The sequence below is a fragment of the Taurulus bubalis genome, assembly GCF_910589615.1.
Source record: "Taurulus bubalis genome assembly, chromosome: 13".
Lineage (NCBI taxonomy): Eukaryota > Metazoa > Chordata > Actinopteri > Perciformes > Cottidae > Taurulus > Taurulus bubalis.
In genome coordinates this window covers 7,372,219-7,516,397 of record NC_136601.1, presented here as the reverse complement: position 1 = coordinate 7,516,397, position 144,179 = coordinate 7,372,219, and the positions used below count along the sequence as shown (strand labels likewise).

General features: G+C 41.2%; 4 protein-coding genes across 4 annotated transcripts; 1 reads left to right on the top strand and 3 right to left on the bottom strand.

Annotated features, from left to right (window-relative positions):
* Positions 1-50,474: 50,474 nt before the first annotated feature.
* On the top strand, positions 50,475-109,833 carry fgfrl1a (fibroblast growth factor receptor like 1a; the record flags this gene model as incomplete). Its single annotated transcript, XM_079228309.1, has 7 exons — positions 50,475-50,535; positions 72,495-72,767; positions 101,208-101,273; positions 105,872-106,180; positions 108,245-108,417; positions 108,515-108,695; positions 109,409-109,833. 7 exons carry the CDS (start codon positions 50,475-50,477, stop codon positions 109,831-109,833), a joined length of 1,488 nt encoding a protein of 495 aa, XP_079084435.1.
* An 11,947-nt stretch (positions 109,834-121,780) lies between these two features.
* On the bottom strand, positions 121,781-127,676 carry rnf212 (ring finger protein 212; the record flags this gene model as incomplete). Its single annotated transcript, XM_079228597.1, has 12 exons — positions 121,781-121,925; positions 122,493-122,562; positions 123,490-123,544; positions 123,748-123,790; positions 124,784-124,844; positions 125,364-125,428; positions 126,106-126,165; positions 126,262-126,320; positions 126,519-126,575; positions 126,722-126,796; positions 126,897-126,958; positions 127,568-127,676. The coding sequence occupies 12 exons, from the start codon at positions 127,674-127,676 to the stop codon at positions 121,781-121,783; spliced, it is 861 nt and encodes a 286-aa protein (XP_079084723.1).
* A 1,214-nt stretch (positions 127,677-128,890) lies between these two features.
* LOC306746154 (transmembrane emp24 domain-containing protein 11) lies at positions 128,891-131,382 on the bottom strand (the record flags this gene model as incomplete). The annotated part of the gene is made up of 5 exons (XM_079229027.1): positions 131,226-131,382; positions 130,696-130,787; positions 129,725-129,850; positions 129,391-129,537; positions 128,891-129,040 (listed from the first exon to the last, which is right to left on the bottom strand). Exons 1-5 carry the CDS (start codon positions 131,353-131,355, stop codon positions 128,891-128,893), a joined length of 645 nt encoding a protein of 214 aa, XP_079085153.1. The 5' UTR covers positions 131,356-131,382.
* A 2,186-nt stretch (positions 131,383-133,568) lies between these two features.
* Positions 133,569-141,632, bottom strand: spon2b (spondin 2b, extracellular matrix protein). The gene is made up of 6 exons (XM_079228929.1): positions 141,528-141,632; positions 139,994-140,270; positions 139,488-139,711; positions 137,563-137,754; positions 137,292-137,478; positions 133,569-134,608 (listed from the first exon to the last, which is right to left on the bottom strand). Exons 2-6 carry the CDS (start codon positions 140,226-140,228, stop codon positions 134,430-134,432), a joined length of 1,017 nt encoding a protein of 338 aa, XP_079085055.1. The 5' UTR covers positions 140,229-140,270; positions 141,528-141,632; the 3' UTR covers positions 133,569-134,429.
* Positions 141,633-144,179: the final 2,547 nt, after the last annotated feature.

Genomic DNA, 144,179 nt, shown 5'->3' with positions numbered 1-144,179 from the left:
TCAACAAAACAATGATGTGTCCGTGTCATTTTTATATGTTTGGATGATTTCAAATGTAGCAAACAAGATTTGCAAATTGGCTAAAATGGAGAAAATTGAATAGTGACAAACAATTCCTTCCATGAGGTTAGGAGACAAAAAAAGAAGTGGTCAGTTGGAAAAGTCCCGTCTCTTAAGAGACGAGCAGCTATTGACAAAAAAGACTACACTACCACAAAACAACACATTGAAACACTCAAAATGAAGGAGGGATCATCCTTTTTCCTTGCACAAACCACCGCTTATGAGTGTATGAAACCGCTCTCTGACAGCTTTGTTTGGGCTCATTGGGAGAAGATGCACGTTGTTAACTTTTGAGGTTCAGGGTTTAAAATCGTGCGCCGGACCTTTTGATTCACAATCCCGTCCCGAGCTTTTTCTCCCAAAGTCTCCACGGTATTTTTGTGAATTAAGCGGTAAAAAACAAAAAAACACGCAGAGCGCTTTTCAAAATGAGACATTTGGCATTTGTGAAGTGAACCGAGTAGGCTAATGCTGAAATTCTTGCACCACATAACTGCTGCCACTCTTTCACTCTATTTCTCTCTTTTCTTACTCGTTCTCTTGCCACCCCTCAGGTGTCTTTGTCAACCCTCCATTTTATTCACCCGGCTTTCAGTCCTTCACACTTCCTTTCTTTCTCTTCCTGTCATTCTGCCTCTCATCGGCACATTCTCTTTTTATATCTCTCTTCCTTCCCATTATCCGTCTCTCTCTCTCTATTTCTCTTGTCCCAGAGTCTGTTTTTTTTTATGAGCTGAGAGACAGTGTGCTACTAATTAGCATCATTCTGTGGTGCAGGACCGAGCTAGTGACCGAAGTAACAACTTTACAGTTCACTGCACACACACACACACACACACACACACACACACACACACACACACACACACACACACACACACACACACACACACACACACACACACTGAGGCAACAAGGCATGCATTAATATCACACTGTCACACAGAATTTCCTCTCCGTTGACTAAGTCTCTCTGCATAAAACAAAGACATATTCCAGCGCTGCCAATGCAGGATTTTTATGTGCTCGGTTTGAAGAATGGACCAATATTTATGTTGAAGAACTGCAATTGATGTTGCAGACTAAACTATTCAACCATGATGGCAACGTTTTCCTAACTCGCAAAAAAACAGATGTTTTTGTGGCACTCAGAAAGTCGTGAACATGACATTAGCCAGGTTTCCATCCAAACGTTGTGCAAGTTTGAACCAAAATCACAGAGAATCTGCGAAAGAAAATGTTAATTATTTTTTGTTTGCATGCAATACCGTTATGCAAATGTTGGGAGTTACCAGATAAACAGCTGGTGGGGCTATTTTCTCCTGTCAGGTGCCATGAAACCATTGCAGAAATGCTTCAAACAGTGGAAAACAATGTAGAAAACATGACGGAATGATATAATTTCTGTCTATTAATTTAGGAACAGTCTCTTCACTGCACAACACAGGTCTGTTTGTTTCATCTGTTGCAACTTTCCGTCTCTTCTTTGCCTTCGGAGGCCTTTGTCTTAGTTTTCCTCCTTCTGACCATCTTAGTTCCTGCTTCTCGTCTCCCTCTCCCTCCCTTCTGCTATTCTTTCTGTCCCTTCTCCTCCTTCTTCTTCTCCTCCTCCTCCTCTTCCTCGTCATCTCCTCTCTCCCTCCATCCCAACAATGGACAGATTAGAGAATAATTGGTGGAAAGTTTGGACTTCTCTTCACACTGGGCCTCATGCATTTAAAAGCATATCTGATATCTGATGGCACATTAATGGTTCTCGTTACACAGCTGTATGCGTTTGCTGGCAACTATGTGTGTGTGTGTTCTTTAGGCTTTGTACTGGTATTAGTGTAGGTGTCTGTTCGCCTAATTTTGTATTTTTGTATGTCAGTGATGAAGTATGTCCTCATATGTGTGTGTGGTTTAATGGATCCTTTAGCCAGACAGATCTTTGGCTTAGCTCTACTGCGGCCTCTGCAAAGCTATTATCTCCCCATACGCTGTGTACACACTGTGTGTGTGTGTGTGTGTGTGTGTGTGTGTGTGTGTGTGTGTGTGTGTGTGTGACAGACAGAGACAGAGTGGGAGAAGAGAAAGCCAACTTTTTAAGGGGGCTATCATAACATCCCCATGTCGCTTTGAACACACACATTCACACACACATAATTATGCTTATGTGTAATGACAACGGACCACATTTGAAGTATTTTTAGGGGGGAAATATTGACCAGTACATCCCTATCTTTATCCTCCATCTCGTCTCTGCAAACCATAGTCCTTACTTAAACTCTCCTTCTAGTCCACGAGTCCATCTTTCAACTGTAATGAAGTCCAGCCAGTTGAACTGTAATCCAACATACCTGTAGTTGCCAGAGACCTGTTCACTTCAAACTTATCCAAGGCAAACTGTGCCAATGAATACAAAAATCCAGAGCATGTGTCGGGCCCGGTGTATCACACAGCCTGCTAGTCCAACTCCTTTAATTTGAGTCATACATCCAACAGACCAACTTTAGTCCTGATAGAAACTCTCTGGTTCAGCTAGCCCAAATTCAGTCCATAGTACATGTAATCATTTGAATAAATGGACCCTTACATCAGGATGACGGGTTAAAAAAGTCCTCAGGTCTGTAATAAACCCCTGCTCTCTGAAAGTCCACAATCAGCGTTAAATAATAGCCTGAACAGCACTTTCCCAAGCATAGTACTAAGAGTACAAACAATCACAAACACACACACACACACACACACACACACACACACACACACACACACACACACACACACACACACACACATGCGTCTCTGAATGGGCAGTTAAATAATGCCACATGTTGCTTCACCGCCTTTGTTTCATTGCGAGGATTTTTTTTTTCTCTTGCTGCTTCCTTTGTTTGATTGATGGTCTAATTTACTAGAATATCACACTGACACACACACACACACACACACACACACACACACACATACACACACCAAACCGATAGCCTAGTGGTGTGTTCGAAGGCTGATTTTGCAAAGGCAGATCCAAATGCCTGTGGACAGGCTCAGTTAGTGATACTGTTATAGTGTGTTTCACTCTCTCAAAAATACTGACAGAAAACCTACTAAAATCATCTTTTACAGTGTGACATGAGTAACAAAAATGCACATGGAAAGATCTTTCTTTCTCTTTTCCTGTCTTTCTTCTTTTCCTTCTTTCTCAGTTACTCAGCGCAATCTTTAGATCTCGCTGTGGACAATGTTTCACTAAGAAATTCATATCACCCCCCACTGTATTTGGGTGGTGGCAGACGTGGCAGCCATGAATATCTGAAACCTTGATAAATAAAAAATAATACAAGTAAAAAAATACTTGCACATGCTATTTGTAATTTGGGTGGACTGACCCTTTAACACCCCCCTGTCCATCTCCTCAAACCCACAGATTTAAAAATCTGGAAACAATTCAGAAAGCCACGCAACATGGTTCTGTAAAGATATTTGTTACTTGCTGCAGACTTGAACACATTGTGTATTAATGGCTGTTTGGCCGTGTGTTTCTGTGATTTAGGGTTCACTAATAATAACTAATTAAACTCTAACCTCTGTGATTAAACTACTGATTGAGCAGCAGCACATCTGCACAGCTGACCCGTGTGTGTGTGTGTGTGTGTGTGTGTGTGAGTGTCTTTTCAGACTGGTGTTCTACCACAGCTCTAAGCTATTTACTGACAGACACAACAGCATTTTTCTATACAGACAGTAAGACAGGAAACATGTCTCTGGTTGCATGTGTGTGTGTGACTAGTTTAAAACTTGAATACTAACTATTTGAAAATGCAAGTCCTCTCTGCATGTTTCTTTCGTTCATTTCATCATGCTGGCATGAATAGTGAAACAAAATGCTGCCCAACTACTGAAGTAAAAGTTATTGCTTCGTCTTGTTGGCAGTTTTCTTAACGTTTTGGCCATTTTATCAATCGTATATCTTTAAATGTAGTTCAGTGAGTGGTTTTTAGTGTGAGGCGGAGAGAAAAGACAGACGTACATATAGAAAGTGAGAAAGAGAGATATTTAAAGGTTGGTTCTTGATGGCAAATACCCAAGTCAAATATTTTTGTGGTAGCCCTAATCGCTTGAAAAACCTGCTAAACACACACAAACACACACACACACACACACACACAAGGTCTCGATAACCACATTTACAATCCTTTGTCTGACAGGAAAACCGCCCAGCTGAGTAAACAAAAGTGTGCCCACGACGACGCAAAAAAAGGACAATATGCTGAAATTACATTTAAAACAATAGTTTGTGCATGTGTGTGTCATCTTGCCCTGAGAGTGTACTCTTCCTTTAAATCCCAAAGACGTAATGCAATGTATGCAAGACGTGTGATGATAACTAGAATAAAACATGCAATGTCTTAATGAAAGCTGCACCAACTTGGTATAGCCAATAGTGTGTAATAAGTATTTAAAATATATCTGATATCATTGTCCACCGCCCTCAATTAACCCAATGTAGTTCAATTAGAAAGAGAGTTCATTTCTATTAATCGTGTTCTCTTCTGTTAATTTGAAGTGAAGGCTAATTATCTAGATGTAGATTTGTAGACATGCAGTCCACAGGGACCCTCGGCAAAGGCTGTATGACACTGAAATGTGTGTGTGTGTGTGTGTGTGTGTGTGTGTGTGTGTGTGTGTGTGTGTGTGTGTGTGTGTGTGTGTGTGTGTGTGTGTGTGTGTGTGTGTGCGTGTATTCAGTGCAGAGGTTAACCTCTTCCTTTTCCTCCCTAACAAGGAAAGGTCAGAGGTCGTGATACAAATGGAGGGAGAGGAGGAAAGAGGGATGAAAGGATAAATTGTAAAAGGAGGCAGGGAAGGAGACTGAAGACTGATTGGAAGCCAGATGTCTAATAAGGTCTATAAATAACCAGGTGACGGCTGATGGAGAACCACTGAGCTGCTTCCAAAACAAAGTCTGAACCGATTTCACAACCTTTGTCTCCTCTCTTTGTGTCCCTCTGTTCTGCGTTTGTAATGTTCGGTTTGGTTTTCATCGTCAGGTCTCACACATAGAGCTCCAAGTACATGTTCTGTCATCTGTTGAAGGCAGCCAGTTTCAGCAAAAAAATAGTTGGTAATTTTCCCCCTCATGAGTTCGCGAAATGTCAAAGCATGTTTTGCAACATAAAAATGAATGGAGGAAAGTCCCTGAATTCCAGATTCATACAAAGGGATCGGATTCAAGCCCCAATTTGTATTAAAAGAAATGTTTGTTGACAGTGCATGAAGGGTTGCAGACCAGATGGACTTAACATCTCTGACACAAAATATGTCACAGCACCAATGAGACGTACAGGATTTGACAAATGAATTCTCCATTGTTCTGGAAATGGGATTATTTTTTTTTTCTTGGTTTAAAAAAAACAAAAATGAAAAAAAATGGTGTATTAATGTTCAAACAGTCAAACACCCTGTGTTTACCAACTCTATTCACATATTCATTCTGCATGTCATCCAGCAACGTATTGCCTCTGACAGCTTTTATTCAGATTGGAAAAGCGAAGGCTTTGAACATCTAAAAGATGGAAAAGTTAACGCGGTCCATGAGTGTGAAATCTGAATAAACGTTTCTGCCATTTTATCCCTTTCTCTTTTAACTTCCCGTCTCTCTCCTCCTCCACTTTCTCCCCGTCTGTCCTCCCTCCATCCATCTGTCTGTCTGAATACATTCTTCTCTATCAGATAGCTGCAGTCTTATCGGCATGGAGGTGCTGAGTACTGAGCAGCTCCACAGCTCCAACGTAACAACAACACATTCCTGCCTGCTATGTGTCCGTGTGCGTCAGCGTTTGTGTTTTACTTTAAGATACCAGAGTAAAGTTAACGGATGTGTTTTAATTTGCATGTCAGGGAATGTATGTCACAGGAAAGACAAAGATAGGGTCTGTTTTTGCAAGGTGCAGGTGTGTGTTTTTAGAGATATCCTGTACTGTAGCGATGCAAAGAAAATTCGGTGTGTGTGTGTGCTTTTATGTGTGTGTGCGGTGTGGTGTGGACACATTCCTCTTCGCCACCTCCAAATCACTCTGCTCAGAGGGCCAATCAAAACAGACGTAAATCGCGGCCGGATATAAAAGCCATGCCAAAGCAAAGGACTGTGTGTTTGTGCATGCACGTTTTGTTTTTGTGGGTGTTTAAAGAGAACGATATACCTCTGTCTTAATGAAGCAGCACAAGCACAAATTATGTCCGTATGTTACGAAAACATTACAAAAGCCTTTAGTTTGATCAAATTCTCATCTGATTCCTATCATAAGATCTTATTAACTCATCATAATAAAGATAATTGTGCAAAGTTCCAATTCCATCGTGGAAAAAAAGATGCTCACGGGTAAAACATGTTTTTTTTCTTTAAAGCTTTAGATCAGTATCAGAATAATATTACAATAAAGATTTTCTGCAGAGAAACCTTTAATGAAACTGGGCACTTGTGAAACGCTTTGACACAAATTTGAGCTGACTTCCCTGTTTAACTGCCAGCATGGATGACTGGCTAATTTACAGCATGTTACATGATCCACCGGGGGAATACCATCACAGGTGTGTGTGTGTGTGTGTGTGTGTGTGTGTGTGTGTGTGTGTGTGTGTGTGTGTGTGTGTGTGTGTGTGTGTGTGTGTGTGTGCGTGTGTGTGTGTGTGTGTGTTACAGGATCCATGGTAATGCTATTACCCTATCAGCATCTCATTTCCACCCCCAGTGCTTTGCCTGTGATGCTATCTGCTCCATTTAAGAAGATACGATTACAAACATGAAGCTTCTCAACCTGGTGAGACGTCCATACCTGTCAAGCACTTGTTATTTCCATGTTAATACTTCAGAGACAGAGGTGGACAGTAACTAAGTACATTTACTCTGTGCTGTACTCTAGTACAATTTTGAGTTACTTGTAATTTACTTGAGGCTTAATGCATCAGTTATTATAATACAGTAATAGTATTCACATGTTCTAAAATGGGTCTTTCTGTATATTTTGGGGCTAATGCTTTTTGTACTTTTACTAAACATTTGAATGCATGGATTTTATTTGTAACTGAGTATTTCTACACAGTGGTATTGCTACTTTTACTGAAGTAGAAGGTACGTGTACTTTTTCTCCCATTGTTAAGAACAATGTTGATACCATAACAACACTGAATGAGGAGATGCCACACATACCGCTTGTTGATATGAATCAGAGTGCTGACAATGCACATTTTTGACTGAATGGATGTTAAACAAAGCTAGGACATCTCAGTATGAGTGTGAAAGAGAGAAAGAACTAGAAGGACAGGAATAAGAAGAAAGAAAAATACAACAGATTTACAGGAAAATCAGAGAGTTATAATTAAGAGAGTCAAACCCTCAGGAGAATCAGGCAGGTGAGGGACAAAGATCCAGTAAAAGGAAATTAAGGAGCCAGGCTATCTTCTCCTTCATAACATCAAGCACTGACCTTCTCTTCTCCCTCAATGAAAAACTCATCGCTCTTAAGCAAAACCCTGAACCCCCAGCTGCTCCAGAGGAGCTGCTCCATGGTCAACGCCACAAGATTACACTTGAACTGGGCAGCTCCCACGCGTGTGCGTTTGATGCCTGACCCTTGTTCCTCTGTGACTATTCATCCAGCAATTTCTGTAGAAGAGAACTGGGGCAATGCCAGGGTCAGTTGTTGCTAATCCCGACATTTATCAGGCAGATTCACACCACATTTGTGTAAAAAGTATAAATGCGCTTGTGGCAAATGCGATGATTGTGAGGGGTGAGAGTCAGGATCTGCTTCCATCCAAACCTCCCAAAGGCGATTAGGAGAGAGGGAGAAGGGAAACATGTAAGCCCTGGATTTGGGAAGGGAGATAGAGGGAAGAGATCATATGTTTATTGGTTTATTGCATTACCTTCATAGGGGAGCCTTCATTATACATTTTTCATGACATAACTGTCAAAGCAACCTAAAATAAAAGAGTTTGAGCGGACACAATTTATACATTTTCTTCAGTTATCACCAACTCTCCAGAGATGCTCCTTAACCTTCAGGACTTGAGGCTTGACTTGGACCTGTCCCAAAAGCCTTAAAAACAGCTCTGCTTCCATTTTCAGGTTGAAGGTTGAGACATTGTTAAATATCATATCCCATTTTGATGTAATCATCCAAATCTCAAAGGACATCGGAAAGTCTGTGAGGGCAACAGGATATAGAGAAACTAATACCTGCAGGATTTGACGTTTGATTGGAGTCACAATTGGTGCTGCTTTCACTGAAAGCGTGACTCAAAGCACACACGGTTTACATTTTATCTGGATTGTTGGACCTCCTAAATTTCATTTTTTTTTCTGTTGGAAGATATGAGACTGACTGAGCTCTAACGAAATAAATCTAGCTGTACCGCCATTTCCACAGTTTTTTACTCCAGCGAGCCGAGACACTGAAGTCACAACATCAAAGCCACCAGCCTGCTGGTAACCGGGCAAACCAACTCACCAGGAGTCAGGCTCCCATGGCAGGACACACACACACACACACACACACACACACACACACACACACACAAACTGAACATGCAGGACTCCACGCTGCTGGCTTATCTCTGATCCATCTCCCTTCCTGCGGTTTGGATCTGATGAAGCCCTGTACTTCAAAGTTGTGTGTGTGTGTGTGTGTGTGTGTGTGTGTGTGTGTGTGTGTGTGTGTGTGTGTGTGCACGTATTGTATGTGCATATGTGTATGTGTGGACGTAATGGAAAGCACCTGCGCCCGCTGAGGCGGGGAAATATTTTGTGTGAAACAATGAGGAGACGTGGATGGATGAGTGGACGGACGCCGAGATTGAAGGAATAAAAATGTTTAATTTGTTTCGTCTGTAAAACAATTTTCACAAAGCAGCTTTGTTGGCAAAGCTTTGCAAATACATGACTTGACTTGATAGAGAAGATGGATGCATGGATGAAAAAGAAGCATAGAGACCAGATGGGGTTGGCATCCCGGGGATGGAACAATGAGATGAATTGGATCTAATGCGAGAGGTAGACAGGCTAAGGTAGGATTGGAAACGTGCATGGAGGGAAGGAAAGAGTGGAGGAGGGGATAAAGGAAAGAAGGATATAGCAGTGATCAGATAAAGCAAAATAAAGATGGAAAAAATACAGCAGGGAAGAATGAGGAAGAGGGGATTTCAAGCGTCTGGAGGGATTGTACACAAGCCTGAGAGATGGATGAAGGGATGGATGGGAGGATGAGGAGGATAAAGCACAGTTGAGAAACTAAATGAGACAACTTAGGCAGCGGGTGAGGCAGATTTCAGCTTGAGTAAGCTCTCATGACTGGAGATTTAAGGGAGATTTAAACAGAAGCCATCGCTGGAAGATTGACAGAATCTACAAGCTTTCTTTTTTTTTATAGTGAGTCACGGTCATTTTTATTTTATTCAGGGCACTATTGTACATGCATGTGCATGCAAGTTCCTCATAACAGCAGAAGGACGTGCTGAAGAAATTATCTTGGGATGACCAAAAGGGGCAAAAATCGGGGGAAAGTACACGTTCACTCGTATGTTATGGTAATCTGCACACTTGATTTTGTGCTGTTCAGAACAGTTTTGGCTTGAGAGGGATTGAAGGACCTTCAAAATAATTTGGGTTCATCCTCGGGAGAACACGAATCCCCAGCTCAAATGTAACTGTACCTATCAGATGTTGTGGTACAGCGTTGTGATCCAACAGTCGCACTACTGGAGTATCTAAAGTGAAAATGATTCAACCTCTGAAGAACTGATTTTCTGGATAAAAGAAATGCTCGTATTCTACTTTTTTTTTATGATTCTTTGAATGATTTATTCAATTTACAAATGAGTTGCACAGGCAGCTGTATCTGAATTTCCAAGCATTCAACAAATATGCTGTTTCTTACGGCATAAACCCTAATTTCTAGCTTCTCCTTTTCTTATTCCCCACACTGTCAGAGCTCCTCTCATTCACAAATTCTTCAATTATCATTACTGGTTAAACACTGTTTTACCCACCTGCATGAACCAGTCAGTCGTGTTGGTGCTCTTTAAATATTTTTGTAATTCACCACTTATTGTTTTCGAGATTCAAAATGAGAGGTTAAACTTTCTAACTACTGTTTTTACTCCACTCTCCTCATTGATTTAAAAGTGGAAGATGATTGAATAAGGTCTCTTCAACGATCTATCAAATTAACACCAGAGTGGGGAGACACACAGTCACACACTTGGCTTTTACCCCTTTTAACAAGAGGTCACAGGAAGGAAAGGCTGCTTTTTATTGGGTGGCATTGATGGTCGGATCCTATAATCTCACTTCCCAGAAGATGATCAGTTTAATCCCAAAATGATTCACACACAACTGGAAAACTCTGACATGTATGTCAATCTTTTCTGGCAACAAAGTATTGTTATTTAAGTTTATACACCTACATTGATGAAGGAAAGACGATGTCAATAATTAAACTGTTTAGAATATTAAAAAATGTGAACACACTCCTTTGTGTTCCCGGAATGAAAATGATTGATTCTCAATGTGCAAGTTATTAAGAAACTAAAGCAGAGTCTCTTCTTCTCATGCCAAAACTAGATGACTGATACCGTTAGGCATCAATAGAAGTCTGTGAGTCACAGACTCAATTAATGGAAGTGATGGAAAGCTTGAATATCCAAACAGTGTTTTCCAGAAGGGGTTGTTGGGATGTTTGTTTTAGGAGAGAGAGAGTGAAAGATGAGCGATGATGAAAAGGAAAGAAAATAGAAATGTTATCCAAAAGTGCGGAGAAAATCTAAATAACGAGCGTTCTTTGACAGAGCAGGACAAAAAACCCTTTTGAAAGTGGCTTATTAGATTTCCCTGTACGTTGCTTTTAAAGGCCTTGAGTTTGGAACAAAATTATATGTTTCAGAACGCTGTTCGCAAAAAATTCTGCCTCGAGTAGCAAAAGCAAAGACATTTGTCTCAATCGTGGAGTGGCCGGCTATTCATTTTGAGCAGAGACCATGTAATTTACTGCTTTCCCAAGCACAATGTAAACTAAATTATGGGTTGTAATACAATGCATGGCTTTCATTGATAACAAGGCCATTCGGCTACAAGGGAAAGAGTCAGAGGGTTGGCATGTGCCCATGTGCGAGCACACAAGTCATTATCACATATACACACACCCTCACACACAAATCACTGTCAGGTTTGAGATGACGCTATAAGCTTTGCTACGTAAGTCTATTAAGGACAGATCTAGTGATAATCTTTGGATCGCTTTCCTGAAGCGATCCAAGGAGAACTCAGTCGACTAAACATTTGTTGGATTTATTCGAGCTCAGGGCAGAGAAGGGAAAGAAAAGTTTACATTGCCTTGCCTGCCCGGGCCCTCGATTTCCTTTCCCAGGATATTAATGAGGAAATGACACACACTTGTGAAGAAAGAAAGAAAAAGAAAGAAAGAGAGGGGGAGAAGGAGAAAAAAAGAGGGAGTGAGGGATGTAGGTTTCAGGGGGATGAGGACTGGTGATTAATCCCGCTTTGAGTCGACTCCGCTGGGAATTCCATCAAAAGGACGGAGAAAAGGGGATTTTAATTGCTGTTCCTTCCACGTTTCCCAAAGCGCTTACCTACCTCTACCCAACATCAACCACCCTCCTCCATTCCTTCTGCTTTCCTCCGCCATCCTGGTGGGGGGGGGGGGTCGCACTGGAATCCGGCAGGCCTCCCACCGCACACACACATTCATGGAATTGCTTTCAGATGTGGGGTCCAAGGAAAGGTAGGTGTGTGTGCTTAAAATGCCACCTCACCCTCTGAGGCCTGTGTGTGTGCAGCTCCTCTCATTTTAGTATTTCAACGTGTGTTTATCTTGCTGTCACATGCGCCCGTGTAGCTGAAAACACCCGCCTGTATTCAGTTACAGTCTAATGCAGAGTCCTGGTCAAACGAAACCATCAGTTCTACTCAATGTGTTGATAACCTAACACAAAGTGACCCTTTAACGGCTGTTAGATGTGTCCGCGTGGAGACGACTGCCGGTGGAGAGTGTTCCTGCCACATCTGGTGGATAAGTTTCATCCTTCTGCTGTAGTGACGGTCAGAGTGGAGACTGGGGACTCATCAGAGGTCCTTGAAGGAAACCCTGTGGTTCACCAATAAAAATGAAGAATAGTTTCATCTCTGTATTATTTCACATACCAGTTAATCAGAGAGTGATGCAGCTATGCACGGTAGACTTATCCTTTCCAAAGTGACACTCCATTTAAAATTTACAGACTCCTCACTCCCCTGGATACTATTTAACTTAGATATATAATATTATAATATTCCATACATTGCAGTTATTTTAAAAGGTCACACATTGAACTCTTGGTTGGGATTTGATTCATGAACTTCAGTTTTCTCATCAACAGGAGCATTACTCAGCCAGTGAAACCATTTATATAATGTCTTTCTGTGGCTTTCTAATGTCTGAAAAGTAACCGTGGTGAAGTCAGCAGGGTGATGTTACCATGGTATTGGAGGGTACACAGTTATATACTTTTAAAAGGCCTATAAATATGTGGGTGTTATCGGGAAGTTCAAAGTTCAAATTCAAACCCAATCCATCGCTTTGAGCCGATCTCCATCGCCTCCAAAACCTTTTTACTCAGCTGGTTTGATGCCGATAAAACAAGCCAATCAATAAAATAATGACTTTTCCTCACGCAATTAATATACTTTCTTGTCAATGTCATGATTCTGTTCATACTGTCCCACAACAATATTGATTGTGATCAATTGTAAACACACTTTGTTGTCACGTATAGAAAACCATTACAATATAGTATGAGCTGACGTGATGCTATGGACACAATACATGCCGTCACACCCAGTGTGAAAAGTTCCTAACAGTATAGGAAATGGAAATGTATCATGGGAAATGTTTGATCCGGAGTTTTAGGAGTCTATCTTTAACTGGGTACTAAAACTCAGGATATCCATCCCACCATTTGAGTCGCCCAACTTTTTGGAAATTGGAAACAAAATCACTGGGGTGCCCCTTTAAGATAGATCATCTGCTTTAAATGTAGTCAGTGATTAACTAGATGACTGATACCATGAAACATCAATATAAGTGATGAAAAACATGCACATTGATCATGTTTTCCTGAGGGTTGTTGGGATGTTTGTTTTATACAAAAGGGAGTGAATCATCTACTGTAGTTTAAATTTAGTCGGTGATTAATACTTCCCACAAAGACTTTCAACAACACACAGGCGTCAACAAGTTTTTCTTTGCATTCAAAAGTCAATCCATTACAATGTAAATACTGTGAAGCCTGAAGGTAATCAATCTTTTATGGTTCTCAGTGCAAATACAGTGGGATGTTAAAGCATTGCATTTCCATGGCCTGCAGCAGCACCACTATTCTGTTGTAATTATCTGTGGTGCATGGAGTCACTGAAAAAAAAGTCCTGAAATGTCATGCTGTAGATCCTCAGACATTAACCTTTACACTCCAGGAAATAAACTGTAGGTAAAAAACAGAGTGGTATCTAATGAGTGGGTGGTATCAGGTTTAATGTCCTTCTCTCCATGGAAACATGCTGACATTTAATACCCAACAGGGTAAATCGTTGTATATATATATAAGTTCAGATTGGCAATACATATTCACCCAGTCAGTAGATTCAATTGCAGTGAAGCAAATAGTTTTACTCAAGTCCACTCATCCTCCTATTTACCTCAACGTCCCCCTTTACATCAAACAGGATCAAAGTAAAGAAGTTAGGGAAGGGGGTCTTTAAGTGGAGATAAGATGGGGGTGTTTGATTTCCACCACAGCCAGAAGTCTGACTGTCATGTCATGGACAGATGACTTGAACAAACTTCCCTCAGATGAAACCACCAGGCAGTTCACCTCCTCCATGTGACATCATCTGGCCTTGGTTAGAGATAAGGGCCTTTTTAAATTGTGGAGTTGTTTAGATGGATCTTTAAGGGCTGCTGTTGCGGTGAAATAACAAACGTAAATGCAATTTGATTTTGGTTTCCTTTTGATCATTGAAGTCACCAAATATTCTAGTGATAATTGTATATTAATAGATGATATACTTGTGATCCAGAAGAAGATAGAACATGTGATTATTCATTTTACATCTAAGATTGAAAATTTTTTAAAGAGCTAATCCAAATTTAAAAAGTAATGAAATATAGTAGTACATCTTCCTCAGGTTATACAACTCACACACACTCATTGGCATCATATGGTCCCCGTTAAAGACTTTTAAAAAGATATTTTTTCATTCTAAAAATACCTGCAATGCAACAGGTTATTTTTTGGTCGTCTGTGTTTAGGAAGGCAGCCACAGGATAACATCTAACTGTTGATGTTTGCAGGAACACAGTATAAGTGATGGCATTTCCATGTCCAAACAAAACAGAGAAGCACGGGGAAATTAATAGTGTTTTTGTGTGTAAAATACTGCCCACATATAACTCAGTAAGATAGAAATGTCTGATAGTGTGTTCATTGGTAACCATAGCGGAGGATCTTGTTTTTCCTGATTCACTATGTAGACAAATCTTAAAAGACAACCTCTCCGGCGCTGTGCCTCTTCCATCTACCAATTCTGAGAAAACCAGTTGTAGTTGTCCAGTTGAAGATGAAGACATAATGCGGCAACCGTTTAGTCAGCACAGTCAAAATATCCCTGTCATGTCAAGATTCTGTGTTTTATTGCAACTTAAGCTTCGATTAACCTTTTGAAAAAATATAATTGTATCTTTTATGGTTACCTTTTAATGTTACAATTAAACTATTATACGTGCACTTCCTTCCATCTGTTTTAAGAGCATTTAAAATGTTCAGGAAATTCAAAGATAGAATATTATACAAGTGATATCTGTGATCAAATAAAATATGATACAAACTGTTCAATGAGGATACGTTGCTTTGATTTATGCTCATGCTTTCGTTTTCCGTAAATGGAGATACAAACTGTTGTTTCCAGTCTATATGCTAAGCTAGGCTAACGGCGGTAGCCTTACATTCACCATACAGACTTTGCATCCTAAACTTGGCAAGTCATCGTGTTATTCCTTTGAGGCCATGCTGGTGTGTACAGTATATGTCTATATATTTGGTGCACTCTGTTAAAATACTGATGAGGTTGCTAAATATGAGTCTAACATGTATTTCTGGTCCATATTGTTTAAAATTAAAACAAACAAAAACATTGTGTCTGTTAATTAAAATGTCACGGTGTGTTGGGAATAGATTGAAATAAACTAAAGATTAAGGTCAAACCATTTTTTCACACAGCCTTTCTATAAACTACAAACTATATCAAGACAAAAAAATGTCCATGTCTCATATGTTGCAAAAAAACACCGGGTAGGAACATATTATTTTGTTTTGTGTATAATGGAAAGCTCATGTAGAAACCCATGTGAGTGAGGGGTGGGGAGGGTGGGGGGGCATATGAATTGTTTGAACAAAACAATTCATATTCCTGCAAATAAACTCCAGAGCAATGAGTGTTATCACTGCGGCTGCATGGAAATGATAGCAGACATTTGTTTTCTCCTCCATGAAAAACAACGAGAGCAATGTTTACAGACTCCATGTAGGACACGAAATGTAAACAGGGAGACGGCGCCGGAAGAAGCGAACAGGCGGCACATTTAATTAAATACAGCCACGGGACGTGAACATAAGACATCGTGAGACCGAGTTGGACGTCTCAACATCTTTACACTCAGATCTCCAAAGTGACATTGACAGTGGGATAGAATCGGATGCTTTAACCCAGAGTTAACCGTTCACATGTTTCATTGTAAAGGGCTAAGAAACATGAAGCCTTTTTGTATTTCTTGATCCCGTTTATGCGTTTTTGTTTGGGACTTTAACCGCCTTATGATGTGTCCGAACAACAAGAAGGAAGATGCACAACAGATGCTCCTTGTTCACTAAGCTGCTGTTTCTACGCCTTGTGTGATCCCAACAATCAACAGTTTTTATGTTCTGACGTCACTAAACATGACAAGTGTAACTCTAAATGCATCAAGAGTTTGTTGTGGAACTCCCTCCTCCGTGTCAGGTATGCTTCTAGTTAGCAGCCAACAATAGTGTCAGATCATAATCAACGCGACACCTGCTGGGTCTACCCAGAAGCCCCTGCTCATATGGGCCACATTACCGGTCTCTCTAATTGGCTGGCTCCCCTGTGAGAGCTAAACCCCCTGCGCTTTGATTGGCTCTGAGCCGGCTGGGTTTGTGAGTGTGAAACTGCAAATCTGTAAAAAAGTGCTGTGTGGCGTTACGTCTTTATGTGCCTGCATTTGTTCGTGAACATTTTGTAGAGATGTGATCGAATTGCCTAAGAGTGCTTCTCAGAAATCAATATGTGCCGGGGTTATTTTGGAAAAACAAATTACAGTTTTCGTTTTTTTTTCGTCATGAAAAGTGGAAAGAGACAGCATGATGCAGGGAAACATTCCAGGCCGTTTCCTTAAGGCTGCAGCCATGAGCTTGTGGGTTCATGAAATGCAAAATGTTGCTCCATCATTTGTTTTCTGATTGATTTTACACCCTGGGAGGAGGTCTGTGTAGTGTTCTGTCATTTAGCCGCCCTGACAGCCTCCTCCGGTGATCCCATGATCCTCAGGGAGACATTTCCTTTAGCCCTCAAACAATACCAAGCCCTTCTGGTACATATTTTGCAACCAAATGGTATCATGTGCACGTTACAATGTCAGAACACATGGTGCAGAAAAAAAAAACATGTTTTTTCATCCGTACACACACACGTGCACACAAAGACAAGCACACAATAAAAGTCAATAAAAGAGTTTTAAGATGCTCAGGAGAGAAGAGTTTTAAGACGTTCTTCCTGCTTTCACTCCTGGATATCCAAACTCAGGACTTCAATTACTATCATTCTGCCGTGTGTGGGTGTATACGTATGCATGATGAGTGCACTTTAGTGTATGTGTGTGTGTGTGTGTGTGTGTGTGTGTGTGTGTGTGTGTGTGTGTGTGTGTGTGTGTGTATAGAGGGACATTAACGACCTTGAGTAGCCGGCAGCCAAGATGGAATGGTTTGAGTTAGGAGTAGAAATGGCGTGAAAAGAAAGCTAAAAAAAGAAGTAAAGAAAAAGAAATGCACTCCGGCTCCATGGACGTCTCTTGTGACAGCGGATGCTGAAACTCTCGTAAGCCTCATTTCCACCCGGCTATGAATTTAACGCAACACTTGTGGAACAAAGCGACTTTTTTCCCCTCACCTACTTGAACTTTGCTTAACTTAACAGTATTTTGACACCAGAGGAAGCATAGAAGCCTTCATGGCTGTTATTGTTGATGCCGCATTCTTGTGTGAAGTACAACACAGCATTGACTTACTGTATGCAACGTTAACGACGCATTGTTAAGTGGAGGAACAGGAACGTCAGACTTTGTACAGAAAGGTTCTGAGGCGGTAAAAATAAGAAAGGTTGGGGACTGTGGGATTCTCGTGTCCATGATCTGGAGGGGAAAAAAGTAATTAGTTTGATTAATTCACTAGCAATCAGAGAAATATATCAGCTATTTCAAATAAATCTTGTTTTCAGTTGCTGCTCAGACTCTTATTCCACACCCAGATTCCTCCAAACCGTGACCTTGAAAGGAGTTTACTGCAGTGGGAGCACAGTCAGACTCCAACCACACTGTGTGTAGTTGGAGTCTGACTGTGTACTACTGCACACTGAGTTAATCACACTTTCTATTAACTTTTATTGGTTACACACATGTAATGACATTTAATTGAGTAGAATGTACAACGTTTAAGGCTATTGTTTTTAGCGTTGTATATTTTCCCTTTATGGGCCAGATAACAACGTGGGAGGAAAAAACATGAATGGAGCTTCACACAGACATACACACACACACATAGTTTAACTTAGTTGTAACTGAACAAAAACAGGACATTTTCTGATGTATTATTTATTTATTTATGACTCCCTGAGAGCCTATTGAGAGATCATGATTACAAAAATGAATGAATGATTTCACTTCTTGTTTCCATCTGATATTTATTTATTTCCCTCGAGTGTGGTATACTGTACATATTCTAAAACTCCCTGAGGCAAATACAATTGACTTGACTATTAAGCGGTTGTGAAATCAGTTCTGCCAATTACCCTTTTTCTGTTTTGAAATTGCATATGTTTCCATCCCCTACAAGCTATAAGTGAATGTTACATTGTGAAAGCAAAGTACTGCAAGTACTGCAGTGCTATTGTAGGGACATAAATGTGCAAAATCTGTGTGAGCTTTAACTGCTACTTGTACTTTTTGAAATTTTGAAGCCCATCTGATAAATCTAGTACAATCAAAAGATTAAGCGGTAAACTAAAGATACTTTATCTTTGGATTGTTAAACGCCTTCCTGTTGGTCAGTGATAGAGAAATCAGCCAATCAGGGATCAAAAAACTGATTCCGGAGGTTGTTCTTTAAACTCACGGACATCAAGAAGACGTAGAAAACAAAGCAAGAGAAAATTCAAGTGGAAGAGAGAAAGAACAGAAGGGGAGAACAAGGAATGTAAATCCTATGAGGTAAAAGGAAAGATTGATGAGGAGTCGAGAGCAAAACAGAAACGGGGAGAGGAAGTATAATATGACTGAGTCTGTAATTGTGAAATTTGTCTCAATCATAACACCCATGCAGCCAGGACACACACATGTTTAGTCTCTGCTGTGAGAAGGAATCTCTAACTGTAAATCACCGGCTGGGCGGAGAAAACACACATCCCATATCCCAGTTCAGATATTTTGTGAAATAAAATTTAAATAAAATGTTCAAGAAATCAACAGAAAGGTCAGATGTATTAGTCGCATCGCAGCGTCACCACTCGAGGCCTGAAGATACCTGTTTCCTATTTATTGCAACATCACATTTGGTCGCTTTAGCTTAATTTAGAATGGGTCAGTGCACATTGTGGCTGGATTAAATATCAGTACAAGAAAGTTCCAGATTGGGTGTGGAGTGAACCATGTTTCTGAAGAGTCAGATCATCTATCTGTGTCTCCCAGGACCCTCATCAGTGGCGATTTCAGCAGAAAAAAAAAAAAATCAGGCTTTGTTTAGACTGAGGAGTAACTGGGCGGTGCTATACAGCCTCGAGGCATGAAATAATCTACTGAGGATGTATGATGAGTGTTTGCTAGCAATTCATTGTCCATTCTGACAGTTGCTAACAGGGATTGTTTTGAAAACACTCAGGGAGGTTGCAACACTGACGATTTTACAGTCATTCAGCTGCAGAACTCCAACATTTTAATGCAAGAAATAACAAAAGCAATATGTTTCTTTTTTTCCATTTCTGTCAAGCTCACAACAAAGCTCACGAATATTTGTTTTTCAACAGTCAACGCCGAAAGCTTCGATTCAAAGTTTTTTTTTTTTTTAATGGATGTTGTTGCCTTCTACAGTCACTGAGTCATTGCGCAATCAAACGCTGACTTTGAGTTTCAAGTCTCTGCAAGAGATTTTACCTACAACTTGTAAACAAGTGGAAGTAATTAATTCTATAAACTGTCACGGTACCTCATACTTTAGAAAATATACAAAGGATTTGTAGATTTAAGGATTAAACAAAAACACCTGTTCAATCTTTTAAACAATTGGGATCTGTAGTAGATCATATACTTATTTTTTAACTTTTCCTGAAAAAACTTTCCTTCAATACAAAAGTAAAAATAACACATAAAAGATTGTTTTTGACGGTATTGCTTAACATGTCAGGTAAACAACTAATTTGCATTATTTTACAGTTTCACAGTTCAAAGAGGACATAAATACTGTACACCAGGCAGGCAGGTGGAATTGAACTGAAATGAGATTTAATGTCACAAAGCTGGTTCCAGGCAGGCTGAACAAATAAAAGTACAAGGGAAAAATCAAACAAATACAAAAACCTAATTTGGAACAAACCAGAATAACAAGGACTCAGAAAGAGGCCAAGCACACGGACACACACAAGGAAAGGAGGGTGATAACGAGGGACAGGTGACAGCAGGGCTGATTAAGAACAGGTGAAACTAATCAGTGGGCGGGGCAGACGATCAGGCAGGGAACCAGGGGCAGACAGTGAAATGAGTAAAAAGGTGAGTATTTTAAAATAATCCTGGAAACTATGAGTAAATTACAAGAAACGAAGAAACCTCAGATTGTGACACATTATCAAATATGTCTTTTACCACTAAATTAAAAATGGAAAGCATCTGCAAACACTGTCAACTATTTTCTTTCTCCCGATCCACTCTTACGGCTAAAGTGTCATTTCATGGCTATGTTTCTTTATCTTAAGACACTTTTTTCCTAAGTTGTGCACAGTGCTGCTAAGGAGAGGGAGAGCATTTCTAAACGCTGTATTGAACCTTTGGTGGCAGATGTCCAGCGGGAACAGATTCATTCATGCTGAAACTGATTGGAAAAGAGAGGAGTAATTTGCTCTAATCAGACCTGGTGTTGTTACAAAAGCCTCCTGGGTTCTGCTTTGTCATTCACAATCCTTTACTTTTTCTCTTCTTAGATATATCTCTCTGCACTTCCCTTTTTCTTTTCTCTCTTTTTCCTTTCGCTGTCTGATGGATAAGAAAAGAAAATCTAAGCTGAGCTTTGTGGCGGCACATCAGCATCTCTCTCCCATCCTGTGTTTTCTCCTCGTCATTACTCGGTTTCTCTGTCTGTGTTTTTGTCCCTGAAACACACTCGATTGGGGATTCATAGAAAATCAGCCATTGTTTAAACACAGTAAAAGATTGGTTGTCTAAAGCTTTGAGGTATTAATAAAACCACTGACCACATCATGGCCCTCAGGAACCCAATCTTCAGTTTAAGTCTTTACTGTAAATTCACTTCACCTGACGTTTTATCTCAACATGGATCTCTTTCTGCCTCTCTGTGTCTGTGCCTTTCTCCGCCCTTCTCTCTGTCTCCCGCCGTCTCTTGCCAAAAAAGCCATTGCTTGAAACACTGTTTTGCAAAAAGCTATTTGTTTGTCTTTCCCTGCGCCATCTCTCTCTTTAGATGATTTATTTGACTGCATTGCGGCGCTCGGCTCCGGTTTCAGGCGGTTCGGCCAACGTAAACCTTGTCACAACTCTGAATTCCTGACTAGGCTACAGCTTCCAGGCAGACCTACAGTGGATCAGCGCTGGATAAATACACGAGATAAGCCGCGGCAGAGCCGTGCATAGCACACGAGGTAGGCGAAGACCTCCGCACCGCAGATGATAGCCCGCGGCAGGACGCCTCATCGGACAGAGGGATGGGATGGGCAACATGTATGCCACGCTGCCTTAAAGTAAAGCTTCTGCCAATACACGGTGGTCTCTTTCTGAACATACTAACATCTACCATGAGCTACGTTTCCAAAGATATATGAGCTATACTTTTCAAATCAAAACAACAGAAAAAAGAACATGTATTTAAAAAACTTTATTTCTATCGTCACATACATGAAATTTGACCTCCACATTTAACCCATCCGAAGCACTTTATGAACGGTGGGCTGCTGTAAAGCGCCAGGGGAGCAACTTGGGGTTTTGGTGTCTCGCTCAAGGACACTTTGACTCCATGATAGGAGGAGGCGGGGATTAAACCGCCAAACTTGTGGCCCCGACCCGCTCCAACCATTGAGCCACAGCTTAGTTTAGCAGTGCCAAACTAGCCAGTCAGCCAGGGAAATCTGATCATTTTCAAACGCTGAAGTTGTGGCTGCACAGAAGAACGCCACCGTCCAACGTGATTGATCGCCTTATTTCAAATCGTATTTCACTTGAGGCGGTCTCTTGTATGAACCACAGCGGCCGATGTTTCACATATAGGAGCAAAATCACTTCTAGGTTACTGCATAGCCATTTTCAAAGAGTGTGAGAGTTTATGTTACGATGAATAAAAGAGTCACAGTTCGCTTCGCCGATCTCTGCCAGACACTGAAGAACAGGGATCACTGTGTCACTCGGCATCAGCAAGTTTCAATGCTCGCTTTCTGCCAAACGACCGACGAGATGAAGCGGTGAGAGGGAGAGATGCCAGCTGGTCCCAGAAGGCTGCTGACTAACAAGTAAATCCCTTCAATTTGCTAAACCATGCTAACCTGACAAATATTAAAGGAAATATAAATACGGTGTCATGTTGACCTATTATTCATCCTGTGGGCCACACATGTGTAAGTGCATTTACTCTGCAGCGTTTTGAGGAAGACAATATTTAGCTTAGCTTTCTTGGATTGAAGTTCAACATCAGTGTCTTTGTCTTTTACTGCTCGTCCCCTTTAATGTGCTAACAAAGTAGTTATTATCAGTTCTGCTTTGGTTCGCAACTAAGCTTTAATAAATTAGTCAGATCCTGTCATATGTTTACCCTAATATTATGTTTGTGGTGTATATACTACCATTTTCTTTTATATTCTTAAACCTGTGGTCAGGCCTGGAATTTCCCACTTTTTGTGTGTCCTCTGACCCAGATTTGCTAATTCTAATGTGAACTATGTCTCTGGGCTGGTCTCAAGCTTCCTAAACAACCCAGAGTTCCTCGATCAGGGGTCGCACAAACCTGTGAAGTCATTTCTACACCAATGAAACAAAGAGGGGACTGGAGTATGTGTGTGCATCCATGTGTGTGCATCCATGCGTGTGCGTTTGCATGCCTGCTGTGATCCACACCTGGGGACGTATGCGTTTGATTGTGTGTGTGTGTGTGTGTGTGTGTGTGTGTCTTTGTGGTTGCATATTTGTAAGTGGGTGTGCCCACTAGTTGCTTGTACTGAGCCTGGCTGTAAGGCCTCAAAGCATCCACTCTGTGTTTTCCTTCCAGTGTTTGATCAGGCTGACAGGAGACCATTGTTTAGAGCTGGCTAGTTAAATCATTGTGACCGAGTGCTGCTTGGCAGAGAAATTGCATTTCTGAGAGTTAGATACACAAATGATGGCTTAGATCCGGTCTTTCAACATTTTTCATTCCAAGACCTGAGCAAGACAAGTCACTGACCCCATAAACCAGGGTAACAATAATACCACTGCTGCTGTTATCCAGAGACCTCCACCAAAGGCCTTCCAGCGATGCCTAGGACATATGTTATGTCTTAGGTCAAATGTAAGAAACCAGGAAAGCACAAACACTTGTCTATTTATGGATAATGTCTTTTAGGTCATGATTTAGGGAAATACAATTAAAACAATTCATGAACTGTAGTTAAAATGAGTACAAACAATGACAATCAGATAAAACATGTCCATAACTCAGCAATGTAGGCCCGAAGAAGATTTCATTTTTCGATTTTATTCACTTGTTTTTCGGGCTCATTGACACAGTCACTCTTTCAAAGACTTTTTAAGATGATTATTTGTACATATTCTTGAGAGTGGTTTGAACTTGGGTTAAACTGAATTGTATTCATATTGTACATCTTCAAGATCAATATCAAAGAGTAGAAAATCATACATAGAAATAATAATACAAAATAAAATAATTGTGTCACCGTAAAACATGTGACCTTGTCTCCTACAAAATGTGACGTTGCTAAACTGTATTCTCAATTTTCTCACAGATTACAGTCACGGTTTGAAACATTTTGAAACACTTGGTTACACTTGAATTACAAAACGTATTTGTTATGGTTAGAAAACAAAAGTTCTTGGTTCACACAGGACATGAACACCTTTCCTTGAGATGTGATTGACAATGCTTTCGTATCGGAACGTCATTTTGGGGAGACATGGCTGAAAACATGAGTTTCATTTTCAATCCTTCTACATCTGAACAAATGAACACTGGCATTTTAACAAGAACAATGAACACTGGTTCTTACAGCGTATCCCTGAATCACAGTTGTGTAGCTTCAAATATGTTTTATGAGCTCACTGCACAGTCATATGTTGGTCCCTGAACATTCCCACCACCTCAGCTTGGAGCTATAAAGGCACTTCATTGCCGTTTTCAAGGGAATAATCGGGTTCTCCCACATTTTACCATACAGAGTCTCTGGATTAAAATAAAAAGCCTGTCTTTCCAATATATAATGTCTACTGCAAATACAGTCTGGTAAAAAAAAATCCTTTATTGACACATTTTATTTCATCATATTATCCATGTGGACATAGCGTTGCAATGAAACATGCTTGATGTTCCTCCCCACGGTCTTCTGAAAGTGCCACCCAGTCTGATCGAAGACTGACTGTCACGAACTGGAAAGCCAAATAATTTATGTAGAACTCCAGCAATTCTCACGGGCGCCGTCTTGGAGATGCTCATTTCTTCTAAGGGACATCGCCCGGCTCGCCTTGGTTTAGCAAAAGTACAGTCCGGGGTTGGAGCACTCCCAGGGAAGTCCAAACTTTTGGTATTCAGACAAATAATATGAATGTCTGAAGCACTGAAAAAAAGTGGAAAAAAAAGTGTTTCTAATAAATTAAAACAGGCCAAATTGTAACACTTATAAAAAAAAATGTCAGCGTGGATAAGTCTGGATGCACACACATATTGCACAAAGTAGGATCTCCCCAGTCTGACAAGGTAATTATCTGTCTGTCTCTGATGTTTTTCACCAACATGGCCATCACTGCAGAAACCACTTCCCTTCCGCCACAATGGACAGAAGCACAGAGGAGATAGAGACAGAATGGAAATACCTTCGGGGTATGTTTCTTTCCACTTTTTCTATCTGTTACATATCTGTCAGTCGTGGATTCAAAAAAACGAACAGCCTAAATACAGATGAAAAAACATATTTTTGCATTGTCGACATCCAAAGATGTGGTGATTTTTGACAATGCGGCCTGCAGAGAAAATGGAAACCATGTGGAGAGCTCAGGAGCTGAGGATGAGGAGGAAGAGAGGAGGTTTAGCAGCCAAAAAAAATGCTCAATTGTCATCTGTCTGCCCTCTCTTCATGCCACCAGACACCAGACAAGCTTACAAGGACGACCAACCCCGGCAAAGACGAGTCAGCGCTTGAGTGGAAACATCGGGATGTTGACTTTCTTTTTAACCTTTTATTTATTCGGGGAAAGCTTGCTGAACATGCAACCTCTCTCCAAGCTCCGTATCACACAGATGAGTATTCAGCTGGGGGTTACCTGCCTCGCTCATCTCAACACCATAGTGTCGAAAGAAGTGAGAGCATTACTCATTCTTTCCTGAAGCAGATTTCCACGGTGAGTATGGGAATTTTAGCAGGCCACAGACCACATGGGTAGGCTTTACTGTGTAAGAACAATGGTGTTAAGTTGATTCTCATAAAGCATATTAAAAGGTGCTACTACATTTTTTTCCCCTCAAAATTAAGACCACATTTCCCATAAACCCCGTTGCTTCTTGCGGCATGTGAACGTGTTTTGAAAAAGAATAACGGTAGTGATGGGATTTGCGCACCTATATTTTACGCCTTGCAGCTATTTCCTTTTTGATTTAACAACATTCAGCATAAAGCTAGTCCATAGAAAACAGTGTAGAAAAGAAACCAGGATTTGGGTTAGTGTGTGCATACTGAAAACCTTCTGTTTTGGTAATGTCTATGCACCCAAGATTTTGCGGTGATTTATTTGCAATACACAAATTATGCCGAGACGATGACAAAGTTTTCGAAGATTTTCAAAATGCTTGTTTTCTGAAAGGAGTTTGTATCAATCAGGGCTATGCAGTGCTTATATAGTAGCTGTAGCTGCTCCATCACTCAAATTAACATCATCTAAATTAGATTAAACATTGATGTTTATACACAAAATGTTACATTTGTACACACAGAATTATGATTTATGAGGTACTGTTGTAGAACTCTTGGTTATTTTTTTCCTTCCATTTCTGATTCAACAATGTCAAGATGCCAGTGCTGACAGGAGAATCTCTACGCTGATAGGCTTTTGTAATGTTCATGCAAATTTCTCGCCCAAGTTGAAAACTTCATTGACATAATTGTGTTTTTCACGTCTTTGCATCACCTTTGTATGTAATTAAGGTGCCAGAGTGCAGAAAACAATCAAAACATGGATCGATAAGTCTGTAAAGATCCAGAACCAAAACAAATGGAATTATTGGGGGAGACATTACGGCCTATATTAGTAACAATACATCACTATAGCAATACAACTAGCTAATATTGGCTAAAGTTAACATTAGCTGTGTATTTTTTTCCCAGGCGATATTTTTGACTTTGCCCTGACTTTGCCCTGACTGCAATAGTGCTACAAACCTAAAAGAATGTTATAGAGCAGTGATACTCAACTTAAGGTTCTTTTTGGTCTTTTATTTATATATATATATAAATATACATATACTTTGTTAATCCCCAAGGGGAAATTTGTTGTCGTAGTAGCGCCTTACAACTTGAAGATACAAATAAACACAAGATAAAATATATAGAGAAGCAACAGGGATGAAAGATATATACAAAATGAAATTAAAATGAAGTAAAATATATATATATATATATATATATATATATATATATATATATATATATATATATATATATATATATATATATAAAATATACACAATAAAATAGAATACAATAACTGGAATGAAATAGATGTACAGCTGCAGAGTGTATTCATTAATTAAGCAAATTAAATGTAAACAATAGATGGTGCAAAATGCAAAGTATGTATGTGAAGTGTAATAAGCATACACGTGTACAGTGATAATTAATCTACAGAGGATCTAGCAAGCGGTGACTTGTGTGTATATATATATATATATACATATATTCATATATATATGTATATATATATGTATATATACATATATATATATATATATATATATATATATATATATATATATAAAGAGAGAGAGAGATCCGAGTCATTATGAGTCAATATGTGTAAATTCTCACGTTTCCCAGCATTACCTAAAATAATGCCCGTACCCTGATTAAAGGACAGCTGATATCCTTACCTCAGTGGTTGCCATGGTAGTTAATTGGCACAAATTACCCAGAGTGTGGCGCTCATTTCCCCGTTAAGTGCTTTGGGAGGTCGCAGAGGCTAGCGTTACACCAATCACACGAAGTGTTCTCAATCTAGTCCTCAGATTACTGGGAGTGTTGCCGCAGCCTGGGAAGGATCAAAAAGAGCTTTTCATCTTTTTTTTCTCTTTTTCTTTGTTTTTGTCTTTTCCCTCAAGCATGTCTCTTTCTGTATCTGTTGAGGCTTCTGTTGCTCTGAATATAACATCGTTGCTACATTTTCTCTCATTCTCTCTCGCCATATCAGTGTGATTTATCTTCTTCTAGCTGAGGAGAAATCATCTTACATCATTTTAAATCCTAATTTCTCTCTTTGTCTTTCTGTGTTTCTCCAATTTCATCTTCATGTCCTTCATATATTCTATATTGTAGGCCTGCAGGATATGAGGAAAATCTGCAATGACATTGTACAATATTGCAATGATGATATGACTTATACATTATACAAATATGAAGGCGCGCATATTAGCTAGACATTTTCTGTCTGCCAGGTTGTCTTTAAATAAAGAACCGGATTAAAGTTTAACATTTAAAATATATCTCGGCTAAATGTTGTCTCTAGAGGAGCAACAGTAATGTTTTCAATGGTTTCTATAAGCTCATTAATATCTCAGTATCAGTATCGTCTCTCTGTAGGTTTCTTTCTCTGACTTTCTCTCTGCATCTTTCCCCTTTGCCCGTACACTCCATCTCCTTGATTTGAGCTGCCTGAGGCCTGCTAACAAATAATTGCTGTTTTATGATTCTAAGGTGAAGACCGGGGACGGGAAAGATGAAATGTGAGGAGAGAAAAAGCGTTCGGGGACGAAGGAGTTGTGGAAGGTGGAAGAGAGATGTGAGTAAAGGGAGGTGTGAGGAAAGAAGTCCACATACATGTAGAGTACAAACGAAGTGAAAGAGAAAGTCAGGGAGGTGGAGGTGAAGAATGGGGACGGAAAGAGAGAAGAGTTGGACTCTGGAAAGGTGAACAGGCAGGATGGAGGTCGGCGAGAAAGGTCAAAGCTGTTGTAACTGTTGGCATATTATCTCTCCCAAGACGAAATATTTAAGACGTTCTGCGGTATCAAAAATATGGGAAAAATGACGTGGTTGTCAAAACATTTGTACAGCAAAATGTTTTTTTAAGAATGATGGCTCCTCTGCCCGCCTCTCCCAGAGTAAGATTTAATGCACACCGATGTCTGGATGAATTATGATGTTTCCACCGTAGCTGAAATTATTAATTTTTTTTAAACAGATTCTTTCTTCTTCATTTTTTGAGGCTTGGTTTCAAACCTTTATCAACACGCTGTAGCTCACTAAGTGTAGAGACGGGAGGCTTTCACACACACACACGTTACAAACACACAAGTCATTGTACACACACACACGCACACAGCTTCACTGTGCAGACATGGAGTTGTGTCTAATTCTCTGTGTGTTGAGTGATACAGACCACATAGGAAGAGAATGTTTCTGCTTTACATCCATTTTTAATGATGTAAAGTCTAAATGAAAGCCCCCACACACCCACCTACTAACACACACTCACGCACACACTGTACTCCTTTCTGTACATGTTCTGTATAAAGACTACCCATTCATAAAAGGTACACACACAAACACACCATTTTTCTGCCCTAAACTCTAATGTGCTTCCAAATTGTATCATGTACGTTCTGTTCTGTTCTCTATTTTGTAATGTAGGTGCTGTGCAAAAGTTTTGTCTGTATAATCTATTTTTTCTGGCTTTCATTATTGTTCCAGGTGTAGGTGTTCTGCTCTGTCTGTTGCATGCTGTGATGTCTGTGATTGTGCCATTTTGGCTACTAAGTAGTCATAAAAGTCAGGAACGTTCAATACATTTATTTTCTTGATTTAAGAGGAACACAAAGAGTGCTGTGATTAGTTTTAATTAGTCGAACAGCAAATGCTGAGTGGCCAGTTGTGGTTAAACATCTTGGCAATGGTGTGATCCTAAAGTCTCTCAAATGTCCCCAAACTCTACACTTGATTATTCACCTAATGTTAATTTCCACCACAGGTGACATTCAATGTAATTAAGCCACCTCGCTAGGACAAAGAGTGCAACAATTTAGAAGAATGTTAAACTACAGAAAGGTTTTTTAAGTTGACTTTGAAGATAACATTTCCCAAAAAAAAAACCTTTTTCTTGTTATGGCCGGTGTACTGTAGTTCATTATAGGTCTGAATTTGTACAATAAGTCTTTTTTTTTATTGCTTACAGGTGCAGCAAAACTCCACTGGGTCTAATCCTTCTACAGACACTGGTGCGCAACGTTAGTTTATGTAATTTGGACCAATTATGGATCAATCCTACAATTCATCTCTTTTTGTATTGTCAAAGAAAACATGAACATTTAATGTGATGTATTATGTAGAATGACATGGTTAAAGTAAAAAACGAAATTAAGTCGCACTATTACAGCCAAAAAACTGAAATATGATAGCAGATGGTCTCCGAGGAGCCGAGAAAACAAATGAGGCACATTAAGGAGGTCAGTGCTGAAGTCAGTGCTGAGCAGGATGTTGCAATTTTAACCATTATTGACTGAAAATAAAACATGCAATAACGACTAACACTAATGATTTAGCTTGTGACTAATGTGTGTATTACAATATTTTGATCAAAGGTCATCATGACACCAAAGAGTATTACTCAAATTGCACACCCAATGTCCATGAAGTTTTCTTTTATTGCCCTTAATCACAATGAACGGCTTCATGACGTCGACACTGAAACAATAAATGAGACCTCGAGAGGACCCTCTGTCCCTCGTTAGCTTCCTCTCTTGTGTATTTCGTCTCGTTGCTTCCACCGTCTTGTATCGGTTTGTCTTGGTTGTCTTCATCGCTGTATGGATGTTAGCTAACCTGCTGTTCCTGCTTTGGAAGACTCCTGGCTTGTTTATTAAATGATTTAACTGCAAAAGACTGTTGTTGTATCTGCATTTGGATCCTTCTCCTGCACTGAGAGATGACGTAAGAATGAACAAACAAGATTGGCATGAACCAAATTCTATGTTTTGTTTGAGACCCATTGCTTTAAAGCCAAAGATACTGTGTTAAACTCTGCACAGGAACCTTTTTTTCTGCACCTTCATGTCAGCGATCTCTAAAATAACTCAAGTTGCCACGAAACACAGCCTGATCCAAGAGTTGTGAAACCACACAACGCTCTACTGAGACTCTTAACAGTATTCCCCTCAACATTATACTGAGCTCATAACCATCTTTTCATAAAGTTTTTCTAAGACGCTAGGCTTAGAATCTAACTGTGCAGCACCGCGCTGATGATGGGTTGTCAGCCTCCAACATCGCCCGCACGCAGGCCGTGTTCGGCCAGCTCCCGTCATGGTCATTAAGCATTATATTTTCAATAACTGTTGGTCCCTTCAATAAAATAAAAGACTGCTCAGCACATTTCTCCAGAAATTTCCAGAAACTGTGAGAAGCATTACTGGGGTCATTAATGCTGGTATCTCGTTCTGCCATCTGATTGGCAGAGATGCACAAAACAAAGTGAGACAGTGAGAGAGAAAAATAGAGACTTTTGGGGCACATAGATCAAGAAAGACAGACACAGAGGAAAATAATACGAACAAGAGACCATTAAATCATACATTGTAATAGCAAGAAGGAGGGGATGAGATTAAATAACCAGACACAAAACAGGATTTCTGCCCCATTCATCAAATATCTGATATCTCTTTCAGGGAGTTCCCTGACCACCCTGCCAAAGGGTTTACAGCACCACTCAGGGATACCAGAGAGGTTAGTTTGCACTATCTCATAAACTGTGTGATATATCAAAGCACTGATCATGTTCTTGACACAACATATTTGGAGAAGTTACAGCTGCCTGGCGTCATTCTACGTTTCTGGATCAGGTGGTGGAGAACGTTCAAGCTTCCAGGAACTTTACTTATCGCTTGGAATCAGACGGTGATTACTCAATTTGTTTGCGGTAGGTCTGGTTGAGAGTTTAACGGAGGCCACGTACAGTCTTGGATGGATGGGCACCTTTGCTAGGCTTCCACAAATAGTGAGGTAAGTTCAAAACAGGCCACCACAAATCAAAAAAATACATCAATTCTTTCATCCGAAAAACAAAAGCCAGGCATCACCGGACTGAGTAGGAATGCAAAAAAAGGAGAGGGGTCGAAAGTCAAAAAATTTAAGAGTGATTTACTGAAACAATTACTAAAAGGTGACGTAATTGTGAGGCAGGAAGTGAAGGCTTTAGCAGGTGAGGATAAATATGCATGGAGGGGAAGATCGGCATGCTTTGCCTCCATGATAACCGGTCTGAACCAAGATGAAGTGCTGCCTGTCACAAAGTCTCAGAAACTGCTGGAGAAAGTGGTGGGCTGTTTATTTACACAATGTTTGCTAATGAGAAAGCTGGTGAGCGAAGACACAGCAACAAGCGAGGAGTGATGGAGTCACTCTGATGGGGTCTCCAGAAACTCTGCAGGCAAAAGAAAGAGGAACGGGCTGGACTAGTCAAATTAACGTACAGAAAAATACTCTCCTAGACATGAACCTTAATGTGTGAAATAAAGTGAATTATCGGAAAAGAAAAGAGCGACTGAATACAAGGAGAAGAGGTCAGAGAACTGTGTTTGTGTGTGAGAAACATGTAAATGCATGACATGCAAATGATGTGCATATATTAAACAAAAGCCGGGTGAAACATTAAATGATTAAATGTATGAGCAGCTGCAGGTGCATAAAGAGCGACCTGCTCCTCCCTACATGCTGTATATTCAAATGACATCTCGAGTCAGGAGTTCAATCTACACATTTTGACCTCTTTTCCTGTTTCATGCACTTCTTTCTTTGTGTTTTCATCCTGTGTGACTGATCGCTGCCATCGAAGAAAGAATACGTTCCAGATATTGTGTTCTTAACCGACGTAGAGGGACAGGAATTCATGTAACACAACCGCTCATTTCCTTTATTTTCTCTTCACTCCTTCTCTTATTGCAAATATAGGATTTTTTTTTTAGGCTGTCATATTTCTGTATGTCAAAAACACAACCCAAATATGAGGACTAGCCAGAATTATTCACCTAAAAGCCAAGTTCAACAGGTACGTCTGAGCTGTTTTGAAATCTTTTCTCTCACAGTTTATTTCCTCAATTACAGTACATGTTATTTCTTTCTCTATCTTATCGAACTGCTGCTTTGCCTCATTTTCTCTCTTTCAGTTCTGTTTTCTCTCTCTCTCTCTCTCTGCTTTCTACTGATTATCGTCATCAAAGAAAAAATAACACATGTAAGCACTCAAGAGTTCAAGAGGCAGGGTGGATACACGTTAAAAGATTTTGACCAGATTTACTCCCAATTACAGAAACACAAATAACATAAATCCAAGTGTATGTCATAGTTTTTCCTTGGAGGCGCTCCTAATCCAGAAATGTATCGCTGAGGGGAACATTTGGTCTAATTAATTATGGAAATCTTTCAGGCCAAGTTCATGCTTTGTCAGAGTTGAGGTAATATAAACAAACGGATCATGAAGTAGCTCTCCATAAAAATTAACATTATGAACTAGTGTAATTGCACGGCTGGCAGCGCCGCCACAGCAACAGTTACTCTGAAGTCTAACATGGAAGCAGGAGTAAACAAGATGGCAAATAATTAATACAATTAATACATTGGTTGAGGAACACAAATAGTGTATCAATGCAGTGAAATGTGAAAACTAAAAGACGACATGAGAGTAAAAGTGCAATAGTTTGTGGATGAATAAGGTGACAATACATAGACACAATGAGCTCAACAATAGCAACAACAATAATGGCAACAATGCAATGAGGTAAATAATGTGATATGAAGAAAAAAAGCTGTGTGGGGATGTAAAAGAGCAAAGAGAAACACTGTGAAAGAAAGTTAAGTAGAGGAAGGAAGAGGAGAAGAAAATAGAATGGAATAAACATCATGGAAGGAATGGCATCGGTCAATCAATCAGATCAAACAGGGCCATGCACTTCATGCTGCTGTCTGTAATCTTTGCAGATAAATATTTAGTGAAAAACATTACAACGTAAACCACCCTGTTTCATGATAGCCTATATCGGGATCAGGCCGCTCAGACATTTGACCAGAAGCTGTCCCCCCTGGCCTTCAGCGTTACAGTAAAACATGGCAATAATAATGTATTTATATTTTCGGTCATATACATAAAATCCAATTTGTAATCAATTGAAATTCAAGATCGTAATGCAACAAAAAAAGGAAACACAGCAAAGGGGGGTGAATGCTTTTGCAAGGCAGTGTACAGGTTAGTTCATGTTCTTCCACAGTGTATGTTACATCCTGCTTTCTCAAATCATGAGAAATGTTACACTCACTGTTTACTGTGGAAGTTTATACTTGGCAGGATGGGGAAGTCTTCAAAACAGCATCTAGATCAGCCAAAAGTTGTATTATTGAAGGTAATCTTTCGTGATTCCCCCTCAGAGGTTTGATATGCAATATATATATATATATATATATATATATATATATATATATATATATATACTGTATATCCATGCAGAACCGCATAGTGGAAAGTACTTTAACATTGAGAGGGGCTTGACTGAGACCCGAACAGAAAAACAGACCCGACAGCGTCTCACGGAATCAGACGGTGAGAAAAGTGTAACCTTAATCTAATGATCTTCAGTCACATGTGGAAACAAAGATGCTTTATTCAGGATCAAAGAGCAGTAGCCATGGAAACGGCAACAAACGACTCCAAAGTGAACGTGGGGGTATTTCAAGCTTTCATGTGTGAGTTGTCACTACCTGTGCAGGTTTCTGTACCTCCATCTGTCGCATACATCTGTCTGGGTTATCAGTGTGTGTGTGTGTGTGTGTGTGTGTGTGTGTGCGTGTGTGTGTGTGTGTGTGTGTGTGTGTGTGTGTGTGTGTGCGTTGCTGCATTAATGAGACTGGAAAAAAAAGAGTGTGCGTCTGTTACTGATGTTTGTGTACATGTGTGAGGAAGCTGTTCAAAATTGATTAAAAATGAAGTTATGCACATTAACAGCTGTTCTTTAGCGTGCTGTATTCCCACAGTTATGTTTTCCTCCACTTACCTGATCGATTATTCTTTCTGTAATGTGTAATTGGCCCTTTTACGAGCCTCTAAAGTAAGGGAGCACCCTCGTTTTGGTGTTTCGGTTTGTTTTCTCTGAGCGGTGATGTAATGGCGTTGCAAACTGGGAGGGGGCCCTGGCTCCAGAAGTATAGGTTGATGTTATGCTTTTAATTATTTCAATTTTGTTTCTGAGAAATCATGTTCTTACGTCACTTCAAAATGGTAAATGGCTGTAAATACAACGATGCACATGAGCCAAAGCTTTCGTAGCTGTGAGGGAAAAACGAGAGCTGTAACAAATTCAGTGGTTGGTGGATCAAAACACTATGCCATATTAGATGAATTTACTCCGATATTAAACTAAAAACTACAATATTAACTGATTGAAATTGCTGAATACTTTTTGTATTCAGGTTTCTAGTGTAATTTGTATTATTTCGCTGTCTCTTAGTCGTCACAGTTTTATTACTTTTAGAAATTATGTATGATTCTTTTTTTCACATCCATTCTTTCATTTCTACTTCTTTAAAACATTTTTTTTTTTTTTTACTAAAGTTCAAAACTGGTTCAAAGCTGCTGGAATAAGTCCAACATTTCCCCAAATCTGATTCCGACAGTGTCCATCATGTGGAGCCTCAGTCTGTAGATGCATCCACAACATGTGTTTGTGCACAGCGTGATAACGTACCTCAGGGGTCACCTGAAGCACCTCAGGGGTCACTGTACTTTGGCATCGGAGGAAGGATGTTTCAGTGCCGTTGCTTGGCAACCATCCCCGTAGAGACGGCCTATCGTGGGTTCTATTGTGCGAGGTTTGGCATTGAGAAAGCTGATCTCTGGCAATATGAGCACGATATCAGGCGAGAGATGCTCATCTCCCCACAGAAGAGGGTCTTTGAATGATTTACTGGTGAGACGGAAGGGAGAAAGTCTTTGTTGACTGTGTGTAGGTATTGTGTGTGTGTTTGTGTGTGTTTGTGATTATGAGCAGTGGTGGAAGAGGAGATCCGTGCAGCGTCGCACCACAAAGGAGCCTTCGATAAGAAGTAAACAAACAAACACACAGAAACTACACTTCCCTCTCCCTCGATGCAGAGACCAGCATGAAGTGCCAGGAACTAATCTCGCACTACATTACACCCATATGTGATTGTTGAACATCTCATTCCAACACCATAGGCTGCTGTGTTAATATGCTGCGACGACGGCGTCCATTCTTTTGGTTTCAGGCTTTCCATAAAGATGTTGGAACCCGGACATTCAGACAGTGAAGTTGGATGATAAGGCCAAGATAGCACTCGGTTACAGGTCGTTTAAATGCTGTTGAATGGGTTTAGGTCGGAACGGTAAAATACTTAGATATAGAACTTTTCTGAATACTCAAAGGCACTTGACATAGGAATCATTCACACACTGATGAGAGGAGCTAGCATGCAAGGTGCCACATCAGGATTATCTAGCATTCAGACACCGTAGGCGGAGCTACGGAAGCAATTTAGGGTTAAGTGTCTTGCTCAAGGACACATCGACATGGGCTAGCGGAACCGGGGATCGAACCGCCGATCCTCTGATTGAAGGACGACCCTGCTCACCGCTGAGCCACAGTCACACACGACAATCTCAGAAAACTATTGATTAAAATGTCTTTGTTTTCCGATTACTTATTAATTAATTGGAAGTAAGAGCCGCAGCTCAAACCATGAACTCAGATTAAAAGCACACAGACGTATGTGGACAGAGATGCCAAAACATATTTGAAAACTGTATTTTATTTAAAAGTACTTAAGAAATATTGAATGCTCGACAAAAATAATAAGAAGTATTATTATTATTATCCGCCATGATTGCATTTTCACATGTCAATATAAAGCAGACATGTCATGGTTTTTGGATGCGAGTCCCAATAAAACACTCTCACAGTTGATTACGAAAGGTTTTAATACAATGAAGGAAGTAAGTTGTTGGAATTAATAAAAAGCTTTCCATGAGGGTGAGAAAGTGAGGATGCAGCCAACACATCAAGCCCGAAGTGTTGCACCTCTATTATGTAATAAAGCAATGAAAAGGTGTGTGTGAGTGTGTGTTTGTGTTCCATCAACCAAGTGAACAAATTAAAGAAACAACTGCAACTCAAGCAGAATAACTTGAACTTGATTTGCCTCGTTCAAGTCTTATTTTGAATTTCTTCACACCTTCCTACCTTTATATAATGATTTATAAATTGAGTGATCGGTCCATTTGTCCATCTGTCTAACCATTCATCCCCCCACAATTTATAGTTGCATCATTCAAGTGGCAAAGTAATGCGCTGACTCAAACAGCAGCAGCAGTTTTTCTGAATACTGACTGTCAAGCAGTCCTTCTGTCATCAAAATGGAAAGAAAAGGCTTTATTAAAACAAGCTTTATGGACCAGAGGTACAACGCATGTTGAGGCATTAATAGGGGCCAGCTCAGTGGTTCTAAATTGGCCTATAAAAACAAAGTAAAACGTTACAGAAACCTGAATCTAATATAAAAGAAGAAATACATGCAGGCTGGGGGACCATGTAAATCAACTGATTAGGCCCTTGCAGGAATGGTAAACAGTATAAAAAATAATGGCTCTCTGCATGGGCCCATGTGTGTTACTTCACCTACGTTCATATGCTTTCATGTGCGAACTAGCAAGTGTGCGTGTGCAGAGAGTAATAAGTCATACTTGTAGTAATTCTGTGGAATTCCTGTGGACCTGTAGCAGCGCTCACAGCCAGTAAATACCGGGCTGTAAGCCGGGGCTGATAACTTCGGCCCAGGACTCTGATTTACAGGTGGACAAACACGAAGGGGACTCTGGGTCTCAGTGTGGGGGTGGGACGTGTGTGAGTGTGGCAAAAAGAGACACGAGATGAAGATGCATGTACTGCTTAATAAACAGTATGTTACTTCTTGTCGGAGGAAGGAGTCGGGTGAGGGAATTACAGGCATGCCGTCCTGATAACACGCGAAAAATGTGTGGGCCTGTTTTTATTTAAAATACAAGAAGGCATTAAAAATGCTCAGCATGTCACCAATGATGTACAGATGCATTTCTGACTTGAAAAAGTATGACAGAAACATTTTTAAAAGGCGGTGCTTTTATTAGAGTTTCAGTGTATTAGCGGAACAACACTATATTCTATACAAAATGTTGGCGAATCCCTTTTTAATTCAACAAAAAATGCCCAATGTTAATATTAACTGTTTAAACCAACAAGATATTTGCCTAATTTATATTTCTACAGTTAGCAAATCCAGAAATGTCATTTCAATGAATAATGTTAAGAACCAAATCCAGCCACAATCTCACAAAAATGTTCAAAACTTTCAACCGTTTAAAATTGCTATGGCACAGATGCAACAGAATTGGTACTGAAACATGATTGAAGTTTGAAAACAAAGTCTTATGTTTTTTCCCTGCTGATGATCAGTCTTCCATATGAGACTGATTTGTGATGATGATTGATGATGTATTACGACAGCTGACGTGACTGATATTTATTGTTTTATGATTTACACTGTGAGCTTGAATGAGTATATGATTTATGTATATGTTCGTTATATGTTGTATGCATTTAAATTTAGTTTTATCAGGTCTGTGTGTGTTCTGTGTTTGACCCTCCAGCTGCAAGACAAACTTTCCCTCGGAGACAACTGATTTTTTTTTTACTTTTCAAAAGTGAGCAGGTAGAAGCCTCAGGGCACAGGTTTGGTTTGGTAAAGATAACAACGAGCACAGAACAGAAAATAACGACGAGGTGCTTTTGGCTCATGTGCCCACTGTAACCTTTGGACTCAGTGCAGACCGATGACGTACTGCCTCCACATAAAACACGCTTTTAATTAATAAAAGGAAGGAAGCTGGTCATTTTTGGGTCATAAAATCCTGTGAGTGTGACAAAGAGTGTCTGGAATTTCTGGACCACAAATTGCACTGCAGACGTCTCAGTGTGCAGAAAGACAGAAGCAGAGAAAGAGACAAAAATGGGAAAGACAAAAAAAAGAGAGAAAAGAACAGAGGAAGGTATGAAAAGCGAGGGAGTGGGAAAAATAAACAGATGAATAAAATGGGAAGCAGATGGCAAGAAAGACAGATATATAATGATATATAATTGTAACATCCTGAGAAGCACAGTAAAGCAAATTTTTTCGTCAAAAAGTAAATGCAAATATTTGACAACGCAGGTATAATTCTCAGGAAAATATACTTTTTTGCCATTTAAAAACAATGAACAATCAGTGATATTTGGGCATATAGTATATTATAGACAGGAAACTATACAACCCAAGGTTGTGGCAAAGTTCAACACCTTTAAGAGTGCAGAGGGAGGGAGAGAAAGTGAGATATATATGGACTAAGTGTGAAGGGGGGGGGCTCAGAACATGAGCTCATGACTGCAGCATTAGTGTAACATTAGTGTTAAGTGCTCGTAAACTCCCGCTTTTCTCTGCATTACCTCAGAGTGTGGGGGCGCAAGAAATGAAGTTAAAGATATCGCTGTTATGAAAACCTTCATTTTTAATGTTTTTAATGAAACATTTCAGAACGAGAGTTGAGGAAAATACATAAAAAAACACTTCAGAAAGCCACCAGATCCCACACACTCATATATCCAGACAGACGGCCTATTTACAGCAGCACTGAAGATACTAAATACTATTCGCTGCAGTGCCGGTGGCCCACACAGGCTCAACTGGCGTGTAAATACTTAACTGTACATGCAGTCAGAGCTTCTCCTCCCTCCCTACATTTTGTGTTTTGCAGCCCCCAGATGATCATAAATGTGACAAAATCACTTCTGTGAGTTAGTTTAAGAGACGTTTAATGCTAAATGCTCGCCAGGAAGTTTTCCTCACTATGCTGGTTTCTTTTTCTCATCACTTAAAAGTATGACGAACAGGATTTGCTAATATTTGTTCCCAACAGAGTTGACATGGTGGATTCCAAAGTATTTCAACTTGTTGCACTGACATCACACTTAATGACTGCTTCCCCTCTCGAACCCGTCAGAGTCCTTTCAGTGCGTCCTCCCCATCGCCATGTGTCAAATTGCATGAATATCCCCATACAGCGTTCGCTGCTATCGGCTCCGTCCCCGACCCCAAAGATAAGTGTGAATAGATAATGGTTTAACTGGATACAGAAACACTGTAGCCTCAAAATAAGGAGAAATTGCACTAAAATGAAATATCGTTTAAATGGGGGAATATCTATGTTCACAAACTCATGCTAAGATTTGTCCAAACCCTCCTAATTTTATCAAAATCTTGATTTTAAAATGTCAAAGAAATTAAATATAACACATTTATATTTTATTTAATGGTGCAGACATATACAAACTGTATGTTACTAAAATGATTATGTTTTTATTAAGAGGTAATTAATCAGAAACTAAGTGTATTTTAGTCTATTCTATGAGAAATACATAAACAAATTATATTTAAATACCAGCTGTAATTGTTTAGAAACTAAAGTGAATTTAGTCTAATGTGTGAGAAATAAGTTTACAATTTCTACGTATTGCAAATGAAACATCTAATTGTGTCATTATATTATAGGGAATCTCACACACTCCTATAACAATCTGCTTTTATCCCCCAGAAGATATCATCAGTATCATCCGAGGGTCGGAGCTGACCCTGAGTCAGTCCAGTCTCAGGTTTGGCTCGTCACTCTATGTTAGGCAATGTCCTGCTGCATTCTGGTCTGTGCCATTCTGTGCTTTTAGAGCTGGCTCCATTGCATTACACTTTTTATTTTCCTAGTCTGGGGGCTAAATATCTCCCGTTAGCTTAACAGGCCCCCATGGTCGCTTCGGCAAATGTGTGTATCTGTGTGTAGGTGTGTGCGTGTGTGTGGGTGTGTTTAGGTGCGGCGGGGGGTCAGACTACCTGGCATCCAGATGTGGAAGAAGAAGTTCTGCTTGAAACACAGCTATTGTTTCCTATAAACTGTACAGATAGTGTGACGGCTGGAGGAGAAGTGGTGCTATTGTATTGTAGCCGAGGACAGGTGATACTAGCAGCGGCAGCAGCAGCGCAGCCACAGGTAGCAGTGCTATTAGTATCAGTAGTAGTGGTAAAAAAAATCATACATTATGTGTGTATTGGTGACCATAACTTTGTTGTTTGTTATCATTATGATTCATTAATTCATTAAATTCCCTACTTCAATTACTTTTTTACTTTGAGGAGGGTTTTTTTTCAACACAGGTAGTCCAGGTGAAGTACTACTAGTGTCGCTGGGGACATTATAGCACTTTTCTCTGGTTCACAATTTCTTCACAAAATGTTTGAAAACGACGAAGTGCACACATACACATTTTTACTACAAACTTTGATTTCCAACATTTCCAACACAGTTGGATGAAACTTAAAGCCCAATTCTCATATCTGTATTAGTTTGATTATACAACCACCAAAGTATAATAATGAGTGGCTGCAGTGCTTTATTCTGTGTACGTGTACTGCAGGATATACTCTGTATGGAATGACTGTATCCAGATTATTTATTTGTCATTTTGAACTGAAATGTAACAGTAAAAACGATCAATAGAATATAAAAGCGTGGTCGAGTGGGTCTCAAGTTTGGCAGCTTGACTGAGAGGAACACAAATGCCACTAGTACGGCTCTCAGTTTAGTTTGTATGGATATTTAGTGTGATGGATGTCATAAAAACCTCTTGGCAAGCAGAAAGAATAAAACACATTTGCTAAACAGCAAGTTTGAAAATTGGCCCATTTTGACGGGAGCCCAATAAGAAGGTGAGCATTATGGAGCGGCCAAGGTGAGAAGAAACTCCCACTTGAATCCTGTTTTCAGGCGTCGACGATGACAATAACTATACAGCGCTCAAGGTCTCAGATGGTTGTCTTCTCAGAGTCATTCCTGTTCTGCTTTTGTGGTCGAGACTCATCGTTCACTGCACTCAGTGGGATTGATGACTCATTAACTTTTATGTATCTCACGATCTTTTTACATCCGTTTTTTTCTTCTTCAACTTTTCCTATTGTTTGCTGTCTAACTAGCACGGAAATGATAATGCAAAAAGTCCCCGAACGACAAAAACATATTTTGAGAAACTGGAAGTGAATCCAAAGGCTGCCAAAAGTCTCTCACTTTCTCCAGTTCACTCTCTCTCTCTCTCTCTCTCTCTCTCTCTCTCTCTCTCCCTCTGCAGCCGTTTTCCATTATCAGTGCCCAAACCAGCTTGTTAAAAAGAGTGAAACTCAAACCACAGTTTTGAAAATTACAGAATTCCTTCATAAATGCCCAGCCCTCCCCGCGGCTACGCTGGGTTCAGGCTTGAGGTGAGACCGCCGTACTACAACTACAACACACACACACACACTCACTCACACACACACACACACATACTCGTTATATGTGTGCCGAAACAGCCAGAGGCATGAGCGCACAACAAAATGCTGCACGATACGCATGAATTTACACACGCTTTAGGGATATGCACACAATACACAGACTCACACACTGTATGATGATAATACACAAATACATGCTAACCCAGAAATACACACATACACACACGCAAGTGCACAGTAATAGACTTGTGGCTACATCGCCCTCTTTCCTTCCCTCCTTTCAAACTTTAACCAGAGCCATTTCCTACAACAGCTGAGGCTGCCGCATAGCAACTGGTCAGACCGCCCTAGCAACAACAACAGTATCACTCATTTGACCTCTTTATGACAGCAAAGAAATAATGAAACATTTCTTATTTTACATATTTAGGCTTTGGGTTGTATATTTGTACCGTTGTGTTGCTGCTGTGTTCGTACAATGACATAGGTACTTGCAATTATGTTTTAAGAGTAACATTAAACAGCTTTTCTGTTAAAAATTGTTTTCAAATATGAAAATGTTTTTTGCAAACAGCCCACCTAGGTACTGGGTTGATTGCTTTTCCCAATCTTTGAACTGGCAGGTAAATTGGAGGAGGTTTGTCGATGCTGAATACATTACTAAATTACGCTTCTCTGCAGCTGCTGTTTAATTTCCCGTGTGTGTGTGTGTGTGTGTGTGTGTGTGTGTGTGTGTGTATGTGTGTGTGTGTCCTCCCATCACCAAACCCTCTCCAGCCTGAGTAATAAATAGGAATCATTCTCCGCTGCTCCGACATGTAAAAGTGTTAAACTGCTTCTTTTTTCTTTTTTTTTTTAAGTGTGTCCCTCCAAGTTACATTCAAGCAGCTGATCCAGAAACAAAGCATTTGATACTGGACAAAGAGTTAAGAATGGAATAGCACCAACCCACAAGTGTTTCACACATGCACACCATTCAGTTTCACTCACCGTGAGTAATTCCGTGTTTTGCTTCGAGGGAAATTGGGTGCACTTTGGCCGTGATTGTTTCAAAACTGCTGGCTAATTATGACCTTTTGAAAACAAAGCGTACAAATTGAATGTGACATTTTGCTGCGCCTGCAGAATATAAACACCCTTTTGCACTGGCTGAAGCCCAGTTAAACCTATTAATGAAAACAAACGTGTCCTAACTAGTGCTTTAACTGAACCAAAAAAAGCTGCATTCACAAGTTCCTGCCCACCGACCGCCAAAACAAAATACTACTTGCACTTTAATACAGACTGACTCAGACTGTGTGCTGCACTTTTATTTGGATTTGTTTACGATGCTATTGTCGTGCCACTACGGAGAAGTGATTACAGGACAAACTGTTAATCAGGAGACGGTCATTCAAAATGATTCAGATGCACAAGCTGTTCTGCTACACCAACGATACAAAATATGTATCAGCAAAGGTGGATTTCAAGTCCCATGAAATAAATCATATACTGAGTGTGTCAAGTCAATGTGGAGGAAAGAGGACTCAGAATAATGGAAAGATCTGTAGTTCCACAACTGAGCGAAGACTATCTGCTGATGAAGACCATGCCGTACAGTCGAAAGCTTATGAACGAGCAAGTAAGTTGACCTCGAGTCAAAATAGTTTTCTTTACTTGTCACTGCTGCACATGTTACAGTACAAAGTGCTGTCATGTAGGCCTTCTTCATCCTGTATGCCTGGCTCACACTGGAAAGTGCACATTTGTTTTCTGCAATTCTGCAACAGGCAACACCAAATCTAACAAAATGCATAATTACCAAAAGGTAGCAACAAATCTCATATGAATACAAATATTCTTTGCCTTTGGGAAGACCCATCTCATGAACACTATAGCAAAGGTGTTCAATCCTGAAATAACTTTCCAGCTTCGATGTAAACCCATCACCCATTCAGAAAACATAAAACCTCCGTAATAGCCAGCAATTGTTTGGATGATTTAGAATGACAGATTTATGACGAAGGTCGCAGTGAGAGTCAGGCCATGTAGGAGCATTAGTTACCGGCTGCTGACAGTGGATGTTCTGCACAAGTTGAGTTATGATCACGTTCTGACCACTTCTCTCTCTCCGTCTCCGCTTGTGGAAAACAAAGGGACTTCTGGCCTCTAGTTTCTTTGGGGCGGATCAGAGCAGAAGCAGAGGTTAACGGTATAATAGAGGGAACCGAGAGCCTCTTACAAAAGTAGTGTTCATCCAACTATTTCATGTTCGGCAACAGGTGCAAGAGGTGAGAACCATTACAGTATCCAGAAATGAATAAATGTGTGTGTTGGAATAGTGTGAAACCTGAAATAGTTCCAGCCTACTGCCTGTCACAGTGCATGGATTTCAATGGAGCATACTCAACCATATTCCCACCATCTGTCATGATGATTTGAGAAGAAAAGCAGGTTCTTAAAACTTTAGCAGCACTTAAAACATAAAAATACAACATGCGTGTCATTTTGTTCTCTTGATATAGCTCTCTGCTTCCATCTACTGGAGAAAACACAGACTTTAACTGCATCAACGCTACCTGGCAATAATGCACTGCATCATCAACTGGACTAAATCATTTTCATGTTAATTCACCTGTTGCATTCTAGTACTTATATAATATTTAGTGTTGGCAAGACTAAATCAGATTTCAGATGTACATATGCTGCCGGCATCACATCTACATTCTCATCAAGTGGGAGTTTTAATAATAGTTCCACACACATAGTAATAGCAACTTTGATCACTTCACTTGCAACATAAGCCCTCAAAGTATTAGAGCAAAATCTGTACATTTTCTGAGATACAATTTTCTTATGTACAAAAGTACAAATAATACAAATAATTGTCCAATGTGTTCAACAGTGATGGGACAGTTTGACTTTGTTTCCTTTCTCTGGTTTTTGAATTGCTTTCAGATTTATTTCCAGGTAGCATTAAAACGTTCTTTCAGTGAGCCCTTTTCCCAGCTGCTCAGACACTCTCTGAGACTCCGGAGAGTTTAGTCTGGCGTCTCCTGATGCGGAAATAAAACACAGTGGTCAAAGCCATGGAACTGGAGCACAGCCATAGACAATACTCTACTGCGTTTCACAGTTAAACCCAATCATTGCTGTAAAGATGGCCGTATTAAATTACTCTTTAACTGATCTTAAGTGCCGCTGGATGTCGTAAATGTCCTGCAGCCTTATTTAAGAAGTGTTTTTGACGTGGACCTATTGATTGATCAAGGCTTCCAGTCTGTCTGTGAGTTCGCCTGTTTCACTACAGGCAGAAGCCTTTCACTGGCTACGGTGAGCGGGGAAATAAAACCAATATATCAATACAAGTAACTGTTGATTTCTTTGTTTACAGAAGAGGGAGTCAGTGTGCCATGTCTCGATGGGGATTCCCAGTAAGATCCAGTGTAGTAGTAGTGTACTTTAACTCCTGGGTACGAGATTTAAATTTGACATGATATAAGTAATCATGCTGAATATGAAATGTAAATCATCATAAGGAATCTTACTGCAGTGATGCTGCATGCCAAGAGTGCTGCAGTGCTGGAAAAACTAAACGAGTGATGTATTAACTATTGATGATCGCAACTAATGAAGTTCCATAACTTAAGTAGGGGAACAAAGACCACACCTCATTTCCCAAGGCAATTTCCTGTCCAAGCCTATATGGGTGTGACTAACCCGTTCTCCTCCTTTTTCTCCCTCTCTCCCTGTCTCCCTTTCAGCACAAGAGGAGTATTCAATGAAGACCGCACCGGCACCCTCACCCTGCAGCCTGAGTCTCAACGACCAGGGTTCTGCCAGCTTTTCCCAGTTACTTAAAAAAAGAAAGCACACAAAAAAAACTGCATATCATCGATTTTTTTTCTACTATAAAATAGCACTATGTGTTAAGAGTATCTCTGCAAAGTTTGACTTTGATTAAGTGAAGTTAAATATTTTTAGTAATTCATTTAGTGCACATTTTGTGAACCGAAGGTTTAGAGCCAAAATACCGTGTGGTATCGTTTCATACATAAGTAAGTCATATTTCAGTTTTGGGGCTGGAATGTGGTTGATATCTTGCTGAGGCTGAGTCTAGGCGTTATTCTGTAGGTCGTAATCTTTCCAGAAAGGTGTGCCATTCATGTGTGGCATCAATCTAGGGATATGAAAATGGATATTTCCATAACTTGGAGAACTCTCTCGGGTCACTTTCAAGTCCTCTCGAGTCATATTTATGATAATATGTATGGTTGAATTGTGTTATAAACATGTAAAATAGACGTAAATGCTCTTGTAAAGCCAGGCTGTGCTTTTTTTTGTTGCTATGTCACATCAGTGGCTTTGGTATCGATTCATGGGAGTATGAGGATTTGGAGAGTGAGGAAAACCTCTTGAAGAATTCAGCCCCCAGTTTTGGGGGCGCTGGGGCTCATAGGAGGGTCACTTTAGGACCTGAGACATACGATGGCCCATTGCAGCGGGTCCGGCACCCCATACTCCCGCAGCACGCCCCACAAAACCCTCCAGGGGATCCGGACGAAAGTCTTCTCCAAGTCCACAAAGCACATATAGACCGGTTGGACAAACTGACCCTTCCAGTAGTCTTGTGAGGGTAAAGAGCTGGTCCACTGTCCACTGTTCCAATCCTTTCCAGCACCCTGGCATAAGCTTTCCCCGGGAGGCTGAGTAGTGGGATACCCCTCGAAATATCTCCTTTTTATATCTTGTCCGCAATATTGAAATAAACGTTATTAGGATTGTTATATTGTTCAGTTTGTGTGGTGCTGTTTATTGTTCTATTATAATGTATGTTTTTACTGAGTGGTGTTTTGTATATTTTGTCCTATCTTATGAGGTTAGACATTATTTAAATACAACTTTGCTTTACTCATACGTTTTGTGTGCAAACTCTTCAAGTGACTAATAATTGGAGTGAGTAAAAGGTAAAATATTGTGACAAAATCTATCATTTCAATACTATCTCAGTTCCCTCAGTTCATGTTCACATTATTGATAAAGTCAATACCTTGAGTAAACGAGGGAAGTTATATTTAAAAGTGTATTAACAGGTAATTGCATTGGATAAGGCTTTTAAGTCAACATCATAAGTAAAGTAGGGAAATTGTATTTGATACTAACATAACAACAGTTAATTGCATTGCACAAGTCAATATATTGAATAGATTCTAACGGACACAGGCAACACAAGCACTTTTATTATGAATATCATAAACCTCAAACCTGCCGGGGTCAGGATTTGAACCAGTGTTTTTTCTTTTCTCTCTCTCTTTTTCTTTCTTTTTCCTTCTCCCCTTCTCCCCTCCTCCTTTTTTCCCCCTCTCCCATAGCAGACTATTGTTCCTCAGCTTCTTCTAAAAGCATGCATGGTCAGCTCGGCTATCCAAACAAAACTCGAAGAAGCTCAGATTATAACACACACACTCATTCTCTGCTCGGGTATACATAACACACACACACACACACACACACACACACACACACACACACACACACACACACACACACACACACACACACACACACTGTGTCCACTGTTGGCTCCACTGCTCTACTGTGTGAAATAGAATAGAAAAATCAAGGGCAAAATTATTTCCATATTAAAACAAAAGTTTTATAATATCAAATGATGTTTTATAAAGAGTATTCTCTTAAACAGTCTATCAGTCCCAAACAAAGATACAAAGACAAATTAATCCGGTCTAGCTGCACAGAGAAGGAGAGTTAAAAAAAAATGCAGTCTTACTTAAGTGAAGTACAAATATATTGTCATTTTCCTGCCGGTAAAGCCGGATGCCTGGTACCTTGTGGATTTAAGCAAGAGCTTATCCAAAATATTACACCATAATTGATTTATTGATTTTATTTTTTATTATTAATAAGAATCTTAAAAGTAACTAGTTAATGTGGTTGAATATATACAGTGGAGTAAAGCGTATAATATATCTTTTTTAATTGTAGTAAAGAAATAGTAAAGTACAAACAACTCAAAATTGTAGTTAAGTACAGTATTTCAGTAAATGTATTTTCCACGATGACTATTTTCTCCCCTGCATAATTCATACAGGACTTCTTCACAGCTGCAACATATTCATAAAACATGAGACTTTTTTGTAAAAGGACAGGTCAGAGATCACCTTTTCAATCGTTGACACGAAAACAAATGTGATTTATAAGTTGAAAAAGAGAACGAGAGCCAGACTTAAACACCTGTGTAAATCACTTTAATAGTTATTATATTTATCCGATACCTTTATTTGGCTATAAACGCTGCAGGACTTCTACAGGAACCATTTTTGCAGTCACACACAGTATGTGAGCTTTATCTTGTAAAAAAGCATGGTGCTGTAATAACGTCTAAATGCCACGAGGGGGCAGTAGTGGTCCATAATGTTACTTGGAGTGACATCTCGCGGACTACAATTACCGTACATGCGCTAGACTTCATAGATATAGAATAAAATAGAAAATACTACTATTACTACTTATGATAGTAAAAATAAGAATACTAAGAATAGTACTAATAAGTATGGTAATTATAGTAATAGTAATAATGCAAATAATAAAGGCATGTAGTTATTGTTATTGTTTACGAACATATGATAAAAGTTCATTTGAGATGAAGCCCCCCCCCCCCCTCTACTCCCTAAACCGCTCCAAATTTGTCCAGCACGTTCCCGCTCGCTGATTGGTCCGCTCTCTGATTGGCCTGCCCACTGATTGGCTGAAAGTTCTACACTCGGACAGTCAGTCGACGCAGTTTGTTTTCTCGCCTGGGGCTGAACTTTTGGACGGCGGAGCCGCTGCTGGAGGCAATGTGGATGTAGTATTCAGCTTCTCGCTTTATAGATAAGTGTGTATAAATAGTTACGTGAACAGGCGGAACGTGCAGATGCCGCTTTGTCTTTTTCCTCTTTCTTTCCCACCCCGGGTCCGTGAGGGGTGTCCCTCGAGCGCGTTATTACTGTCATTCAGAAATACTACAGTCTCACGTGTTTGACCTTAGCCTATATATTTTACTTTTCTTTTCGTTTGTTAGTCACAGCCCTCTTGGAACACTTTGCTTAGAGTCGAGACTTCCTCCACTGCAAGTTGGCGTCTCGGTGGCAGACTGGTGGTGAATTATTTTGGGTTTGAAATCACGAGTTAAGTTATCGCGGTCATAAAAAAAAAATCATTGGAGGGGAGGCGAAGGAGTGTTTTCGGGAGAACGGCATGGTCAACGTGCAGGTCATCAGAGGGTGACAGACTGTGGATATATCATCACTTCTTACAGTAAGTCTGAATATGTTAATAAGCCAACGTCTCTGTTCTATATATATATATATATATATATATATATATATATATATATATATATATATATATATATATATATATATATATATATGAAACCTTTTCGCGGGGTCGCGCTTTATAGTGAGTTTGAAGTGAACGTGTATTATCTCTTTATTACCTTTTCATTCGCCTTTCTTTTCCTATTAAGTCACCGAGGTTTGTTTGCTAAATAATGTGACATGGAGCATGAATGCATGATATTTATCTCTATGCAGTCTTCCACGGGAACGGCGTTTCAGAGGAAGTTACTCAAAGTCCCGTAAAGTAACAGTAACAGTATAAGTAGCAGTTCTAACATGTTACAGCTCAAGTTATCGTGTGCATTGTTTAAGTATAGTTACAACTATACACAGCACAGTCACTCAGTGCCATATGGTTTCATACTGTATGAAAGGGGAACAGGGTTTATGATCCAGGTTTGTTAATAGATCAGGATGTCAATTATTGATTTTCAACAAGAGCCAGTTTGGTATAATAATAATGCAAACAATCACAGGTTGCAGGCTCTTCTCTTCCTTAAAAATATTTTTACTTATTAATTTACAGGTCGCTCTGATTGATGGTTATTGTGTATTTGGGGAATAAAGATTGTTCCTCCAGTAAGATCACTACACGACTAAGTTCTGCACATAAGAATGTGACTTAAAACCTGACTTTGGATGTGTGGAAATCACTCCGGTTGATGCCACAAATCAAATCAATTATCCAGCCCTTTTACAGTAAGTGTGTAGCAGTTTTGGGTGAACCGAGACGCTGACGCTGACAGATGCTGATCAAAGATACAGCATGTGAAGTATTGAAATAAGATCTCATAAGGTTCAGGGAGGAATTTTTGTGGCGGAAAGATTGAAACCACTGTAAGGAAAGACATATGGACAGGTGGACCGAATAAATCTGCAGAAAATAGTCTGACTTCCAGAAAATCTCTGCTCCTGTGCCACAGCATTAGGGCGGATTTGTAGGGGAGTCCAGCTAGTGATGAAGACCTTATTTTATTCTGACTGCCGAGGTTTGAGGGCAGAATTCACTGAATAGAGGAGATTAAGTTGACACATTTTGTGCATGTATTCTTTCCCTTCCCATCTAACATCCACCTCTAGAAACGCTAGCCTGGTGGGTTTTAAAACATCTGCAGAGAAAATGTGTAATAAGAAATACACCGTCTCTCGGTTTTGCTCAGAGAAATTACAGACTTTCAGATTTATTTTCCTTTATTAAGGAATAACTTGTTCAGAAAATAATCAAGTTCTGTCTCATCTGAAATTCAAGGCAGGTTTCCAGATGCTCAGCAGCTGTCAGCCGCTCGATATAATTTATGTTTTAATTTCTTTGCGCTAGCAGCTATTTTGGCAGCAATTAATCAAATGTAAAAAACCATCAGATGGTAAAATGACGAATGTGGCTGTTAGACTTTTGGAATGAATCAGACTTTGGCAACAGTTTTGATAAATGTATGATTTATATATAAAGAACCTACAAGGTGGTGAACAATTACTCAGTATCTCCAGACATATCAGCTGTTATCCTTCAATAAGAAACTTCCTATTTTTTTCCCTGTCTCTCATTTCCTTTCAGACAAAAGAGGCTGAGAATTCTTCTTCCTGAAAATTAAACCTAAATGGAGCTTCTCTGTGTCTTTCTGTTGCTGGAGGTGGTCCTGATGTCCACTGCTGCAAGAGGTGAGTAACAGAAGCACCGATGGAGAGCAGCGTTACAGTCAGGAGGGCCAGCAGTGAGATAAACCACTGCTGCTGACGTCACTGTGTGGCCGTACCTCTGTTTGTGTGTTATTGCTGTCGCACTGCTGATCCAGAATCAGGAGGATTTGTTTGAAACATGCTGGCACTGTTGCTTTTACTATGGTTTCAGTCACAACCGCTGCATTAAAGCTGGAAGGACGGTGGCAGAGGTGAACCATCTCCTCTCTGTGTTCCTCTTCTCTATCACCTGGTCGGTGGGATCTGCTTTAACAACCTGCTTGGTCAACATCTCTGTTTTCCTTCATTGGCTCATTCTGCACTCATTTTAGAATATCTGCTGACATTAGTCTTTGGGTGAACTTTACTTAGTGAATGTTTTTGCTCTTTAGATAGTCAGTGGACCTTTGACTGACTGGTTATTCAGTTACTGTCAGGTATTCTTGCACTCACTTGGGAGTTTCAGACTTGCAGTGCGGTTCTCTCCCTTGTTTTTGCATAGATGCTACCTTGTTGGCCGCTGAGGAACATTTAGTATCTCAGCTCAAAAGGTAAACGTAACTAGCCCACTGGGAGGTTGGTGATCAGGGTCAGATACAGAGCAGCGCCCCTCAGTCCTTCACTAGGTCCAGCGCATTGTTTCTCTCAATGAAATTAAACATCATAAAAACAAACAAGCGCAGTCACAGACGCTGTTCATAGATGAGGACAATTCCCAGCATGCAGGCATTACAGGCAGACGGCTGTGGAGTTGGCGCCCGTTCCCGAGATCACACAGATGATGAGTTTTCAGCGGGAACAAAGCTGCATTCAGCGAGGCGAGGCAGAGCCACCATGCAGACACGGGGCCCGAAAGTAAACACAGGCCCATAGACCGCAATGAGATGAGATTAGATTAGCTTATTAGGGATGTTTGCTGTGCAATGCTACAGCGTTTCCTCCCCCTCGCCGCCTGCAGCCTGTCAATGAAACCAGGGCAGGCAGCGGGGAGAGACAGAGGGAGGGGGGTATGGGTGGGAGGAAGGGGAGAGGAGAGAGGGGGAAAGGAAGTAGGGTGAAGGAGAGAAAAGGGGAACTCATGATGGAGGACGACTGGAGTAATAATGGATGATAAGAGGAGAAAGGGGAAGAAGGAGGAAAGGAACTAAGGAGGAAAGAGGGAGGAAGAAAAGGGGGGGGAATAGACAAGGGAAGGAAACAGATTAAAAGGGTGTGAGCGAGAGGGCAGGAGATCATGAAGAGGACACAAGGGACTAAATGCCCTAATGAACCTATTGGTAACTGCAGTTTTACCTCATGATGGGTAGACTTGAGTTGTTATCTCTCGGTTAAAATACAGTATTAACACGGGAGAAATCCAACAACATTATTGTTTCTCCTTTACGTTTGCCAATTCTGAGTTATTTTTATGTAATAATTTTATGTGTATCACTGACTGAAGAGGCAGCTGAAAAACATTGAGACAGTACTTGGGTGTACTTAGGGATGCTGGGTTTTGGTGGCTTTGTGGTCCGGGGTTCATACCATGTAATTGTGAATTTGTGGTTTTGAACTTGAACTTACGTACCCAGTAATCGGTAATGCAGCATGTCATCTGTTCTCGGTCTGTGTCACATCTTAAAGTATAATCAACGACAAAAAGAATGAACGGAATTTGAAGAGTTTGTGATCTTGGAATTTTGTACGACTGGAAGATTTACTGGCAACGTTACACGGCTTTATTTGCAATTTCACCAACATTTCATGCATAAAACAGTCCAAGTCTGCACAATGTTAAGTGCCAAGCATAAGCAAAATCAATGACTGACTACAGCTCAAAAAGCTTGTTGGGATGTTGGTTCCAATGTAAGTTAATGTGTATTGTCCATCACAACCAACAAAGTTTTTCTTCAAAGTATTCCCACTAAAATGACAGAATTGCAACAGTCATTTTGGGCCACAACTAGTTACGCACAGATGCGTGAGATTTTGATGGAGCAGTTCGACCTTTAGCTGAAGTCAGAGTAGCCAGGTACAGCCACAGTAATCCACTGTGCCATTGGCCTCGAAGCTGCTTTACGGTGCAGATGGAAGTAAGGGGCATTGCCTCGTGGCACCTGGACGATCGATGATGAGGAAAGAAAACTTTCCACTATTGCCTATAAAGGCTAGAACTACAGAAAGAGCATGTCAAACAGCTATGGGAAGGTTAACAGTCTTAACAAGGGTCCCAGTCCCTCAGCGGGATTTGAGCCAGTTGGGACTGTGCAGAAAGACGACACTCAAGCTATTTAAACAAATCCGAACGGATGCAGATAATATCATATTTTAGATCTGACAGCACTTACTGGATCACTAACTTCTAATGTATTTGCCAATTTGCAACAAGGTTACCAAGTAAAGAATGAATCCAGAACCATATGGTTTATTAAATCAGGTAATGAGCTCATGATTACAATCTACAGTATTTAAGTACAAAATACTATTCGAGTACAGTGAAGCCTTTACACATTTCCATATCTATTTCTAAGAAATTACATAGATATTTTTATTTATTAGTGACTTGGTGACTACTAAGATGTCCCAGAGAAATATGCGTACCGGAGGTGGGTTACTTGAGGCAATTGTCTAAACAATGAACAATAAAATGCAAAATATAAAAATAAAAACATTAACATTTTGAGGCCTCATCTGACCCCATTGCACACAAGGTTCAGTTGTGGTAACTGTGAGGCCGCTATTGTACCGAGTAAATCCAGGAAGTTATGTACAACAGCTCTTTTATAACTGCACTGAAATGACTGCAAAGTACAGTGTGGCTTATTGTATATAGGATATAGCTGAATGTGTTGAAAAAAAGAGAACCAAATGATTCATTTAATGGCAAATGAATAGATACCAGAAAAACCAAATAGTTTTAAAGATTATTGTTTTTCCCCCTGGGTGTCCTTGGAGTCAATGTGGGCTGAGCATCAGACGGCACCTAAGGCTGTTTTCCACTGCGAGTGGCGACACACAGAGATGAAGAGAAAAATGAAGAGATGGAGGGCTGGAACAGGACAGACCGTTGAAGAGACACAGATGCAGGTGAAGAGAGAAAAAGAAAGGAAAAGGCCAGTAAAAGAGAAAGAACAGGAAGCAGACACTGCACCTTATTACAGCAGATGTAGAGTCGCATTATAAACTGCACTCAGGCTTACGCAACCACCCTGTTTCAACCAGCGTCTGGGCGTCATGCGTGTGTGTGTGGCTGAGCATGAGACTGAGCAGCTGAGAGATTAGCATTCTCCCCTGTTAGCTGAACAACATTTAGCTGAGACAGGGGTCAAAGACTAGCAATGGGACAATGCTTTCTGGGTACCTGCAGCTCTAGACAGAGTAGTGCCCCGTTTTCTCTGCATGGCTCTACATGCTCTGAACCATTTTTTAATGATTTTTTAAAAAATGTTTTAAGGTTTTGGATAGCACCTGGCCTCGTCCTTTTTTGGTATCACCTCTGTCGAGACCACTGATCGGTCAGTGAATCATCACCAGAGTTGCACCATGCGAGGCGCACTCTGTCCCGCACAAAATAATAAGCGAAGCTGCCTTCAATATCAGTCGTATCTTTTTAATTCACGTTTAAAAATATCCACTCGTTCATATGTTTGGTTCACAATGAGAGGCTCCAGCGAGAGCCGTGTCGCGTTGAAGATGATGCCGCGGTAGTATTATGCAGTGACATACCAAAAATAAGTAGAGCAGTACCATGCAGTGGAAATGAGGCATTGGTTCAAGTGTGAGCGGTATAAATTAAAGGTCCATCCTAAAATACTTTTACACTGTTTAAAGAAAAGTTTGACTTTGATTTGACATTTGACTTCAATGAGCTTCATTATAGGGCATTCTTCTCTATCTTTTAACAATATTTATTGAAGGGCAGATGTTGCCTTTTCAGGAAGAGACTCGACCTTGTCTTCAGTAGAAAGAGGGTCGGTGATGAGGCAGGTGGCAGGTGAGGAAGAATATACCAACAAACGTTAAACGCTTGGAATGCACTAGAAATATCAAGCTCAGAAGATCAAATGTGTTAATTGGTAAGTGCATGCCTGTGTTTCTGCTGGCCCCTGCACAAACACACACATATTAAATGTACACGTGATGTGAAATGCCACGTGTATGTCAGATGGTTATCAGCATGTCAGATGGTATTTTATGTAAGCCAGCTGTTAAACGCTTCACGGTCAAACAACTGGAGCAGGGGGAAAAGGATAATGATGATGTGATTATTGAAGTTACTCCAGCAGAGATTTATATATTTTTTACGATGCTTTTGTTTTGAAATGACCAACAGAGCGTATCATCACGTCACAGTCCACAGTGCTGATCCTTATTGCAGTAAAGAAAAGGGCATCAAGGAATCAGATGACTAGTGTGGGTTTGTGTACATCGTTTCCTGGTTAAGTTCTAAACAGTTTAATGTTTTCCGGGTGACTGTGCCATATAGACCACCCATTATCCAGAGGGAGGGAGAGAGGAAAAAGAGACGGAGATGAGAGGGTTCACTTGTTTTTATACAAAGTGTAATAAGCCACACACATATAAAAAGTGTGTCTTCATCGAATTGAAGCTGCCAAAACCGAGATGCACATGCCGCATCAAAAGAAAGACAAGACAGCGTAGAGTGTAAACAACCGCACACAGATGCTGAGGACGTATACAACCAGAGGACGCTACCCGTAAATATGACACAGAGATGCACACACACACACACACACACACACACACAGCCCACAACCCGCCGTCCTGGCCCACACTCTCATTACCGAGGAATGTAATTAGCATGCTAACACTAACAATGATGGGCAGGAGAGAATAGTGGTTCGGTAAAAAAGGGCTGCAGGAGGAGGAGGCACAAAGTCAGCAGACCAGCGGGGCTTTAAACTGTAGTGGAAAAGAAAGAGATGAAGAGAGATGAAGACAGAGCAAAGGTGTCAGAGGTGTCGTGTCCGTGGCGTCTGTTGCAGTGTTGAAGCCTTCCATAGAGATTTAAAGTACGAGACAAAGGTGATGCTTTTCTACTGTGAGACAAATGTTTCAGAAATGTCTTATTTCTTAGAGTGTTTTATCCTGATCTTTCCTTGAAATCAGATAAAGAATGGAAGGTGGATGGGGAGCTACATGAACACGACAGAAGTGGCTTAAAGGCCACAGTCTGACAACAAAAAAGGGACTCAAAAGGAGACTCGTCTTAGTTTTGTGGCCACAAACTCTTGTTGTTGTACAATAATAATGCTTTGGGTGTAATAGATGTGATTTTTTTATTTTTTTTATTTTGTGAGGATATGATTCAGAGTATAATTCAGGGCTGCAACTAATTTATGTTCATTATTGATTACTCTGCCAATTATTTCCTTAATTAATGGATCTCAAAAGCTAGAAATGTATTTAAAAAGGTGTCTTAAAACACCAAATAACCCTCCCTCCCCATCACTGAATATTGAGATTCGGTGATAACTTAAAGCTCCCTGAGTATTTCAGTATGGAAAGCACTGGTCTTTGTTGCAAAGGCCACGATCTAACAAGTAGTTATAAGTGACCAATGAATAAAAAGGGGTTAATCTTTAATGAATCGTGTCATTGTAAGTTTAAACAACACCCACGTTTAATGTGTATTTCCCCCCCCACACTGTGTTCAGCACTGATTAACCATGACGATATTACATCGTGTGACATAAAACTAATTGTGGTCTCGTCATGTGGAGAATGGAGGAGTGGAGCATCTTGATGCCTCATAGAGTAAACAACTGCATACCACAGACAGATGCTTCAAACACAACAGACACACTCTAAAGACTCACGTCAGTAACCCCTCCTCCTCCACTCCTGTTTTTTAATCGTGCAGCGCGTCCCAAGTCACAGCTAACTATCGTAAATACCATTTGACATGCTGATAACCATTATACGACCCGGTGGTGGCGAGCATCTGCCTGCCAGCCGCAGCGGAGGAGCTGGATCCAGAGGGGTGACATTTTTCATCGGCATTCCCCCGTTGAGGGTTTTAGAAAAATGCATTTTCTCATGCATGGGACCAGAATAACAGTATAGTGTTTTCAATGAGGAGAGAACATTTTTAAGGTCTATGACTTGGTTTTAGATTTGGCAACGATGACGCTTCAAACAGAAGGAGAAAAGAAGTTTGACTCTAATTTTTTTTTTTTAACCACTTACTGGTATCTCTGTGATGCTCACTGTAATAATCATTGTGTCCTTTTGAGATGAGAGAAAAGCAGAAATATTAACGCGTGTGTTTTTGTCGATTATATGGTGATTGACAGGCAAAAGGACGCTTCAAAGGGCACAAGTGACTCTTTCAGTTCCTCTTGTTAAATCCTAATGTCGGAGCCAGATGTTGTCTAGTTTTGGCTGTTTTGGGAGTAAAGCTGTGACTGCTAGAGAAAAGTACTAATGAGATATTTCTGCTCATCCATTTGTTCTTCTATTGTCTATCATACATTTAGTTTGATTTCAGAAGTTACAATGTGGAGTCAGATGTGTACGCGGGATCTTTCAGCTATAATCCTGTCAGAAATAACTTGACACACAACATTACACACATAAATATGACTGTTTTGTTCTCCCAAAAGACGTTAACCAACACTGTCATGAGCCCATTTGCAGGACCCTGAAGAGGCAGCCTCTCTCCCACACACACACCAGCCCCTGTTCCTCCTTCTCCGAGTTTTACAGGGCCTGTTAATGTTAAAGGCTATTAGCCCTCATTTAGATAAAGTCAATGTTTGCTTTGACTTTGCTAATGGTTGGGTAGTAATGGGGCTGTCTGGTCGCTCTCTGTGGGGGTTGACATTGTGTTGCACGGATGTGAAGATGTGATGTGTGTTTGGGGAGGGGGTGCAGCAGAGAGAGAGGCAGCAGATAGGAAACAAAGGTAAATGTTGACATGTCAAGAACAGCATCATATTGTATATTTAAGGTGTTATTAGGTTGTAATATGGTACTCTGTGGCTGAAAACCTTGGTATCAGTGCATCCTTATTATATCTGTAGATATTTATTGTTGCTGGTAGTTAATTTTTTCTAAGTTTCTCTCTGTTCTTGCTACGGCTCTCCTGCAGCTCCTCTGTCTCTGCAGGATAGTGTGGGTCATGGCGCCACAGTGCTGTATTGTGGTCTCAGTGGGGTTGGGGTATGTTTGGTCAACGCTACAGCACTGCGGGTCAAAGGTCGGCCAATGGATCAGGGAGGGTGTGTGCATGCATGTGTGTGTGTGTGTGTAGGGGGTCAAAGAAAGCACATGCCAGCACCAGAGGAGACTGTAATAACACACCAGGAACCCCACAGGACAACACACACTCTGCTTTCGCTCCTTTATCTCCTCCCTGTGTCTCACTCTGTCTCTGTTCAGTAACCTCCTCGACATGTGTGTCAGAGACAGAATCACCAAACACTCATTCATTCAATCATTCAGTTCCATTTTTGTTTCCACCCAAATATAGAACAGTGTTGTCTGAAGTGAAAACCTTAGTTTTGATGGTTAAATTTGCAATTTTTGCATGTTTTGTAAGAATTGTATATAAATCGAGTGGAATATTTATGTGTTTTAAATATGTATTCAAGTCTTGACATCTACACCACGACAACAACCACGATGTAGGTGGAGTTTGGTGTATTTGCCTCACAAATGCAGCCTCTTAATACAACAGTATTAAAACGGCCCAGTCTACAACTGCTGTAGCAGGTGTAACATCTCACTCTTTTACTAAATAAAATGCAGAAAAAGGTTCCTAAATTTAAATCACAAAGCGTGTTTTGACATATGTTTACCATGTTGATGACATTTGGGGCACATTGAGCGCCATCTGTGTTTTTTTATGGTTCACCACATGCCTTTTATTGGACATGGAACTTTCAATCCTTAAATTGAATACAATATTTACACCTAATTAACCCAAATCCAGTCTGCGTAGTAGAGGCACGATAAAAGAGATGATGACATTTATTATATATATATATATATATATATATATATATATATATTTGTGACCCCATATTGACTTTCCACCAGATATGTTGTAAATGGAAATTATAGTAAATGCAGTAGGTCTGTAAACAGATTTATAAAATATCACCAAAATAAGCAGTGTGTATTTCAATTAAAAGACCAGTTCACTGAAAAAAAGTCTCCTTTACCCCTGGAGGTATCTAACCATGCAGGAAACATATAGATGTTATATACTGATATAGATGTTCCATGGTACTTTGGATCATTAATACATTTTTCTGTCACAGGTTTTCATCAAGACTTAGTTTCTTTTAAAGGAACAAAATAGTAAAATGTGTCCGCAGGGAGGTCTTCACGAGTGTCTCTCAGCTAATTGTACTCTGCTTTACATCGTCTCTGTCTGCTCTCGCTGTCACTTTCTATCTCGCGCTCTGACAGTTTAATTCCTCTGCCACTTTCTTTGTCTCTGCTGGTTACTCTCTCTCTTGTCTACCTTTCAATCAGAGCGTTTCCAACCCCCTTAACCGCCAACAACCACACACACACACACACACACACACACAGTCTCCAGCTGTTATTCCTGATGGCGCGTTACAAATGAGATGTTGAAAGGTGATCGCTGGGACAGGAGACACAGACCCTTGTTTTCTCTGGGCTTCGGTCTGTCACATTGGGTCTTGTGGGTGTGCAATACACTATTCAGGCGTGCATGTGTGTGTGTGTGTGTGTGTGTGTGTGTGTGTGTGTGTGTGTGTGTGTGTGTGTGTGTGTGTGTTATTGTATGTGATAGACAGGAGGACAGAAACCCAAAAGGCTACCCTAAACCAAAAATACCACCAGTATGACCTTAGTCTCAAATGTGATTGACATGTTATGAACAGTCAGCCGTGCTCTCTCTCTCCTTAGTTGTTTATCAGACATACAGATGACCCTTGACCCCAGGAAGTGGAGGCTGATCAGGGGCAGGATGTTAAGGCAGACAGCTTTTGGAAATACTTTTCGTAAGCTGTTGCTGTAGATTCTAGCTTTGACGGATTGAACCCCCTCTGTTGAGCTGTAATTCATGTCAGTGTAAACGCACACACAGTCTTTTGTACACAAGTTGTGCCTTTAGAACGTCACAGGATTCTGAAGGAACATGCAAGGCCATTATCATTCCTGTTTCTTGTATTCACTATTTATGAATAGTATTTTAGGATCGCAAATGGTTCAGATCTGAGGTGGTTTTCCTTGTTGTGGCTGCAAAGACCCCAAAAAATTCAAACTAAAACATGGCACAAAGTTGAAAACCACCACACACGAGGGGACGCAAACGCACTCGTCTGTCTCCGAAGTGCCAGCTGTTGATGTGGAATCCATACTGCAGGGGGAATGTGAGAGGACTGTGAGAGATGTGGGGGTGGGCTCAGAGAAGACGGGAACTATGGAGGGGACATATACACCGGTGACTGGGACTGTGTGGCCAAACAAATACTTTTTTTTGTTGTCTCTCTAAATTAGTAGGTATCACGCAAAATGTCCCAGATTTACATTAGTTTTGTCATGTTTGTTATTTTTTTGTCAACTTTTTTGTCATTGGTTCACTGCATGAAGAACTGTGGAAATCTCTATTTCTTTTTTTAAGCTAGAAAATAACTTGTTTCTACAACGTGCTGTCCAACCGATTGTTCACAGCTGTTCCCGAACTTCTACTCTCGAAGGTGGAGAGGGGAGATGCTTTAACAATGAGGATAACGACGCACGTTTTCAGACAGCATTCATTGTTGCAATCATTTGTTCCCACAAAACCCTCACCTCACAGCTCACCAGTTACTGCGGTAAGCGAGCGTGAATTTCACTTTATGCTTTTGGAATGTTGCAGAAAGGTGTGGGAGGAGGGGGTCTTTCGATTAAAACTACTGGTGCTTTTAGTTTGTCTGCATCATTTGTGGATTGAAGTGCTGGGAATCTAATCTAGTTTCTTCACTTTAAATCTCTGAAATGTTGTAGGTCTACAGATTGTAAAGCCCTTTGAAGCAAGATTTGGCCATGTAAATAAAACTGACTCATTTAATGTAACACAAACGTCTACATTAAGCTAGAACTCCGGCTCTCGGACAAAAGCCCAAAGTTCATAACCTCGAGTCTTAGACAGCGTGCTCTGACACAATGTGGTACAGCTATTTCAGGGTTTCACTAGCAGCCAAAGAAGACAGTGCATCCTGGAGTGATTATTGTTCATAATTTAAAAAGGCAGCAGAGAATAGCATGAGTGGCATTTCTGGCATTTTTCACAAAGTAATGGGCAAAACATTGACTAGATCTTTAAGAAAATGAAAAAATGAAGTATCTCCAGAAAACGGACATTAATCCGCTGCCTGTAACCAAACAGTGCTGACGTCTGACTGAAAGGCCTGCAGACCAGTTAACTGTGTTAATTATTTCCCACTACATGGCCCTTCATCACATTGGTCAGCTCAGCATACTTATTATCCGGAGGTAATCCCTCTGTTGTGCTGGCACCATTATCACACAGGGACACAACAGGCCTATTCTTCCACACGTAATTAACAAAGGTACTTATGGGCTGCTTTCTGGGATTTAACTGTTGTGTTGTCGCAGCTTTTAGGGAAAGGCAGTGAGATGTGGTGGAGAATGGAGAAGGTGGGTGGCGAGAACGCTCTCAGATCAGTGGATGATCAGCAGTGCAGCTGTTACCACATTTAGTTTTAATTGAGAGTAAAGCGTTGTGTAGTTTATGTAGCTCTCAGGTGTTGAAAGTGTGTACAATTCCGAGGTGCTTGTAGTTCATGTATTGTTTATGTTGCATGTCCAAAATGCACAAACCTGACACTGCACATCCTCGGGTCCTCATCAGTACGGTTCTCCAGAAATGCAAGGAACAGAAAGACTGAAAGAGACTCCTTGCCTGACATTTACTTGTAATTGCCCAGTTTTACATCGTTGTATCACTACTAATGGGTTTTATTTTTCCAGTTTCTGACTAACACTCACATTTCTACAGACTGATGAGAGGAAAACAAGAATAAAACATGAATAAAACATGACGAGACAAGAGATTAGTCCACACTGACAGCTACAAGTGACGTGCTGACTGATTAATTTCACGTTGTATTCTGTGTGTGTGTGTGTGTGTTTGTGTGTGTGTGTGTGTGTCTACTATCAATCAGCACTTCTCAGGCGCTGTGCCTGCCTTGCCCTCTTAACACATGTAGTTTGTAAAAGGAATGATTCAACCAGTGGATATTAGTACTTCTTCACATAAACCGGTGAGTGAAAACAGGCCTCTTGACAAACCTTTTGTTGGGCCTTGTTCCCAAAAGCATTGTACGGTCATGATGAGTCTTACTCTAAGTCTAGTCTACCCGTCATCCTTTTTGATGTGGAAATTATTAGTTGGACTTGACACAATGTTTTTTATAGCATTCCGAAATCGACAACTTTAAGCAGGAGGTATGCCAGGCGTGTAGAAGTGAGACAGTTGAACTGAGCCGCCCAAATAGAAGATTTTCCTTATTTGTACATGTCTTGTTACTTTGGCACAGTTGTTGAACGGGAATCATTTTCTCACAGAACTGCGTGAAATCTACACTTAATTTCCTCACAAAAGTTAATGCATTTTTTTTTTTTTTTTGCTTTCATACAGAAGTCAAATGTAAAAGTGCAAATGCTTCCAACGATCAAGTAAAGCATTGAGTTAATCTCTGTGATCCAACTCGACTGTGTAGCTCTTAGACATGTTCATCAACATGCTCGGTGTGTAAATGTTTGAGCACTGTACAAAAACGATTTGATAACTGATTCATGTTTTTTGCATCGCATAGGGCAACACTGAGTTTTACTAACTGTGCAGAAGCTCCCCCTCACTCGCCATCAGTTGACTTTTACTTGCATGCACACAATGTAAGTGTGCATGCTCAATCCCGTGTTAGCTATTATTGATATGAAGCACTGTTTAAAGGTTCAATGCCAAAACTTTGAGGTTTGTGTAAGTCGGTTGTATTTTCATCTGGGTATTTCCCTTCTTCAATTAGCTTTTATTTCCTTTTACGTAAAAACTCCAAGACATTAAGATGTCAATCAACATGGAGCCATTAGAAAAAAAGGGATATAGGTTAAGAACATGCACACATCTAATCCCCTCTCTCTCTCACACACACACACACACACACACACACACACGCACAGACGCACACACACACACACACACGCACACATGCACACACACACACAGTAGCCTAAAATGAGACAGTGATCTGAGCTGAACAAATGGATTTAGTCACGGCTGAGGATTGGTGTGGAATGTGTGTGTGTGTGTGTGTGTGTGTGTGTGTGTGTGTGTGTGTGTGTGTGTGTGTGTGTGTGTGTGTGTGTGTGTTATGTGCATGCTTGGAATGTCTGACTCCACCAAGCAAGTGAAGCAGAAAGCACACAGGTGGAGGAGGAAGAAATACAGGAGGAAGACGGAGCAATACTGAATTATCACAGTTGAGGGTGTGTGTATGTAGTGTGTGTGTAGGATACGTTATGCTGTTGCCCTCAATTCCTCCTGCTATTGTTTGGTGTAATTATTAGTTATAATATTTTATAACGTTTTAATTACTTTAATTATAGAATATACAGGCATAATTGAATGAAGGGATGTAATAAAAAAAACTCTCTTAATTTGTCAGAAACACAGGAAACCAAAGTCAAAAATATCAGAAATAAAAGCCAATTTGAGCTCTAAGCAATGTTTATTCAGATGAGCCAATAAGTATTGATTGATGAGTTGCAGGTCATAAAAAGATCTTGAACGAGGGCATGAAGTCTGTTTTTCTAGGTAGCATGAAGCTGCCTATCAAGAGTCACATGGCTACATTAAGATGTGAGACCAGTCTTCACTCTGTTTTGGGATCAAGTAGTGATTTTTTTGTATTTTGTTTGGATTTACTTGATGCCAAACTTCCGGACTCAAGTAAATCTGTAAACAACTGTAAAGCATGAAATCTCTGATTGCTGACGACGCGAGGACGTGCAGCGTCGAAGCTGCTGTAATTTCAACAGACGCACACATTTAATATTCCTGGGAGGAATTAAGGTAACCAGTTAGATTTGAGTAAACACAAAACACAAAGGTGTTTGTTGTTCTGGCCTTCCAGGGTCACCTACTTGTATTCAACCCTTTTGTATCTTATCTCCAATTATTTAACTGCCCGGAAGTCAAATACACCTATTAAGCTGTTTATGAAGCCCGACTCTCTCCCGCCATTGTACTATGTCTCCATCTTTATATGGGTTATGTCAATAGTTTCAGCAAATATTCACCTCTTTATCACTAAAGTGGACCACAGCTGGTACCGTGAGTGTGAGTGTGTGTGTGTGTGTGTGTGTGTGCTATCACTGTTGTTAATGAGTAACTGTGTCTGCCTCCAAAAGGCTGATAAAAGTCAGGTCGAGGACACTGGTCTGCTTCCCACAAACAATCACACACACTCGGGAGTGTTAACTGTTTCTTATCTTGCGGCAACTACGTCTTGCCTTATCTGTGAGGCACGAGGCGCTCTGCAGACACACACAAAAGACACAGCATGCGCGCACACTCACTATACAAATGATTGTCCTACGGTGGGCATGTCGCTGAGATAAATATAGCTAAATGTAGTTGTTTACCACTAACAGTGTGTGTAATTGGACTTTGGTTCAGGGGGTCATTGCTCTCAGTTGGTTGCACTGATGGTGACTGCAACCTGACTTTGACAGAACGAGTAAATTGACCCCGACCTCGGATTCCTCGCATACAACACGCGACACCTGCCGCTGCCGCAGTGTTGGGGAGAGACTTCGCAGTCTGACTTTTACGGTCACTGGTGAAGGTTGGCTCGAGTGAAACGGGGAAGCCGTTTCCAAGTCTGCATGTCTGAATCTTCTCTTATTAAGTCTTAAAACAAAGTACCAAACTATAGCATTTTGCAATCTGAAATTCAGATTTTGGAGTTATATATGCAACCGCTACATTGATTGAAAAACCCACAGATGTTCTCCTTATTTCTGAGATTCTATATGCTCTATATGTCCACAAATGCGGTCATACTCCTCTGGAGTGTCGGCTCCCAGTCTGTCTCAAGTCTTTTTTTGCACTAAAATGTAACTCAGTCCCCAGCCTCCATACACTGACCAGCCACACACCCCACACACTGAACTGGAATAGTACTTGTGGCCTTTGACCTACTTTCAGCTCGAAGATGGCCCGCTTTCCGCGTTTATTGAGTCTTTTTTCCTGCTCACCTTTTCTTTCTCTTTTCACTTTCCTTCCCTCCTTCCCGTCCTCTCTTTATGCAGCATGCGTGGTTCAGCGAGTTGAGATCTAACAAGTACAGTGTGATTAAACTTGATCCGTAGTGGAAAACAAACCTCATGTTTTGGACACACAGGAGACAGGGAAGACGTTTTAATATGCTCACTGTCCCCGCCAGAAGTAACAGAAAAAAACTGAATTTGTGCCTTCGTTCTCGAGCAGCTACCAGATCGGTTTTCAACAAGTCATGACTGTGAGTTGTTAATGGACCATTTAGGATGTCTCTAGCTCTGTCAAGCTTTTCTTCTTTTTTTCGTCTCACAGAATGTAAAGCAACACAAGGTTATCAAAAGCAAAGTAGATTCTGTTACAGTTTTTACTAGGTACTCATTAAAATGCCACTTTCTTGTCCGTACTGCAGTTTACCTGTAAATCCTCAAATGTTAGCAGGTGGTGGTTTGTGGGGATTAATTCCTCTCTCTTTATCCCTCCATCAGTCCATCCCTTCTTCTTCTTCTTATTCTTCTTCTTCTTCTTCTTCTTCTTCTTCTTCTTCTTCTTCTTCTTCCCTTACTGTACTTTTTTCACTTTCCTTAATCTGCATTTAAATAATGAGAACAACTTGTTATTACTCTCTCACACACACACACACACACACACACACACACACACACACACACACACACACACACTCTCACAAGTGCATAGTGTGCATGATGTGGTTTCTGTAAAGCCCTTTATAAGCTTTAAAAGAATGTTCTCGGTTCAAACCGCCCTCCGGTTTTTGGTGGTTAGCAGAATTTTATGTTCTCGCTCTCGGTTTTCCTCAAAAGCCTCACTCACTTTTTTCCCATGCCTGGGTATCCTCCGTCTTCTCCTCATGAGATGAAACCACCGCAGTGTTTGTTTTTGGGAACTCAGACTGCAGCTTTCACAGGTTTATATTCTTTCATGAGTTGGATTTTTGGAAAACATTTGCACTTGATGAATGAACCTTGGTCCGTGAAACCCTCTGGACACAAACAGGAGGGAGGATTAACTTGAAGGTGTATAAAGGTGATTACTGTTAAACTCTAGTAAACAGTTTATCAAGATGTCAAGAGGAGGGGCGCCTCATTTCCAGTGCTTCGTCAACATGTTCCCTGGAAGAGCACTGAAGTTGCACTGCAGCGAACGGAAACATGTCATTTTAGTGTGTTTACTATTTTCCCGTGACAGATACTGAGTCATAAACAAGACTATTCTAACGGTAATGACAAATGAAAACCACTCTTCTATAATGACACACAATTGAATCTTAATTTCATAAGGGCTTAATATCATTCAGATTGTTCCCATGATTTCCTTTTCCCTCGAGTTAGTCACATTAATCGTCTTCATGAATCTTGTGTGTCATTAAAATGATTCATTGCTTGCTTTAGTTTTTAGGTCTTAAACTGAGCAAATGCATTGCTCTTGCAAAGCCCAACAGGAAAAGGTCTCTAGTAGAATTTGCACCTCACACCGCTGGTTTCTGCACATTCAAACACGAGTTTTTGTTTTTTGACAGAACAGCGTGACTATATGGTAATGTTATATCCAGCTTTGTGTGTGAGGTTTTATTTCTAAATTAGGTTGAAGGAAATCTTTGAGCTTAAATATTATCAATGGATTAGGGTTAGTCCTGATTGTGGTAAGGTTTTTTTTCCCACCAATGAAAAGCAGGAAAAGCCAGAAGAGGGTAAAGGTAGAACAATACAACCAGCTATTAGTAAAGATGCTGTGAAAAGAGTGGAGAGAGAGAAGAAGAAGGTGGGAAGAGTAAAAAGAGAGAGAGCGTAAGAGCGAGAGAACAAATCACATTTCTATTACCAGGCCATTAAATATCTGATTGAGACATTAAGAGGAAAAAAGGATTAACAGAAGGTTCACACCTAGTGCGTGTGTGTGTGTGTGTGTGTGTGTGTGTGTGTGTGTGTGTGTGTGTGTGTGTGTGTGTGTGTGTGTGTGTGTGTGTGTCTGTGTCTGAGTCGCTCAGAAGATCAGGTTGCCGTACCAACCACTCAGCAGATTCCTCAAAGTTTTTGTGGCCGCTGTGTAATTTTCTTTAGCGTGCCTGTGTGAGACAAGTGTAAGCCTTAGGTTGTACGTGTATAAGTGTGTGTGTGTGTGTGTGTGTGTGTGTGTGTGTGTGTGTGTGTGTGTGTGTGTGTGTGTGTGTGTGTGTGTGTGTGTGTGTGTGTAATGTAGTCCTTCAATGATGTGTCTGTGTATCCTCCCCAGCCTCAGGCCTAGTGTTAGCTGTCAGGACAGAGTAAAGCAGCAGTTGTCCTATTGTTGGGGTGGAAGTGACTGGGTCAGAAGGAGAAAGTGTATCTGTTTGCGTGTGTGTGTGTGTGCGTGTGTGTAGAGGAAGAAGACAACTTAATGTGTACCCATCAGTCTGCCTGTTGCCTCAGGCCAAAGCAAGGCCTGGATGTGTAAGAGTGTGTGCAAGAAGAGACAGTCAGTGTTAAATCATTCACAGCAGCAGCAGCCTGATGAAAATATGGCCTCGTTCAGCTACGGAACAATCCAACTGCTCATAATCGATTTAGAGAGTATTGACGTGATAACAGGATTCAGGCTTGTAAAGAGAATTCAAAAACACAACAGCATGGGGTTACAGGGTTTCACGGAAAGTGTTGCGTAAATTGCCGACTTACGGGCATTTGGGTCATTTGAGTTGTGCACACACACGTTCTCATTGAAGCACATTGAAGGATGAACCTCGTGGCCGTTTTATTGACTGAGGATATTTAGAAGCACAAGAGAGGCAGAAAGTTGCTTTTTCTTAACCGATTGGATAATGATGAAGACCTCTTGAGGACACAGTCGTCTCTCGGTGCTCCAGTCTTTCGTAGCTCAGCGTGCAGACGCACACATACACACAGACGCACCTCCACCTCGCGCAGTGCTGTACAGCAACGCCGCGTCCCGCTGTTAAGTGCCCTCCATCAAACGCATTCCTCTGCTCTCCCCTCTCGCTCCAGTCTCGCTGCCCTGCCAACAATAACCTTGTGTTGGACTCTGCAGATCCATCTGACTCTAAGACCAGTGGAACGTTAAGGGCATTAAAAAGCGAGCTCTCTATCCGAAACCAAAACATAAAGGGCCGTCCCGGCTGTCGCACGCGCGCCAAAATATGCAACACAGAAATTGACTAACTTCAGAAAAAAGGACAAAGTATTTGGATGCTTTGCTTTCATGGCAAGTGGAGAGTAAGCGTCAATATTTCTCCCTCTCATGTAAAATCGTTACAGATCCCACTTTGTCAGCCAGTTATGGCATTGATTATTTTTCATCCAAGAAAATTCAACTCATGGAAATGTCCGTGAAAATCATTAACGAGCCTGATTTAAACAAACAGAGCTGGGCTCCGACATTAGCTGGCAAAGAATGTCGAAGAAGTATGTAGAACAGAGAACCACAGAAAACACATGCTCAAACCGAGTTTGTGCTAATCTCGACTGTCTTATATTATCCGCTAATTTTAGCGTGTAAGAAGGCAAAGGTGTACCAGTACTTGTTGGCTAAAAGAAGAAAAGAGTCTGTCGTCACTTGAGTGTGACGACGAGAACCAGAACCGATGAAGAATGTAGATGAGGGAGAGTCATTACTGAAATAACGGTTTTAGATCATTAAAGTACACTTCCCAGGTCATTATTTCAGATTTTCATGAATCCGCTTAGAGATAATAGATAAAAGACGATCCTTATAACTCCAGAACCTGCCTGAGTTGTGGCCCACAGCTAACTAATTGTACTTCCTGTTTGCATCCTTCAAAGCCACCAAATTATAGGAACTCTGGTTCCAAAACATATATAAGTAAGACATGTTGCAATACCAATATTTGGGGCGAGTGTTTTAAGGCTCCAGATTCATATTGAACAGAGATATTTTAAAATAGTATTAATCCCGTAATCTAATTCTCAAGAATAAGCATATCTCACCAAGAGTCTAACTTGCCCTTTAATGGAATTCAAGCAGTGCATTTGCAGTTGTTTTTGGGAGTAGCCAGAACAAGAACAGAATGTATGAACTGATTCCTGCTCTGCTTTATTTGGCCTTCAGTTACCATCCTTGCAGAGGATGTGCAGCTCTGAGCTGGAAGGGTTCGGCCTCTGTGGGAGTAATGTGTTTCTGACCTGGGCTGTGTTTTCCCGTCGCCTGGCTCCAGAATACCAGACGAGCACGACCCAACCATACCTACACACTCCCTGCATCTAAGGAGAAAGAGCGGGAGGGCGTGCATGGCGTGTGTTTATGTGGGTCTGGAGGCAGACAAATAATCTTCAAGGTGCTTTAGATTGTCTTGAGGAGCAAGTTGCAGGCAAGGGAGCATCGTAAAGCCCCAAATGGACTAAACAGACCAGAGTTTAAAGGCCTGGTTAAAAGCAATTTTCTTTTCCTTCCCACACACACATGCTGACACAGTATATGAACAGACAAAGATATGAAGACTGTATTTAGTTTTATTTGATAAACTGCAGCAAAAAATGTAGCAGCGCATTAATGCTAAAAATGACCCACACATCTGTAAAGACACACAAACCCCTCCCACACACACACACACTGGCCTTGTGTCTCGTGAAAGAGAGGAAAGATGTTTTACTCTCTTCAGTTTCACCCCAAGAGACAGATTTAAAAAGACTTTACTTCGGTCATCGACCGTGGAAGAGCGGGAGGACGATGACGATGAGGAGGGGGGGTGAGGGAGAAGCTCTGTGTTCCCTTCATAGGGGAGAGAGGGAGTAGGGGAAGAAAAAAGGGGGGAGGTAGACGTAAGAGAGGTTAACTGTTGAAAGTCGAGAGGTTCAGTTCGAGGTCTTGCTCCCGCGATCCTCTGGGGAAGAAACCGTGGAAGTTATGTGTGTGTGCGCAGATCCGAAAAGGGCAGGAGACCATTAAATCACACGGGAGAGAGGAAGAAGGGAAACTGCACTGAGCGGAGAGGATGGTGTGAAGGAGTGTGATGAAAGAGAAGAGAGAGAGAGAGAGAGCAAAATAGAGAGAGAGGAAAGGAGTGATGACAGGGGAGAAGTGGAGGTAGTAATGGGAAGCGAGGGGTTAAGGGTAAGAAAGAGAGAAGTAGCAGGGGAGTAGTGAGAGTTCAAGGGAATGAGATTTCAATCTGTTGGAGGAAGAAAAGAGCAGACGAAAGAAATATAGAGGAAGAAAAAATATGAACACTGAAGGGACACAGTATTTAGAGAAAGAAAAAGATAGTGAAGGTGGGACAAACGGGCGAGAGAACAGTGGACGGAAGAAACAGGATTATAGAGGGAGATATATAGTATGTAAAAAAAAAGAGAGAGAAGAGAAAGAATTATAGAGCATGAAAAGGAGAAGGAGCGAGCTGTCGGGCCCCTGATGAGAAAGCCATACAGCTGAGCGAACACATTCCCCGTCCAGGAGCGAGGAGGATGGAGGGAGGGAGGAGAGAGGAGGAGAGGCTCCTGTGAATACCCTTTGTGTGACTAATGTCTTTTTCACACATTTCACCTCCATCCATCCATCATTGTGTCCACCTCCCGCTCTCCTGTTAAAGCAGCAGAACCGGCTGGAGGACCCCTGTAAACTGCTCTCCTTTTCTCGATAATCAGCTCCACGTATGCGACTCCACTTCACCGCATACGTCTCTCCGACATCTCCCGCCGCACGTTGGAGGAATAAATCAAGGTCCTTGTTTTGTTTTGGTGACAGTTGACAGCTGGCCGATGATGTGAGGTCTTTCTCTGAAGTCTGAAAACCCTTTTTTAGGAAGGCAGCCACACGTTTCTGTGAAGCCACGGTGGCTACGGGTTAACAGAATAGTACAAATCTACAGTTGTTTATTAAACCCTTTTTTCACAAGGGCAAAATAAAGGTACCAGGCTGTGTTAGCGCCATGTGATAAGAAAGTACCAGACAAAAGGGGGCCATAAATTAAACTCACCTCCAATGTTTATATTTGAGGTGTTATCAGGCCATATGTATTCTTCTAGATAAGCCTTTATCAGGCACATTGTTCAAATCAAACCAGCCTTTGTCTTTCCTTTTAAATCTTGACCTGAAGTGGCTTGTTTTCTGATGTTTTTCCACACAATTGGCTTTTGAAGTCTGTCCGGACACTTTGTTTGCTCCGTGGTGGCCTGTCATGTGTTGTTATTGCTATATTTGGAGGGTATTGTTTGAAGCCAGCAGGAGTAATGAGGAGAGATGTACGCTTTGCGCTGACCCTTGCTAACTCCTAAACCTCCTCCTGTTTCCATCTCTCTATCTTCCTGTTTGTCTTTCTTTGTACCGCTCCCCTATTCGGCCGTATTTCAAACCCCTTTCTCTCCTCGGACTTACTCCCTTAAATTCCATTCTCCCTCATTCCCTCCCTTCTTCTCTCCTTACCTTCCTTCCTTCCTCTCTTTCTCTCTCACCTCTACTTCTCCCCACAATTTCCTCCCACCTTTCCCAGTCAATCAGCCGGCTCGCTCACCTCCCTCTGTTTTTCTAGTGTGCAGTTTCACAGTAGACCAGCTACTGAGCGGTCAAGGTCACGCCTGATTTTATGTCTCGACACGACATCTCGGTTGATATTAGCTCGGCTTTGTGTTTGCTCCCTGAGAACTCCATTGTTGTCTGTGATAAAATGTCAATGTTAAGCCAAGCCATTATAAACTTCTTAAAGGTCAAAGGATAATTCCTGTGTGTTAAATGCCATATTTGGGAGGCTTCTTTGGTTCTGAGACGAGCGGTGAAAAGGAGAGAGTGTAGCTGCCAACGTGTGGATGAAGAATAGGCAAATCGAACCTTGATCCTAAAGCTGGTAACATGCCTGATCATTGCAAAACACCTCATTGCTGATTGACGTATCCTCACACAACGGCTCGTATGATATCTTCCGAAAGGTTAATCCTCATCTTTCCCGCAACAACATGTCAGTTTCCACTTGTTACATGCATACAATCATTTTTTATTTTTTACTCCGTCTTCACAGGGAACTTCCTAGTTAGGTTTCGGCAACAAAAAATACTTATTCAGGTGAAGGAAAAGATGTAATTGTCACGCATCAAGTTACGTGACAAACAAATCACTTCTTGTTCCAGACGGGGAACAGAACAGAGGGGGAAGATGTGTGTGTCGGACTCGGTCCCATCCACCGCCTCTCCCTCCCGCCCTGTGTGGGCTTTTGCGGTCTTTATACTTCCACGTTGATTTTGTGGGTAACCTACTTTTGCTGGTGAGATGCAGCCACCAATACTTACTAAAACATTACGCACCGTACAATTATCCCGTTACCACGTCCAAGTATGAAAATAGTCACTGCATTGATTTTTTTGCACTATTATTTGACATTTAAGTTGCAGTTCTATATGACTTGAGCCTATACACAGGCTGGTGTCATCAACATATTTTAGGTCTGCCAATGAGGATCAGCGTGACCTCATAGGTCACGCTGATCCTCATTGGCAGACCTAAAATATGTTGACGATCATTCCCTTAATAATGAAGGGAATGATAGGCCACTAATTATACAACAGTAACTACTCGGTCATTAGTAGGTTTACATGCACTCTAGTAACCTGGTTGTTTACACTTTCTGCCATCTGATTTCTAATGAGGCTGATGGGGGAGACCTTTATTTATTTCATAATCTCAATTACTCTCCCTTCCCTCTCCCACATTCCAGGTCCACCCAGGGTGTCAGAGCGGGTGGCCCACCGACAGAGCATCCGTCTGGGTCGCACCATGAAGCTGCCCTGCCCCGTGGAGGGCGACCCCCCGCCGCTCATCATGTGGACCAAGGACGGCCGCAACATCCACAGCGGCTGGACGCGCTTCCGGGTGCTTCAGCACGGCCTGCGTATCAAAGAGGTGGAGACTGAGGACGCGGGGACGTACATCTGTAAGGCGACCAACGGGTTCGGCAGCGTGAACATCAACTACACGCTCATCGTTATCGGTGAGTGGTGACCTGAGACAACATTCAGCATAACTGCACAGACTCGATATATTACTTAAGAGCTATCAAACAACTTTAATAAAGATTTGTTTTTCCTGGAGTTATGCGCTGAATAACATCTTTCAAACATAATTCAACTAAGTACCTTTCAAAAATCTTAGTAAATCAGAAACACTTGATTTGGAGGAAGACTTGAGTCTTTTGTTGAAGCAGTGTGGGGTTGTGTATTTCTTTGCGAGTGTTTATGTGCGTGTTTGTATGATGACAGAAGCACAAGACTTTGCTCTTTTATTTTTCCCATTCCCTCGCTTTCTTCCCATTCATTTAAGTTTGCATTTGGTCCACTGTGCCCACATCTTCTCTCCTTCATTACACATGATACTTCAGTCTTTATTTTTCTTTTCTTTTGGTCTTTCTTTACTTTTGACATGCTTGTTTGCTTCCATTGACTCTGCTGTGGGAGTTTCTAGGACATAATTAGCCAGGTTAGGTTGGTGGGGCCATTATGCAGTAATCAAGTCTGTGTAGTTCCCCTGACAATGAAGCACGGCTTTTGTCTGAGTTTTGATGCTTTGTGTGTGTGTGTGTGTGTGTGTGTGTGTGTGTGTGTGTGTGTGTGTGTGTGTGTGTGTGTGTGTGTGTGTGTGTGTGTGTGCGTGTGTGTGAGAGACCACATTGTTGTGTTTGTGCGTACCTGTATGATTATGAACGAGGCATTTGTTAAAGAAGATGCTTTTGTTTGTGTGTACGAACTTGTGTGAGTATAATATGATATATATCAAGTCAGTGTGTGTCTCAATTTTGATGTCTCGTTAAAAGACACATTGTTATCGTTTTTTTCTACATTATCATTTTCCAACTTCGCATCCAGAAAGCTGAGTCAGTTGTCAGTATCTCTGGGTGTGTAATAGCGTGCAAAGACAAAGTGTGTATTGAGTGGAAGTCAATGGTTTTTTGATTTAGATGCCAAAAAAATAAGGTCTGTGTTTAACACAAGCGTTTAGTTTTAGGACATAACATATGTAGTAAATATCCCTCTCATGAATTTTGAAGCTTTTTTGCATGACCTAAAAAATGCCGTTGGTCGCCTTTGGGGTAAAACACTTATCTTCGTGGTGTTGACGTAAAGTTGTGTGACTGTGATGTAGTTCGTTTGTAGCCTAACGTTAGCTTTTTACTTCTGGTGATTAGATTCACGCTTCGAAAATCCTAAAAGTGGTCTTCATTCATGAAGATTATCTTGTTGAAGGAAACGTGAAAGTATCATAAATGTTAGTTTGTCACAGAGCTTTTTTTAATCAGATCTAATGGAAAAAACCCAAAGGCTTCAAGCGAGGGAACCAGTGTGGTGCGAACATCGGGGCGTTTGTCTTCAAAAACACATCATCCCTCTCGATCTTCGTGTTTTTGTCTCAGTTTTACAAACTATGAGTTGTCATGCTGGTGCTGTAGTCTGTGACCCGATGGACTCTGATGACCTTTCTGCTCGAATACAGGTGTGTGTCTTTCTATACTGTGACTCAAATAGCTGCTTCCCTCAACTCCTGTTCATGTAAACAAAATACCTGGAGGGAAGACAGTTTGCCAGCGCACATTTACGCACAAGTCAGTGTGTGTCTGCGTGCTACAGTGACTCTACACCCCTCCATGTGTGTGTGTGCATCATTCCATGTGTTTGTCTACATGCCGCACTGTCCACTGTGTGTGTGTGTGTGTGTGTGTGTGTGTGTGTGTGTGTGTGTGTGTGTGTGTGTGCGCATGTGTCAGGTTCCAGCGTTCCAGAGAGTCTGACTAAAGCATCTCTCTCTGCTCGCCGTCGGCACTTCAAAGACGGCCTTGAAGTTATCACAGATATCACCGGCCGATATTTACTGTATTTTACTGAGCATGAACAACTATTTTGTAACAAAATTAGAATCTAACAGCGGATAGAAAACAAATTGATGTCAGCGTTTACCAATAAAGTTGTGGATTTTTTTGAACTCTTTGTTAATACAACTTTGATCTCAATGTTAACAATTTGTGACATTAAAGTCTGGCCCAATTAACAAACCTACAGTTATAGGAGCGAGGCTAAATTGGTTTTGTTCCTATCATCGACAGTATTAGAGATATTACTGTTGCTTCAACAGCACGAATGAGACATCCCTGAAAGAACATTTCTCTGTTTCTGTTCAAGTTTGCGTTCCATTTGAAGTTGCATGAATACCTTTTCTATCCTAGTTGGTGCATTGTATTGGCAGTGAATGATGCGCTTTTATTCTCCAGTAATCATTATCGGTAGTGATCCAAAGCTGTATCGGTCCTGACCGGTACTTCAAAGGCGAGCTGGCATACAGAGGGCAGCAGGGCGGAGGGGGGGGGGGGGAGCAGCTGCCGCTGAGGTCATCCAGGCAGACAGCTGCTGCCTCCCTTCTTCTCTCCCTCGCTGTATCTCCCTCGCTCGCTCACGCTCATTCACCGTCCCTTTCATTCACTTTCATGTATGCGCGCACACAGATGCTTCAGAAACAATGGGTCGGGTGAACCCACATGAGCGAAGCAGGATTTTATCATACACGTTGTCATTGGTCACTGGGAAGCAGTACCTTACCGTGCAAAATAAGGAATATTTTCATTCTCAAAGACTTCTTCTTAGACAAACATACAGAGAGAATGTAAAACAGTTTATTAAATGTAATTGTAGTAAAGGTGAATAATTGAGAAAACTAAGGAGTAGCTGCTCTGGACAGTTCAATCGTATGGCACTTTATCTGCCCAGACATATGGAGTGTACCTAATGTCATTTTAATTTTCCATTGTTTTATGAGTTATCATCCTTAAACTCAACTTTCTAGAAAACAAGGATGAAAAGTCCGAAAAGATTCTCAAAGATTCTCATTCAAATATACAGTATGTCTGTTAATAACTATCCACAGAAGATTGAGCCAGTAAGGGTTGACGTAAGGGTTGCCATATTTCTATATTTGCAGTATTTTGAACTGTATTAAGTTACAGCGAATGCAGACCGAACATTTCCTCATTTAGCTGGGGAAACAGGAGTGGACTTTTATTATGAAATACAGTAGTCACAGGAAATGAAATGTGTTTCTCAGTGAGCTTAACGTTGACCGATATCGTACATCAAAAAAGGCGCCTGCAAAACAAGAGAGCAGCCTTTCTTTGACAGCGGGTCAGTTTGAAATGCGTGAAGGAATGTAGCTGTGAGATGAAGAGCTGCCGGATGCACACATCCAACCTCTGAACGAGGGAACCAGCTTCCTTCACTTCTGCTGGTCGCAGACTCACGTCATGTGCAGCATCCAATCAGATCACGGAATGATGGCGAACGGCTAATTATGGACATCACTTTATTAAAACAGCAATAGTATGTTTTGCTGTATTTTGTATAATATTTAAACAACATTTCCTGGTAGTGTGTCATCAATCCTACGGATTGCCACATTAGACTTTAAAATATGTCTCCTTTCGGAATTAGGTAAGGTAACTATCGATCTATCTATCTACAGTTCCACGACTGGACACACTCGACCTGCTGAGGAAGATTGTCTGATGTTGACCACAATAGCTACTAAGTAGACATTGTGCTGTTTCCAAGAACAATAATGAACTTAGGGAACCATTTTTGATAAAGAAACCTGAAAGTGTGAAATGGTTTACTTAAAATAGTAGAAAAGAGCTTTTATTTTGGAAGCGACTGACCACAAATTCTGCTCAAAATTGGCATCAGAAAACGAAATAAAGGAAATATTGAATTAAATTCTTGAAAAATATTTTATGATGACTATTGCCACAGAAAACATGCACAAGCTGGACAAGAATGAGAAGCTACTGTTGCACTACATAACTCCATTTTCTGCAAACTGCCCAAACGCTACCCAGAGCTACTTTGTGCTCCACCAGGTTAACCTCCAAAGACCCCCTCCCTGTAATTCAAGCCAGGAATCGTGGCACGGCATCTCCTCAGAGAGGCAGTTAGCGTGGATAGCGTTGTTTTCATAGCTGGAACAATCTGCATAGGCAATGATTTTCCAAGCTGTGTTGTTCATCAGCTGGTTTTGTTTTCTGTTCCGTGTTTCTCTCTCTGCTGCTTTGCCTCCTCCCATCTCTCTCCTCCTCCTCCTCCTCTTCCTCCTCGCTGCCTTCATCTCTCCTCTCCTGTGTGGTCCTGTGGTAATTATTCCATGGCCGCTCCGCTTCACAGTAATGAGCCCACACCTGCGTCTTATTGTCCTTCCCTCTCAATTTCGAACCCAAAGTGTCTTGAACACCTTTTTCCTATTAACACTCAATCTCATTCCTCATTCCGCCTTCCTCCATCGGCCGGCTCATTTTTCTCCGGCCACGCTTTAATTTGTATCAATATTTTCCCAGTTTCCCATTTTCCCCCCGGACGTAATATCATTTGATTGCCGTAAAACATCCACTGTGCCGCTGCCCAGTGAAGTGATGGAGAGGCGTTTTTTTTTTTTTGTCGGCAGGCTTTTGTTGGCGGGGGAAATTAGAAAGACTTGCTCTTTTATTGTATGTAGGTTGGCAAATGTTTGCGTGAGTAAATATTCTTTGTGTGTGCTTGTTTATCTGAGGGCTATGTATGTGTAGGTGTATGCAGATTTATGGGACCACCAGTAAAGTGAAACTTGGAGAGCTATTATTTTTTTCTGCTCCAAGAACCTCAATGTCCTTCAAAAAAGTGAACGCCAGGAGAGCTCTCATTACTTCCTCTCACTCTCTCTCTTGATCTTCTTTGTCTCTGCTGTCTATCTTTCGTAGTTTCTCTTATGACAATTTGAAATAGTTTCCCCCCTCACAGAAGAGTGAATGATAGAAAAATGTATAGTCCAAACCAGATGTGGTGACAATGGGAGCGTGTCTGGAATTTGGAACGCCGTGCGTAAGAAAGACCGAAGGAAGCGGTTTGGCGTTGTGTGTTTTTAGTGCACGTGAATGTGAAAATGCGGTTTTGAGTTTTAATAAGAATGTTCATCAACACGTGTGTGTGTGTGTGTGTGTGTGTGTGTGTGTGTGTGTGTGTGTGTGTGTGTGTGTGTGTGTGCATGCGCGTGTGTTCAGGTCCATTCACATGTGGCTGGTGTGTTGATTTGTGGTGATTTAAGAGCTCAGCCGCAGCAGCTGACATCTGGCCATAATTGCAGAACAAAGAGGAAAAGAGAAGCAGAGAAAGATATTAAACATAGACACACTGTATGTTTGAATAAATGAGCTTGTGCGTGATTTATTTTCGTCAAGCGGCAGATTTGTAATGAATGTTGAAATAAGAAAAATGGAAGCACGAGATGAAAACTTGACAAATGGAAAATATACACAAAACAGGACTTTGAGGAGGATTTGTTTGGGGAAAGTTATTCTGTTATTCATTTTTCAAATTAAACTGCGGTTTTATGCCAGGCATAGTCCATGAACACTGCTAAACTCAACTAAACTCAAGCCTGACATCACACGGCTCAATCCTGTGTGTCATGACGAGTCAGTGTGATGTTACATGCAGACTAAATGATTTTAAAAGTGTTGCTCCAGTCTGCTTTTGCACCCAGTTCAAGCAGAAAATCACACTCCTCCATTCAGGTTTATTCTCCATCCATTTAAGACTTGCAGCTGTCTGTCGGCCAAAAACGCATCAGATCAGGTTGCAGACCAACCTCATCTCTCTGTTCCTCGGTTCCTCCACCCTGATGCCTCCTCTGTTTTTGTGTTCTCATATTACGCAGTTTTTAATTTAGATATCTGGTGCCTCGTCTGGAGAGGATGTAGAGGTGGCCAAGGTTTTGCAGGCTAATTGGTATGAGTCATACACACACACACACACACGCACACACAGATAAATGTATGAGTGTGTGTAATTGCACAGTGCCTAAAAACAATCTCAAATAACCCAAACTCCTTTCACCCACCTTCTTACAAATACACAAGGGCAGCTGTGCCTGTCTTGGTGTATTCTTCTGAATGTGTGTGTGTGTGCATACGTGTGTGTGTGTGTGTTGTGGATTTAGTGTTTTTACTGCAAGATTCTTCTGCTCATGTTACACACACAGCGCTTTCTTACTAATGGCAGAAAAATGCATGCAGGAAACCTGGAACGGCAGCTCGCTGATTTGCAGGAACCGCTCAGTTGGTGTTCAGTTGAGGGTTTGAGGCCTTGCGGGGGGATTTCTTTTAGGGGGGTCTCACTCATGATTTACAGAACATGAAAAATAAATCATCGAGTGGTTTGGCCCCCATCTTCTTGAACTATAGTGTTGCCTTTACTAGCCTTGAATCCAATCCCAACGAGATGTAGAAGTAGTTTCTCTCCAGTGTTTCTCCCTTCGTCTTTCTTCTTTTGCCTGGATAGAAAATACTTGGACATCCTCCTCACCTTTGTTTTATTTTAAGGTACAATAATGTTGTTATTTAGGATAATGATAAGACCATCAATGCAGAAAACAGTCCACACTCCTTTTTTTCTTTTCTTGAATAATTGTTCATAAGGCACCCATCTTGCATCTTTGCACGAGTAGCACTCAGGGACGCCTCAAAAATAAAACTTTTGAAGGCATAACTTCTGGAACCACTGATGAAAGTTCAACAAATCTGGACGATTGATTTGTGAACAGTTCAAGAAAGTTATAACCAAATAGAATTCTTTCCATTTTTCAGTTTTCTGTATCATCTCATGCTGCTCTGCATCAGATCTGCTCCGTTCATGTTGGTCCTCCTGTTAGCAACATGCTGCCCGTACAGAGAGGTAGACAAAGCTGCTCCTCCGGAAATCAGGGTGGCACTGTGGAGATCTGAGATGTAAACATGCTGGTGTGTGTGTGTGTGTGTGTGTGTGTGTGTGTGTGTGTGTGTGTGTGTGTGTGTGTGTGTGTGTGTGTGTGTGTATGAAAGAGCATGCATGGATTGTGTAGTTACAGACCGGAGGGGAAAAGGAATGGATTCAAGTTTCAAAAGCTGTTTTCCTCCGCCTTGTTGTTGTCCAGTTGAGACAAATGCCCTCAGAAACACAAAGATATATGTGCTGGATCTTTCTGCAAATATCAACAAGACAGGACTTGGGCTATTTTTCCATTCACGCACACACACACACACACACACACGCTCAGACAGATGTGAACAAAATCCCGTACTCCTCGGAGGCCCCGGCCCGGCCCCCATTTCACGGCTGTCTGTCCCACATCCTCTCGTTCTGCCTCGTTTCACTTCATAAGCAAAGAGACAGAAAGACGATGGACAGGACGGAGACACGGAGAAAGAAAAGAATAAAGACTCTGTTTTTTTCCTGGCTTCAGTCTGAAGACGTCAACGAGTCCGGGGAACAAAAAGGAACAACGTTTGGAAGTTTTGGAAATCCCATGTCCCAACAGGTTGAGATGTCACGCTTATATCCAAAACACCGTCGGGGATCAAGAGAGGTGTATCGGCTGTATATGGAAACTTAAACTTCATAAACAGAGCAAAGACAGGACATCGTATCTCCACACCGATTGGTGCTCTGTCAAACCTCCGTAACATCTGAAGCATTGAGCATCAAAAACATCCTATCAAGGACATCAAAGAGAGCGCTGGAGACGGCGTAGTAGGCGGCGCCCCGTTTATTCCTATGAATCTTGCTCAGCCGTGCATGAAGCAAAAACTTCCGAACGTCAAATTCAGATAAAATCACCCGGATCCTCCCAGCGTCTTTCATCATTACGGGGCCCATAGAGTAAGCGGCATGCAAACGTTTCTTCTCTTTCTTGAACTCATTCACACGAACGGAGGAGGGAAAATAACAAAGGGCTATTCAAGGGTTCACACTGTAGAGTTGATTTACCTTCATGGAAAAAATGACCTGCTTATTTATCTTGTCTTTTTTTCCATTGGAAGTCTGTGGGGGACATTTTTTTGGCGGCCCAATAGCATCACCTGACACGGAAGTTTAATATTCCACCGTTTGGCCAAGAAAAGTAAAATTTGCTTCACAGCTTCAGCGCTCTTCCTGAGGGCTTGCCCATTGCCTCCTTCCTGGACCATGTCACCTACTCTCTCTCAGATTGGTTTCTCTTTGTCCTCCCTCTTGCCTACTTTACTCTCTTTCTTCTCTCTCTCTCTCTCTCTCCCACACAACGGCCCTGTGGTCGTATTTCTCCCGCTCCACCAGCCGATGTAGAAGATGTCTTTTCTCTCGAGCGTCTATCAGCGCTCTTCATTCTTCCCTTCTGTTTGCCTTCATGCTCCATTTACATTCGTGTATGTGCATTTGTGTGTGTGTGTGTGTGTGTGTGTGTGTGTGTGTGTGTGTGTATGGCTTGCATCCACTGATAGTATGCCAAGTCAAGCTCCCATAGAGCCCTAATGGGTCTTAAATACCCTCTGCTAGCTTTAACTTCAATTCTCCGTACGAGATGCCATCTGTCAGTCAGCGGGCCTTTTTCTGGAGTCATTATGAAGGAGAAATCCACCCTAAAACCAAAGTCATGAACACGCCGAAGTCTTGAATCCAGCTCCTCTCACTCGAGGGTCTCCGATGCTGCGGTGTTGTGAACACACCTCCACTTGGCACCACCTGTGTTGTTGTTTTTTTGTGGATTTTGAATTACTCAACAAATATAAACCTGGTTTTGACAAGATGGCACCCAACTCCTGCTTCTCGTATTGTCCTGGTGTCTGTCTTCATTGTTCTTTGTAAATTCAGTTTTAGGATGGAACTTGCCTTCCACTTCTTCTGCCAGCTGTTCTCAAAGTCTAAAGCAACGTGTTTTCTCTCTGGGTTTCCACAGCAGCTCTCCCATAGCTAATATGAGGTGTAACTTAACTTCCCTGTGTGTGTTTTGGCTTCCCAGGCATCCTCCGAGCACAAAATATATATAAGTATAATGAGTAACAAATGTAGCAGAATTAAACATGGGTCATTTAATTTCTGGAGCACTATTACTCATAGCATGAAGCGCACACAGTCTGTACCCAAACCAGACTAAAACTATGTGAAACTGAGTATTTGAGGATGTGGGCTGCCTTAAAGTATCTCAGTTCCTCAGTTTGTTTAATGTAATTAAGACAGAACTGCTCAGCAGTAAGAAAAGATGGAACAAGGGGGATGGAGAAGGAAGGGAAGACAAAATGGGGAAGAGAAATATTGGTGATAATGAGGGAAAGTGTGCAGGCAAGAGGGAAGGAGTGGAGAAGTGTTTGAAATACTGTAGCCATTGACTAATATAATATTTACATTATTTCAAAAGTGAACTAAAACTCTATTCCTAGGTATTACAATATGAATGACAATGCCAGTAGATCAGTAGACAGGAAGTAAAATTGGTCAAATTGGTTTCAATGTTTGGTTCAGTTGCTGAAGTTGATGCGTAATTTCTAAGAATCAGAATCAGAGCTATATGGCTATAAACAGTCTATGGCTATATATATATATATTATAGGCATAGACTGCACAACTTGTAAACCAGACTTCCACTTGGAGGAACATATGAGCATATGGAGCGATCCCCGTCCGTCAGACCCGCTAGATCCTCACTGAACGAGTCCTGGAAAAACGATTTCTCAATCAATTTGAGCAACGAAGCAAGTGAAGAAGCGCCTGATGGAGTGAACACGAGGCGCTGATCCAGCAGCGAGAGTTCAGACACGTGAAAGGCATCATTAGAGTGTGTCTTAAGGGAGATGTGCCCTGCACCCCCTGAGGCAACAAACACCCCAAAACCCCACCCCACCTACCACTGAAAAGAATCCTTCGCATCCTTTGCCGCATAACTCCTGGTCCCTCTCACGCAATTACAAGGACTCTGCATTCTCACGGCGGAGGGGTTAGCCTCTCCAAAATCTCACACACACGCACACACAATGCATAAATGATTGGGAGGAGGAGGCGGAGAGGGGAGGAAAGAGGAGAGGAGAAGAGGGATTAAGAAAAAGGAGGGAGAGCCAGGGACACGGTCAAAACTTCACCGAGAGGAACAGATAGATAAACTGATACAACAAGACTTTAAGGCCAATATCAATGTTTGGAAGGTAAATACATTTCTGACACACCACATATTGGTCATTGATATATTTATTTTAACATAAACAAACATTAAAAGGGATATTTTGATAAATGATCTTTTAATTTGGATATTACTGTAGATAATTGTGACCAAGAAAAATACTAAGCAGGACTTTTTACCGCTGAAAAATACTTTTACCTGAAAAGTAGAAGGACAGATAGACAAAGAGATAAATGGATGAGGAGAAAAAGAGTAAGAAAGACTGGACCCGGAGGGTGAATGGGTGTCGTTATTCATGTCTGATCAGAGCAGTTAGCAGGGGAGCTGTGTACTTCTGAATAGACAGCTTAGTGGCCATTATGCGGTCTGGAGGATTTGTCCTGTTCACTATTGTTACCCTCAGGAGGTAGCGACCCACACACACACGCACACATACAATAACGCAGACACACATGCACACACACTCTCTTCCTGTTTCTTACTTTGATTTTACTTTGGATTATACTTTATTGCTGTATGTCTCACACGCAGACAAAGACAGATGCACCTACGGCTTAAACACAGACACACACACACACACACACACACACACGCACATACACGCTGTGCCCACCCCCCACCCAGTAACTCAATAGTGGGCAAGCCTATTGACAGACCTGCTTGTTCGCTGAAGGAGTCTTTTCTCATTAGGGCTGGGATTTTGTCGCTGGCCCTGCAGGCTCCATTGTTCCACTCCAGGGCGGGTTATTAGGCCTCCCCGCTGTAACAACCCCCCTGCTGAATAGACCTGAGAGGAGTGGAGAGCCTGTGAAGGGCAGAACCGGGTCTGGCAATTAGCAAAGACATGTTTGAAGAGAGGAGGGAGAGTAAAAGAATGGAGGAATCAAGAAGAAAGAGAGCGGACCTGCGCTACAAAAAGGCTTCTTTTGAAGTTTTAGAAACTTTTGTCTGCTTTTCGCTGCTTCGCTGTTGCGCCGTCATCAAAGCCAAAGACTGGTTCTTCAACAAGCAACATCCCTCCTCCTCTTCCCTCGCTTCCCTTTCTTTTCTCCTGTTCTTCGCTCTCATTCGTTACTCTTCTCCCAGAGAATGCACTTGTGCCAGCGCTGAAAAGCCCTGTATCTTCTGCAGCCGCTTTGATGTCTTAATGACGACGTGAAGAGCGAATTATACTCAGAGATCCGTCCCCGCCCCTTCCCTTTCACTCTCTTTTGTCGCTCTTCAGATTCCAGCAGTCACATCTGGCTTTTCCAAACCCACCTCACTGACAACATGCAGGCGGGATGCAACGGGAAGGAAGAAAAAAAACACTCGCATTCAGAGGGAAGAAAAAAGCAGCAGGCATGGAAAAACTTGTTGCACTTATCAAAAGGTTTATCAAAGTTTAAGCTATGTTTCCCAAACCCTGTGTTTTATCTGGATTCGATAACGCTTTGTTGATTATTCAGTGTTTTCTCGTCATGTGGTCATAGAAGGCGGGTAGACTAAACAGTTGTTGCCATATCTCAGCTCCAGGAAGTTTGATAAAGATGCTTTTATAGCTTGTATTTTTAAACATTTAACCTGGTGATAAAGGCAGGCAAACAAATACTGATTACAGAAAATGACTGCTGACTGAAATATCAAATTAAATGATATGTAATTTGAAACAGACAGTGACACTGTAAAACCAGAAAAGAGCTCTAACAGACTGTTTTTTGTTCGGAGCAGGTGTGCGAGTCTGCATGTGCTTACTTGTATAATGTCGATGCATTCCACTGCATTATATTTCACATAAAAGCATACACAATAAGTTTTCGCTGTGTTCTCTGGATAAGGTGTGTTTGTCTGTGTGTGTGTGTGTGTGTGTGTGTGTGTGTTCCCCTATGGTTCTTAGGCAAACACAGCGATGGTGCTGCGGCGCCTCTGCTATCAGCCTGGAGTTTGATCAGTGTGACAGCATGCTGAAAACTGATACACACACACAGACACTCTCTCTTTGGCCATGACCACAATCTCTTCTCCGCATTCCTCTGTTCTGACTCTATACTGCATTTGTATTCATGCATGTATACTTCATGATTAGGTTTAAGGATATGTTTGGTTTTCTTTCTTCTTTTCCCCCCCCACAATTCTACTGTGGCTCACTCTGTACGGAGCACACGCCTTTGACATTGTTCTGAACTCCAGGGGTTTCCAGCTATTACGAGACTGTCCACGCTTTCATTCAAGGCTAACATCCTTAGACAATTTCTCTGTGCGCAAGCATTGTTTCGATGGGCGTTCTAAGCGCTTCATGCCAACGCCGGTCGGATTTAAGCCGCCGTGACGAGCCGAGTGTGTCATTTTCGGTTCTCGGCTGTAACTTTCTTTGGCCCGAAGACCAAAGCCCTCACAACAAGTGAAAACAGAAGTAAAAAAAAAAAAAAAAAAAAAAAAGGAAGGAAGGGAGAGCAGAGGATGTGTAGATCCTGTCAGACATGTCGTTGAAAACGATGAAAACAAGCCGCAGAGTTAAGCTGCTGTCAGCTCCCGCAGACCTTTTCCCTCCTACCTCACTTCTTCACTACTGGTTTTCTGCATCCATCCACCTGAGTCTCTAAGCGCGGTAACTTCAATGCCCCTGTGGCACAAAGGAAATACAGCATTGTTTCTAATTGTTAAAACTGTGATCCTAATGCGTGCAATCTGGCTGAGAACGGAAGCTTAAAGGGCGAGAAATTGCCTCGACATGTTGATGACTTTAGGGTGAAAAGACTTTTACACGACAGCAGCTGTGTGTGTTGACACATTTGCATGAGAACACTTCCGACTGCATGCACGTGCAAACTTCTTTATGCACCAAGTTACTCAGTTATACCCAGTTTCAGTCTGCACCATCGCTACAAGACCAAACATTCGCAATCATGGGCCCCACTGAGATGTTCTTGAGACAAACACTGACTACTGGAGATGAGTAAGTAGCACGAGAGCATCCCACTGGGTGCAGATGAAAAGTTGCATTATCATTACTCCAAACACCTCTGAGCAACACAAATGAGAGCTGAACAAAGCAGGGGCGAGTCATGTTGAAACGTCGCCCGGCGGCTCATCGTGATGAGCGGGTTGGTTTTACTTAGTCGTAAATAGTTCATCAAAGACGGCCTGTCAGCATGTAGCCTCACATAGCGGAGAGTGCCAGCATCTTTGAAGTCAAACCAGACAACCGCCTATTTTCTACTCTAAAAACACCCACACATGGGCATGTAAAATGCAGATCCATGCAGGAACAGTCGTATATGTGCAAAGCAAACAGTAGTGTCCGTGAATCTGATTCCAATCATGCTGAAAAGTCAACGTACCAGCAGTATTAATTCGCTTTCAGCTTAAAATGTATTCACTTTACAAGCAGTATGTACATGTAAAAGTATAGAAGTAATGAAACTGGGATATTAGCTTCTATTTTTGTATTTCGTGTCATATTTACAACTGCAAATACCTGATTGGATTGACTTTGTTTCTTTCTACAGGAACGTATGCGCTCCACCAAACCTGTTGTAGAATAGTTAGCCTGTCAACTGTTGTATTAAGTATGTATTTGTTGTTTTATAGTTAATAGATAGTCGTGGTTTAACAGTTGACGCATCAGATAAGAAAGGAATCTGTCTTCTCCGCCTCGCATGACCCCTCAGCAGTTGTGATCGCACCTCCAGCCCGAGTAGTGAAAAGGAATTCCTGGACGTAAGATGAGGAAGAGGTCAAACGGGGAGAAAACTGCTAAAGTACTAATGAGTAGATATTTAACTGGAATATAATTTGATACAGGGAAGAGCAGGGTGGGCGAGGGAGAGAATGATCTTGAGTTCAAAGTCCCGAGCCGAGGCCGGCGGTGTGCGTTTCAAAGGCGGCGCGTGGCGATGGATGTGAGAGATTCGTTAATTCTGCTAAGTAAAGTGCCGCCTTGATGTTTACTAGAGTTACACAGGCGGCAGCTGGACGATCGCACATACCCATGCATTCACACACGCGTACCGGCACCCTAAAAGTACACACACGCACATATGCACTTTGATCCATGCACAAGTAAATGAGCACACTCAGTAATACACATAGCGTTCACATGTTCACGTGCATTGAGACACAGGCTCATTCACAAACACCCGCTTAAAGAGAAAATGAACTCCTCAGTGCGTACTAATTGATATCGAGCCTGAAAGCTGCCTTCATTTGACCTGACAGCTGGATGGAAAGAAGAACTACAGGCGGCTTCTGCTTGTATTCCTAGGAGCCTCTGGAAAGACGGCTTGAGATGCAGCTCAAAAGTAGAACTTCCTTGTTCTCTTTGCTTGCAAGCAATGCATCCTGGTACATGTAGGCACTGCCAGCACGGCTCCGCAAGTCAGCTTTTTTGGTCAAAATTGCAAACACTGAGCATTCAACAACATAGACACCAGCAAAGGATTATGCATACACATGTACATGTGTATGTATACAAAAGAATAAATGTAAATGTAAACCCACATACATCAATAAGAAAACACACTTTCTGTGCATATACATACTTTCAGGAACAGAGACTCAGTTATACAACTGTAGCTGTCTTTATTCTATGAATATACACAATAATTGTCTAGTTTTTTTTTACCTAAAATCTTCGCTTTTTAAGACAACATGGCAGTTTTAAAATAATATATGGGGCCACGAGCACATTAGTAAGTTGTTTAGCCATCCATCATCCTGGTCTAGTGGACCGTCACACAGGGGAGAGGCTACACTTTGCTGATGGGATCATCATCTATTTTTGGGATATGACGATCAATTTTATAAGCGAGGATGGTTTGAGGTTGGAGCAAATTGCTAAATATATCTGACCTGGTAGCTCTTAAACAGACCATGCAACGTCTGCATCCCCTCTGGACATAACGCACACAGCCGGTTGAACTTATTTGTTTTACTCTCTTAAAGAGCGGTTCCCAAACTTTTGGGCTTGTAATTCCTTTCAAACAAAGCTAGGAGGGTTGCACACGTAGCACACGTCTACAATTAAGTTTAGAGGCCTTCAAAAGTCAAACCATCCAATACTTTGAAGAAAGAAAATAATTTTGTGATTTTGTGTAAAAGAAACGTTATATTTTGCTCGTAATTTCCATCCTTTCTGTCATCTTTAAGACTGAGTTTTCTCACAATTAGTTTGTGTGATTCAACCCTCAGAGCTCTGTGCTCGACGTTTCCAAGAAGGTTTTTCAAAACTCAGAGACAGCAGTTGTGAATGTGCTATTAGGACATTTAGGGTGTTAACATGTTTTAAAGGGAGAATGAATGACTATGAGTTACTAAAGACAGAAGAAAATCAGACTTAAAACTCAGCATCTTGTATTGTGTCGTTTTAGGGAACATTGCATGATGCACACCAGCTGGAGGTGTGCGTAGGAGATTGGGAGTCATGCAAAAGAAGGCAGTGAACCGCTGTGTTGAAAAAAGAGGGGTTTGGTGAAAGTCCTTCATCATATATGATTCTTTTATATAATACAGCTCTTGAGAGTTTGTGACTATATGTAATCTACGTAACCTTCGTATACTGTATGCTGTCACACACACACAAACTGTGTTTCCTCTCCTGTGATCTCAGAGGCCTCCTGTGAGCAGCGGACATGAACTAATTTCAGTAATTCCACAGAATCTTTTCTGTCCTTGACTGGATCTCCTCCGTCATGTTGACCTGCTGAGGCGGAGAGTCAAGGCTTTAGGCTGCAGCTGTGTGTTTGCCAGATTCCTGCGTTGCGTATGTGTCGTCTCCATTGGAGTCTGTGTTTCACACTTGACCCTGCTGCTCCATCGATGAAGTGTGAAGAGTGATGTAAAACAGCTACGTGAATAAGCACGCACACTGCACATTCATGGATTATTGCACAGCAACACACACACACACACACGCACGCACATGGAAAGAGAAAAGGAAAGGAAAGAGGAGGAAGAAGTCGTCTTTTGTTCTGTGGCTTAGAAAAAGTAAATTAACTTATCCAAATGCTCTTGTTGTACAAACACACACGTGTTATATTAACACACACACACAAACACACACACACACACAGAAAACTTGATCCCTAACTGTATGTTTTCAGAACTCATAAACCCCATCACTGTGTGACGTTTATGAGCGAGTGTGTTGAACCACTTGTGCCTGTATGTTATTTCATCGCTCTGTTGATATCTTACGCTCTGACACAGTCCATGTTCAGCGTTGGAAGCGGCCGAGGTGCTTCGTGTATATTCTCACTGTTGGTTTTCTCAACATTTTTCATGTCATAACCAAACCCAGGCCTCGTTGTTAACCTAAACCTTACCGCCAAGGGTAAATGGCCCGTGCTTGGCCACAGCGTCTGAAAATAATAATCTTGGAGTAACTCTGCCGGAAAATAGATCTGGACTTATTAACGCCTCATAAAAACATGGCATGTTAATCACATATTGTGTATTTGGATAATGTCGGGGCAGGATTTGTGCTTTGTCAGCTGGAAGCGACATAGTTGAACTTCTTCCCCTCGCTGCTGCATTGAGGCAACTGTTGCAAAACGATTCACTGAAATTCTTGGAGTCCTAATCCGCATATAATGTGATACTTTATTGATCCCTAGCGGGTAAATGTCCTGTCTTTTGCCTCCTTGCAGGGAGGTCGGGGGCCAGGGTCAGCGACCGGAAAGCATAGGGATTTAGTTGCTTACTCAAGGATACCTGGAGGAAAATCCACCCTGAAACACTTTCACAAACTGTTGGGGTTGTGCAATACATTTCTTGGTGCACTTTCTTCTGTGGTCCTAAAAATGTTTATCCTGGGAGGTAACTGGTCAGATAGACATGTGATGCTTCCTGCAGCTGAAGTAGAGTTTGATTGGACGGAATCTGTTCGCTATCTAAACGAATGGAGGTTGGAACGCTATGCAGGGCTAATTATAGACTACATGTATATGCAAGGACGAAAGTATCACTAGTGCAAGGGTGTAATTTCTACAGGGGATGGGAATTCATACTTGTCCACATGAGGGTGGCTGAGATGTCATCCGCACAAAATGTGTGTGAGTGCGGACCATGCACACTAAGAACACCATTTTCTTTTCAATCAAAGTGACAGTTGTTAAGTTGACACCTCCTTGAAAACAAAAAAGTACTGTTCATGCTGAGCCAGTTTGGACAAGACTAACTAGGCACTGTAAAATACCGTTTGTAGTGCCGTAGTAAAGGACAATGAGAAAGGTAAAGTGGTGCAATATGATACAGCCGTACCGTAGATCTATAAAAGTTTCAGTGCCGAAGGGTCTGGAACTACTTTCAGCCTGTAGGGGTGGTAGATTATACTTCCTGGAACAGACTTTTATTGCCAGCAGTTTTAGCCAAAACTCTGCTCCCTGGCTTAAATGAGTTACCTGGAAGCATTAGCTTATTGAGGATTAACTCAAGAGGAACTTTGGGGGCTTTGCTGTTCTCACTTAGACTACTTACCGCCTGACCTTCATCTCAAGCCAGCTGCACTCTCCAGAAAAAAACCGTAACAGTTGCATTGTTGAGGAGTGAAACACAAGAACACCAGATGTTTTGAGCTGTGATGATGTTAATATTTACTACTTTTGCCATAAACCCGGTTGTTTTATCTACAAGGCTTGCGTGTGCACGTTGTTTGTAGCTTCCTGATCGAACACGTTGTCGCTGTTCATCTTCAGCTGAACTAAAGGGTAAGCACACCAGAGGAAGACGCAGAGACAGCTGACTCAAGGGCCGTGTCCAGAAACGCGCTTTTTTATCTCGGCTGAAAACGCCAGGCTCTAATCTAAAAAGATGTGCTCGACTTTATTATCCACACAGCAAATTTCATGAGGACACCATGAAGTTCACAGCAAAATCAATAAGATCAATAGCAAACTATACACAATAAGCCCACAACATACTCATATTAGATGGCTGGGTAAAAAGTGACCATGACAAGCTCAGTGCTGTACCATAAGGTGTTTTTTTGCTGCAACCAGAAAAAAAGATCAAAAGTGTAGTTTCAGAAAGTCGTATAGCAGACACCGGCCTCAGGAAAAAGCACTTTGGTGTAGACTGACACAAAGATTATCATATACGCTTATGTTAACTTTTACCCACTGTTTTTTTATGAAAAATAAAGTCTGGAATTCAAGGATTACTTGGAACACAGTAGTGAATCAACCTATATGGGGCTCATAAAATATTTTAAAGTAAAACTTTAGGTTTTGGGAGGGCCACTATTTGATGATGGTGAAGACTTTTCTTTAAAGATAAGAGTTAAAGGAGCGCCTTGTTGGCCAAGTGGTTACAGCGCATGTCATATAACTGCAAAGTCCTTCGGGGCCTTTGCTGGTCAACCCCTTTCCTTACGTTGTCCTCTGTCAAGAAAGATTTTTAATCATCATATTGTCCCAATCTAGTCTTGGACTTTGATCATTTTAGATCATTTTGGTCCATTTTATATTATTATTTTCTGGAATGAGGCAATTTGTCACACACGCTGGAAAGGTGAAAATGTGCGTCATCAGTCCTTGATGCACACATGGAAAGTGTAGCTTCAAAGGAAGCCGCTGCGAGAGTTGGGGGAGACTTCCTGGTGAGCGCAGAATCAGTTATTTGATGGGTCAATGAAGCAATTGGACCAATCTGTTTAACTCTATGTCTTTTCTCCCGCTTTAAAATGGGAACTGTGCCCAATAGATTTGGAGCTTTCTTGTATGTTTAGACTCAAAACATCTTGACTTGAGTGACTGACAGCTGCACTCAGACATGGTGCTGCCTGGTTGTGAGACACGGCCAAGGCCAAAGTGAAGGTAATAGGCCTGACACAAACCAAATACACACACACACACACACACACACACACGCTGAAGGTTAACCCAAGAGTGGAAAACAGCACCTCTGCCTCCTCAAAGTATGACGCTCCATTATTTTGTCCTCTAAATGTGTGTACATGTGAGTGGAAATAGCTTTTTTCATACGGTCAACCTCCTCCCTCATGCAGCCACTCATACCTCACACACACACACACACACACACACACACACAAACACAGGTGGCTGTAATTAGTGTGTTGGGCCCATTCATGGCACAAGATCAAACTGCAGTCTGCTCAGCTTCAGGAAATACAGAGCTCTGCTTAGAGTTTGAGACAGACACACACACACACACACACACATACACGAGCTACATATTCATGCACCTTCACTCTTTGATTCTTTAGTTCTCCCTCTAACGTGATGCTGGCATACAGAAGGTTTCCTCAGAAAATGTTTTTGTTTAGTCTGCAACTGAGACTGAGCTCTGTTTGATTTCACTGTAGAAGCTCGGTGTTTACTTCGGCAGTGAGGGAACAAGGTGGAGAGCAAGGGATTATGGGTCAGATAGGGCTGAAATGTTTAACATCTCCATTCTCCACTCCGACTTGAGAATATACACGGGCGGTTTTTGCTGCAGCGGTAAGCAGAACTTACACAGCCGGTCCAGGTTATAAAAGCAGTAATAATCCTGCTGGAGGAAAAGCATGTAGCTCTGAGGAGTCAGCTCTTCATATTGTTGACCAGGCATGTTCCCCTGCGTGCCGCCCTTTTTCACTGGAAGTATTTGAAAGCAAAAAACTGGACCATTTTGAGATGACATTGTTCATGGTTTTACCACGTGATTACAAAGGAGAAATAGTCCGCACAATAAATACTGATTACTTTGCCAACGTTGTGACCATCAAGATCCAAAACATTGCCGTACTAAATACTTGGGAGCTTGTGATCGACCTCTTTTTCTATTGCAGGCTGCTTTCGTCCTCCACCTGTACCCAGCGGGGGTTGGAGATGACACTAAGTGCGTCATTGGAGCTGGAGGAGCAACCACACTGTATCCATCCACTGTCATTATCGGCAGTTAGTTTTAGAAGTCACATCTTCATTTAATAAGTGCTGTGTGTTTTGGATTGACCAATTACTTGTGATAGATTTCAGTAGCTGTAGATATTTCACAGACGTTATGTTTCTGCTGTATTTGTATGGCTAACCGTTGTGAATGAAACGTGGTGGAGCGTCTGTACATGGGTCAAAGGAGGAACTACTTTATATCTATGGACTTCCATTCACTCTGGTCAGCCATCCAAAGTATTATTATTTATTATTATTATTTGCGTTACAGCTAAGCTGCAGGGGATTCTTTTACTTCAAAGCTTTCTTGTGCAATCCTGCTTCGGCTGTTTAGGGCTTGGAATAAACTCACATTCAGAAAGCTTCACAGTCACTTTTATTTCAACCTAATTCAATTGTGACTAAAACATTGCATATTTTATTCCACTTTCAAAAGTTTAAGGACTGATATGAATCAGTGAGGATTTTTTTTTTGGATCCAAAACCGAAACTGGGAACAATATCAAGTTCCAAGACTTCACATCAAGTGCACTACGGATCAAAATAGTGCACCACAGCTACAGGTCCCTCGTTAAAAAACAGTGAAAAGTCAGGAATTCAAGACATTTGAGTGATTCTTGTGCATTATCCTTTCTTAAACATTCTCTCTATCATGTTAAGAGCATTAATATATAGCTGCAAATAACTATTTGCTATGTAAAGATGTAGTGGAGTAATGTCGACCTTCTTCTCTGTGTGTGTTGTAATCGAAGCGTCTCAGTGTTTTGTTGGCATCACCGAGGCGGCCACACATGCTTTAAGAGCTTATTAGTGCTTATAGTGCATGTGAGCGTGCATGTGAGCGTGCACTAGCACCGTTCGCTCTGTCAGCACTGTTGCCGTTGTTTACACTGTTAGCAACGCTGCAAGTCTCTGGCTCAGCTGTCGCTATGTTGAAAGCCGTGTGGAGGCGATAGATATGCTCTAAATATCAAATGTAGCGCCTTCAAGTAACTAAACCTGAATGTGCACAATACATTATGCATAACTGCACAAAACCTCCACAACCTCTTTCTCTTTTTCTCTTTTTCTTCAGTTCTTCATCCATGTAGTAACACACACACACACACACACACACACACACACACACACACACACACATATCCTGAGCCTCGTTAAACCTACCTGCACTCTGAAACTCTTGCCAGCAAATAAAATCAGCCACATACAAAGAGTACTATATGAAATAGTTGCTGTGTAAATGTGCGTGTCTCTGTTAGTACGTCTATGTGTGTTTGTGTGGTCGTGATTGGATCACACACATAGGTTCGTACCAAATAGGTCAGAAAGCTGGAAGCAATTCCAGGCCGAACGTTGACGTGTGTTCATCATATTTCAGAGAGCCTGAGCCCAGAATGGCACGACATGTAATCGCGTTTGTAAATAGCCTCGTAAAGTTGAACTCGTAAAAAGTTTTGTTTTTGTCTTGGCCCGGTCCGTCGTTGGCCGGTGGACCGGGCCAATTTTTAGACCAGAAAACCCTGTCAGGTGTTGGGGTGTGTGTGTGTGTGTGTGTGTGTGTGTGTGTGTGTGTGTGTGTGTGTGTGTGTGTGTGTGTGTGTGTGTGTGTGTGAGAACGATGAGGATGATGAAGGGTAATGAGATCAAACATTCCAGAAAATGTTTAAATGAATTGTTTAAATTGGTTATGTGTGTATGTGGGATTTATAAAAGTTTAAATGTTATCAGCTCAAACACGCGTCACCCCTCCGTCACATACTCCGGGATTACACACACGCACACACACAAACACACGAGCTGTTAATCTGTCATGTAAACCAGTGTTGCCGCTCATAGAGAGTAGCTGTTAACTATAGTGTACGATTGTCTGTTCTGCGGTTACAGTTAATAAATCTTTCTCCGCACTGTCGCCTCTTTCTCTCCAGCTCTCTGTCTTTTCATCCCTCCTGCTGCCTCTTGACCTCCTCTAAAAGTCAGTCAGTTCCCGTCTCGTTCCCTCTCTTTCTCCGTCGCAGCCCCTTTCGATGTCTCTCTCTCATGCTGTTAATGGGGAAGTGTGTAGCAGCCCAACTTATAGTGATTTCCATAAGGCTGCACGACCTCTGCAGGCAAGAGTGTAAATCAAAGTGACATTAGTGTGTGCGTCTTCACACGTGTGTGTGTGTGTGTGTGTGAGTGTGTGAGTAACGGGTCTGTAGTTCACGTGTGCAGATGTGGACGCTTGCGTGCACTAACACATATTCTTTCTTGAGAATATGACAACTTTAAGCATAGACACTATGATTTTTTTCCTCTGGGCCGTGTGTCGGAACAATGGATGTACACATTTTTGGCATCTTTGTGAATTTACTTTTAAGAAGACAATCCTTTGGCCTTTAAAGGATTCGTACAAAAAACACTGTGAAGACTGACAAAGTTCAAATCTGAAAAATAATTAGGCTTCAACTAACTCATATTTTCATTATTAATTAATACTTTGACAATGTATGGTCAAAGACGACAAAAACATGAAATATTGTATAAATAAGGAAATAATATTATCAATTAATGTATCGTTTTTTTATATAATTGATTAATCATTTAGTCTGAAAAATATGTTGAAAAATGCTGATTATTAAAGATACAGTGATATAATACAGAAACAACTTTATGGATGAATCGTCTAATCATTTCAGCTCTAAATCAAATTATCCATAAGCACAATAGATCTGTTTTGGTTTCACCAGCACATCAAGGACTTTTCATCGTATGACCCAACAGATCCAACGCCACGATAAAAGGAGCAAATTCCATCTGTTAAAGAGGATTGTTTGATAAGATTGAAAAAAAATATTATTTGAGTGAGTTTTGTTCTGTGAAAATATAATCCTTATTCTTCTGTTATGTGATCTGAACTGACCTCCCTGACTGACCTGAAATCATCAGCAATCATAAACAAAACCTTTTATTTTTATTTTATTATAATAATGCCTTCACTGAAGACATTATTATTTATATTTATGTCCCCACTGTCTGCGCTGGTTTGGCTCATTCCTAAATACATTAAACAATGACTGTCCTCGGTGGATTACATGAGCTGCTAATTACATATGAAACGCGACCCGTACTGCAGACAGAAACTCTCCGCAGAGCATTTCAAGTTTTACATTTTAGATCTGCAGCCACAGCATGTAAATCTAACCATTTATTACAATGACACTGTGTGTAATGTTGAACTCGAGCGAATGTTCCTCAAATGACTGCGGCTGGAGAGAAAAGTATGTTTGGAAAGTGCAGCATGTCAGACAAACACAAGAGACGCACATCATTTTCACCCGCTAACAAAATCCCTCCAACTGAGCAAATCTCAAATCTCTCGTGTTATTCCAACAACAGCAATAAAGGGCTTACAGCATAAGATACATGTGGTTTTCCTGGTTTCCAGAGTATCATTGAACTGATGGGGTTATAATGGCAGTGTGTGTTTTAGTAGTGGGTCGGAGCACTGACAGGCCAGCAAACTGCTGAAGGACGAACAGTGTTTTTTTGGACGATGGACCATTGCGAAACTGTGTTGGAGAATGGGGTTCTCAAGTTCAACCGCCTGACTCCCCAATGCAACATCTATCATCTTCTCCTTCTCTCTTGTGAAATAGCCATCCAATAATCTCTGTGGTGCACCAACCACAGGTCACGTAGTTAAACAGATTGCGAGCTCCTCAGACATCCTCCATTGTCTGCTCATGATGTCTCATTGTTTCAAGTTAAAGTTACTCTTCTCTGTGTTTTCAGTCACTGCCCTGAATAACCTGAAAATGTTAAGTGCATCGCCTCCTGTTGAGTAAGCCAAACGATCTTCCTCAGGATAGAGTTGCAGCTGAAAGTTAGATTAGGTAGAGATAGGCCTTCCCTTTTTGTATCCATAAATCACCCCTGTGTATTTTCTGCAAACCCTTCTGGCATGATGTACTTTATTGACATAGAAAAAACTTCAAATAGCTTGTAAATGTACATAGAAATATAGAGTGGTAGATATCGGTGTAATGTCTGCTCTAAAAGTGACACTATGGTGGATGAGCCCGCGTTAAAGTGTTCAGAAAAAAATGTTAACATCTATAATCATGTGGTGACTGCTTACTGCTGATGAAGATCATCCAAGATGATCAAAAGCTTCAAATATGATCGAAAGCTTCAGCTACCTAATGGACCTTGTGGTGTGATTGTTTTCTAAACTGCTGGTTTCAGGGTCAATAATTCAACTTTAAAACATCTTTCAACTTTCTTGAAACTACTCATGTAGGGAGTTTATCTGGTTATTTAGAGCCAAATTGAAATCCATGTGAAGACAGATTATTTGTGTGTATGTCAAATCAGTTACACGCCATGCAGTTAGGTTAAACTTCAACTTTGGTCAAAACTGCAATCCGCTGCAATATTTATAGCAAGCTGTTGCTGCAGGATCAACAAATAAACCCTCCTAGGATCCAGGTTTAACTGAACAATGCCTCTTCCAGAGTTATGTAAGACGTGTTCCCTTGCGGTAGCTCCCGTCTCAATTATGAAGTAAAACATCAAGTCTGGATGAAGTGTGAGGCAAGCTGTGCCCGTGTGGAGCCTGAAACTGTGCCCGTGGTCAGTTTTAGAGGACTAACGGCGGTTTACTGGGTTTTTCAGATACACAAACTCAGCATCGGGCTGGTTTTGGCCCTGATGCGGCAACAAGCAGCCTTCACACATGAACACTCAGAGGCTATGTCCACATATCCAGTGTCTCTATATTAAAACCTGGAAGGACATGACCCTTTAGGAAAACACTGCCCCCCTCGGACACGCACACACACACACACATACACAAACACACACACACACACGCTGGACTGTTGGGACTCATATTTCTGAGCTTGCTCATGTCCAATTGCTGCCTTTTCTCGGCAGACCTAAATGTAAATACAAGGAGGGGTTATTCAAACACACTCAGTCACACAGGGGTACCCCCGCCAGTGAATGTGTGAAATGTAGCACACTGTTGAACCCCCACTGTAGATAAAAAGAGAGAGCAATGAAGAGAAACAAAGAAGAAAAGAGGCAGGAAAATGAAATGAAAAGCACACGTGTGAGGAGAGAGTGAGTGAAGGTTCGAATAAGAGAAATACTAAACTCATAATTTACAAAAGAAGTGAAGTATGGAACCCTGTGTTTGACATTTCTTTTAAAAGAAAGTCTTCATACTGAACTGGGCGGCAGGTAGAGCAGGTCGTCCACTAACCTGAAGATCGGCGGTTCGATCCCCGGTTCCTTAAATCCGCATGTCAAATTGTCCCAAGATAGCGAATCCCAAACTGTTCTAGAAGGCCGTGCCATCGTGTGTGTGTGTGTGTGTGTGTGTGTGTGTGTGAAGAGCATTAGTTTAGATGCCATCTTTTATGGGCGCCTAAGCCATCATTGTGTGAATGATGTCGTGTAAAGCACTTTGAGTGTACATGTACATATAGAGAGATATCCTCTCACATCTTGAGCAAGTATAACTTCAAAGAGATACATCTGGGATGGAACAAGATGAACATTAATCAGAAACATGTGGTCCAAAAGCTTTTTTGGCCCTGATCCGAATCTTATAATATTGGGAAGCTGCCGGAATTATTAAAGGTGTATCATTGAACATTGAAATAATAACATCTGTACCCTATCTGACACACCTTTTTTTCCACGAGCTTGATCCAAACTCCTGAATCCAAAGTATTGAAGTATTGTTTTTATAAGAATAAACGATAAAGTGGGAGAATGTGACTCCTGAAAATGACGCGATAAGCTTCAGAGGAGACTTATCACTCTCAAAAACTGTGTGTGTGTGTGTGTGTGTGTGTGTGGTGCTTATTCCCGCACAAACAATCTTTGGCTCAGTATACGGACTTTCTTTTAGCCGATCAGCCCTGACACTGATTCTTGGGATCGGCCTGGGATTTCTTTTCAGTATGGCTGCCATTATCTTATCAGTTATTGATACCGAGAAAACGCTTGCTTATACTTGCCTTCATGTATTCATGTCCGTCTGTGTGTATGTGTGTGTGTGTGTGTGTGTGTGTGTGTGTGTGTGTGTGTTTATGTGTGTGTGTGTGTGTGTATCTGGCCGAACATTAGAAGGTGGAACGGCATCAGAGGAAAGCATTTTGTTTATTGAAAACACCTGAAGCAGGGAGGGAATATGTTTTCTACGTAGTGTGTGTTCAGCTTGAACCAAACAGTGAAACATTAAAAGTCCCCCCTCCCCACTCCCCAACTTTGCACTCGTATAATAGAACTAAAGAAAGGTGTAAAACTGACTCTGCTGGCAGAAACGGTTTCTGAAGCCAAACATGCTTCAAGTCTAACATGCTGACTTGTGATTTGCAGGTTTTAAAAGATACTGATCCAGTTTGACTCCCTAGAAGACTAGACGGCTCTAAAAGAGCATACTGTGGATATATAGATATTCTTCCGTGATTTATGTTCAAAACAATGGTGTTAATAAAACTATAGTTAGTAAGCCCACCCACATTCAGTTTGCTCTCTGACCATCTTTGGACGTAAGCTTCCTCTGTAAGTGATAATGGAGGAGTCAGCTGTGTTTAAAGTCAGACAAGTTGGTAGGTTTTCTGTTTCTGATGCTTCTCTGCATCGGTAAGACATTATACAGCTGCTGTACATGTACATGTTTTGAATTTTGGAAATACTTTGATGCCCTGGATGCACGGCTGCACTGTATGGACAGTGGAAGCGGTCCAGCCCCCCCTCCGTGAAAGGGTCTGTAGGAGATCTGCCAAGTAAGGTTTACAGGCCTGGGGGAGAGGGTTCCTAGCTGTTAAGAGTACTAAACCATGCCACCGGCCCCCCCATCAGACCCAGATCAGACCCCCATGCCGCTGGGCTTCAAACGCGCGGCCCTTTCTCAGAACACGGCGTACATGTGGCAGGAGGGAGGGATGAAGGAGTGAGGTGCAACGGGAATACCCGCACCTCAAGTTACCACTTAGCGCATGTGCGGGTGCACGCGTTATTTAACTAACACACCCATACAGGCATTCATATCACACTCTCTCGTGCACACACACAGTCCTGCCTGCGTGCTATTAATACCAGCCCCGAGGATGCAGGTCATGCCTCCTATTTGCATTTCAAATGCGTCTTCCACTCCATCATCCAAATAGTGATGCTCTGAAGACATCTGGCGCCGCATTTAACACTGAGCTTTCAGGTTGTCTTTTAAAATCGACTCGCAGATCCGTATTTGTACCAACACGCAAGATAGTATTAATTTACAAGCACGCACTCTCACGTATTTACTGCAGGTGGTCCGAGGCTGTTTGATTCTCTCTTTTTCTTTCTTTCCAGAAGTACCATCAGGCTTTGGTTGAAGTTTCAGGTTGAAGCCAAGTTACCCAACTCAACCCCCCCCCCCCTCCCCACGTCACGTATTTTGACAGACCTCATATTGCTCTGTATCAGCCCCCGTCCCCCACCTCCCTGTTAAAGGCCCCTCGGATACATCGGTTCCATCTTGAAGCGCTCCGTTGCGTGAAGGCTCAGACAGATGTTAGTATCTTTTTGATAATCAATTTGGGAAGACATGCCGAGGGAGGGAAACCGATACGCCAGAGCAAAAGCAATATGATACCGTGGAATATGATAGCGGTGCATACTGTATGAAGGTATTTTTGGAAGGTATTCCTATAAAGCTAGTTTGGGGAATTTTTGGGGAAAAGACCTCCTTTAATTTGTCAATGTCAGACAGTCAGGAAGGAGTCATGTTGGAGTTAAGGGTAGAGGCATGTAGGTTGGACTTGTAGCATTAATTTCACAGCTTTCATCACCAAGTCTCTGGCAGTGTGACACCAGAGGACAGACGTATCATGGTATCTGTCATTTGGTTTCGCTGGTTTGACAAGACATTTGAAATGTATGTTTTTGAAAGCCAGAAGTGATTTATTTCCTGTGAGTTGTGCCTCAGTCTCACTGTTCCACCAGATTTTACCTGCTACCTGCAAACCAGATGTGTACTGAAACATTTGACCTTAAGTGATGCGGAAAGTTATGCTTTTCCGACCATAATGTTTTCCTACTTTTTTTTCCATTTTTCCAAATGTTAACATGGATGCTTCTGCATTCTACCTCCCTAACTGGTAACAATTTGCATCCAATTTGAGAAGGCAGACCAATGCATCACCGAAATCCTGAATGTATGTCTGTAGGAACAAACCATCACACCTCATGACCTCATGCTGAAACAGCTGCATCTTATGTAACAGCTGTCAGATGCTGATAGAAGACAGACAAAATCCTCCTTCTAAATAATTCATCCTAACTCCCATACACTCCATGTCTCTACTTGTAGCACATAGACCCAGCTGAGCATTGTGCACAAGATTAATCTTTATTTCACTGGAGCAACAAAATGTGTAGAAATCATGACTTCATCAAGACAATTCAGCACTGACGATTGAAAGTCCAAATTCATATTTGATTATTTATATTCGTCTGAGTAGCAGTTTGCTGCGTCAGCTCTCTTTATGTAGTATATTACTCATGCTCAGCCATTCACAAGTTGCCAATTTGCTAATGATGCTTTCTCTCTCCCTCGCTAGATGACTCCAGAGCAGGGACGGCCAACGGTGACTCCGAACACGCCCCAGAGCTGGCTGGAAAACTGGGTAAGCGCTCACAACGTCTCTCATCTCATCACTGCAAGCATATAAACATTTTAAAACGAGAGGGAGGCCTAGAAGGGACACTTTAGATGGCTGGGAGTGTTTAACATTTCAAAAAGTACGGTAGCAGATTGTGCAATAAACACCTTGCACACTGTGGGAGGGGGAGGCCCACACACAGACACACATCAGGGTGTTTGTTTGCTCAGATAATTGGCTCTGACAGAGTGGAGAGCAGTCTATTTGTATGAGGTGTGATTTGGTGGGACACATTCCTCCTCCCCAACCCCCCCAAGTCCGCCGGTCACCCTGCCGTGTAACTTAACCCTTCTTTCTTTGCTTTCTTTGTTATCCTCGTACCCAACTCTTCCCTTTCTTCCTCTCTTTCTCCCCGTCATATCACTCACACTAAAATGTCAACAAACATTTACTGTCTTTGCTTTTTCACACACATTCTTTCTCCTTATTTATTTGTCTCTTTCCACTCACACACAACCACACGCACACACACACACACACACACACACACTCACTCACTGCTTGAGCTAAGGCGGCGTTCAAACCAACTTTAGCTCCCGTATTTATTTGAATGATGCCACACATTTTAACACTGCGTTATCCTTCAGAACGCTGCATGGCCAATCAGATAGATAACATAATGTTTACCATGTGATCGATATCTCAGTGATATTGTTCTAGAGTTTTTAAATCCTCCGTTTCATACCGTTGCCGTGCATATGAAGGTGTTTGATAAGCCTTTAAACACATTAAGCTGTTACTCCAACTGGACATTAGAAAGTTTAAACTGGAGCTTCAACCTGAAACAGTTATCCTGGCTTTGCAAAAGAAAAGCTGGCTCTCTCAAAAGTTTTTAAAAAATTACCTCTCAGCACCTATTTAAGTTTTTTTAATCCATACACAAATAAATAACAATTGTGCTAAAACTACTCACTGGTTGAAAACTCATGCTGACACTAAGACTCAGGGAATCACCACTCTCGGCTGTTAGAAATAGTTGTATCTCCTTATAAAACTACAACTTGTCTGTTTTTAACACCTTACAACTTAAACAATATACTGCATGTGGTAATTACTAAGCTTTAGAGGGGCTGTCAGGTGTATTTTTTAACGGTGGGGAGAACCAGGCTAGCTGTTTTCCCCCGTTTCCAGTCTTTATGCTAAGCTAGGCTAACTCGCTGAAAGTAGAATCAATATTCTCATCTAACTCTCAGAAGAAAATGTGTCAAGATAAATGTACTACTAATGTTAATCCTAAACCCAAATCTAAACTAATCCTGTCAGAAGGAACCAAAAGTACCTCATGTAGCAAAAATGGCCTCATCTGAGAATCCAACTTGGAAACCCTGAGGCTCCCTCTCTCTCTCACACACACACTCTCGCTCCATTTGTCTCTGTACACACTCTCTGATCAAAGGTGGCCCGTCGGAGGGTCAGCAGTATTTTTACACTGTGAAGTGTGGCGTTGAAGTGGCCCCTGAGACCCAGAACAAGCCTGCCCTTTCGCCCGCTCTGGCTCTCACCTTCTCGCCTCTTCCCCCTCTCTGTTCCCGCTCTCTGAGTTCGCCCTCTCGCTGTGCTTCCCTTTCATTCTGCCTTCCTGTCATCCGTGTGCCCTCTCGCTTTACTGCTTTTATTGTTTTGACTCCATCGCTCCTTCTCTTTGTTCTCAATTTCTTCGCCGCCACTCCAGTTTTATTCGTCTCTTTTTAGCAATCTGTCAGTAGGCGCGAGCTAACCCTGAGTTGAACTGCTCTCTTTCCATCTGTTTTCCCCTTAACTTCTGTTTGATTTGGTTCAGCTTAGGCAGTATAAATCAGTTCATTTCAGTTGCACTTTGCTGTATTTGGTTCCTTCTCGAGTCTCATCTTTAGCCAATAGAGTTCAGCTGCACTTTGCTTTGGCTCTTGGCTCCTCTCCTCAAATCGTTTCAGCCCAAGTCATGTCGCTGAATTCATGTTATCATCAAAGAAAGACATTGCCAAAACCTCAAAGTATTAATCACTCGCCTCTATTTATCCTCCACTTTCTGTTACATGTAATGACTCGCTCTGGTCACAGTTCAGTTGTAGTAGCTGGGGGGGGGGAGATGTTTGTTCTGTCATCCTGTCCAGCTTCCTGCCGGTCTGAAGAGAACTTTATTCCACCTAGTAATGTAGCCGTAGTGAGATCTCCACGTCACATAACTCTCCCCTCAGTTTGTTTACCCAGAGCTAGAATAATAACTGTGTCCAAAGAAAGAGGCGCAACTGCAGTAGTTTCAGGGAGATTTATCGCCCCAGTTGATGGCTATCTGCTGTGGCCAGAACATGAGGGCTGTAAAATCAAGCGCTCCTGTGAATGATTTCCTCTCCTCCTTCCCTACTGGATAGTTATTTTCCCCTCTTTGATCTGTGTTCACCACTCGCTGATTGTTGTGTTTCTTTTAAAGCGGGATATATATGTATATGAATAGATTAGGGCCCTCTAAGTAAATTCTTGGACTAATCGGTCATCTGTAGTGATTTTTTTAATGCTTTTCTTTTTCCATGTTGAAAGACTTATTTCCAAGAAACTTTTGAGCTCATCTCTGTTAAACACAAGACTCAGAGCTGTGCCTTTGTGTGATTCTTTGTGGAGAAACTCTGTTTTACATCAACGGATCAATTAGTCGACAAATTGTTTGTCAACCAACAATTTCCTTGGTCGATGTCAGATGGGATTTGCTTGGGAGAATTTGTCTTTGAATGGCGGGATGGGGTTAAGTAACGCAACTACATGGAGGGATGTGGATGTTGAAATCGGTGTATGTGGTTAACCGTCTATTTAATGTTTTGTGAGGAAGGATTTGCATGAATGAGTGGATGTTTGGTGTGATGCTAAGTCTGGCTTTTTATGACTTGTGCACAGATGTGCATTCATGACCGGATATTTACAGTGACGTTACATAGCTGTCTGGTGGGTTTTATGGCGGGATCTTTTGGATGTGTGATTTCAGGCCAAATTCGTGCTTTCTTTTAAGAGGCGTACAACCCTGAGGCCAGAGGTGCTGGATCCATGTAAAAATAAGGAATCTAGCATGTGTGTTTGTGTGTGTAGCTTCCCGGTCATGTGAGTAAGTCCTTTGTGTAGGGGGGAAAAGGAAGTGATTCAAACATTTTTCTTAAACAAACAATTAGGTTTATTACAGCAAATTGGGTTGTATATACCGAGAGGCACACTGCCATATGTTGTTACAGCACAACATTGAATTCTTGGCTCTGCCTGTCACGATGACCTCAGCCTTTCTGACGCTCCTTACACTGCAAACAAATGTCTATCTAACAAGTTGCCAATTTTTGTTTTCACTCATTTTCCGCAGACTGAGATGATGCAATCTGTCCCTAATTCCATTGTTCTTGTTTACAAAGTTTATAGAAACAGATGTCCGAATGTTGAATCAAGGATGTCTTGTCACACCAGCCATAAACGTACTCGTGTGTAGAGGACAGCAGATTATTATTAGTTTCAAAGAAATTGATTTCATGGTGTGTAGTCGAAGGTCACACACCACTGCGGAATACTAGAGGAGTAGAAAATGTATTCTTGATCACATTAGTTGCTGCAGACGTCTGCATGCATGAACAGTTCGACCACTGAAACGTCAGGAGGAATCAACCACACAGCGCCAAACTAACATGCATGCAATACCTGTGTGATCAGAGAGAGTTTTTGAAACGCTCTAGAGAACCCTCTAGACTAGAGAACGCTCTAGAGAACCCTCTCGACTAGAGAACGCTCTAGAGAACCCTCTGGAGAACACACAGTGCTCCATCCTGACATCTTGAGGAAATGTTTATACAGTATCATTACCAAACTGAATGAACGACAAATAAACATAGAATATAATCTTGAGTGCAACATGTCTTCAGAATGCAAATCATGTTTTTATTCATCTAATAGCAAAAAATATGTACTTTTCTTGAGGTAAGGAGACAATAAGAAACATATCTTGTGTGGCTTAAAACATCTCTGAACCCTCCCTTTGTGCAGTGGCTTCTTCCGATAACTAAAGATAACTACAGATGGCTTTGATCGCTCTTTACGTCTCAAACAGTCTCATGTAAGAATCTTTGAGTTCCACGATCTTTACCAATCTGCTCTTGTTCCCCTGGTTTAAAGAACAGAACACAGTTTGTAAAAAATACAAACTGCTTTGTGAACCGAAAATCTCTACTCACTATTTCTTTGGCTCAGTTTTTTATGTGATAATTATCTATTTATAGTAATGAATAGTGCACTTTATACACTGATTGTGCAATACTGTTACATATTTTCTTATACTATTGGCATTTATCGCAATGTTTTTATTCATTCATTTTTATTCTTCTTTTTTTTTTACTTAAGTCTATTGTAATTCTGTGTGTAAGGAGGACCTAGCAAAATATTATTTTCATTGTACGGAGTAACTGCCTGTTATCTGTTCATATGACAATAGAAATATCTTGAATCTTGAATTTCATCCATAGTAATTTACCATTACGCATGCATATTCCACAGGCAGCCAATATCAGCACAACTCTCTCCCAAGTGACAGTTTCAATTCTCCCTCTCTCCCCTCGCAGTGCGTCCACGTTTCACGCAGCCGTCAAAGATGAGGAAGCGCGTCATCGCTCGCCCAGTGGGCAGCTCAGTGCGTCTGAAGTGCACAGCGAGCGGTAACCCTCGGCCCGACATCGTCTGGCTGAAGGACAGCCGGCCGCTGGTGGACGAGGACGCTGGAGCGGAGGGAGCAGGAGGAGAAGGAGAAGGGAAGAAGAAGAGGTGGACCCTGAGTCTGAAGAACCTGATGCCGAGGCACAGCGGGAAGTACACCTGCCACGTGTCCAACAGAGCAGGAGAGATCAACGCCACCTACAAAGTGGAAGTCATACGTGAGTTTTAAAACATGTTGCTGGACAAAAGTTTGATCTATGTAAAAATATGGCTTCATGTGCTGATTTCATGTCGGGACACATCAGAAAGCACATTTTTTGGAGTTGTGGTCCGGATATATGATACACCAGCAGGAATGTGTCTCACAAAAACAATAACACGCATTATGATGTACACAGTATGAGCTTTATTCTTTGACTGAGAGACCTGTCTGGCTACACAGCAGGGTTTGAAATGGGTTTCCAATCTGACTCACAATACAGTGATTGTGTAGAATGTCTATGATCATATAATCAAGGAAACCATAATCAACTTTTTAACTATATAAAATGATTTGCTGAAAAAAAAAAGATCAGTATTTCCTTTAGTTTTCTGCTTATTTGGAAAGAAGGAGAGGAGTTAATCTTGTTTTTCATAAGTGTTCTTCTACGGTCATTAGAGGTTATGCATTTACAAATTTAAAACCACAGGGAGTCTATTTTGTCTGTTTCTAATGCTTTTAAGGCTTTGAGGTATTGTATTGGTTGCACAGAGGAGACACAGTGCCCTTGTGCAGGGCACCAAGTATAGAAGTTCTCAGTAGCTTTCATTTCAGTGGCATTTATTGATCGCCACCAGGCTTGTCGGAAAACACCGGACAAGCGAGTGAGGAACGTTCAGCAGGTTTTCCAGTGTCGAGAGTGAGCCAGCCGCAGATTCTGTCTAAAGAAGGCTCTAGTTTTCTGTTGAGAGCTGAATGTGTGTTACGATGATTTGTGAGTGTTTTCTGATGTATTAGGTTGTGTTGGACGGCTGCAAAAGCTGTTTTGACGCTGGATGATTTAACGTTAAGCTGTTTTGGTCGAGTTGAATTTGTGTTTGTGTGTGTCTGTGTCTGTGTCTGTGTCTGTGTGTGTGTGTGTGTGTGTGTGTGTGTGTGTGTGTGTGTGCACTGAACTATATGTTACTGAATGTAATAGCTCTGTTGGGAGGCTCAGACCAGCTCCTTTCTCTTTACTCTCCACATCTGTTGTACATTAAAGTACAGCTGTAGTCTTTCCTGAGAGACACAAACAGAAAGGAAGTAAATCCAACCGCTGCTGGTGGATGTCAAATGTGACATTTTCTCTATCAGTGGAGATTCACTCGGCTGTCATTCACAGCTGTTAAAAAAATGTAAACTAGTAGATCTTTCACAAAACATACAATCCATAAGTAGAGGAACTGGGTTACAGTACACCAGGGACATACTGTAATTCCTAAATATGAAAATGTATCTAGTTGACATGGGTTTGCACTCGAAGCGTCCTTCTGGGATTCAAATAATTCTGCGATACATTAAATGCATTTTTCCCCTGCACCATTCGGCATCCCTCCTGAGCATTACCTGACCTCCCCCTTCTGCTTTTCTGTTTAAATGTCAGCTGAGTTCTGGCCTTGTTTTTTGCATGTGTGGTTTCTTTGCATTTCATTGTAGGCAGCCAGCGTACCAGATGTCTTTAGGACATGATGTAACTGCAACATTTTCCCAAGGTTAAGTCATTTAACATACATAAAGCACCCTGCACTCTAAACACAGTGCAGCACTGTCTGTAACACTACACATGAGATGGAAACAAAGAAAAGGAAGCCAGCACTGCAAAGTGTTCATACAGTCTTAAGCAGATTTCTTCAGTAAAATCGTACACCTGCTCTTTTCTCGGGTTACGCCCTCGTGAGATCGTATTAACAGATACTAAAAAGGAGACTATTGAATGTCTGTGGCAGGTGTTTATTCTGCTGTATAAACGGAGAAAGAAAGGGCAGGACCTGAAGATAAGGCATCTGTTTGTGTATCTTGAGCGGAGAGGGAGGATGTGGAGCTGAATACAGCGGATACTGTTCCAATAGTGCTTGTGAAACATACTATATTCTCACAGGGTTGTGGAGTTTCATTCAGTTCAAATAAAAAGAGTACGGAGTGTTTCCTCAGTGATTTAATTCTGATTTGACAAGTTTAAGAAAATACAACAATATCTTCTGTTCACACTTTGGCAGCTGAAATATGATTTGATATTAAATATACTTTCTGTGTCTTTCTTCAGAGCGTACCAACTCTAAACCGATTCTGACTGGCACTCACCCTGTGAACACCACGGTGGACTACGGAGGAACCACGTCTTTCCAGTGTAAAGTCCGCAGTGACGTCAAGCCGGTTATTCAGTGGCTAAAACGAGTCGAACCTGGTGACGAGAACAAATTTAACTCCACCATAGAGGTACAAACACATGCACTGCTCCATGTTAACACGTTCTTCTGAGGCAAATTGACCGAACTGATCAATAACATTGTACTTTGTGTGATTTTCTTTAAAGGTTGGAGACCATCGCTTTGTGGTCCTGCCTACAGGGGAGGTGTGGTCTCGTCCTGACGGATCCTACCTCAACAAGCTGCTGATAACCAGAGCCAAGGAGGAGGATGCCGGCATGTACATCTGCCTGGGAGCCAATACGATGGGCTACAGCTTCAGGAGCGCCTACCTGACTGTGCTACCAGGTGAGAGGAAGAGAGAGAGAAGCTAGCAGGCACACATAGGGAGTTATTATATCTTATTATCTGAATTGATATACTGGAGAGGAAGATACTTGACCAGCAGGTTTGAAGAAAATTATAGTTTTGCTATTGTTGTTAGTGGCGATACCATTCACATGAAAATATTATTCATTACCAATACCATCTTTTATTAGATACATTTCTACATGTCATCATAGTTGAGGTTGTTCAACATATTCTCATACAACATTTTCAAATGATATATTACAAATAAGTTATTCCTCATTTTTCCGACAAAAGTCCAGCAACAGGTATCAATTTCCGCTCTTTGCATGTATTTTACGTCTTCACGGGAAACCACTTAGTTAGGTTTAGGCAACAAAACTACTGGTGATGTTTAGGAAAGGGTCGTGGTTTAAAATAACTATGGAGCGGCATTACTTAAGCACGGAAGATACGTGACAAATATATCAACGCTGACCCTTTACATGGGGCACGAACAGCTGCCTCCTGGCTTAACCAATCAGCTTCACAAGATTTGCATCACCCTTTACGTCACAACATCTGGCTGTCAGCCAAACTAAGGACTTTTTATATCCTTTGACCAGTTGGTGGTATGCTTACAACAACCAGCTAACTGCATCTTATCTAACAAAGATCTAGAGACGGATAATTCTGTCATTTTCTGTTGTTATTTTCTTCTTCTCTCTTTGCAGATCTGAAGCCCCAAAACAACGCTGTCCCCACGGCAACATCCCCGAGCCTCCCCTGGCCCGTCATTATTGGGATACCTGCAGGTGTCGCCTTCATCTTAGGCACCGCCCTCCTCTGGTTCTGCCAATCGAAACGCACCTGCTCCTCCTCTTCTTCGTCCTCCTCTGCTCTTCCCGCCGCCCAGCGTCTCCCTGCGGCCAATCGTGACCGAGCCTGTCCGGCGCTGCCTCCTCAGCCGGCCAACGGGGATAAAGATTGTCTCTCATACGAGGATTACGTCGCCCATCAGCAGCTGCTCCTGGCTCAGGGGGGCACTGCGCTGGCTCCCAAGGTCTACCCGAAGATCTACACGGATATACACACGCACACGCATTCGCACGTGGACGGGAAAGTGCACCAGCACCAGCACATTCACTACCAGTGTTAGCACGCTTTGGTGCTTAACATTTACATGGACATGTCCCTGTGCATGCAGACTCATTCACAACAGTCCATACAAGCTGCTGACAAACAAGGAAAGACACGCGCAGGAGACCGTGCGGGTTCAAATACAGAAACACGGGGTCACGCAACTCTTCCTCATCCTGCTGCAGCCACGTTATTGTGAAAACAGACTTATTCAAGAAGCAAACAATGAAGAATGTAAAGAAAGAAGACAAAGATTCTTATTTTTAGGCAAATCTGGAAGCCGGTACAGTGAAATCTATGAGAGAAAAACCCCAAAACGTGTTTTTTTCAAAACCTTTTTTATATACAAAATCTTTTCTGTAGATTTTTAAACCTCTTCTCTTTTTCTTTGCTCAAATGCTTCTTTTAGTACTTTGGACACAACCACAACCTCCTCAGTTACAGTAGAAATAGCATGCCTACACTACAAAGCTCCAACTATAGTTACTCTTGTACATAGTGGAATACGATTATATGGCATTTAGCACGCTACTTCATCCTGTGTGATCTATTAAGAACAATATAGCATGTATGTAATGTAATAGCTTAATTTCAGAGTATATCTCAGGCATCAGCCCATCTGAGCCATAAAAAAAACACAAATCAAGGCAAACGCCCACAGTATCCACACCCTCTGCAAGGATGAAGGCTGCTGGTTTTTTGCTTGTGCCGGGCCACCAGCCGTTCTGATGAATGTCCAGCTGCTATCTGGGTACTGTGTGATGTCAAACTGGGTTACTGGGTTCATTCTGCATGAATCCCTCTCAGTAGATTGGTTTGAGAAGCAGCTACAGTGCGGCTTCTGCTCCAAACGAGGAGATCCTCCAGCCTTAAGTACAGTTTGTGCCCCTTTTACTTCCTGGAGAAAAGGTGGCATTTCCTGTTTCACGTTGTCGCCTTATCAACTTTGTTGGATGCTCGCTGTCTTAAGAAGAGAGAGATGGAGGATGTCAGTTCTCCTTCATGTCATACGTTCAACCTCTTAAGCAAACAGCGCAACGGGATCATCAACAATGCCTCGGTGTAAAGTGGTGCCTTCGGAGAATTGTTTCCAGATTTCATGGATCACTGTCGGATCATTGGATATGTCACAGCTTCTTGTTCATCTCTCATGAGATTTAGAGGACATAAAAGAGAGGCATTTCATCTTAAACTCTTTGACTTTAAGTCCTCAAGTCTTCTTCCTAAAGCGCTGCACAACATGACCTGAGGCTCTGTTCTCCACACACGGTTTGTTACGAGGGACTCATCTGCTGTCTCGAGTTTGTAGCTAAAGAGGTTATACTTTGGGATAAAGGGCTGCCTTCTCACCTGCAGAGCTTTCTGTCATTTTAGATGCTGGAAAGGTCAAATGTTATATTGTGATACCGACATCTGACACAGATATCGGTATCACAAACATTCAGAGCCATATATTCTACAGAAAGTTGTGTTAATTACTACAGCAGTACCTGCTCACTAGCTACAAGTAAATCAACTCCTTAGTGTTTAATGACAATACATTTGAATGATTGATATATACAACAAGATGTCCGGGGTAATTATATTGACAACCTTAATGATGTTTTAAATAATGAGATGGATTTTAAGCATTTGATTACAGTCTGGTCTCATGTTCCTGCCGTTTCAAAGCCCACGCATGTGTTTTCACTCCTTTTGGCTGATTATACCGCCTCTCAGGACCGTGGTCGTGTAGAAAGTGCGTTCGATTAATGTTTCCTTTACTCTCATGTAGTTGTGTTGCATCGTTTAGAGCAGGGCAACTGAAACCTCAATCATTCTTATGAAATCATTGAGTTCCCAGCATTGCTCCTCCTGGCTTCATCCCGAGCAGAGGGCTCGTCAGCCAGATTAACTGAAAACACCTGTGTGGGTGTTCAGAGCCTTTGATTTGTACGCAGCGAGGTCACCTGCAGCTGTTCTGAGTAAAGCAATTAGTAGACTATATAAATGATCCGAGAATAAGCTGCTTTCAAAGCCAACATAAGCGCAAGTTGGATACAAAACTAGTTCAGCTTTTCGAGGCGGTTTTAAGACCTGCAACCAAATGGATCCACAAAATCCCACAGATCATGATGAAAACATGGTTTCAGCCTATAAAATGTGTTTCCACTCGCACTAAAATCTAAAATCTGAGGTTACTTATAGAAATACAATAACTAAAGCATTGAATCATCTGAAAAAGTGTTGAACTAGAGTTCTGGTTTTTCACAGTGTCATAGTGTGCTAAGTTTTGGAGACATACCGACTCCCACCTGCTCTTGTCACTTGGTTTGCTCGTGTATTTCAATAATCTGTTCGTCGTTCTGTCGTTGTTTTTGCTGCATTTTTACTTTCCCTCCTCCTGGCAGGCGAATCAAACCAAATTGGAAACCGGCCCCAACAAAACCTTTTCGGTTCAAATCCAGTCACGACTGACTTTCTCTCAGGAGTCCATCTTGTTGTTCCTTTGTGTATGCATGAATCTGTCCACTATATAGAAACTTTGAAAAAAGGAAACGCTAAAATCAGATGTTTAACATTACAGCGCTCTCTGAGAGGCGCTCTAGCCATGTGATGTAACGTAATGGTTGAAACGGCGGGGTGACTCCCTCCAGAGATGTATGAAACATGAAAAGATCACAAACATAAATGGGGAATCTGAAAGAAGCTGTTGACTTGTCATGTCGTTGATTGCACAAGTAAGTGTTTCTCTCTGCAGAACTTCTACGGGACGAAATACAAACATGAGAACTTTACAAGTGTGTGTTTTAACAAGCATGTGACAGGAAGTGATATATTGAAATCACCTGGTAACTTAAGTTGTACATGTGGTCGTTTTTAAGTTTGGGTTGTTGCACAAAAATGTTTAAATTAGGAAAATGTACATATGGATATTTCATATTTGCCCAAATTCTATTCAAGCCTTTCCAAACTTTCTGTCATTGTATATTTTGAATCCTTTTTATTGTGTCAAACCTTTTGTATTATTTAACTTTCTGAATGATACAACTTTTAAGAAGGTGTAGCCTATAAAACATGCAACCTTCAGATAAGATGAGCCACACATATCTAACTAAATTAATGAACGTGCATCTCAAACCCCCAACCAGACAGCCTGTGACCTTGTTCTTTCCCACAATGTGTCCTCTCTTCTTTCCTGTTTTCAAAAATTTAAATTGAGCTACAGTATGTCAGAACACAAAGAATAACATACATCAAAAATTATTTCTTTGACTGAAACAATATGAATATAGGTCTTGAAATATGGCATTAGTCGCTTTCCATCGGACATGTTTTTCTTGTCCTCATCTTTTCTGTTTTGAAACATCTGTTGTCGACGTCGCCCTCAACAGAGTGTGTCCTTTTTGTTTTTCATGTTTGCTTCTAATGCCGAAGGAGTGCAACATTTTTCCCAAACAGTTACACTTTCCTCAATCAGTGCTTTCTGTGAAAACTGTCGTCGGATAAGTTCCCTTTTTTCACTTGTTTTACATGTGAAACCCAGATCAGTTTTATTGTGTCAAAGCTAATCGACTGCCAGTAGAAAGACTGAGTATTACCACTAGCATGCACATGGAATGACATTAGTGTTGAAATATAGTAAGTGTTTTAGATCATTTTGTGAGACTGTTTTGGTCCAACCAGTAGCTCAACAACACATTGGCCCTCTAAACATTTTAAATGCTAAATTGTCTCAAGATTCAAAAAGAAAGTGTGCTTCTAATTTATTTTATTTTCAACATGTTTTTGTTTTCATATAATTGGGCATTATACTGCATGAGTGGATTTTGTGTTATATAAGTAATGAGCTATGTAGCAAATGCCATGTTCATGTCATTGTAAGATACTGTATTTATACGTACCGACGGAATATACGAAATTTTATCGATAATGTTTGTATCGACAATCTTGTACAGTCTATTGTCATTTAGGTTAAAATGTTGTGTTTCCCACTGTAATCATTTTATTGGTGCCATTAAAAAAAGGTAAATCTAAATGTTATAGTCTTTGTTCTTAAAGATTGAATCTAATCAAAGCAGGATGTTGCATTTTAACAGTTTTTCTAAGACAATATATTTATTTCTGAGTATCAATCAATCAATTGAATACCTTTTTCTGACACATCACAGAAAGACATTCCGGTCCAGCACGATTCCTCTCAGTGCCGTGGCACAGTTTTGAAGTGAAAGTCCTCTAAATAGTTGCAGCCCTTCGATTGTGAGAACTCCAGGCAGCGTTTCATCTGTCGACATGTCCGTCTGGAGAGATGAGAGGTGGACGAGCGGTGCGTGCAGATGGAGGGTGTGACGGCCCAGCAGCTCGCTCTCTCTCTCTCTCTCTCTCTCTCCATCCCTCTGACTCATTTAGGGAAAGAAAACCCTGTTGAAAGGACGGGGCACTGCAAAAGGGTGGCAGTGGCAACGGGGCGGACAAATGAACGGAATAAGATGATAATAAACAGCTTAAAACGGTACTCTGCAGATTCTTCAGGTTTTTATCAACATGTTACGTGCACCTTGATGAAGTTGTAGGTGGTGCTTGAGTTGGTCTGTTGAGCATTCGTAGCTGTCAGCGCAGACATTCATCATCCAAGACGTCTTCACTTTTTGACTTTGGCTCTTTGACCTCCAACAAACATGTTAAAGGAGTTTTCATTACTTTTCCTGGCCACTTGGGGGCAGCAGAACAAGCTGCAAATACAAAATGAGCAATTCATTAGTTATGTTATAAAGGTTGATGTGGCTAATGTGTTAGCAAACAGTTGGCTATTTACACCTCCAGCAGGTGGAGAAGTTTCAGAGTTGAGTTTCCATTGTGCTCGGTTTCCACCAACTCGTGAGATAAATATCGGTTCTGTTTTTAAATCTATTTCCGTTAACTACTCAGAAATAGAGTTAACAGAATTAATGTTTAACTGTATCAGTATGCCATAATAATCTGGGCTGCTCTTACTGCAAAACAGAGATTTGATGATGAACAATGACTAGGAAACGTGATTTGAAGGCAAATATTTTTCAAAGGTATTTTAAAAAGCTGGGCTTTCGAGCAACCATTTGGGGCTGGAGCATCTGGAAACGGAGTTAACCTCAAACAGTTGCAGGAAATTGAACCAAAACAATGCACAGAAAGCTGCTAAAACTGGATTCAGTAAATCAATCCATTTGAAGCTTCATTTGAAGCTGTTGAAAAGAGTTTTCCAGGAGCAAAGTTTAACTTCTTTCAGATTTCTTTGCCTTGTTTCCCCACATTTAATTTAAATTGAATCCGACATCACAGACAATGGGCCTAACCCCTGATGTTTTGACCAACATCATTAATATGCAACCACTGTTTAAAGTTGAAGATTGAAATAAGGGGTTTATGAGCCCAGGGAAAGGAAAAGACGAGCAAAATCCCTCACAGGAATTTGTGGTTTTGATGTTGTTGCAAAGTCAACAGTTACTCATGACTACGTGATCTAACCCAGGGATTTACAAATCCTGGATCTGCTGGATTTCCATACATCTGGAAAGCTTCACTAGTGATAAACAAATAGCAGAGGTATAGTGCATGTAGGATTTAAAGCTATGACAGATATACTACATTTGTGTTTGTGAGTTACAACTGGCCCGATAAATAAAAAAAACACTTTCCCCGTTTGTTTTCATAATTGACGTTCAACTCTCATTCTTTTCTTATCTGAAAGATTACAGCCTGCCTCTCCTGCTCTTTTTTCTGCTCCCCCTGTGAATTTGATTGACTTGAAGAGTCGGGGGGGGGGGGACAGACGGAGGAGGAAAAGATGAAGAGAAGCTGGGAGGAGAAGGATGACACAGAGCTGAGCCGCTGACAGATGTGTTGAGAAAATGGAGAGGAGATCAGTGAAGAGTGTGGAAGTGTCGACTGAAACGGGAAAGAAATGAGCAGAAACAGGAAGGGAGGAGAGAACGTCACAGAGGTCCAATACCTTCTCCGTGTGTCATTTGGCTCTTTGGATGAACTTCATTGTTTATTGATGTTAAAATTAAGACATTCTGTAATTGTTCGTTCTTTTTTCATCTTTTGTCTGAGTAAAAAACAAACCCTTTAGTGTTGTAGTCACAGTGCAGCACACTGTGTGTCTCTAACCTTGGTTTGACCAGGTTAGAGTCTCAGTGAGGCCCAGAAGTCAACATACAGTAGAAATGTCAATAAACACGTGAAATATCAGGCCATGTGTCCTGTTACATAAACAAGCAGCAGCTATCCGCTTAAAACACTCGTGAAGTCAATAACAAGTTATGTGGACCAATCCACATGAATGTAACCTGAGTGTTATTTGATTATAAAGTGTGTTCTACCCTCACAAGACAAGATGTTTAAAGAGAAACCTTTACAGCTTTTCAGAACTGCAATTCTCATTTCATGGAACAATAGAAACCCGTTATAAGTGAAGTGTTTCAATTTGTCCACTGAGATTTTTTTAAAGGACGGTTGAATGAGTTTAATGAACTCGGTTGTGTAAATCATGAAACTTTATTACTTTGGCTTGTTATATCAAAAGTCCGGAGTTTACAATTCTTATTTATAACGTATTGTTAATGGAGGTATGATGGTGATTGGAAGAAAAGACTATACTATACAGTATATCTGAGTTTCTGTGAAGTATAAAGATTAATACAAATAGCAATGAATGAAAACATGGATTATATAATGGACGTCAATCCATCAGATCCTCAAACTGTTCCGTCTTAAAGGTGAATCTTGAGCTCTTGACATTCATCAATCCCGTTGTGTGAAAAGTCATTAAATGCATTCTGGAAGCTCTTTTAGTTGAAATAGTGACATGTATTTATTTATACATGAGCGTATCAGCCTAACCTTCATATTTTGTAATCTGATAAGCCTTTTTCACACTAGAGTTCCAGCCGGATGTTTAGTACAAATTCTAAATTCCTTCAATGGAGATATCATGTCAGAAAATGTTCTCGTTGTTTTGCCTCAACTCAAAGGGGGAATCCTTAAAAAAAGGTTCCAACACATTTTCTCTTCATAAAGGAAACACAACGACTGAAAAAAGAGAATAAATGTCGTACATTTTCACTAAAACTGTTCCCCTTTTTGCAGGCCTTTGGGGTTCATTGTGTGGCCGGCTGAGCAGGAGACTGCAGGGCATTCCTGAGCTGTTGAGATGAAGGATGGATCCTTTGTTGGATTAAAGTCACTGTTTTGTTTTTCTTTTGACATGAACCTTCTGTCAACATAACGAGTGTCATATAGCAATGGGAAGCTTTTTTTTTTTTTTTTTTTTTTTACAATTGTTTAGCAGTTGTTTGACGCAGTTGTTGTTTTTTGCGATGGAACATTATATTATTTTTATATATATATATATATATATATATATATATATATACCAAAGAGACAAAAAAAATGGTTTTGCAAGTGTAGTTATTGGAGTGAGTCAGTGAGCATACTATTGAAGTAAATAAGGCATCACATTAATGGGTGGAGGTTTGCTCCTCTCTATTGCAGCCAGCACCTGACCAATAAGAAGGCTGCATTTTGACTCAAGCCCGTCCATTGCCAGAGCAAATGTTTAGTCCTTGAAACCTTGAGGTCTTGCAGGACCTTTTGCTCACTCTCAGAGGGCCCTGGTGTGCGGTTGGCTGGTTAAAAGGGTGTGAACCCATGGAGGAGATTCCTGGGCGCTTGAGTCAACAGCAGCTGTGGTTGGTGATGAAGAGAAGCTGTCCAAAGAGCTTTTTTACCGGCAACTGCCTTTTCACTGTGAAAGGACGGCTCAGGTGAATGGAGTCAGTGACCATGAAGGGCTCACACACACACACAGACACGCACCTGGGGGAAAGACATGCACACATCTACTCATTGAAACCTGAATGATACCTACACACACACACGCACACGCACACACAGCTAGACTGAGAGATTGACAATGTGCATATGCAACATGTGCACATGGAAGTTAGATGCACATACAGTACATACACACAGACACACAGACAGACAACAGACAGATTGACAAAGTGCATATGCAATATGTGCACATGGAAGTTAGATGCACACACACACACAGGGGAACAACACAGACACCTGGCTGGCGTTGACGCTCTGTTCTGTTTGCATACCTCTCCCTCTCTCCACTCATCCTCCACACAGCCACAAAGCCGGCATTAAAACTAGGAAAACAGAAACACACAAAAAGAGGCTAACAGCGGGCAACAGGCGGTTTCCATCCTTCTTACACCCATCCCTCCCTTCCACCCATCCTCCCTTTCTCCGTCTCTCTGTACCAAATGTTTACCATTCCCCCCGTGAAAAGAGAGGGATGTGGACAGGCAGGGTGAGAAAAGAAAGATATCTGGCAGAGGGGAAGGGAGCCAAGGCCTTTAAAGTCTGCTACAGAGCCGTGACAAAAGCCTCCTAATCTCGGTGTTGTCTTTCGGCCCCTTTTTCTCCCCGCACATCCTGCCAAGTGTGCGCCTCTCTTTCTGTGTGTGTGTTTGTGTGTGTATGTAAGACAGAAGAAGAGCGGAAGAAAGTCAGAGTATGTGTGTGTGTGTGTGCATTTGTTTAAAAAAGTAGTAAAAAGGCAATACAAGTTGGTGTGTGTGAAGAGATTGTGTGTGATAAGGAAGTGTGTGTGTGTGTGTGTGTGTGTGTGTGTGTGTGTGTGTGTGTGTGTCAGGAAAGGAATCTTTCCACAGCCATGCTGACATCACTCAAACATGCATGGGACAGTTGGAGAAGGCCGGGCCCCTTCAAAGGCAACAGCCTGCCTGCCTTCACATGTGGGATGCCTCTGTGTGTGTGTGTGTGTGTGTGTGTGTGTGTGTGTGTGTGTGTGTGTGTGTGTGTACTGAAGAGAATAAGAGTGGTGCAGGTCACCCATCCTCACTTCCTCTTTGACTCATAAACCAATTCAGCTCTCTTCCGCTAAATTGCAACAAAGCTGCCTGCCTTGTGCGTCCAACAATTCCTCGATGTCATCCTTTTCACCTATTCAAATGCAGCAGATGTGAAGAGACGTGTGTGTGTGTGTGTGTGTGTGTTTGTGTGTGTCCCTTCCTCATCCTGTCGATCCCTATCAGAGGCAGCTGTGGTCCAAAGGCCTTCACACAGAGCAGAGGAATGCATGCTGGAGCCTTCATGATGTCTACGAGGCTGAGATAGACTACAGTGCCACCTACAGGCCGATGCAGCGCACAGTAACTCCGATTCACCTCCATATTTCCTATACATTATTTCACTCTGCCAGCTGCAAAAGGAAATATTGGGATTTATGATGTGGCACCTCGCATGGTAGCTCCTCTCATCAGTGGGTGAATGATTCATATGTAAAGCGTCTTGGAGTATTCAGAAAAGCGCTATATAAAATCAAAGTATTATTATTATTTATGGAAACTAAATGTAATCTCGGGCTGGGTGATATGTCTAAAATTAATTTAAATAAGCATATATTTTGTCTTATGAATGTACAATATATTTTGGAAGAGGAAATGTATGCAACACCAACTATAAAGTGGTGAAACCCTGGTGTCATTGTCATGCATTAAATAAAAAAACTATTTGTATGTTATTTAGATTTCTACAAATGCATATATTCATTCATTTAAATGACAGATTTGTAAAAACAGGATCATATTATCATCACAATACAGTTTAACTGAAAGGTGACGGATGATCACTTTTATATAATATTATACAGCCCTACATGAAACCAGGCAAAATACTTCAGCTACTGGCAGGGAAAGTAAAAGTATAATACAATACCATATCATAGCATATAGATGTGTAGTTTTCATAGTTTTCTTTCATCTACGAGAAGTAAAACCCTTCAGTATGTCACCGGTAAAGTAAAAATCAAGCAAACATAATTCTCTGCAGCAAAAAAATATTTTTCCTTGTAAATCATCTCATCAACCCTCAGATGTACCTTGCACTGATCTAGACCATTAACTATAATTGATCTACATGAGATATATCTGGTTCATCGTGGATCCTCAAACTGGTTCAAAAGAGGATACTAAAAGCACGGAAACATATATATAACACGTGTGTGTATATATATATATATATATATATATATATATATATATATATATATATATATATATATATATATATATATATATATATATATAATAATGAAGATTATAGAGTATAGAAAGACGTTAAAATAAATCCATCTTTGTGCCTTTTCTGGGTACATTTTAAAGTGATTTTACACTGGAACACTTTGGACCCCAGAAAGACAAATAGCTCCAGTGTGAAATCATTTAGTTCATGTTGTGTCTTGCCGAGAAGGGATTACACTTACAGCACCAAAAGGTACAAGAGTGAAATACTGAGTGACAAAGTGTGAAATCTGGATCAGATTAAGAGAGAAGGCTCTCTTTCACTCACACTCACACACATACACACACACACGGAAAGATGGAGATGGAGGGACCGAGAGGGAGGGAGGGGTGGACAAGCTGTGGGAACACGCTGCTGAATAATTACCACTGACATCAGAATAGTTTTCTTTAGCTCTCTGAAGTGGCAGGGCTCATTTGTACCGCCTGGAGGCATGCAGAGGTGTGTGTGTGTGTGTGTGTGTGTGTGTGTGTGTGTGTGTGTGTGTGTGTGTGTGTGTGTGTGTGTGTGTGTGTGTGTGTGCGTGCGTGCACAGGGGTAAGTAAGAGAGGGAAGAGAGATACAGAGGGAGAAGGAGATGTCTTGAGAATGGTGTGACGATTTCAAAAGAAAAGTGAAACACAGACATTATTGTACTTGTGGAAAAATACAGCGCAAGAGATGACCCTGTGTGTGTGTGTGGAGGGGTGTGGGGGCATAAGGGAGAGATGAATCTGATTTAGTCTTCTCCCTGTCAGAGTGTGACACCATGACAGCTTAGTCCGCCCCAGGGAGCCATTTCTCTCTAAGTGGACCTTAAAAAACAGGAAACGACTTCAAATCCCACCAGAGCACAGAGGAGGATCAGGCCTACTGACTCTGTACAATACCCTGTAACTTCACATACACACACACACACACACATGCTAGTTAGTGCCTGTATATGGCGTGTACAAACCCAGAACACACACACACACACGCAGTCACACCTGAGCCCTTTTCAATAGCCACCATTCAACACCCTGACAACCGGGGACAATAGAGGCAAAAAACGCGGGTCGACAAAGAGAGGGCCGACCTGTCTGAACACATCTGGCCGTCCTCGCCGCCCGCTTCACCGCATCGGCTTCTCCTTGTGATGACTTCAGGTGATATCATGTTTCTATTTGGCTACACTTTGCTTTGCCCTCACTTGCAGCTGTTTTGTAACAAGATTTGAGGGTGAAATTCCGAGTCATGTTACTGTCGTTACGAGCAGCAGGCCGGGAGTGCGGAGGCCATGTTGTTGAGGGAAGTCAACTGCATCGCTGCCCCGAAGGGTTTTCTTGGCGTCACTGCAGCATTTTGTCTGTCAGCCTTGAAGCTTCGTTGAATCCAATAAATGGACGTATTTTTTTTTCCCGTGAGCATAATCCCAGGTCATCTTTGTAAATTGAACAGGTACTGGTGCAGCAGAGTGAACGTGGCGTCAAATTGTGCCTTCGGCGAGCCGCTTGGCTCTGTGGGTTGAGGCCTGCAGGTCTCTCTGCTGGATTAGTGAAAGTACTTCACTTTCAAAAACAACACGGCTAAACAACTCCAACTCTCGTGGATGACATGACCTGACACCAGATGCTCTACGTCATATTTCATGTGTAAGCAAACCAGACTGATGTCATTATTTCATCACTTTAATTGATTGTGAGCCAATTCAACAAAACAGAATCTGAGTAAAGACATCTATGTGAAGTATGATACAAGTCGCATACATTTCATTTCACCTGTGAATCCAGGGTTGTTAAAACAGACATACATATCTCGAGACACACATCAGTGGCCAGGTGTGTTTCCTCAAAAGGCTTCATGACAGTTTATGTGTGTGTTTGATTGGGAGGAGGGCTGACCAGGGAGGACATGCTGTGTCTGAAGGAGGACAGAGGTTTGAAGAAGGGAGACGTCCATCCAGAACTCTGGCCGTATGAAATATCCTGGGTCAGCGGAGATCCTTGAAAACGACTGGGGGAGGAGAGGATTAATTAATTTACTCTTCAGTTGTATTTACTTTGTTTTTGTCAATAAATACCATGAAATGGCCAACATCAACACTGCATTAGTCTGTCTCTCAACAATCCCCGCTTTTATCATTTAAATTATCTTTTTTTTAAGGGTATGGGATTTTCTAAAACTAGCGACTGTCACTCAAACAGGAGTAAATAGTGTGTTTGTTGGGGACTATTTTCAGCCAACAATTTGGTGTGGTTGTGAATAGTTGGATGTATGTGAGATTGACTAAAACAATGCTCAGATTTTAAAGGAAACTCTCACCCACTGCAGTGTTTTAAATATTGTTGGACAACAATGGAGCTCTATAGCACAGAACACATGAAGGTGTTCTGCTCAAAGCTTTGCTGTGATTTATGAATGGATTCATTAAAAGTATACAGATGCATTTGCAGCCTCTTGTTAGACTCACAATCAGTCAAACAAGTTGCTCACACTGAAAACGTTGATTAGTTTAGAAAAACTCTAAATCTCAATTATTCTGATTTCATCATAATGTCTTTAATGAAGGAAATACGTCACCTGACTGTGGCCGAGCGAGCTGAGTAGTTGGCCAACGTGTTGTGGTTGGACGACCTGTGAGGGACGGTGCCTAAACAAAACACAGAGAGATCCAGCGGTAATCTTTACCTCAGCTCAAACAGATATAATAGCTCATAATGATTGTAAAATGCCGGAGATATTTCTGGGTCATTATAGGCTCATGTGTTTCTTTTCCCATCTCATGCAGCAAGTCTCATTTGGAAAATCCTCCAGACATAAATTTAGATGTTGCTAACCAACAGGGCAAAACACTGCATGTCCACAATCCTCTTTATAATAAATGACACATGACATCCATATCTAGTAATGACAATACATTGTGATTGTCTGTGCCCAATAAATCTGCTACCGTTGGTTAAATATTATGGTTTCCTTCAATGCGATAATTGTCTCACCAAACGCTCACACAGATTTAGTGAGGATCTGCACAATCCTTTTAACATTTGAAGGCTGTCATCTAATTTATCTGCCACAATGGAGGTCAAATCCTTTAAGGAACTTAATAACACAATCAAAGAGAATGACTTCAGTAGGTGTAATCCTAAACATAACAAGAGCCAACATCTGTATTGGTTTAATCCCTGTGGGTGGTCAACCGTGGAGTCCATAACCACTGAACAAGGTTGCGAGATGGTTCTGTCAGGTGATTATAGTGCAATTATGTCTGTGTCAATGTGACATCTTGTTTATAAATATTCAACCTTAGATGCATACCTCTGGCAGACAGACTTTATTGTGTTGTATCCTAGGTAGCATAACATATGGGATTTATCAAAGCGCCCTTTGTGCAGCGCACGTATTCAGATTTAAGTGAAGAGTCAAACACCGTGAATTTACTGGTATAATGTCTGAACAGATAAATCACGAAAGCAGATCAAAGGTTATGAGCTATACTTGAAACTGAGAAAAAAAAATGTCTTCCTATAGTGAGTACAGAAAAACAGAAGTTTGATGACTGGCAGAGCAAAGCACATACCCATTCGTCCATCTTGTGGAGGACTGATTAATGACAGTCTGGGGACCGTGTTCGGCTGAAAGACAGAGACACGCAGAGAGAAAGACCCCAGAATCGTGACTTTTTAATTGCTTGTTCTTCAATACTGTTTTTCTTCATGCACCCAAGTCACGCAGTTAATGTGAAGATGCTGTATAATCCTGACGGATCCCACACGGTACATTACACAAACTGTATACCAGAATGGAAGCTTACTGCAGGTGAAATAATGACACTTACTTTCCTGAACAGACTCCTTTCATCCATGTCCATGTTTTCAGTGCTGCAAGACATGAGAGCACGCTTCATTAGTCCCGTTGATTTCAGTTGGCTGAGCACAGCAGTGGAGCCTGAACCTTTTTTTGTTGTTGTTTCATTCCAAAGACAGACATTCACTTTTTGAAACACTGACTTTTACTTTTTAGGAGAGTGCAAAAACAACTCCCCAACTCACTTTACAGGTAATTAGAAAAATATTCCTGGAGAATGAGATAACCTCATGCTTTTACATAGATTTTATTTGACAAATTCATAATAATGAGCCTCTTTTCAGTAGTACTTGATTCAGGAAAATTGTGTGTCGAAGAGTTTTCTCAACAGGACAAACCTCTTTAAAGAACTCATCGTGATCACTTCTTTGACATGTGTCTGTTTTTTAATGCATTTGTTGGTTTATATTTTATAACAACTGCAAAATGTCAAGATGTTGATTTTGTAAGTTAGATTTCTGAAATGAAATTCAGCAATTAAAATCTAAATATTTGTAAAAATAATTCCTAGTTAAATTCCTTTCAAATAATCAATTAACTTTTTGAATCGAAACAGAATTATCGGTATCGGTCATACTGTGAATGGGGTTAATATCCGCTATCCATCATCTACACGCTCAGAAAAAGAATCTAATGTCACAGTGGATAAAAACACATTTGTACTATTAAACTCGAGCAGACAATCAGTCTTGTATCAACGGTGTCTCGGAAACCAAATAGGGAATGCTGACTAAACCCAAGCAAAGCTCAGCTTTTTCAGGTGTGTGTGTGTGTGTGTGTGTGTGTAGATAACCGCAGGGCACGCAAAGCTATACAGCAGCTAAAGCTAACATAAGACGTGGGCGCTGAACTCAGGATATAGCTTGTTTGCACTGTGAAATACCTCCAACATTCTCTCCCCCTCTCTCTTTAGGGTGAGCAGTAATGAAGTGCAGAGTAAAGAGAAACACGAGGTGAAGAGATGTTCAGAGATACAGTGTGAACAGGTAGGGAGGGCCGATACTCACATATTAGTTGTTGAGGAGTGTCTTGAGAGGGACATGGGGGAGTGATACGGGATCTGCAGGACTGACACAGAACAAGAGAAGCAACATGAACAACCACCAAAGTCTATTAATAAAGATTAGACATTAGTGGTCATACAGGGAATGTATGAAAATACATGGATCCGTGATATGACCACAAAGACGTGACGCGAGCCGGTTTCATCGTCAGACAGTAGCCTAATGTGGCTTTTTTCAGCTGCTTTGCTGTGCTTTGTCTTATTCATAAAATAGTTTCATAAAATAAGTAGTAGCCTTGATTGTTCTGCCTTAAAGTTTAAAGTCTTTTGGAAATGTAATCTTTTTTATATAACTAATACTTACCTTTTCCCCTTTTTCTCAACACACAGTATTTTCTTTGGCTGGAGTAAAACTGAAGATATGACACATTTGACATTCTGTGTTTTTGCACGGTCTGATCTGCTCAGATATGGCCTTGCCTTGGACTCGACTACTACAGGTCTGCTGTGAGTAGAGTACAATATAATACTGTCTCCAATCACCAGTACAATTGTGACACAAACTTATAAAATCGTTTTTTTACCTGATTTTTGTCCATGCTGAGGGTAGGAACTGTGGCTCATCTGAGGCACCGATGAAACTTTGGCACTGAGTGAAAACGGTAATAAACGAGGTTAATCAGGGAAAGAGACGAGCTGCTAATAACATGTCTTAAACCAGACAAATTATTTTAAATCAGACTTTAGTTTGAGGTTTTTCTTCCAGTATTTCCACCTTTGGGTTGTATTTTACAGAATGTTAAAAAAGGACTTAGCTGCAGTACTGATGTAGATGTGCCAGAAGTGACACCTAGAGAGCAGAGAGGAATAACAGCCAGCTGGTTGTAAATAACTTCATAGTCTAAAAGTGCTGCCAAACTCAAAGAAGCCATTTCATTTCAAATCATTACAGGTTTTAGCACCTCCAGAGATCATTTTGTCTAATTTGATGCTGGAAAGATCACCTACAAAATGGGAAATTAAGATCAAAGACTTTGGAGAATACATTTTCAGGTTAGTCTGGTTTGTGGAACAGTTAAAGACAGGCCAATTACACAGAAAAGTGGCTGTTAAAGTAGGAAAACCTGACCGCTTATTGATCAAATTTACAAGCATTAAAAACAAATATTATTGCCTACAAACATTTTGAACAGAGTTGTATATTTTAAGAGTTCTCAAATCTTGGAAAATGAATGAATGACACACTTTAAAATGGGTTTAATCCCATTACGATTAGCACGTATGTCTAAATATAATCATTATATAGGGATCTACTCTCTGCTGTACCTCTGACGCTGAAGAGAGTTTTCCAGCTGAGAGATGTAGGCGCTCTGTTCATTCAGCTTCCTTTTCAAAGGGATCAAATCAAGGCACCCACATTTTCATGAACTGCAGTTTAGAAATAAGTATGAAAACGTACTTTGAACTTATGGTTTAACTTACTTTGCCATCTGCTGCATTTCTTGCTTCATCTTGACTAATACCTCTTCTAAATTCTCATTCTGCAATCGATGAAATGGTTGTTGATGCAGTTGTACAGCAGGTATGACTACATTATACTGTAAGTAGTGTTTATATCTAGTTAGCAGGCCCAACATACAACAGGAAACTATAATACAATTAGACTTTTGACATGGCTGAGCGGAAAAGCAAACCCTCAAAGACACATGCACTACAACAAACACACGGATGTCTCTCACCCGTTGCTGGTAGTAAGTCAGCAGTCTCTTTTGATGTCTTGTCTGGAACATTATAACCTAAGAAAAAGGAGAAAACAGCGAGTCTAGATAACAATATATATGTCTAACTCAAATCATCTTTGACTGAGACAGACTGAACTGATGTATGAACAGTCAACCAGACTGTTTTCAATATTTTATGATGAGATTGAAAATGAACTCACTTTGCTGATTTCCTCGATGTTTCTGGTCGCCACAGATTTGATGTCGGAGAACAGAGCCTTCACCTCTGCACTGCTCTGAAACAAAGACATTTCACATGACTGTGATGACAGCAGGTCATGTGATAAAGTGTTTTATTGTCCCACGCAGTCATTCAATGAGAAGATCAATGCTTACTTTGTCAGACAGAGGCGATACTTGGCATTTGGCACTGCATATTAAACACTTGCCTGGTTTGCCTGAATGAAAAATTGCACATATTATACGGGTAAAAATTTAAAATGCATAAGCTTTCTATGCTCACACTGAATATAGAGGACATGTAGACTGGAACTGAACAAGAAGGGATTCTTAAAGTGCTTAGGCCTAAGACCCGAATGGATTAGGTGTAACCCCTGGGTTTGACTCTGGAAGCCAGCCAGAGCTAATTAAAAAATACACTTTAATTAACTTTAACTTTGGCTGAGATTAGACCCATCAGGAAACACAGTCCTGGCTTGTGAATATGTTTAGAGGCTCCCAAAGTGGGACAAAGGGACTTCCAGGAGTGTGCACTTCAAGATTTCCCACACCAACAAGGTTGATGAATGGTGTAATTTCATATATGACTAAAATAGCTTGACTGGATCAGAGATTGTACCTCCCCCCCTCTGCAGTTATACAGCGATGGACAAGAACAACATGAAACCTAGTGAGACCATAAATACTGTGGGTGTAAAAGTGAGTCATCAGCTCTGCAACATCCCTCGTCGTCCAACAGATGTCCCTGTTTAATCACACTTCGACCTGCCTGCTGCAAACTGAAGCGAAGAAACAGTGCTGAACTATTAAAAACCAACGATTTGTACCTTTTTGATAACAGACACTGCAGATGACATGGCCACAAGTGGTGAGTGCCAGCTTTCTGTCCGCGCTGGGGGACAGGAAGCAGGAGTTGCAGCAGACCCAGTAAGACATTTGAAGACCTGCAAGAAGATGGAGGTTCGAGTCACGTGACGCGTCCGTTACCTGGCTTCGCTGACTCGTCGTTGCTAGCAGGGTCAGTTTGTACATCTGTCGCCTTCATTGAGCCGTTAAAACACGTGTCTGTGTTTATGTTAAGTTCAAGACACCTTCATAACTCGGCTCAACCCATGATTTATTTATTTTTTACAATAACGTGAAGCGCGTGGAGGTTTATTACGTTACCGTTGGTGTCCCGCTGCTGCCTAACCGTAAATAATGGAGCTGTGAGAGAAAAGCGACGTTATGAGCTTTTAATCTAGTTTAAACTACATAACCTCACTAAACTACAGACCTTTGTCTGTTGACTAATTATCTGACGTAACTGTCGGTCTTGCTGGATTAATATTTCCTAAATATTTAATTAGCTAACTTCAGCAGAACTTTACTCAGTCCTGGCTAAAGCTAAAATAACGCCTAGCTAACCTAGCTAGCTCATTTACATATGCATAAACTACAAGAGTAGCTATCTTCTCTCTGGTCGACGAAGTGTTGAGTAATCTATTACAACTTTGACATGGAATTTACACAAAGATCTGAACATGAGGTAAGTCATGCATATCATTTGCTGTTTAAATCAATTTATTAACTTAATTAAGTTACATTTTCAAGTTTCATGTATTTTTTGAAGGATTGTTTTAAAAGGGAAATAATCACGAAACATTTTGTCAAACTACATTTATTTTTTCCACATAGTATCCTGTTGGTGTGTGTCCTGTCTTTATGAACATTGTGCATATTTGCATATTATGTTGGCCAAACAGCTGAACTATGTTTACACATTTGTCTTTTTCAGGAGTAGAAACAGTTGTGTTGATATCGGCCCTAAACAAGATTACAGTTAACTGCAGCCATGTGATGTGGTTTTAAGAGCAACAGACTTTAAGAATAGAAGAAGGAAAATAAAGAGTTAATAAGAACCCTTTAGAAACATTGTAGTATTTGGCGAGTTAGATTTTTCATAGCACACACAAAAAACATTTTAAAATCAGTGTTGGTGTTTGTTTGGTCTGTCTCAAATCCTTTTAATATTATTTTAGCCATAGTCAGTTTTTAATCCTTTATGCTATTTGATTTTGTATGCATTCTACAGTACACTGAGACAGGTGTGGGCAGGACATGCTATAAGGTAATCAGGCTGAGAGCTGATAAGTCAGAGGTCATCTTCATCAGACAAGCTTCTTGGCGATGAAGAAGTCTTTGAGTCGTTTCATCTGCCAGAAACCAACCGACAGCAGAACAGAGGTCTGCACCACGGCCCACCAGAGCACTTTACTGTTGGTTTCCTCACTGATCTGACGAAACATCTCCTCTTTCTCCTGAATGAGAAAAAAAACATTCAGAAAAACAATTTCAGAAGAAACACTTATGCTTATTCAAGATAGCATGTCAGATGGCCTATGATATACCTTTATGCTGGCTAAAAGATAATCCTTATTAGCATTATCATGGTAAATATTTAAAAACATTACTTTGTGGGGACAAACACTGTGAGCTCACTTTCTATCATTTCCTGTTGATTCAATACCAGCAGGTACCACACCTCTTTCCTCTGAGCTCCTTGTGTAATGTAGTCACTGTCATATCATGGGATTGTTACTGTCATATCATGATTGTCATATCATGGGATTGTTATGTTTGCAGACAGGACAGTGAAATGCAGATTTACCCTCTGGTACTCCTGTTGCCTGGTGATGTACATCATCTGATCTACAAGGTGTCTGAGGCTGTTCTCCAAAACCTCCATGTTGCTTTTGGTCTTGTCAGTTTTGGGGTCAATTGAGTGCTCTCCCATCTGAACGTCCAAATGTAGCTTCTGTACAGCACGATGGAGGGAATAATAAGGGGTTATTAAAAATAAAAAAAATCTCAGATTTGTTTTCACAGTAATCCAGAGTTGACTGAGTGTGCGATATAATATTGTAATAATGCAATACTGTATGTGTTGCTGCACGTTTCCCTCTGTTTTAAATACATTTTATGTTTGTGTCCGTAGGTCTCACCAGCTTCTCTTCAGCAAAGACAGCAAACCTTGTGGAGTTGGTTTGGAAGCAAAGGTAGTGCTGACCAGAGGCGTGAGCTGTGAAGGTGAATTTACTAAATTTACCATAGCGTTTGGACATCAGAACCTAGAGAGCAGGGAAGACACTGTCAGGGAAACATTTCCTCATCTATGGCTCAACATAGTGATGCATGGTTTTGTTTCTTTTGGATCTAATTCTTTTTCATATTGAGACTACATGAGTGGGCAAAAAGCAGTGGGGGGAAAGTTAATAAGCACATTTTCTCAAGTACTGTACTTAAGTACACTTTAGAGTATTTTCATTTTGTGCTACTTCATACTTCTACTCAACAGCACTTCAGACAATAATAATGTACTTTTTACTGCATTGTTCGTATTCATATTTAAAGTATATTTATTTAATAACAGAAGTTACAAGTTATTTTTCAGATCAAGATTTTACAAACAAAACACGTGATCAGCATATAAAATAAGATGCTGTGTTTTGGATTTAACTGCCCAAAAGTATATAAAGTATTTTAAATGAACTCCACCGTAACCAGCATATTCATGCTATATGCATCAGTATTAATGCTCCATTCATTTAATATTATAACACTGACGGGGCTGACTCTTATACTTTTACTTAGATACATGTTTTTATTGTAATTGAGTATTTCTAGAGATTGGTATCACTAATTTCCGTAAATGAGTGACAAAAATATGAACTGGAGTTCAAGACTGATGCTATTGTGCAATAACAAAAAAAAGAGAAAAAAGTTCAGGCTGTCAGTTTTTAACATTCAAACTGTGCAGTGCTGATCTCTAGTAACACTGTGAAATGCATTTAATCCTTGTTTGGGTTTCGTTTGAATGGAGAAACCAGTCAGCACGTGTTTTAATGTAGCATCACACACACATATGTTAGTGTGTGAATGGCTTGATGATAAACTTCTCCTGTGAGTGCAGTACCTCATGGTTTGGGTCTCTGACTGTCACAGTGACGCCGAAGTGAGGAGAGTGGGAGAACGCCTTCATATCCCAAGGCTCCAACAAGAAATAACCTGAAGGTGAAGCATGGTCTCACATGAGTGCATTCACATACACAGTCGTAGTCAACGTCGTTAAAAAAGGAAACATAAGTAATAAGGATTAGATTAAGCATGAAGAGGGAATAGAAAAATGCACTTTTATATTGGGCTTTACTTTAAAATTCTGAATATACTTTTCAGTACAATCTGTGGTGTGTACATTGAATGGAATACTCTTTACATGGTCATGGCTTTTTGTTGTTATCACAGAGTCGCTGCATCATTACATAAATGTATTTTGCACTTGCTGAAGTCAGAGGCACTCTAGCATGGAGGTACATTTGACATAAATGTGTTATTCAACAATCCCGTGGCAATTCACAATACAGTTTTCCAAATGTTACTCAACATTCATTACCTCTGTTGAGATTGTAAACAACTCAGGAGGAATATTCCCTCTCCAGCACTCACCGGTGACCAGCATGTCTTCAGGAATCTCCTCGATGATGCACTTTTCCTCCTGCTCTCCGAGATCAAAATACATGGCTGCTGCCAACATCAGGTAACACTGGAGGAGGAAGCCAATGCCTTGCAAACTCATTTTCAGTTAACAATGAGCTATTCAATTACAATACATGTGACGGTGACTGAATGTTTGGCTTGAGGTCCAAGTTTAGTTTTTTTTTGTTTGCAAATCTGAAAATTCTAACTCAAGATTGAGGTATTTTTTATCGACTATAGCCGAACAGACATGTCCAATAGCATAAAGTGGACGGCTATGAGGGGAACCGTTTGAGCGTGAGAAACTCACAGGTGCTGCTTTGTGTGACGAGACATTCTGGTCATCTGGTGGCTGGGTAAACTGGGAGCCAATAGCAAAGCGGCAAAAGATAGTGATTGATTGGGACTGAATACTTGCTGAAGTTACAGATAATCCAGCATTGTGCTCATAATACACCAACATGGAAGTAGAAGTAGCATTGTGACCTTTCAAACACAGCCCTGGCACATTAAGTGTTTTCTATTGCCATTATTAGAGCGGTGGTACATTGGATTACACACGTTGATGTTTATTAGATTGCAGTAGACTTGTTCAACACTTCAGTAGACTTGTTTTCCACTGCCGGGCCTACTCTGCATTTACGACACTAAATGGAAAGTGAAAGATGCTGAACTGTGCCCGAAGGCATCAATCACGAGCTACAACAAGATACAAGAAGAGCAAGTAATATATCCACTTTAGTTGTTGCTCCAGGGTTAGCATACGTATGAGCACACTATAGTGTAGTGATTGATGGTTTATCTTGACAAATGCCCTTCTCATCTGGCCGACTGACACGTTTTTTTATTTTTTTATTTTAAACTTGTTTATCTTTTAACCTTTTAAGCACTAAGGATTACCAGTGTGACATTGCCTATTATTACAGTATGAGAGAGCATTCAAATGTTTTTGGAACTTGAGTAGAAATTGTAATACAAGCCATTACATACACTAGTTGCCATACGCAAACCCTAAATGAGTAAACCCCGCGCCCCCCGCACACAGAATAATCCTTCTCATTTTTAGCATCTGCAAAAGTTGTTATGCCTCAAAGTCAGCAAATAATCAGTTTTCCTTCTCCCACACACATGTTTTGAAGAAAGTGTGAATACTAAATCAACATGTTTAATATACCTGCCATTGAAATACTAGATTTACCATTAAACTGCAATGGATATATATGGTGTCTCCGTCTCATACTACTACTCTTATACTATCATTACTATTCTACAATTCACAGTGAATCAAATAGTGTCACTTATTTAGTTCTTACAGTATTATTTTGTGTGATGAGTATTGATCTTCTTGTTTGTTGTATATAACACATTTTTGGTGGGGGAAAACTAGCAAATTTTTCATTTTCTTCATGTATCCTGAGCATACCAAAACAAACTCCCAGAACCCCTTTTGGTATGGCAATAAAACCATTTTGTTTTGTATACAACTATACATTACATATTCTTCATCATATAGTACTGTATACTTGGCGTATGCTTCTCCCTTCCATCCTTGCAACGTAAGCTGATGAAAAGGAAAGCCAGAAACTGGATCTGCTCCTGTTTCTCTTGATTCTCTCTTCCTCTTCATTCAAAAAGGAAGGAGCTCCCTTTTGCACCAGATGTTTCTTTCTTATTGCTGTTCAATCTGTCACTTGCAGTAAACCTTCTATGTTGCTTGGTGGGAAGGGGTGGGGGAGTGATTTTTTTTTATCTGTTTCAAGTTGTGTTGTCGTTGTCCTGCCAAGAAACCTTTAAAAGAAAAAAAAAAGAGGTCACCTTACTTGTAACTGGTCTTTGTTCTGGCTATTAAATGGGACTCCCACTTCATAGTGGGATGTGCTTCACTGGAAGTCACAGCATGAAGTACACTCTGTGAAATTTCAGGCCTCCTGTGCTAAATCAACATTTGGTGAACTGATTTAAATAGTTGGTGAGCACAATCATCAATTTTATGACCAACACCTCATCAGAGGGAATCCTAGCCAACACCGGGACTCGAACCCCCGGGTCATCCAGTTGAAATGATTTCTCTCTACATTTAATTTGATGCTGCAGCCCCAGTGTTAGGAGCCCAAATGTGTGGTTCAGATTTAGAGGTCAAACATTGCACTGAGCAGAGGCATGAAGAAGGACTTTAAATCCATGTGGTTTTACTCTTGTTGATTACCCCAACTGTACACCATGTGCTAAATTTCTTCAGACAACCTAGAGACACTTGTCAATGAAGTTACAATACCGTAAGATATATTTACACTTTATTGATCATACAGGAAAAATACATACAAAATGTTTGTGTACATCTTTCGCATTTCTTTATTTCTTTATTTTTACAAAAAACTACTATTATAGCATAAAGGCCTACAAAGTATTACATTGGGATTTGATATACTGTACACTACAGGTTAAAATCCTGTCAATAAATATATTCTTTGTCTTCAGGAAAATGACCACAGTGTCTCTGTGAACATTATGTTTTGAATGCGGGGAGGCCGTACATTAATTTCTATGTCTGACTCACTTTTTAGCTAGCACTGCTGAACAATTGAGGCATCATGTTTCCCCCAGTGCCATAGCTGATATTCGGATTTTCTGTAGTATTTCTTTGATATAAAGATTAATGTGTAAGTTTTCTCTTTTTTTTCTCAAATCTGCTTGATGGAAGCTGCTGGGACTTGTAATCCATTGTGACAAACACATTTCTATGATCTTCAGAAAGGTCCAATTAGAAACAAGTTATAGTGTGAAATGAGTTTTCAGTAATAGCCATGTTGAAAACAGCAATGTTTTATCCACAGACCGTTTAGATAATCTGCCAAAACTAAATTGGTGTCTAATAGCCGTTATGCCAAACTACACTTCCCTAGTGCTGTCAGATCTATCAATGTGACTTGAGGACGAGACCTTTTCTGCAGTTAAACAGTCAGACAATCAATAGGTCATTTCCACAGACAGCGGCTTGGCCAATGGAGGAAATAATGGCGTCCACTTCCTCCTACTTATGCTTCATGTGCATACACCGTAGACCTTTTACTGTTGTCTTCTCCGTCTTCGTCCTTTCCTCCCTTTCCTGGATTTCCTCTCTTTCTTGTCTCTCCTCTGCTTCCTCTCTTTCTTCTCCCTCCTTTCCTGGCCTAGTCATAAACAGTTGTCCTGTAAGCACTTCCTCTCCTCCTCCAGCAGGGGGCAAGCTAACCCGTTGTTAGCTGAGTGCATGACGACATAGCGTGTGCGGTGCTGCAGGCCTGAGTCTCCACACTTGCTTTTGCACAAGCCCCAAGGAGACCACAGTGACACCTCACAGTCCAGAGGGGTATCTGCAGGGAAAAGAGGGGGCGATTAAAAATCACATTGACGTGTAGGCTTAGTTTGTGGTTTTTGCAACTCTTTTGCTTTCTAGCTCTTGCAAATGGGCGTCTTTCCTAATTCTTCAACATACGGTAGTCATTGTTCGGAAGGGGTCGGCTTTTGTGAGCTTCCTTTTATAGGTGAGTGGAAAGAAGAGGCATTAGCCATGAGAGGGAAAATCACTGCCCATCAACCCTTATTTGTCCTTTTTTAAAGGTGTAAAGGGAATTACAATAAATGGGAGCATGCTGCGTGTGCAGCTCCTTATGAACCCACAGATTCTTGGCAGTGGTTTAGCTTCTGGCTACTTATATCATTGAAGTATTATGTTACATAATGTTCTTCATTTTTTTTTGCTCTTTCTCAGTATATATCTATCTATCAACATGCTGGGCCACCTCGTTGAGAGCTTCCGCTCACCTGATTTGTATCACAGACTTAGTTGTCCGTTAAAGAGTAGAAAAGCAGCAGGATGGGCGGCGGCGATACGGAAGCGACATTAATGGACGGTCGGACGGAAGGATGGAACAAGCAAGTCCGATCTCCCCTCGCTTTGTGTGTGTCACACAAAGCGAGGGGAGATCGGACTTGCTTGTTCCATCTCTGTCCTTGATGGACACCATACAGGACAGAGGTGACACAATGCTGTTAGAAGCAAAAGTGATTCATCTTTTTGTATTTTAACAGAAACGGTCTGGAGCAGGTGCTTTCTACTCTGCAAGGAAAGTTGTGGCTCAACCCCCGGGCAGAGGACATAAAAGAGAGAGAGGTAGGGAAGGATAAGCAGATGGAGGGGTAGGATGGAGCATTGGGATCAAGGCAGGAAGCCTCAACAGATTTCTGGCTCCTCTCTCTGTTGTTTGTTGATGTGTAGTCAGGGGAACGAACTTGTAGTCTGGGATGCTGAGTCAAACCTTTAAAGTCTGGGTGACTTTAGAGGTTTGAACACTGACTCTGATTACTGTGCTCTCTGCTGTACTGCCAGGTCAACACGCTGTCGGTTTTCTTTTTTCCACCTCCCAAAAAAAACAACTCTCTCGGTCAAGTCATCTGTTTAGACTTTCTGTGGTTAGTTATGTTTTTAGAAAAGGTAATTTCCTCCCCTCCTTGGAGAACATCAGTCACACTGAGTTGTTTGACTCTAATTTGACACACTTTTAATCTTAATTTTTCCCAAACCCTTTTTCTATTCTTACTTGCAGTTGGGTTTTCATTTTGTACTCTTACAACTAATCTGTACGACAGAGAGTTTTACATTTTTACAGTGTGGGAACCAACATTAAATATACCCAGCTTCACCTTATGGATCCAGATCTTGTTAAAACATATCCGTGTCTGCATCCTAGTTTGAGTCACGACCAAAAGGTTTCTGTATGGAATTTATATGTAATTATTCTTCTTTAAATGCATCTTTAGGGTTTTCCACTGGATGCCAGATGTACCCCTGGCACTTTCGGATGCCTTGTCCTCACTTGGCTTCTCTGGTTGGAAGTTATTGAGTTTGTGTGTGGCCTGTAATGGTTCCCAAATGCTTTCATTACTAAAACCCAAGCTCCTAGCATTGTGTGAAATACTACATTCTTGTTCTTTTGCGCAACTTCCAACTTTTCTTTATTTTTTGGGAATGTGTCTATAACTCGATCAGTGCAAGTAGAATGGAGAAAAGCAGATGAGAGTAGGATTGTGTTTTGTTATAGCTGAAAAATATTCATAGTTGGATATTTTGGCCTGTTATTTAAAGGTACCTAGTGTTTGTTTTGAGTAAACTGTTTACATTCCGTGTTTCTCACTAAAATGAATTGTCTGTATCTTTGAGGACTTTGCCAGCTTGTAGGCTTCTTCTTTCCTGTCTTTTCTGGCTCATAGTTACACTGTCATCCACTGTTCGGTGAAATAGTTTGAATCCCGGCAGCAGGAATTTGTAGAACATCGCCTGTCTTTTTGCCCATGTCCACTTTGTACCCATACAAAATACAAAGAAATGTGGATCTAAAAACAACTCTTAAAAACATTGTTCCATAGAGCTACGAGTGGCCCAAAACTTCACAGTATTTCCATTCTCAAGATAGAATATAAGAGAGACTTTTGTTCGAACACTGGTACATTTAAAAGCATTACATGTTTTGTTCTGAGGCTGCGTTCAGACCGACTGGCAGCCCTCTCATTCCTTTTAATAGTGGACTCTGGCAAACAGCAGGGTTTTCCGACAAAAAAGTTGAACCCTATACAACATTTCCTGCTATGCGGCGTCATCTGACAAAACGTTGCATCGGCTAATCGCACACATCCAAGCGCACATTCTTATTATATAATGTTAATGTCACATTTATACTTTTTAACTCGAGATTGTCGTAGTGAAAGTTACAATTGTTGCCGTGATAACTTTCCAGAGGTGTAAAATCCTGTCTACTACTACTATTCTTCACTGCTGTGCCTTGTTTTGGTATCTCTTTAGCCTTTTAAACACATTAATCTGTTACTCAACAACACACCTCCATCAATACGTATATTAAGCATAATTACAGCACCGTTCAGTTTTTTCTTTTACTGGTTGTGATCAATCGTTTATATATTGGTCATCATGCAAGTGCCTTATAATCATCGACATCCCACATTTTTGTCAGTGCGAGTATCTTTGCTCCTCAGACTTACTTATGAGTGTGTCCTCAATCTCGTTTCCTGTTGGCAGTTGGTTGGACTGGGTGGGATCCACGGATAGGCTGAAGATCTGATTGGTCTTCTTTATCTTGGTCAGCATTACTGTGGCGATGGGCGGCAGGTGCTTCAGGCGGGGGTAGTAAAAGGAGTTGGCAGGGTGGCTAGGGGAGGAAGACGTGATCTATGGAGGGGAAATGGACAAGGTTTTTATACAATTAGGGATTTTTGGCTTCGGATTGTTGGATGTTGGCTCAGGCTGACCCACCTGTGTGATTTTGTCCTGTGGCATGGTCTCGAAGTTGGGAGAAGAGAAGGTGAACCCGCTGTCGGTTCCTGCATCGTATGGAAAAAGCTCCAGCAACACGTTGTCTTTCCAGTGGTCGCCATCACACAGGTCAACGCTCTCCTCTCCCACAAACCAGTCCGGGCTTGGAACGAGACGCACGATAAACGACAGCTGCAGATAGAGAGGAGGAAGTAAACCGTGAGGAGGGAGATACAGCGTGGGGGGAGAGAAAAAAGAGAAAGAGAGGTACATGAGGTTGTGGGTCGGAGTGAGAGATGGGAAAGACATTGGTGGGAAAGAGAATAGAAAAAAGTTGTTATTATACCCTCACCATATATGATTTGGTCTTAGTGTTTGTCATTGGATGACTGTTAAACCTCAGGATCTGTCAGTTGGACAGTGGGTTAAAGCTGTTGAATTTTTTTTTTTTTCTAATTGTATTTATTCTAATTGTAGACATGAAATCTAAAGGGCACAAACTTCATATTTATCAATGTATACCCTTGATGTTTCCATTCATCTATGTTTTTTAAACTAGAAATAATTGGATTCCTTTAGATGCCAGTGTGAAATGACTTTAATATCCCGATTTTGGCCACAAATCCACATCAGATCTTTCCATCCTTCCTATGACCTTCAGGTACTCCACCAATTTAGTTTTTCTGTCCTATAACTCTACCGGACTCACGATGAACAACTTTTTTTTAAGTATCTGAATTAATTTAGCAGAGCCAGATATATCGTCTTTTCTATTCCGTGCATTTGACTTTCTTGTCAAAACTCCCCACCTACATTACCCAAAATGCAACTCAACTGCCGGCAGTGTGGAGCAAGATTGGGGTTTGCAAAACTAGTTGCGGCCAATGTAAATTCATGCTGCTCGCCTAAAAGCAATGATGAATAGCCGGCTAGAGTTCTGGTAAGCTCACTTCTTAACTCCACATCCTCAGATTTCTTCTTCATTTTAGTCGTCAGCCCGAATCACGTAACATCACTTGAGGCAATTAATCAGACTACGTGTAGCTTCCTCTGGAGCCCTAAAATACTTTATAATGCTTTTCACACATGGTGTGTATAATTGAGTTCCCCTTTATATTGCCCATATTTGATATGTATATCAAATTTCTTTCACTGTGTTATAATGTGTTTAAGATGTATCATCATACACCCACCTCCCTGCACCTGCTGTTATTTATGCACCGGAGTACAGATTCTGTTTCCAACTGGCCTTTTTCCATTTCTCTCACATCGACGACACACTCTCGCGCACTCACTCTGTCTCGTCTCTTTTCCAAGCCTAACATTGTGGTCAGACGTGTCCTAGATTTAATGACCTACCCAGAGGCTCATCAGCAGGAGGATTAACAGCCAAATACACAATTTGTAGAGACATAAATTAGGCGTGCTACATTTCGGAAGCTCTTTAGGGTGCAGCACATGGAAAGAACAGTCTGGAGCCATAACAGTAACCGTTTTGCTGCGTCAACCTATAAAAAAAAAAGAAGCACAATACGGCTCTTTCTCATAATCTAATGCTTTTAATGATTTACTTTTGGCTCTTATTACTTACAATGTTGGTAATTATAGTTTATTTTAAGGACCCTGGTCTCATTGTATAGTTTTGGCTGTTGTTACTCACAATCGTACTCACAATGCTGAGACATGCAACAACCTAATTGGAAAACACTTCACAGCAGAGTTCACAGGGGCAACCACACTCCTGATCGAGTTCAACCCAAGTATGTCAAATACTGGCGACTATTTTAAGAAATACTGTGGCCCTCTTACCGAGGCTAAGGAAAGCATGTCACCACCTTGTTATACATGCTGGCCCATATGGAAGGCCGCTAATAAACTTGATGCCTTGACCCAGGCCGAAGGAAACCAGTTGTTAAGAGACTTACATAAGAGTGCTTGGCGAAGACCTCAAACTCAGTGTTTGTCTGGCCTGTGCCTCCCACAACAGCGGGAGCGGAGAGGACCCCATAAACACTCTGGATGCGTTCGCCGGCCGCTTGGACTTCCTTCATCAGCGTCCAGGCCTCGCCTTTCTCTGCAAACTCCCTCACTCCGTTGCTGGCAAAGCCATTACGCTGCCACATGTGGTAGTCGGAGCTGTGGGTCACACCTGAAAGCAGCGAGAGAGGGAAAGGATGTTAGTTGTTGCAACAGGTATTAGTCTGCATTCAACGTAAATGTATATATACATTTAATGGGAAGAAACATTTATTAGTATGCTTTCTACTTTTAACAAATATGAGAAATATTTTCCATTGACATTCTTCTGTATTTACTATATATTTCTCTGTATGTAGTTTTCTACATCAGCTACCTGTTCATCTTCCGATCAGTATTCTGTTCCACCTCTGCAACGAGGTTTCAGTATGAAACCAGCTTGCTGTGCGCTTACCAATGACGTTGGACCACTGTGCAGGGGGACGGTAGACAGGATACTGTTTAGGGAAAGCTGCCTTGGTCCACTTGCCATAAAACGTTAGCTTGTACTGGGCTGGTTCTGAGGCTGTGCACATGGGGCCGTCAGTAGGAACAGGCATTGAATGAGTGCCTTGGCCCAGTGTCAGCATCATGACGATCAGGTGGTAGAGTGCTTCGGAGATGGAGAGGATGTTCCTTGTGGTGTCCATGATGATGAAGTCTGATTTGGGGGAGGATGACGAAACTGAAGGCTGCAAGGCAGGAGAAAGAAGGGAGAAAAGTCAGTAAAGGCAGTAATATATTACTCACTTTTCCATGCTTTCTGCTATGCTGTTGCTACACACTAAGAGTCTAATTCAGGGTCGACCAGCTGTTAATATTTAAGTCTTTATTCAAAGGAATTACCTAATTTGATTCAGCTAGAGAGGATTTCTTCACTCTTTATTGTGCACATTCACTACCTCTGTCCCTGTGCATTTACAAGAACAGTTGTTCTTTGACTGTCAGATCTGGTACATGACAAGCCCTGGTAAAAGGGCAACGCGTCTGGCTGCAGCATCAGTTTTGAGTTTAACAAGTGGGGCATGTGAGTCAGAGGGGAAATTTCTCAATTAAACGTTCTCAAAAGTTTTTCCACTGTTTAGACTTGCAAACGCAGTTAAGCCATTTAGGATTGGCAGATGGAGATCTTGCATCAATTAGGACGCAAGTAGTAAACGTTTGGTGTTTGTTGTTGCCATAGCTGCAGTCTGGTGAGCTGTTGAAGAATACAGCTGTGTCAGCTAACTTTTCCTAACTTTGGATACCTCATCATATCTTCCTCAGCAGCTACATGGGGCTCATCCTGCAATCTCCCTGAACTCTCTGACTCGTCTGGGTCTCTTTTATACATACTTTTAACAGTATGATTAAAAAGTTATTCGTGAATATGTTTGGAGAGTCTCTGATTAATGAAGAGCTAAATGTTCCCCATTGGGACATTCCTTTTTAATGAAGCACATCATAGCAGCACATCTTTGCTTCTCAAAGATACAAGTAACAGCATGCAAATAGTGTGAAATGCAATTTGCTTCATCAAGTAGACCACTTAATATCTCCCATTTTGCGTAATGCTTGCTATGGCTAGACTAGCTAATCTTGCACATTTCCTCTTAATCTAATCATTTTGAATGTTTATTATACGAACGTGGATGCTGTTGCAGTTTACATATTGTCATAAAAGTAGAGCAGGATGTGTTTGATGGCAGATTTTTGCATTTTCACCGCAACACTAATTCATTAATCTAACACTCTGCATTCATACAAAATCTTTGTCATCCTTGCTTAAGTTAACTGAATTTGTTTTCACTTAAATATGATTGCATACAATTCACCCGTTACAGAAATAATTGCCAGTAATTATACATGCATACTTGGTAGCCCTCTATAACACAGCTGACATTTCCATTAATGTAAGGATGGGCTGTCGTGTGGCGACAGGATGAAGACGTGCTGTGGAAACTACTCACTGATTTTGTTCAGGGTTCCAGATGAATGGAGGGTTGCAGCAGATGAGTGGAGAGGAGGGCTGGAGGTGAGGAGAAGGGGAGAGGAGAGTGGTGGATATGGCTGTCGAGAGGAGTGACTGCGAACCTCCAAGTCCTCTTTCGCCTATTTATGTCTTCCAGGAGGTTCACCCCTCTCCCTCTCCTCTCCCTCTTTCCCTCCTTTCTCCCTTTTTCTTCCCCCTCCTTCCCCTTTTGCTCCACTCCCTGCTTTACATTTCTTTCAGTATGTTTCTATCTGCTTGTCAGTGACTTTCCTGCCCCCTTCTTGCCCTTTGACTTTGGTTCTCCCTCCTCCACTCTCCTCCTCCTCGCTCTTCTAGTCTTTTTAAGAAGCCCATTAACTGGCTAATGTGTTCAGCAGTTCTAGATGCACTGCCAGGGGTCCTGTCAGCTCTGTGGGTAGAGTGTCATTTCATAGTATGATACTGTAGGTCTCCATATCTACAAATATGACTAATGAGGCTAATGTATTTTTTTTTAGAACGATCTAAACTTCTCCTGGTCAGGTTTTTGGAATTGCAGCTGAGCTGCTAGATCCAATTATGTCTCAAGTTGTATTGGCCTGCGTCACAGTCAATTTGCAACCTCCTTGGATGTGATTTAAGGGCGACTTGAGGCTTCATCCAACATGTAAAAAATGCAGAGAAGTAAAAGTCTTTACAAAGGTTATTTCAGGGGTGTAGATTACCGATGCACTATGATTCTTACAGAACACAATCAGTGAATTATTCCATTCTGTCTTTCTACCATCCTGGCAGCAGTTCAACTCTCTTAGTCATTATTTTGTTAAAATTGCTCAGCTGTCGACTGTGGCTCAGTGCTAGAGCGGATCGTCCTTCAATCAGAGGATCTGCGGTTTGATCATAGTCCATGCCGATCCATTAACCCCAAATTGCTGTGCGAATGTGTGAATGTTAGCTGGTCCTGATGGGCAGGTGGCACCTTGCATAGTGGCCCCTGCCATCAGTGTATGAATGGATTTGAATGGGTGAATGACTGGTCTATAACAGCGCTATACAAGTCCATGTACTAATTACCATTTCATACAATTGTAATTCATTATTATTTTCCATATTGACTGATTTGCAGAGTGACGTCTTAAATTCCTAATTTTGTCTGACCAACAGTCTGAAACCCAACGCAGATCCATTTTCAGATCCATTTTCTCTTGATTGAATTCAGTCGATTAATCGTTCTATATCTAAATGCAGTTGCACGAACAAATTATTTCAAATCTCTTTGTTGGTGATGCGATGGACAAGGATCATTGTGAAACTGTTGACATTGTTGATATTGTGAAAGCATGAATGTGCCTTTGCTCTGTTGCATTACAAAGCTGCATTTATACTGCTGACTGAGTGTGACATTAAAGCTTTAGGATGTTGAGGCAGGTGTATTTTCACGAAAAGCTCTTAACTTCGGGGAACTGTCACCACAAAAGTGTCAAACATCACTTTTATATGCATTCTATTTACATCACATAATCAACAGATTATAGTATTTTTAGCTGTAATTTTTTTGCGTTTCTTAAACATTTTCCACAAATAAACCCAAGAAGTACATTGAAAAAACTCCCAAAAACAAACATCGCTACAAACACGGAGTGTCTGTGGCCACATTTGCGCTATAAAACTCCGGTTTAGGCTGGACACGAACAGACGATGCAGTGTCCCTGGAGAGTTTTACAGTGTGTGATGTGTGACTAACACACCTACAGGCAGCCACGATAACAGCTGCTGTTTTTTCCCAGATCCTGTGTTGTGTGTCTTTAATCTCTCAGCCAGGTTAGAGGGTATCTGTGTGTGCGTTTGTGTGTTTGTGTCTTTGGAGGTCGGGGGCTGTGGTGCTCGACCCACTGAACCTGGAGGTGGCAGAGAACCCTCCATGCGGTCACGTGCAAACACAACATGTGCCCGCACACTGAATCGGCCCACATCTAACGATTTCCATATGGTCACGTTTCTTACAATCACAAACTAACACACAGACCACTTTCCCTAAGTCCACCACTTTCAATTTCCATGATTTATAGTTTAAGAGTCCAGTCTGCTTTCAGTCAGTGACATTAAAGCCTCACCGCATTTAACTCTCACCGCCCTCGCAACATTGAGAGAACGAAGCAGCACGAGCAATGGAGCTGCAACGGGTGGTTTTCAGTTTTGGCCTCTGGGATACAAGAGTATTGCTGGCTCAATTTATGAGGTGCATTCTCTGATATCATCACGGTAGAAGGCAGCAGGATGTCACATTCACTCGAAAAAACGTTCTATATATTCCCGTGTCTGCAGACATCCACGCTGCTGCTGTGTCCTGTATCAAGACCCTCAATCCCAACCAAGTCCAGGTCTGTGGCGCTGTTGTTCTGACCCTTGACTTGCTGAATTGCCACACGGTGATCAATCAACTTTTTAGAGCGGTGGTAGTCGTAGTAGGTATTTTAATAACATTGAGACGGGTAGACCTGCCAATAGACAAAACAATCCCAACTCGAGATCCAGTAACACACTGAGGTATTTGAATCACAAATAATATACACAGTCGGCAGAACAATGGTAGAGAGAAACTCTATTTGGGATGTAATATTCCAGTAAATAAAATTTGATAAAGAAATGT

Coding starts and splice junctions, on each gene's coding strand:
- spon2b (XM_079228929.1), bottom strand. CDS start 140,228: ATGGACACCACAAGGAACATCCTCTCCATCTCCGAAGCACTCTACCAC. Junction 139,712..139,993: donor ACAGTGGTCCAACGTCATTG/GTAAGCGCACAG, acceptor CGCTGCTTTCAG/GTGTGACCCACAGCTCCGAC. Junction 137,755..139,487: donor TCTTCGCCAAGCACTCTTAT/GTAAGTCTCTTA, acceptor CTCTATCTGCAG/CTGTCGTTTATCGTGCGTCT.